This window comes from Suricata suricatta, chromosome 17 (genome assembly GCF_006229205.1).
Source record: "Suricata suricatta isolate VVHF042 chromosome 17, meerkat_22Aug2017_6uvM2_HiC, whole genome shotgun sequence".
NCBI classification, from domain to species: Eukaryota; Metazoa; Chordata; class Mammalia; order Carnivora; family Herpestidae; genus Suricata; species Suricata suricatta.
Window position 1 is genome coordinate 16847536 of NC_043716.1, and position 135943 is coordinate 16983478.

At 46.5% G+C, this 135943-nt stretch overlaps 8 protein-coding genes and 1 long non-coding RNA gene across 32 annotated transcripts; 7 read left to right on the forward strand and 2 right to left on the reverse strand.

The window, feature by feature from the left end:
- Positions 1 to 128: 128 nt before the first annotated feature.
- On the reverse strand, positions 129 to 34289 carry SUPT6H (SPT6 homolog, histone chaperone and transcription elongation factor). Of its 4 annotated transcripts, none has more exons than XM_029929333.1 (37): positions 34111 to 34289; positions 23238 to 23378; positions 22302 to 22457; positions 22129 to 22205; positions 21580 to 21772; positions 21256 to 21340; positions 19710 to 19983; positions 19230 to 19331; positions 18864 to 18980; positions 18243 to 18332; positions 17896 to 18038; positions 17134 to 17282; positions 16885 to 16983; positions 16271 to 16400; positions 16036 to 16186; positions 15704 to 15858; positions 15316 to 15511; positions 14879 to 15018; positions 14629 to 14746; positions 13418 to 13494; positions 13045 to 13180; positions 12607 to 12744; positions 12366 to 12533; positions 11289 to 11416; positions 9945 to 10152; positions 9051 to 9198; positions 8467 to 8609; positions 7419 to 7559; positions 6262 to 6457; positions 5632 to 5870; positions 4468 to 4581; positions 4171 to 4295; positions 2410 to 2522; positions 2056 to 2133; positions 1805 to 1971; positions 1205 to 1392; positions 129 to 928 (listed from the first exon to the last, which is right to left on the reverse strand). In XM_029929333.1, exons 2-37 carry the CDS (start codon positions 23344 to 23346, stop codon positions 742 to 744), a joined length of 5178 nt encoding a protein of 1725 aa, XP_029785193.1. In that variant the 5' UTR covers positions 23347 to 23378; positions 34111 to 34289; the 3' UTR covers positions 129 to 741. The 4 variants fall into 4 exon arrangements, with proteins under 4 accessions (XP_029785193.1, XP_029785192.1, XP_029785194.1 ...); XM_029929332.1 differs by having other exon boundaries at positions 34024 to 34289; XM_029929334.1 differs by having other exon boundaries at positions 12658 to 12744; positions 34020 to 34289.
- A 47-nt stretch (positions 34290 to 34336) lies between these two features.
- Positions 34337 to 44329, forward strand: SDF2 (stromal cell derived factor 2). The gene is made up of 3 exons (XM_029929339.1): positions 34337 to 34651; positions 38026 to 38222; positions 43649 to 44329. Exons 1-3 carry the CDS (start codon positions 34501 to 34503, stop codon positions 43934 to 43936), a joined length of 636 nt encoding a protein of 211 aa, XP_029785199.1. The 5' UTR covers positions 34337 to 34500; the 3' UTR covers positions 43937 to 44329.
- A 3045-nt stretch (positions 44330 to 47374) lies between these two features.
- KIAA0100 (KIAA0100 ortholog) lies at positions 47375 to 75368 on the forward strand. 4 transcript variants are annotated; one of them, XM_029929376.1, is made up of 39 exons: positions 47375 to 47531; positions 48443 to 48566; positions 49064 to 49113; positions 49408 to 49558; positions 49737 to 49855; positions 50094 to 50154; positions 50333 to 50522; positions 51079 to 51202; positions 51365 to 51489; positions 51733 to 51800; positions 51913 to 52058; positions 52699 to 52817; positions 52929 to 53092; positions 53250 to 53508; positions 54617 to 54822; positions 56173 to 57265; positions 57710 to 57901; positions 58032 to 58234; positions 58389 to 58507; positions 58622 to 58842; positions 59304 to 59494; positions 59617 to 59716; positions 59853 to 60055; positions 61295 to 61589; positions 63946 to 64103; positions 64381 to 64587; positions 68824 to 68923; positions 69125 to 69307; positions 69674 to 69795; positions 70286 to 70441; positions 70527 to 70648; positions 71871 to 72051; positions 72714 to 72800; positions 73001 to 73111; positions 73251 to 73386; positions 73491 to 73621; positions 73802 to 73903; positions 74251 to 74385; positions 74805 to 75368. In XM_029929376.1, the coding sequence occupies exons 1-39, from the start codon at positions 47464 to 47466 to the stop codon at positions 74985 to 74987; spliced, it is 6705 nt and encodes a 2234-aa protein (XP_029785236.1). In that variant the 5' UTR covers positions 47375 to 47463; the 3' UTR covers positions 74988 to 75368. The 4 variants fall into 4 exon arrangements, with proteins under 4 accessions (XP_029785236.1, XP_029785238.1, XP_029785239.1 ...); XM_029929377.1 differs by lacking the exon at positions 47375 to 47531 and adding an exon at positions 47870 to 48020; XM_029929378.1 differs by lacking the exons at positions 73491 to 73621; positions 73802 to 73903; positions 74251 to 74385; positions 74805 to 75368 and having other exon boundaries at positions 73235 to 73383.
- On the reverse strand, positions 66890 to 86969 carry LOC115283068. The gene is made up of 3 exons (XR_003904887.1): positions 86834 to 86969; positions 71837 to 73634; positions 66890 to 67157 (listed from the first exon to the last, which is right to left on the reverse strand). It is a non-coding gene; the product is annotated as an uncharacterized LOC115283068 (long non-coding RNA).
- RSKR (ribosomal protein S6 kinase related) lies at positions 75475 to 83510 on the forward strand. 8 transcript variants are annotated; one of them, XM_029929385.1, is made up of 12 exons: positions 75475 to 76037; positions 76428 to 76676; positions 76768 to 76851; positions 76968 to 77036; positions 77417 to 77486; positions 77716 to 77820; positions 78000 to 78046; positions 78289 to 78316; positions 78426 to 78515; positions 78596 to 78684; positions 78822 to 78932; positions 83357 to 83510. In XM_029929385.1, exons 1-12 carry the CDS (start codon positions 75855 to 75857, stop codon positions 83474 to 83476), a joined length of 1245 nt encoding a protein of 414 aa, XP_029785245.1. In that variant the 5' UTR covers positions 75475 to 75854; the 3' UTR covers positions 83477 to 83510. The 8 variants fall into 8 exon arrangements, with proteins under 8 accessions (XP_029785245.1, XP_029785246.1, XP_029785248.1 ...); XM_029929386.1 differs by having other exon boundaries at positions 83360 to 83510; XM_029929388.1 differs by lacking the exon at positions 83357 to 83510 and adding an exon at positions 80459 to 80495.
- A 302-nt stretch (positions 86970 to 87271) lies between the features above and the next one.
- Positions 87272 to 108483, forward strand: SPAG5 (sperm associated antigen 5). 8 transcript variants are annotated; one of them, XM_029929112.1, is made up of 25 exons: positions 87279 to 87367; positions 87831 to 87956; positions 92448 to 92582; positions 93355 to 94439; positions 94543 to 94717; positions 99796 to 99870; positions 100095 to 100187; positions 100281 to 100415; positions 100633 to 100752; positions 100875 to 100967; positions 101070 to 101183; positions 101550 to 101643; positions 101827 to 101974; positions 102054 to 102156; positions 102351 to 102484; positions 102667 to 102805; positions 105923 to 106034; positions 106202 to 106288; positions 106546 to 106666; positions 106775 to 106886; positions 107263 to 107343; positions 107521 to 107676; positions 107764 to 107838; positions 107971 to 108051; positions 108284 to 108483. In XM_029929112.1, the coding sequence occupies exons 1-25, from the start codon at positions 87317 to 87319 to the stop codon at positions 108353 to 108355; spliced, it is 3717 nt and encodes a 1238-aa protein (XP_029784972.1). In that variant the 5' UTR covers positions 87279 to 87316; the 3' UTR covers positions 108356 to 108483. The 8 variants fall into 8 exon arrangements, with proteins under 8 accessions (XP_029784979.1, XP_029784976.1, XP_029784975.1 ...); XM_029929114.1 differs by having other exon boundaries at positions 100098 to 100187; XM_029929113.1 differs by having other exon boundaries at positions 94546 to 94717.
- A 641-nt stretch (positions 108484 to 109124) lies between these two features.
- Positions 109125 to 112716, forward strand: ALDOC (aldolase, fructose-bisphosphate C). Of its 2 annotated transcripts, none has more exons than XM_029927923.1 (9): positions 109125 to 109233; positions 110286 to 110407; positions 110502 to 110713; positions 110825 to 110879; positions 110974 to 111134; positions 111252 to 111335; positions 111569 to 111743; positions 111870 to 112069; positions 112204 to 112716. In XM_029927923.1, the coding sequence occupies exons 2-9, from the start codon at positions 110296 to 110298 to the stop codon at positions 112297 to 112299; spliced, it is 1095 nt and encodes a 364-aa protein (XP_029783783.1). In that variant the 5' UTR covers positions 109125 to 109233; positions 110286 to 110295; the 3' UTR covers positions 112300 to 112716. The 2 variants fall into 2 exon arrangements, with proteins under 2 accessions (XP_029783783.1, XP_029783784.1); XM_029927924.1 differs by lacking the exon at positions 109125 to 109233 and adding an exon at positions 109754 to 109856.
- Positions 112717 to 114432: 1716 nt separating this feature from the next.
- PIGS (phosphatidylinositol glycan anchor biosynthesis class S) lies at positions 114433 to 127467 on the forward strand. The gene is made up of 12 exons (XM_029927922.1): positions 114433 to 114489; positions 114764 to 114903; positions 114989 to 115100; positions 118700 to 118789; positions 119070 to 119161; positions 121014 to 121221; positions 121504 to 121646; positions 122596 to 122710; positions 124016 to 124161; positions 124728 to 124828; positions 125833 to 126043; positions 126402 to 127467. Exons 1-12 carry the CDS (start codon positions 114456 to 114458, stop codon positions 126675 to 126677), a joined length of 1668 nt encoding a protein of 555 aa, XP_029783782.1. The 5' UTR covers positions 114433 to 114455; the 3' UTR covers positions 126678 to 127467.
- An 846-nt stretch (positions 127468 to 128313) lies between these two features.
- UNC119 (unc-119 lipid binding chaperone) lies at positions 128314 to 134131 on the forward strand. Of its 3 annotated transcripts, none has more exons than XM_029928732.1 (5): positions 128314 to 128404; positions 132109 to 132222; positions 132680 to 132782; positions 132963 to 133135; positions 133416 to 134131. In XM_029928732.1, exons 2-5 carry the CDS (start codon positions 132174 to 132176, stop codon positions 133526 to 133528), a joined length of 438 nt encoding a protein of 145 aa, XP_029784592.1. In that variant the 5' UTR covers positions 128314 to 128404; positions 132109 to 132173; the 3' UTR covers positions 133529 to 134131. The 3 variants fall into 3 exon arrangements, with proteins under 3 accessions (XP_029784592.1, XP_029784591.1, XP_029784590.1); XM_029928731.1 differs by having other exon boundaries at positions 128335 to 128624; positions 133345 to 133437; XM_029928730.1 differs by having other exon boundaries at positions 128337 to 128624.
- The last annotated feature ends 1812 nt before the right edge of the window (positions 134132 to 135943 follow it).

The window sequence follows — 135943 nt, forward strand, 5'->3', positions numbered from 1 at the left end:
TGCTGTTCTAAGTCACTGCCTCTCTGGTGGCCTGGAAGGAGTCAGGGGGAGCTGTCAGAGCTCCAAACCCAGCTTGGAAAGCCACCCTTCAAGAGCCGGAGGGTTGCAGACACAGGCTTTGCCAAATGCTCTGTAGAAACACTGTTTATTCAAATGACAGGCAGGAAGCGGAGGCAGCAGCAGGTGGGTGAAGGCGGCCAGGTGGGGGCTGGGCAGTCAGCACTGCTCCCCTGCGCCCCCTGCAATTCTGCTTTGCTAGTCACCCAAGCTGTTGTCATCTGGGTCAGAAATACTTTCCCTCCTCTCCCTCCTGCCCCAAACTGAATAAATAGCATTCCTCTCCCCACAAGAGCTGGGGGAGACTCATGTGCTGAGCTTGGTGCCCTGGGGTCACAGCCCAGAGTCAGGTGAGGGCAGAAGCTCAAAATGGCTTGTAGGGAGAATACAAAACTGTTCCACTCTCATTCTCGTCTTCCTCTTCTTCCTCCCTGCCACACTTCCCGCCCAGCCTGATCCCGGGACAGGCGGTCGGTGAGGGCCTGGAGTGGGAGAATCGTCGCCTAGCATACACTGAGCTCAAATTCCCAAGGCCATCCAGCTTGTCACCCATCCAGGCTGATCACCAAAGAGAACGTCAACTCACGTCACTTTATGGACAGAAAAGGCGGGGCAGGGAGTGAGGCAGTAGGTGGCCAGGCTTTTCCAACCTCAGAGGTAACCAGAGTCCTAGGAGCAGGCCCCCTACCGGTCCATCTCGTCCAGGAGCGGGGTGGCATCGCCAGCAATGGACATGGGGGTGCTTTCGATCATGGGGCTGGGAGAGGGCCGAGGTGTCAGCCTCTGCTTCTGTTTCCGCCGCTCTGCTTCCTTCTCCTGTAGCCACTGCTCTGCCATCTTCCCCCAGTCGATGGCTGCGTGGCTGTTGGACCTGGGAGTGAGAAGGGGTCTCAGAGATCAGGAATCTCCGTGGCCTCACCAGAACGAAGCCTTCCCACCAAACACTGCAGATTGTCCATCCTTACAGAAATGGACCTCGTGTTTCTTGTCACGTCACTCGCTCTGTCTTTCCCCGGAAAGCGGTCGTTCTGGGGGCATCACCTGGGTCACGGCTCTCATAAGGTCCAGGCGACCTGCCTATGCTGAACCCCTTGGCCTCTTGACAACACCTGCCCCATATGCTCTGTGCCACCAACTGCATACTTACTTTGGCTGCTGCTGCCGTTGCCGAGAGCTGGAAGAGGGCTGGGGCTGGGCCTGGGCAGACTGCGGGGTGGTGCTGGCCTGTAGCTGGTGGTACTGTGGTGTGGTGATGGGCTGGCTTGGGGTGGTGTAGGAGTAGCTGGGGGTCATTAGTGGGGTGGCCACTGGCTGCTGGGCTGGCGTTGGGAACACCTGGAGGAAGGTGAACAGTTAAATGGGGGTGGGTTTGGGGCTCAGCACAGAGCTTTCCAGCTGACCATCTACTGAGCAGTGTGTAGTCCCAAGCAGCAGAGAGAGGCCAGCAGGATGTGACCTGGCACAACAGAGCCTACCCGTGTGGACCACTTGAGGGTTCCAAAGATCCCAAAGGACCATGGAAAACTCAAGACTTTCTCTTACTCCCTTTATCCTCAAGTGGGACTGAGGAAAAGGAACACGTGTTAGAGACAGTTCCTAAGGCCGTGGTGGCCCCATCTGTACATATGAAGCCCCTTAGGGTAGACACTGCCAGAGGCCAATCTATGGACACAGGTTGGTAGAGGGTGATTGCTCCCTTTTGCTCTTCTCTTTCCTCTGCAGGGAAGCTTATCCCCAAGGCACGTACGTGGTAAGCGCTGCTGCCCCCTCCACTGCCGCCATAGCCATACTGGCTGGAGGCCCACTGGGCTGGGGTGGCGTTAGGGTTCTGTCCTTGGCCTGTCACGGCTGCAATGGCACTGAACATCTGCGAGGTCATATTCTGAGGCAGGGCATTCACAGCCCGTGTCAGATCTGTAGGCACAGAGGTGGGGCACATTAGAGATCAAAGTCATCTAGCACTATCCTTCCAGCTCCCAGTCTGAGACATGAGCTCACCTGCAAGGTTGATGTTGGCGGGGGTTGCATTTATAGAAGCAGGTGTCCGGGTCCTGCTGCTGCTACTGGGGGTGATACCTGTAGAAACAGGAAAAATTACTTATGTCCCTCCAGAAAGCGGTTTCTGTTTTCACAACGTAGGGGGCTGGAGAGGTCCTGAGGTGGGTGAAAAAAAGGGAAGCTGCATCAGCAAAGCAGATGGAGGACCTCCTTGATGCCAGGAACCTGGAGCAGGATTGAGACAGCTTCAGTAACAGCCCAGGCCTCATCCCTTCCACTGGTGGCTAGTGATCACCTTGATTCAGGGCCTACGTGTCCCTCTAAGCACGTCCCAGAACTCAGAGCAGAACTCACCTGGTACAGGATCCTGGTAGTGATCCTTAAACCATCGGAAAAGTCCATTCACAGTAGGGAAGATTTGGCCCCGGTACCGGAATCCTTCTGGAGTCACTGTTACATATTCTATCCTGGGATTTGGGAAGGAAACCTGTGTCAGATACCACTTGGTGCCAGCTGTGAGAGAGTGGCCAGAATAGATTTCCACCCTGTGAAGTAGCCAAAGTGGGTGCTGAGGGGAAAGGAGAGAGGAAAGAGCCCTGACCCTGTCAAAGGAGGCTGCACTCTGAGGAGGTGAGCACAGCCAAGGCCAGAAGTCAGCAGTCGTGGTGAGATAGGTACAGGCCATCAGAAGAAGGCCTGCTGGGGGCTGGGGCGCCATCCTGAGGTGCAGTGTGATGGCGGCATACTGCAGATGGAGGCCAGTGTCAGGGCTGCTGTCAGCAAAACAACGCCCCCTGCGCTGGACTCTGGAAGCACCCGTTAAGGTGATTAGTCTGACCTTACTCGACACTGCAGGCAGAGAGTAGGTAGGATGATGGGCTCTGGGTTCAGACCAGTTCTATTTGCTGTTTTGGCTGTCACTCACTACCTATGTGACTATGTGAAGTCACTAAACCCGAATATCAGCTTCACTTGAAAAACAAAGGCAATAGCACTTTAACCTACAGAATTATATGAGAGAAATAAATGAGACAGTGTGTATGAGGTGCTTAGCACAATACCGAAGATAGGGTTCTGTTCAATAAAGGAGAGCTGTCAATTACCAGCAGACAGTGACAGATACTGAAAAATTCTCATTTATGTTAAGTTGAACCCTGCTTCCTAATTCTGTCGTGTCATTAATGCTGCGACACAAGGAGTCTGCACACCTTTCTTCGGGAAGTGATTATGTTGCCTCAACTTCCTTGTTTAAAGATCTCTCATTTGCTCAACTGTTCCTCGTGGGACAGTGTCCAGCCGATAGCTCCGGCTGCCATCCTCTGGAAGCATGATGGTGAATCAGAAACGGCTTCTCAGAAATAACAATATTCTACATGTGCCCAAGATAGCGCAGGGTCTGGAGTCTAGACCTTCTTGTCACCTAGGCACTGATCCCCAACTAACATAGTCTATGCCGTTCATCTTGCAAAGGCAGTATAGGGTTAAGAGCAGAAATGCACTGGCCTTGGCCAAGGGCTGAAGGGAGAATAGGAGTGTAGAGAAGACTGGTATCAGTCTGGGTAACAGACAGAAAGAAGATCCCAAAAAATGGGACTTTGTCTGATTCAGAGTGAGCTCTAGACGGACCCAGACAAAGGCATGTCTTGGAAGGTCAGCTTGTGAGCCACACACAGAAGGGAGGAGAGGGGTCAATGACAGGAAGGAGGAAAGCTCTCCTGACCCACCCGTTCAGTGCAGGGGGGAAGTTATTCGGCACACTACAGCAACAGTGAGCCACCTTGTGCCAAACCCCCAGGTGAGGGTGAAGCAGAGTGAGAAGGAGAGACCTGTGTCCTGGCCCCCATCTCTGCCAGTCAGGTGGAATGTCTGGTAATTTCCATCACTCTTGGGGAGGGAGAAAAGGTGAAGGAAACTTTTCATAGGGTTGGGGAAAATATCTTCTTTGCTTCTTGCCTCTAAATCGTCGCCCTCTTTCCCCACCTCCAACCTCCAACAGGTAAGAGGGAAAAGACAGTCAAGCAGAACCAGAGAGAGTACTGCTCTGGGGGTCTCTAACTCCCCTGCTAGCCTATCTGTGGACCCCAGCGGCAGCACCTTCTCAGCACTAGTGCTCACCTGGGTTTACCCCGGGGCTGGTATCCCAGTAGGAACTTGCCGGGCAGTTCCTTGCAGGCACAGATGAAATAAGGGATGAAGGTGGGCTTCTCCTTCTTAGTTTTGATGAGCAGCTCCTCTAATTTCTGGGGGTAGAATGAGGGGAAGAGGTTGGGATAGCAGCATGCTTGGTACACAGTGCCTGGAGCATACATGAGATACACCTCCTTCACCAGCTGAACATCCCCTACGCTGAGGGGAGGCCATACATCCTGAAGCAGCTGGGAGATGTCATGCCTTGAAGAGCCCAGGGCTCACCTTACGATCGCCACCACTGCAGTCCTGATAATACTTGTGATTCAGAAGGTCCCGGGCAAAGGATGCCATGGGCTGGACATAGCGAGCAACAATCTCATCCAAGTCTTCAAATTCCTGTGGGAAGACAGTAAAGGTCCCATGTGTCACATTCAGAGCTAAGACTCCTGGCCTTCCATCAAATCCATTCAGAAGAGAACCCACGGGAGGGCGTGGACTTCCCTGCCCTGCTTTAGCCCTACTCCACTGCAAAGTCCTCTAAATTTATACAACCTGCTTACATTTATCAGCGTATGAGGCATAAAAATCCTTTAAACCATAATTTTGATTTTCTTCTGGTGCTTGGGAATAACAAGGAGCTTCATAAAATGTCTCTCTACTGAAAACGAGAAATGTGTGTGTGTGTACACAATCATGTGCATGTATGTTTTCTCTTCTTCCTCTACTGCCTCTCTGTAGGTAGTCTATTTTAAAATTTAGGGGGGCGCCTGGATGGCTCAGTGAGTTAAGTGTCTGGCTTCAGCTCAGGTCATGATCTCACAGTTTGTGGGTTCGAGCCCTGCATCGGGCTCTGTGCTGACAGCTAGCTCAGAGCCTGGAGCCTGCTTTGGATTCTGTATCTCCCTCTCTCTCTGACCCTCCCCTGCTTGATCTGCCTCTCTCTCTCTCTTAAAAAAAAAAAAAAAAAAAAAAAAAAAAAAAAAAAAAAAAAAAAAAAAAAACTTAAAAAAATTTAGGGGCACCTGGGTGGCTCAGTTGGTTAAGCGGCCGACTCTGGCTCAGGTCATGATCTCATGGTTTGTGGGTTCGAGCCCCACATCAGGCTCTGCGCTGACAGCTCAGAACCTGGAGCTTGTTTCAGATTCTGTGTCTCCCTCTCTCTAACTCTCCCCCACTCATGCTCTGTCTCTCTCTGTCTCAAAAATTAAACTATATAAAAAATTAAAAAAATAAAAAATAAAATAAAATTTAGAGGACAGAAAAAAAGAAGCAAAATATACAAAACTGTTATCAAATGACTCATTTCACAATCAATCTCCTGTTCTGTTGTTCTATGTCGCTAAAATGTATATAAGCATGTAAGTTACTAATGTTAGGTGAAAGTAAGCAGAAATGGCTTTTTTCTGGAAGTAGGAGAAGGGATGGGAAGCAGGAGCTGGCTCTCACCTCACTATTGATCCACAAAGTGGCTCCCAGGCTAAAGGCATTTTCCTTGCCCTCTTCCCGCACATCCACATGCTGGTAGATGCCATCGCTGACCTTCCAGGTCACTGTCAGGTGATTCTCACCCTTGCTGCTCGGTCGGATGATCACATCACCCTGGTCCATGGTCTCCATCATCTTTTCTGCTTGCTTGAAATTTATATTATGGAAGGACGGGTGTGCAATCACTCGCTTGATGTATGCTGAGGAGGGCAGGAAAGAAGTACAGATCAGGGGAGGGGACTGGGAGCCCATAGTAAAGGGACAAATCGAGGCTTTATTTCGGACCTGCTATCAAATTCTGAGACTCTTTCGCCCTCTCTGGACCTGAATTCTCTAATGTGAAGGTTGTGTGTGAACCTGGGTTCAAAGTGCTGACAGAATAAAACTTTAAGAGTCACAGTGTATTAGCAAAGAACACGTGACCCAAGAAGACCCTGGGCTTTCAGCCCTACAGCGACTCTATGTACGATGTCATTGAGGCTCAGCACCTCACTCCCACTGGGGTACAGCCATCAGCACGTGCGTCCTGCAGTGGAGGGCGGGCGGCTGCCATGACTTGGGCTGCACAGGCGTAGGGGTGGCCACACTCACTGGTCCGCTGCTGCTTCCGTTTCATGTCCTCCTCCTGCTTGTGGTCTGCTGCTTCGGCATCAAAGTCATAGTAGGTGTCCTTGGGCAGTTTCCACTCATTGTTCCTGTCCATGAGGTCTGAGGTTCGGCAGGTAAGGTCTGCGCTAAATTTCTCAATGTCGATCTTCATGATGCGGCAGTGAACAGTCATTCCCACCTAGATCCATAGAACATGTGAGCTGGAAGGGACAAAGATGATCTAGCCCGATGCCCCATTTGACATGTGAGAAAACCAAAGTCCAGGCAGAAAGATGGAGTGACATGCCCAAAGCCAGCCAGCTAGCAAGTAGCAGATTAAGAGTTCACAGGCAAGTCTAGTCTCAGGACTCGCCATGCCCCACACAGATGCCTCTTACTCAGATAGGAAAACCAACCAGAGATCACTGGGATCTACTGCAGCACGAGTGCTATTCCCTTCTCCCATAAAGTTACCTAAGTACTGTTCCCAGGGTACAAGCAAAGTCTGGCTGCCCTTTTTGAAGGGGAGGCAAAATAACAGCTTTCTGTTCTTTCCCTCTGACTTGAGTCCTTCCATCTAAACAGTGACAAAAGCCAGTCACTCTGCGTGGCTCTTCTTCTGAAAAATCTCCCTAGCTTCCAACTAACTGGGTAATCCTGGAAAAGACACTCAAACTTCTCTGAAAAAAAGATGGTAGTATTTCCTTCCCCATCAAGTTGAGAGATTAGAGACAACACATGTAAACATCAAGTGCTGGTATCTAGTGGGTGCATAATAGATGGCAGCTGGCAGGGGAATACTAAAACAGAAAGGAAGCTGAGCCTTTCTGCTTCACAGCATGTAATGCTGGGCCCTGCTTCCTGCCTGCAGACTAAACCACGGCCTCCCACACGGGAAGAGAGAGCCCTCTCCCAAAGGGCTGGCAACCCAATGAAGTATCACAAAGACAGAGAACAAAAGCTGCTACTCATTCACATGCTTCTCACCCTGGCTTCTTTCAGACAGTTATAAATCCGCCTGACACTCTCTCCCCACCAGCAGCCGCTGGGAACCAAGCCTCACTTTGAGGGGCGGGGGGGTGCACAGCCCAAAGTTCCGGAAAGCCCCATTTGGGCAGCTGAAAATTGCACCAGCTGCCTTAGCCTAGTCATTCATCTACCTTCACTCGCTCCTCCGGCCGCTTTACCACTTTGTCACTGAGGAACTTGGTGGGGATGAAGCCGGTGACACCATTGTCTAGCCGTGTTTTGACTCCAATGGCCTGGCCTGGGCATGAACCGCTGTCAAAGTGGTTCCAGACCTAAAAAGTGCATCAGGAGAGAAGCGCGGTCATTAAAATTCCGGAGATCTCACGTTCAGAAAAGAGCCACTGGGGTACTGCGGTTTACCTTGCTATACTACCTGACAACAGGGTCTGAAATACAGTGACTAAGCCACCCACCAACACAGATTTTGAATGTCCCAATGTTCCTTGACTAGTAACTGATGTCTGGCACCACTGGCCATCAGATCAATCCTTTATATTAATCTGTTTCTACGACCCTCTGGCTGCGACTGAGGGCCATCTCTCCCAATTCTGTTCTGACCTAGTGGACGTAAGAAATATACATGCCAGTTTCCCCAGAACAATCCATTTCGGGGAACCAGGTATCCCTTGCTTTATTATAACTTGGACAAATCCCACCAGCTTCTTTATTGGGTAAAGTTCGGAAACTGTCTCTTTAACAAACTGCCCAATAACATTTGAAGACACAAAAAGGTTTTCAGAGTGGATTTAATGACTTTCGACCATCAGAAAGGTAGATAATGTCTATAGAAAACTGTGGTACAAATGAAAATGTGTGGAAAATGGAAAAAAAATCAAAAGAGCCTACTGATTCCTTCTAACTAGTGTGTACAGAGACACTGTGTCTGCCCTGTAGTGAGAAATGCATGTCTTCAGGTCTCTAATCTGGTTGAGTTAGCTCCCTGGAGAACAGAAAATACAGGTGAAAGGCTGAACCAGAATAGAAGAAAGTACACTGATCATTTCTGACCAGCACACGGAGGGACTTCACGTCAGACTTGCAGACATGTCTAGCTTTCATCCCTGTCTATTTGTTTGGGAAGAGCGTGATCTAGAATAGCTACATTCTAGACTCCATCCTAGAATGTAGAGACATTCAATGGAGGAAACTCAGTGATCACAGTGACAACCCAGCACATACCTCACTCAGTTCAGGGAAATTGTCTTGCTGACAGAAGGGACACTGCCACAGCCCTGTCTCATCGTTGCGGATCGCCTGGTCATAGCTCTCACCCTGTGGACGCCTGTGGGCAATGCCAGTGACATTGCAGATGATGAGCTTTCCTGTAGGAAAGGGGGTGGACAGGGAAGGAAAGAAGAGAATGGGGACCATGCTAAGAGAACTCAAGAGGTATTCTTCCCACTGGCCTTTTAGTGTCAGAACATCTGTCTTAGGGCATCTCTATTGATTTCCCTCACATCCTTAAAAAGAGAGATCTTCCCCTGATTTGATGACAGGGGGCACATGAGGCCTATTAGAAGTGACTCCTTGAAGATCCCGCAGCAGCAAATCTGAAGCATAATTGATCCTTGAACTCAGCTTTGACTTCTAGTTCAGCGCTTCATGTATTAATAATAATCTTAAAAGCTCCCCCGTCTTTTTTAGCTACAGCATAAACCTGCCTCACTCTGCTGGAAACATAGCTTGGTTTGAACGTATACAGTAAATGCACCCTTCCACCCCCACAAATCCTCCTCCAACTGAAAGCCAGCTCTAGCATTTACCAATGTAGAAGGTCTCTGGTGTTTCTTTGGTTAACATATTGAAGATTTCCTCTGTGTTGGGAGAACGGTAGGCTGTCCGGAGGTCCTTATACCGACAGCTCAGCTCCGCCCGGATGTCATACAGGGTGATGTGTTTGTCACCATAGCCCTGGGGAAAAAGCCCATCAAGGAAGAGCCCAGGAACCAACCACTCCCCACCTGGAGCCCCAGGGGCTTGCAATAACAGGCGTAGGCCTGACAGTTGGCTCCTGTCAGGGCTTCTCTTCTTTCCCATCAAGATTTACTATTAGGAAACCTTCAAACTTCTCTTTTATTTTTTCATTTTTATTTTTTTAGGGAAAGTGAGAGAAGGCCCACGAGCAGGGGAGAAGGGCAGAGGGAGAGAATCTCAAGCAGGCTCCACCTTCAGTGTGGAGCTCGATGTAGGGCTTAATCCCATGTCCCTGGGATCATGATCTGAGCTAAAATCCAGAGTCGTACTTGCAACTGACGGAGCCACCCAGGTGCCCCCAAACTTTCTCTTAACCATGGAATGTTCTAGGATTAAAATGCTTCATGGAAACCCAATGTGGGAAACACACATGCAAAGCTATGCTGTTAAAAAGGAGGCCTAGAAAGAAATGGGACTACTGACACCCAGCGCCCCCCCCCCCCCCCCCCCCCCCCCCCCCCCCCCCCCAATGTAGTGACTGTAGCAGTCTAAGACTTCCTTGGCTCCTGAACAAGCAGAATGAAAAGTTCCCTGAAAAACCCGGTATGGCCTGGGCAGAGAGAAGAGACAATCAAGTCTCCCACATTAACACAATGGTGGTTTTCTGGAGACTTGCTGCCCGAGTCTCCTCCCGATCAGGCCTTCTGGGGTGATTTCTGTGCCAGACCTCTACAGTCACCCACCTGCCTCTCCAGTTCTTCTGCGAAGGCATCAAGGTCCAGATCCTTGAGTCGCTCTGGGTTTTCCAAGATCTCTTCAAGGGCTCCTGCAGGGTTGGCATCCTCAGCTGACTCATCATATTCCAGAGCATCCACTGCCATCTTCCTGGCCCACTCATAGGTCTCAGGGTGGACTCGGGATCCATCGAGAACTTCAATGTAGGAGTCAGTGCTGAATGAAAGGCAGAAAAGGGGCAAGGATATAGAACAAGAAGCTTCTAGTAACAACCCAAATGTCCACCAATGGGGAACTGGTTAAATAAATCAGGGTACCTCCATACAATGGAATACTATACAGCCATTAAAAATAATGAGGTAGATCTATGTGTGCTGACATGGAAAGATGGCCACGATATACTGATACGTGAAAAATGCACTGCAAAACACTATGAACCATATGATCCCATTTTTGTAGTAAATGGGTAGTTAGTAAATGCATAGCAAAAACAAAATTTAGGAACGTTGTAGTATACACCAAATTGTTATGGTAGTTATTATCTCTGGGGGGTGGGATTATGGGGGACTTCCACTTTCTGCACAATATTGCTATACATTTAATTTTATATGATGAACTTAAACAAGTCTTATATAAGAAGATAAAACAAGAAGGGGGAAAAGACCTCTGACAATTTGCTGACAGCTATTTTCCCCCATAAAGCCTTCCCAGGCTGGTCTTGCCCGTGCACTCACATGGACCTATGTTATTCGTGGAGTGTTACAGCAAAGCTGGGTGGAAAATGAAGTTTTAGAACTTGAAGCCTATTTCCCCACTGATTTCCATTACTGAATGAGGAGCTATGTGCCCGTGGAAAAGATCCTCCAAAGACTGAGTTGATAACTTCTGGAGAGGAAGAGGTCAATAGTGAAGTCCAAAGTCCAAGTGAATAGAACTTTCTCTCATAACATCATCTTAAAACATACTGAATCTCTTTCCCCCTTCCTAATCTCTTCATACCCCCACACTCCTTTTCCATTGCCCCTGCTACTCCCACCCTTGTCTAGCCACGACAAATCATACTAACAGAACATGTTTGTGTTTACTGAATGAGATCTTATATGTTTTCTGTCCTTAATTTATAAAATAAGTTGGTTCTTTTCATGTTTTTCTCACACAGAAAAAAAGCTTCACATAATTGAACCGATCTTTTCCATAGGTCAGAGGCTCTTGACTTAATAAAGTTGCTCACCTTTGCTTTAAAGTACTTCCTAATTCAAATACCTTGGGCCCTTTGACAGCCCTAATCCCCTGAATCCCCAAAGCAAAGCCCAAGGGAATTCTGCCTGGCCCACCCAGGCAGAGGGCATCACCTGTCCCCCAGGGAGGCCGTGTCGATCTTGAGGAAGCCAGCACAATTCATGAAGACTTTGGGACCCATGTGGCACATGGTGACCAGCTGGGTCCGACTCTCCAGCCTGGTGTTGTTCTGCTTCAGGATCTAGGACAGAGGTGTGGAGTGAGCCAGAGCAGTAGGCAGGCCCCACCTGTCAGTCTGCTTTCAAGTTTCTGGGAAACCCTCTGTCCTCACGCCTCAATATCTAACTGAGCACTATACCACACTGTCTGCTACTTAAAAAAAAAAAATTGTTTTATGTTTTCTTATTTATTTTTGAGAGAGAGAGAGAGAGGGAGAGAGAGAGAGAGAGACAGCACAAGCAGGGAAGGGTCAGAGAGAGAGGGAGACACAGAATCTGAAGCAGCTCCAGGCTCTGAGCTAGCTGTCAGCACAGAGCCAGACATGGGGCTCAAACCCACGAACCGTGAGATCATGACCTGAGCCAAAGCCAGATGCTTAACCGACTGAGCCACCCAGGTGCCCCATCTGCTACCTAAAAAAATTATTTTAGTGAACTACATTATACTTGCCAAAAAGAATATATATCTATCATGTAAGTTAAAAGTTAATGATAAAATATACACCCAAGTACTTTTCATTCATTTTAAGAAAAAGGACATCTGAAGTTCCTTGCATTTTTTTTTTAATGGATGGAAGAAGGATACCCAGGTGGCTCAGTTGGTTGAGCGTCTCTTGATTTTGTGTTGAGTCATGATCTCACAGCTTGTGGAATTAAGCCTTGCGAGGTCATGACCTGAGCTGAAGTTGGATGCTCAACTGACTGAGCCACCCAGGCACCCCTTCTTCCAGCCATTTTAAATCCAGTTTACGGCTATTTTTTCAATGAGCCACTCCAGTATAGTAGTGAAGTATAGTACTAAATATAGTAGTTGTGGCCACCTGGGTCTGAGGTCTGACTTGGACTCTTACTAGCTGGATGACTCTAGACTGGTCTCTTTACTTCTCTCATCTTGCATCAAATTATACTGGCAACTGTAAAGGCTTAGTAAGAAAGGAACTTCTCTGATTTTCTCATTCAACCCAATCTTACCTTTAGGAGATGGGTCCCTTTTCGAGGCCCTAGACCACAGACATACTGGATTAAGGCCTGACTGTATGGGTGGGCGATGGCACGGTTGACATCAACCCCAACCTCATTGACTCGGTTGATAAATTCACAGTACAAGGCGTTGAGCAGCTCCTCTTTCACCACATGCTCCTGCAGACACATAGCAGGCAGGGGTAAGGTTACTGTGCAAGCTTGCTAAGCTTGCCTGTCGAATCATACTCACCTGCAAGGGATGAAACTTGAGACACAGGATGTCTTCATCAGAGCTGCACACCTGGGCAAATTCAATAAGAGGGTCCTGGATGCGCCGGGCCAGGGAGACGGCCTGTCTCAGCACTGGAGGGTAATCCCGGAACTCTGCCTACAGTCAGACAAGGACCAACAGGACCATTAAGTTCCCTCCATCCCAACAGCAGAAGGAGATCCAAACCATTCTGGCTTTAAATCACTTTCTCGTCTCCTCTGGAACCCTTTTTTCCTGGGTCCAATTTAATTTGCAGGGCTCCCAATCTGAAGCATGACTGGCAAAATGAAGCACCTGCACATGGGTAAGTGAGCAAGTGTAGTTCTGTGCCCCCGACCCCTTTGTTCTCCTAGTACATTTCCCAGGGATTGGGAGCTCTCGCTTGTGCAGGTCCTAAGAATGGGGTTCCAGCATCACCTCTGATTTCTTGCTGTTCATGTAGAGAATGGCCAGTTCATTGTCAACCAGCTCCACCCCAATAGAGGACAGTTGTTGGCCCTGGTCCAGTTCATGCACAATGCGTTTCACATCTTCAATCAACATCTGGGCGTCCCTGGAAGGATGAGGGGTGTTGTTCAGGGCTCTTTCTGAATAATTTCTAGGGACAGACCGATTCATGGCTGGGTGGGGATGGGGAAGCAAAGGGCTTTGAAGACAAAGAGATACCCCTTGGGGATGGGAAATCTACCAAGGGTCTAGATGCCTACTCTGTTACAGGAATATCCCAAGTTCAATAGGAAGGAATGTGTGAATTTAAGCCAGGTCTAGTCCGATCCCTTGGTGCCCCTACCTGTTTTCTCCTGCAACTGTCACCACATGAGGTTTTTTGTTCAGAAGAAATTTCTTTAGTGTTTCAATGTCTTGAGCCTAGATTGAAATAAAATTGGAACTGAACAGTTCTGAAGACAGGAAGATTTCTAACAGTTCTCTCTCCCTAAGCAGCGCAAGACCTTATAAGACCAGAGAACAATAAGCTCCACGTTAGACATGATGTGCACATACACTAACTGGAACACAGAACAAGGAGACTAAGACCTTTGGTTTGAGTATTCATATATCCACTAATGTTTCCTAAAATTATTATACTTCTGGCTCATATTTGGTTGTGATGAACTAAACAAGCCTGGGTCTTCCTTTCTAATTAGTAATCTCTACACCCAACGTGGGGCTCAAATTCACGACCCCGAGATCAGGAGTCATATGCTCCTCTGACTGAGCTGCCCAGGTGTAAACGTCTTTGGGTTTTTCCTACCATACATCGCCACTCAGCCATCAGGACTACTCTGATCTCATTTCAACGTTTTTTTCTTGTTTAATTTTTAATTTATTATTATTATTTTTTAAGAGAGGGCAAGTGCACGAGCAAGGGAGATGAGAGAGAGAATAAATTTTAAAATCTTAAGCAGGTTCCACACTCAGTAGGGAGCCCAACCCCATGACCCTGGGATCATAACCTGAGCTGAAATCAAGTCAGACTCTCAATCAACTTAGCCACCCAGCACCCCAACGTTTCCTTTCTTTTTCAAAAATTGTTGTTTGTGAAAAATTACTCCAGAATATAGTTCTCTTGCAAAATTGAAAGACACTATTAGGTTAAGGAAATCAGAAGCATATACATGAGATGAATTCAAATTCCTCCTTTCTTGGAAAAAACACTGAAAGGCTAAAGCAGGAAAGAGGTTGGCTTAATGCCTCCCTGGCTTTTAGCTACCGGAACAGGATGACCCAGATGCTGGTAAGAACAGAGGCTACGACGGCAGCTTCCAGAAGCACACAAGACCCAGGAATTGGCCTCCAGCCTGAAGTAACTTCTGCACCAGAACTTGAGTGCCATCTACTGCTTATGAAGTTGAGACTTAACCCAGGGCTCCAGGGTTCAGCAACCAGGTAGAGATAATCACAGGCTTGCATCGATGTTGTGTAGACCATAAACACATATCCCCGCTGAACTGTAAAACACACTTATGACATACACTTGGTTGCCCTATCCTAGCCACTTGCCTTCTTTTCCCGTTCCTCCTCTCTCCATGCAGTTCGCCGTTTGGTAAAATGGGGCAGTCGAAGGAAGTCTGTCACTTCTCCTTCCCCGTTGACCAGGGCGCAGAACACAGGGTGATCTCTGCCAACCAGACCAGAAAAGAATAGTGCAACAATCAGAAACAAGAGGATGTTAAGAGTAGGAGATTAGGAAGAGAGGGAAGGAATAAGGGTGGGAAGGGGTGAGGCTGGGCAGGCATGAACAGGCAGTTACCTGGCAGAGGAGAAAGCAATGCCTAGGACGCGGATGCCCTTTCCTTGGTTCTCATCCATAAAGTCGTCATCTTCCTCTACCTGTTGATCTGGCCGGTAGGGTGCCACCCTCAACCAGTTGTAGAGTTTCCGGCTACAGGCCTGGGGAAGAGACACAACAGACACTATGGCCAAAAAGCTTGCCAAGCGTGCTAAGGAAACAGATGTGGGCACACATGTGCACAGGCTGTACTGATGTTCCTAGCCCTTGGCAGAGTATACAGAGAACAGTAATATGACCAAAGAGTGTTTGGGCTGCGGTGGGGAGCCAAGAATCTTCTCAAACGGGGAGGTCTAGGAGTGACCCATGGCTTCTTTGCTAGAAGACTACTTGTAAGGAGTTCCTTCACTCTCAGCTCTAGTTTGGGGAAATCACAGGACTAAAGACTGAGTCTTAACCTTTATGACATATTCTTTGGCTTCAACCAGCAGCTTGTTCTTGAGCTCTTTGGCCATCTGCACGTAGAGGAACTGCTGCAAGGCTCGCTCGATGGCCATGGTGCGCTGCCGGTTCCACTCCTGCACCTGGTGGCTGAACTCATCTCGGTAGTAAAATTGTTTGATCTCTTCGAAATATGTCTGGTCATTGCCGTAGCTGAGGAGAGACAATACTGCAGTGTTGGGGAAGGAGGAAAGATGATACTCGAATGTCCACAAAAACTGTGAACCAGGGACAATGGCTTGCCCCCCTCTGAAACTGTGGTTCGTGTCCTGAGGGACCCTTCCCTCCAGCTGACTCTTCATCAAGCCCTCCCTAAAAGAGCTCCCACCCCAGAGCTTTACTTACCCTTCCACCCCCTTCATATCTATGCTGATGTCAATGGTGAGCAGCCCTTCATCTTCAGCCAAGCAGATCTTGAGGAACTGGTCATCTCTCAGTTCCTTAACTGGCTTGTTCTTTAAGTACTTGAAGGAGTAAGCATAGTGGGCCTCATCTACATCCTGTGCACATCAAGAGGAATCGTTAGCTTACCGACAGACTGGGCTGGACCCTGGGGGAAAAGTCCACCTCTCGGCTCTCCGGCAGACAGCTCGGCTGAGCACGAAAGCAAGAAAACTGAGTTCAGACAAACACAAAGCCAGGCCACATGCTGGCTCAAAGCCCTTCCTCCAGCTCACCTTTCTACCCTTCTTGGTGGGGGTTATGTTTAGCTTGGCTCTCTCCTGGAAGGTCTGCCTCAGCACCTGTCGGACGAGGGGCTCTCGAGCAATCTGCAGTGCTACCATGTAGCGGGCACCTTCCAGCACAGCTTCAGGCGTAGGGAACTGGCTGTGGGGAAAACGTGCGGCTGCAGGACTGCGGTGTCTTTGCCCTCAAGCCCTGCCTCCCGCCGGCTGTGCACCACAAGTCTACCTGCAGACATAGTCCTTGGCCAGCTCCAAAGGCTCTGCAGGGAACTGCTCGGTCTCGTGCCGCTGGTAGCTGTCTCGCAGGTTTTCCCCAAATTGTTCAGGAGTAAGCCCAAACTTTTTGGCCAGGCCATCTAAAGCAAACAGGAGGATGAAAGGTAAGGCAACAGCTGGGCTGACAAATCTCTCTGGCCTCTGAATCCAGAGCAGCTATTCTGGGAACTAGACTTTAAAAGGGTAATGAATAAACAAGACCAGGAAGTTTACAAAGAATAGGAAAAAACACCCTGCTTTTAAACATCTGACAGGTTACGAGACAGAAAAACTAATTTTCTGTGACTCCTGGGCTCCGAACTAGGGTGGAAACTACAGTTTAATAGAACTTCCCAAAGCTAGGATGGACTCCGTCCCTCTGATCGTGTGAGCTTCCCCTTCTTTCAGGAAGTTAGGGAGAGGCTAGACCATTACTGTGGGGTGGGGGTGGGTGCTGAACGGGGCCAGTGTTCATAACTGCATTAGTGATTCGCTCAAAAAAGTCCTCTCCTGCCCACCATCGACTGAGGGCACTCCCATTGCCCAAGGCCAGAAAGCCCAGGACACAAAGCAGCTAGCTTTTACCTAGCCCCGCGCTCTGGCAGATGGTGTACATGTCTCGGCGGGAGGCCTGCTTGAGCTCTGGGCCCCTCTGCTCCTCATCTTCTGCCTCTTCGCCCTCACCTGGGAAGAGAACACGAATTAGTGCTCTAGTTTCCAGTCACTCCCAAGGATCTGCCATATGCAGGGAAGCCCCAAAGGGTACTCAGCCAAGGGTATCCTTGGGGATGGTGTGGCCACCAAGCCTCCTGGGTTTTCTGTTCCAGCACTCACCGTCCTCATCGCCCTCCTCCCTCACACGCTTCAGCTTCTTGCGGCTGGCCTTGGCAGCATTCTGCATCTTGGGGATATCACGACCATAATATAGTAAAAAATGGTTGTAGACATCTTTCAGCTCATCCATTGACTGCACATCCTTAAGCCTGGAAGAAAAGAGACACAAGACCTAACTGTCACTAACAGTACACCACAGTTCTGCTATTACAGGTCCAATTTCCACGAGGCAAGATCCCAACTAGGATGGGTGTTGTATTCTTCGATTATTAGAAATACACAACAACCCCAGACTGTGACTTCCTTGTGACCAAAGTATCTTTAAGAAGGGATATGTCAAAGAAATGGAGATGAAAAGGGAGATGAAGCATCCCGTCTCTAGCAAAGTTCAGATTCCTTGAGACAGTCTGTCCCTCCCCCACCAGCTTCATGACATTGGCCACTAAAGTCATCTGCTCCCTTTCCACACTCCACTGGTTCCAGGCTCACCCAGCTCCTTCCTGGTTATAAGTTGGTTTTTCATGTACCTTTACATACGTGAAGTTTTCAGACTGGCAAACGTGACTACCTTACCTTTTCACCTTTTACACCAGTATAGATAACTAAGATGAATTTGCTTGCCAGAGAGATCACTTTTGATGTGGTGACATGCTGGGTTTCTAAGGGACGGGCCCTATGCTGAGGATTTTGTGGGTTATGCTGCTCCCTGGGGGCCACTGGTCTGAGGACGCCCTGTAATGGAATATAGCTTGCACACTTTACCTCTCCATGTCAGTGGTATCCAGAGCCCGGATGCCATCAGCCAGGGGTTTGTCAGGGTCGGCAGAGATTTGCTCGTACTGGTAAGCCTGCATTTTCTCAAACAGCCGTGTTAGGTTCTCTTTGCGGATCCTCAGCTGGGTCCACTACGATAGGATAGGGCATGACTAAGGGCTGACATTCAGCCTTGGAGACACAAGGCTGCCCTGCTCGCTACCAGGAGACCCAGGGAAAGCTTGACAGGCCTGGGAGGTCTGGGCTGCCACCTGATATGTACAGGAGGCTTGGACTTTGGTAGTAGTAGTGCTCAATCTACATCTCAGCCTCTTAGGGGCATGGATCCATCGTACCTTTTCATCCCACTGCCATACCCTCCACAGGTCATTGATGTGCAACTCTGGCTCCACATACTCCTTACGGTAGAAGGCAATAAAAGGCACCTAGGGTGGTAAGGAGACTGCAGTCAACCAGAGTGGGGAGATCTGTAAGGAGCTCCTTTGCTAGGAGGGTAAAGAGCTCCAGGAAATTCAACAGTCAGAGGGTGGCCTCCCTCGCAGGCTCATCCAGGGCAGGTGCTCGCCCTGACGGGGGAAGATGCTGCGGCAGACATCACCAGAGTCTCCTCTGGTCTGCATATATTTTTTTAATTTTTTAATGTTTTATTTATTTTTGAGACAGAGAGAGACAGAGCACGAGCGGGGAGGGGCAGAGAGAGAGGGAGACACAGAATCGGAAGCAGGCTCTAGGCTTTGAGCTGTCAGCACAGAGCCCGATGTGGGGCTCAAGCCCACGAATGTGAGATCATGACCTGAGCTGAAGTCGGAGGCTTTACCAACTGAGCCACACAGGTGCCCCTGGTCTGCATATTCTTGAGCCAAGGGACCACATTTGAGGACAGGCAGGGAGCTACCTTTTCCCTAATCCCCTAGCTGAATTTCCAACCAATGGGCCACTGGAGCCTGAGGTGCTACCTCAAAGTGTTGATTTCGCATGAAACCCAGGGCTTCTTTGATCTTCTGAATTGTGCTGGGCCCTTTACGACTGAAGCTGCTGGTCGGCTGGCCTCGGTCTAGGTAATCACAGCTTTCCTATAGCCGGAAAGAAAAAGAAACACGTCAATGCTATTACTTGCTTTGTCTTGCCACACACGAAACTGCTCCATGTCAAAAGAGAACTCGATCAGAAGAAGTCTAGAAAAATCTCCCATACACCTGTACACACCCATCCTTGTTCTGTACTAGGTACATATAGACATTTGGGGAACAGGAGGAGCAGGTCTTCATCTTGATGAAATGTCTTCTGGTTCATGTCAGACATAAGGATCTTTTTTTGGGTACCTGAAGGGAAATGGTTGGTGTGGCAAAGGCATTCCTGTAGATCCAGTCTGCTTCTTCTTCTAGTTCATCATCTTCAGCCCCCTTGACTGGGATGGAACGGAGCTGCAAGGGATAAGACAATAGTGAGACCAACTTTGTTCCATATCCCGTGTAGGAAACACACATGCTGCTTCTGGACAGAAACGGGTGCTCCACAGACATATTTCCAGCACCCGGAAGAGCCCTGTCCTGGCACAAAGCAGACACACTTTGTGTATTTGCTAAAGAAGGGCCATTTCAAGAACCATAAGCAGCAGAAGTTTCTCTAAGAGATGGACTTCCTGCACCCCCTGGTCAGATGAGGTTCAAACTCAACTTCCTCCATATATTCAGTATCAGATTGTTGCCATAGATGGTTCCTCTGGTACAACCCTGGAAGCAAGGAGGCTCAGGGCAGGTGACGACACAGTGGCAGAAGGACAGAAGCTAATGCTTTCTTACCTGGAACCTTTCAGGCAGGTCAGTGGCTCGGATTTCATTGTCCTGATCTGTGAGGTGGCTGCTTTCTAGCTCGCTGGGCTCATACATCTCAAAGATGCTCCTGCGGCTTACACGTTTCTTGGTGGTCTTCTTGGGGCGCACACGGATCTCCCCCTCGGCCTCATCATCCTCATACTCATACTCTTCCTCCAGTTCTTCATCATACTCATTGTATTTCTCAAATTCGTCATAGTCAAAGTCCACACCAAAAATTTCCTGGGCTTCCTGCAGGGCCCTGTAGATGACAGAAAGACGTGGTTGGCCCAGGTTCTGGTGAGAAGAGAAATGCAGCCCCAACGCAAATTCTGTACTTGCCCCAGAGGAAACAAAGAAGGGTAAAAGAGAGGTAAATTTAAAAAGTAGATGGGGCGCCTGGGTGGCTCAGTCAGGCAGCCAACTTCAGCTCAGGTCATAATCTCACATTTTGTGGGTTCGAGTCCCACATCAGGCTCTGTGCTGACAGCTCAGAGCCTGAAGCCTGCTTCTGATTCTTTGTCTCCCTCTCTCTCTGACCCTCCCCTACTCATGCTCTGTGTGTGTGTGTGTGTGTCTCTCTCAAAAATAAATAAAATGTTAAAAAAAAAAAAAAGTAAGGGTGCCTGGGTGGCTCAGTTGATTAAGCTTCAGACTTTTTTTTTTTTTTTTTTTTTTTTTTTAACTTTTGAGAGACAGAGAGAGACAGCGTGAGCAGGGGAGGGTCAGAGAGAGAGGGAGACACAGAATCTGAAGCAGGCTCCAGGCTCTGAGCTAGCTGTCAGCACAGAGTCCAATGCGGGACTCGAACCCACGAACCGTGAGATCATGACCTGAGCTGAAGCCGGACGCTTAACTGACTGAGCCACCCAGGCGCCCCAAGCTTCAGACTCTTGATTTCAGCTCAGGTCATGGTATCATGGTGGAAGCATGGAACCTGCTTAAGATTCTCTCTGCCCCTCACTTGCCTGTGCCTGCATGTGCGGTGCACATATGCCCTCTCTCTAAAAAGAAAAAAGATGGGTCTGCTCTATTTAAATAAATAAATAGGAACACTCACTTTGGAAGTAAAGGCTTAGTTGGGGGATATTTCTGGGAGAACTATTATTTATGAAACATAAAAAGCCCATCGTTGGTATGTGCCAGTGTCAGGGGCCAACACAACAGGGCAGATAGACTTATCTTCTGCTAACGCAGTACAGTATCCCCTCAAAGCAAAAGCTTTCTTCCAACACAAGTATACTCAGAACGCCAATATTGAAATAAATAGACATGGAGTTTCAGGTGGAAGAGGGAGATGGAAGCCTGCACACACATGGCTCCACCCTAGTCCCACAGTGGCTCCATTAACATAGAGAGCTCTCGGGGCTTCTAGGAGCAGTCTGAAATTCCTTCCCAGTAAAGGTTAGCTGAGTTAGGAAGCAAAATGATTGTGATGGGATGTCCCATTTTTGGCAGAAGCCTCTGGTTTCCTCCTTCCTGACTGGGTCTACTCAGATGCCCATATGACCAGCCTGTACCAGCCCCCACTCACGCATCTGTGTATCCAGGAAGCTTTTTCCGCCACTTAGGTTTTTTCAGAGGCTGGCCATCATCGTCCACAATGAAGTCGTCGATGTCTGGGTAAGGAAGGAAGGGATTAGTGCTCAGAGGCAATGGATGAACCAGGACTGAATGGCTTTAGTTCCCACTGTGTGAGTGGCCAGTGAAGAGGAGAGTGGTGAGGCTCCTGAAAACGAACTGGTTTCTGTCATATGCTAGAGGCCTGCAGCTGAAGAGTGAATTCTCATCCTGCTCCTAGGGGCTAGGAAACCCCAACCCCACCCAAACACTCGCCTCCCTGCCCGGTGCCATGTACCTGACTCCTCATCATCTTCCTCCTCCTCCTCTGGGGGAGCCGTGGGGGCCTCCACAGCCTCTGGCCCTTCTTCTCCTTCCCCGTCCTGGAAGATTTCCTCTGCGATAGCCTCTTTTTCGTGTTCTTCTTTGCCATACTCCTCCTCATCGTCATCCTCATCATCTGACATTTTTTTGACACGTCGGTATTTTTGCTAGAGGGGGGAAAACCTGTGTCATCAGGGTCTGAGAGGACCTGTAGAAGGGAGGCTGCTCGCTAGTCTCATTTTCTTCCCCACCACGGTCGTGCTGACCAGGGGAGATGGCGAAAAGCACAGTAGGAGATGCTCTTTCAGCACCAAGGCCCACCCCTCAAACCCTGACAAGCCTTTCTCTAACAAGCACCCAGATCTGGGATGCAGCTCTAGTCTCCACAGCACAATGACACCGAGCAACTTCCTCTTCTCCTATGCTTCCCAAACTGTTTTGGAGGTGCCTCGTCCCCCAGAAGTCACTGAATTTCAAGAGTTTTCCTTCCTCCCCAAAGGCAGAGACAAAGAATATCACTTACTCCTCTTTTGACTTTGACACCCAAATTCTCCTCAATGAGGTCAAAATCATCATCTTCTAGGCGGTCGTCAAAAGATGCTGGAGAAAACAAAGTGTTACCCATGGTGTTGGAGAGGCCCCCTTTCCACTGTAACATCCACCCCAGCCTCACCTGACTGAGGAGAGACTACTCACTGCGTTTTCTCTTCTTGTGGCCAACATCATCTTCTGAATCACCAGAGTCACTACCCTCATCCTCCTCCCCTTCATCTTCGTCGTCATCATCATTGATAAAGCCTTTCAGATTGCCTTGTTCATCCTGATCATCTAGGTTCTCCTCCTCCTCCTCATCTGGAAAATATGCATGTTTGAGGCATGGAGTTTGGGAAACGGGTTGGGGTGGGGCAGGACCACCTGCTTAACTGTGACTCTCCATCTGCTCTAAACCTAATGATGTGACTGCCAGGTTAACTCTTAGGCCTCATTAACGATGTAACAAACATGGCCACTGAGTTCAAGCAGGAGCCTCGAAAAGGACTATCTCCCTTCTATGCACCCCCATCTGTTTTAGGCAAGATAATCTTCCTAATTACTTTGGCTTCTCAAAATCATCACTAGGAGCTTTACAGCTAGGAATAATCTTTGTTTTCCTCTTACTTTAGAAGTTCAGTGGCTATATAATTTCTTTCATCCATAATTCTTTTGATAACACTTAAATTTACCTTTCTGTCTTTAAAGCCATTTCATGGCTCTACTGTGTTGAGGATCCTAATGGTTGGGTTTGGCCAGAGAAATAGGAAACTGGGCTCATAAATACCAACACTGCGGGGTCTCTAAAAGAGGAAAACGTGATGCATATATTTATTTGTTGGTTTATGGTCTGTCCCCTCCCGCTAACATAGACTCCATGATTGCAGGGTCTTTCTTTCATATTTCTAGCTCTAGGCACAGGACCTGGCACATAGCAGACAGATGCTCAGTTAGGTATTTTCTATAAATGACTGAAAATTCTCAAGCTGGTACCTCATGTGTGATAACTTCTGTGCTCAGCCTGAGCCTCTCATCAGCAAGAATCCAACTATCCAAAGCTTAGCAATAGTGGGGAGAAGCTTGAGGCTGGGGCCTCCTCACCATCATCCTCCTCTTCCACAAATTTCTTGGTGACTCGGGGCACCACTTCGCCTTCATCATTGTACTCTTCCTCTGACTCCTCGGCCTCGCTTTCCACAAAATCAGACATTGCTGCAGCTTCTCACGGCCTGCTTAAGATGCCTTAGAGAAGAAAGGAAAGAAAATGGGGATAGAAAAAATGAGACACGTGACTTTACAGAGCACCTTAAACCCTTCTACAAACAGTCTTTTAGCCACATGCTACTGTTCTGCCCCATGAATCATTTCCACGTAGGGAGGAGACAGTAAGAATCAGATGGCTCTATCTCTTATATTTGCGACTCTTCCCATGGTCACTCCTCTTGCACGTGCCTTGAAAAATATGATGGATTACACAGAACTTCTCTATATGCAGCAGGAGTTCGAACTGCACAGGTGCACTTACAGGTTGTTGTTGTTGTTGTTTTTAATGTTTTTATTTATTTTTGAGAAAGACACAGCACAAGTAGGGGAGGGGCAGAGAGAGGGAGACAAGGAATCCGAAGCAGGCTCCAGGCTCTGAGCTGTCAGCAGAGCCCAAAGTGGGGTTAAAAACCCACAAACTGTGACATAATGACCTGAGCCGAAGTCAGCACTTAACCAACTGAGCCACCCAGATGACCCAGGTTTTTCCTAATACAGTAGAGTACTATAAATGGATTTGTTCTTCCTAATGTTATTTTAACATTTTCTTTTTTCTGGTTTACTTTAAGAATATATAGTGCATATGCAAAACATGTGTTAATTGAGGCTTCTGTAAAGTTTTAGGGGAGTCAAAAGTTACACATAGACTTTCAACTGTGCAAGAGGCCAGCACCTTTACTCCCTACATTGTTCAAGGGTCAACTGTATACCAAAGAATTTTATTTCACTTCTCATTTGGGGGCAGGAATGGGTGAATGAGGAAAGAAATTAGTGTATGGATGATTATATAGGTAGGCATATGGTAGCACTGATGTTACATGGCTGCTCATAAGAAATTTAAGAAAATGAGTGACAACTTCATGACAGGCACTTTCATATACACTGTATCTGGCTACTGGCAAAGCCAAAAGGAAGATCCCTTTTAATGGATTAAACAACATTTCATGAAATTGAGCCCCCTTGTGTGAGTAGTGGTTGGGAGCATTTGGGTGGAGAAGGGATCTTTTTAGAAACATTAGAACCAGGAACATCTGGATGGCTCAGTAGGTTAAGCGACCGACTTCGGCTCAGGTCATCATCTTGCAGTCTGTGAGTTCAAGCCCCACGTCAGGCTCTGTGCGGACAGCTCAGAGCCTGCAGCCTGCTTTGGATTCTGTGTCTCCCTCTCTCTCTGCGCCTCCCCTGTACATGTTCTGTCTCTTTCTTTCTCTCTCAAAATTAAACATTAAAAAAAAAAAAGAAATATTAGAACCATATCCATTATTTTTACTGTTTATCTCCCTAGCAAAACAACACCACCACTTTGAAAGTGACTTCCGTAGCCTACAAAATAAAGGCAACATACTTAAATGCAAAGATTGCTGGGCTTAAGAGAAGAGATCAAATCCTGGTTCCACCATCTACCAGACATGTAACGTAAGCAAATTATTCAATGTGTCTGAATATCAGCTTCTTCATCTGGAATAAAGGAATAGCACTACCTACCTACCTTACACAGTAATTGAGAATATTACATGACACAGGGGAAAGAACCTAATTTATGGCTTTAATACATGTTAAACTGAGTTTGAATTTGAAACTTGGGCCAAATTTTTCTCAGCATTCTATAATTCTGTACCCACCAATCCCAAATTTGTCTTTTACTTCCCCATTTTCAGACTTATCCAAAGCCTGGAAATGGCAGTGGAGAATCCCAGAACCCTAATATGGAGTTTCTTGGGCCCTGTTTGACTTTAAAGGTTTTATTTAATTTCAAGAAAGAGAGAGAGCATACATGTGCAAGCAGAGGGGGGCAGAAAGAGAGAGAGAGAAAGAAAGAAGCCTCCACAGTGTCAGAGCAAAGCCTGATGCAGGGCTCAAACTCATGAACCATTAGATCACAACCTGAGCTGAAATCAAGAGTTGGATGCTTAACCGACTGAGCCACCGAAGCGCTCCAGACCTTGCAGTACTTTAAAAAACAGCACCCATCACACAATCATAACATCAAGGTCCTATTCTGGAATCTTGAACCTGCCTAGTGATAAAATTCAACATTAGGGGCGCCTGGATGGCTCAGTCGGTTAAGCGGCCGGCTTTAGCTCAGGTCATGATCTCACGGTTCATGGGTTCAGGCCCTGCGCCTGGCTCTGTGCTGACAGCTAGCTCAGAGCCTGGAGCCTGCTTCAGATTCTGTGTCTCCCTTTCTCTCTGACCCTCCCCTGCTTGCACTGTCTGTCTCTCAAAAATATAAGACATAAAAAAAAAAAAACAACAAACCTCAAATCATTCCCTGCCTTGTCCTGAATGATGGTCCATTATATTTGCCCATTTTCTCCACTTACAGCATAAGCTTCTGGAAGTTAGAAATCATATCTAACTGAGAGGCTAATAAAAACCACAAAAACATAAATGGCAACATGAGAGGCATTACAAGGCACTCTGTGATTCTGTACTAAGTAGGCTATATCCTTGTAGGTGCTCTGTACAAAACAGGAACTGCTAAATATTTGTCAAATACATTACTTACTTTTTCATATTGGTGCCACCTTCCCAGTGAAAGATGGCAGTGGGATGGAAGAAAAGAGGAGGTTGGCTAACAGCTACTTGAAATGGTCTGAGCTCTAGAAGGAGCCTTAAATTCTGTGGATCTAATTCTTCTGAAAATCACCCTTACTGATATCAACTGATACCACAACCAATTAACTTCAGGTTGACAAAATTCAGAGAAACAAAACTGAAGGTACTGAGTTCTGGTGGAAAGGGAGGGGCAATGATATGGTCTTATGTTCAATTTCAGGCCGAGGTTTCAGATGCCATTCTTTTCAAGTTTTACTGAATGTCTACCATGTATACACATTCTGCTAAAACACGGGGGTTTGAAGGGAAACAATTGCTTGTTATCAAGGAGTTGACTTCTAGTAAAAAGAGAGAGATCTGAAAACAAATAAGAACCATAAAATAATTTTATATATCATATGCAGTGAGTAGGCATGGGAAGAGATCCAACCCACAACACTCACACAAAACCCTATCGAAACTAATATAGGCCTTTGCTTTAAGCAATTAAAAAAAAAGTGTCCAGAGGAATAATAATCATACACCTACCAAGTTCCAGACATTTAAGAAATACCAATTAACCCCTACACTGATCTATGAGTTACAGTACACTTCTCTCTCCATTCAACAAAGGAAAAAACAGACACAGAGATGAAGTCATTTGTTCAAGCTGACACAAATATCAACTGACTCCAAAGTCACAGCTATTTCCACTATGTCAGTAGATCTCTATGTGTGTGGTCCAGGGATCACCTCCTCCCTTTTCTCATGAGTGTACAGTGGAGTTTTCCAGGAGAAATATGATGTGTAGTATCACATCACTGAATGCAGAAGCAGGTATGAAAATCCAGCTGTATTCTTTTATGGCAGACATTAAAAAGAATTGGGGGAGGGAGAAAAAAGTAAAACAATGTCATTCTTTTCACTTATTTTGAAGATTATAATTTCCATAAAAGTACTGTTTATGTTAAAGTGTAGTGGGCTTATTTTTTCCTCCAGCTCTATTATGATATAACAGACATATAACACTGTGTAAGTTTAAGGTGTTTACTGTGTTAACTTAATATACCCACATACTGCAAAATAATTACTTTTGTGTTGCACTTATTATTATTTTACAATGAATAATGTACCCAGTTTTAATTTCTAATCTGGTAAATATCAAAATGTAAAAAATCTCATGAACATCCACAGATACAACTCACATACATAAAATGTCTTTGGAATCTTAAATTATCTTTAAGACAATAAAGGGGTCCTAGGGCGCCTGGGTGGCTCAGTTGGTTAAGATGGACTTCAGCTCAGGTCATGATTTTGCATTGGGCTCTATGTTGGAACCTGCTTCAGATGCTGTGTCACCCTCTCTCTGCCCCTCTCCCTCTCAGTCTTTCTCTCTTTATCAAAAATATATAATTATATATATATATTTTTTTTGAAAGAGAGCATGTGGGCCAGAGGAAGGGGCAGAGAGAGAGAGGGGGAGACAGAGGATTGGAACTGGGCCTGGGCTAACAACAGATGTGGGGCTTGAACTCATGAACTGCGAGACCATGACCTGAGCTGAAGTCAGATGCTTAACCAACTGAGGCTCCCAGGCACCCCATCTCTCTCTCAAAAATAAACACACACACAAAAAGTACAAAGGTGTCCTAAGATCAAAAGGTTTGAGAGCTACTATACTATATGATTGTGACACACCCCATGGGGGGGTCATATGGAAATTCTTACTGTTAGGCTGATGCTCTTTTTTCCTCAAGAACTGTGTCCTTAAGGTAATGTATTTGAGGGCTGCCAAAAGTGAGTACAAAAAACTGCTAATTAAAGCTGGTGCTCTAATTTTAATCTTGACATCACTCCCCCCCCAACCCTGAACTAAACCATTAAAAATAGATTTGGGTGCAGCAGCCCCCACACACAGCTTGCTTTAATTAGGCTATCAGACCCACAAATTCAGTCTTACAAAGCCTTAACATCTTCACATTTAAGTGCCAGCTCCTGTAGACCAGATACGCTCCAGCCTACTTGGCGGAGAGAGAAACAGACAGCCTACCTGATGAAAACAACAGCTCTCCTCCGTCCCGGAGGGCAGCTGGTGCTCTGTGCTACACACAGCTTTCCTCCCATTCCCTAGGTTAACAATAGAGTACGTGCTGTGCTATAGCTGGGGATGCTTCCAATCTAGCTCATTGCCAAGACTTCCAGTTAAAAGATGTGCGCCAGACGCAATCCTGACTTGCTGCAGCTTGTGGGAGAGACATGGGCAGAGATGCTGCAGCGGCACTGCAGCCTGAGGCTGGCAAGCAGCAGCTACTTCAGAACAAATACATATATATTTTTTTAAAGTTTATATATTTGAGAGAGGGAGCATGCATGTAGATGTGAATGGGGGAGGGGCAGAAAAAGACAGAGAGGGAGAGAGAAAGAACCCTGAGCAGACTCCACACGGTCAGGGCAGAGCCTGATGCAGGGATTGATCCCACGAACCATAAGATCATGACCTTAACCAAAACTAAGAGGTGGTCACTTAACCAACTGAGGCACCTAGCTGCCCCCAAATACTATTTATTAGCATATGATTAATGTTAATATATGATATCTGAGGTGGGCCCAGTGTAGTTTGGATTTTTTATTTAGGACTTATGCTCTTGAGTTTTCCCCATATTTAGACTATAAGTTAAATCTGATACTGAAGTAGGTCTAGAAGGGCCAGGGATAGTGAAAGGAAGTTTTTCCAGGCAGAAGCACAGCTGCAGTATAAGAGGTGGCTCAAAGAGGGAGGCTGGTGGTTACCATGACATTCTCTGGACAAGGAATGGAGCTAGGATCAGACTGCCACAGGGAGGCTCTTGGCAGACCCTCCTTTTGAACAAGATGATGTAGCAGGCAATTAAAACGAGACCAGACCAGAGTGGAAAAAAGATGACTGTTAATTCCCTCCACTGGCTGCTTCAATTAACATTCACCCCCGCTTTTTTTTAGGGGTAAGCTCTGCGCTAGGACTCATATAAAAATGAATAAAATACACTTTTACCTTGGTAGAAGTCACAATCTCTCTCAAAAAACTTATAAATAAAATTACAATAAAGCATAGTGAATGTTGTATTTCAGTTACATACAATGACTAAGAGATTAATATGAGGAAATAGGTCAGAGAATGCCTCAGAAAAGGTGATGCCTGGGTTAAGAGGAGTTAAGAAGACAATATGGGGGCACCTGGGTGGCTCAGTCAGTTAAAGCTCCAACTTCGGCTTAGGTCATGATCTCACATTCATGGGTTCGAGCCTGACAGCTCAGAGCCTGGAGCCTGTTTCTGATTCTGTGTCTCCCTCTCTCTCTGGCCCTCACCACTCACGCTCTGTCTCTAAAAAATAAACAAAACATTAAAATAAATAAATAAATAAATAAATAAATAAATAAAAGAAGACAATATGGAAAAAGCAACATGAGTAAAGGCTTAGGTTTGAAAGGGCCTACTCGTCTGGGGAATAGCCCCACAAGTCTGGTGTGCACTTTAAAATAGAAAACGTTCTGTATCTTATGAGCAAAAGCCTAGGATTACCAAATTTGGAATTCAAAAACCTAAAAGTTTAATAAATGAAGTGTTCGGAGTCCACTTATGACAAATTCTTTTAAATTCAGAACTCTTTAAGAAAAACCCTAATCATACCAAATCAAGATGTGAAAATAAAGGAAAGGTTACGGGTGCCTGGCTGGCTCATTCAGCAGAGCATGCAACTCTTGATCTTGGGATTGTGATTTCAAGCCCCATGTTGGGTGCAGAAATTACTTTAAAAATACAGAAAAAGTTAGCTCTACCTATAAGCATTTTAAGGTGTGCACCGCATTTACAGGAAATAACAACCTTATGATCTTTTTGATGACTTAGTATAAAAAGCATTACTCTTGGGGTGCCTGGGTGGCTCAGTTGAGTAAGCTGGATCTCAGCTTAAGTCACGATATCATGTCATGGCTCATGGGTTCCAGCCCTGTGTCGGGCTCTGCAGTGATGGTGCAGAGCTTGCTTGGGATATTATCTCCCCACCCCCCACCCCAAATAAACTTAAAAGCATCATTGTTAATGATGACTAACATAAGTAATTTAAAATATCAGTCCTCTCTTTTCTTTCCACATTTCCTTGGGGAATAAGGAAAGTGCAAAAGAGGAGCAGAAACAACTGAAATATATAAACAGAATCTGAATCCCTGCAACACAAGGAGTAAGTTACTGAGCCCTGTGCCACACACACTGGGGAACATAGAGTTCCTGTCCTAGGACAAGGGCTATCAAACCAGAGGGCCAGATCTGCCACTGTAGTACAAAATCAGATACTGATGATATATAAATGACCTGGAGTGGCCTAATTTGGTCAAGAAGCTTTAGTTTGGTGACCCCTGATCTACAAGTAGAGAAGTAATTGAAAGAATTGGTGACCACGGTACCATGGGAACCTGTAAGAGTGGACTCCAATCTGGGTTTTGAGAAAGTGACTTTCTTTTTTCAATTTATTCATTTTTTAGAGACAGAGTGTGTGGGGGAGGGCCAGAGAAAGAGAGGGAAATACAGAATCTGAAGCCGACTCTAGGCTCTGAGCTGTCAGTACAGAGCCTGACGTAGGGCTCAAACTCAGGAACCATGAGCTAATGACCTGAGCCAAAGTTGGACTTAACCTACTGAACCAACCAGGTGCCCCTTGAGGAAATAACTTTGAATAAAGACCTTAAGAGTGTGGAGGAATTAGCGAAGGGAGGAGATAGCTTCTTTGGTGCAAGTGGTGGTGTTAGGGAAGAGTACTTCCAGCACAAGGCCCAGAATGTGCTGTGGCAGGGACAGTAAGGGCCAGTTTGAGTGGAGAGAGGGAGGATTCATAATGAATTGGAGTGTAGTCATAAGGAACTTGAAAGGACAAGTTAAAGATTTTGGACTCTAAAAGTGCTGGGAAGCCCCTGTAGAGTTTTAACAGAAATGATTTAATTTACTAACTAAATGAAGGTTCATTTAATGGGTGCCTACTACACGTCAGGCATGTACAAAAAAAGTCCTTGCCCCTAGGATATCTATATTCTGGTATAAGAGGCAAACCACAAAATAAATAAATAAATAAATAAATAAACAAACCTCATTACAATTATTAGTAAGGAAATAAATACTCTCACCTCTGAGAAGGTGCGTTTAGGCTGAGATGTCAAGAATGGGTAGGATGTGGTATTAAGAGCCAGGAAAAGAGGTTCCTGGTAGAAAAGGTGGGCAAGAACTTGGCATGTCTTAAGGCCAGTGTGACCAGAGAATGATGAAGGCAGCAGGAGAGGAGGAAGTTGAGGGGTCTGATGCTCAAGTGGGGCTATGAAGGCCATGGAAAACCACTGGAGTGCTTTAAAAAGGGAAATGACATGATCAGACTTGACCTGCTAAGTAGAAAATGGACTGGGGGTGGGGGCGGATCTGAGTGGAACGAGGGAAAACTGAGGGTACTATTGTTGTAGCCCATGCAAAAGATGATAGTCGCTTGGAATAGGGTGGTAAAAGTGGAGATAGAGAACAAAGACAGATTGGAAATATACTTTGGAAATAGAAGTGACAGGTCTTGCCAAAAGACTTGGGGAGGAAGGTACTACAGGAAAAGAACCCAAGATGATTCTCAGAGGTCTGGCTTTGGTAACCCTGTGGATGAGAGTAACAGAGAGATAGAGAAGACCAGGTTTGGAATGATGGGAAAACTTGTGGGTTTTTTTTGGTTGTTGTTGTTATGTTAGATTAGGGATATCTAAGAGACATCCAAATAGAGCTATTAAACAGGCATTCTGCGTATGATTTTTTTAAACATTTATTTTTTGGGGCGCCTGGGTAGCTCAGTCGGTTAAGCCTCCGACTTCGGCTCAGGTCAGGGCTCAGGTCAGATCTCACGTTCGTGGGTTCGAGCCCCGCATCAGGCTCTGTGCTGACAGCTAGCTCAGAGCCTGGAGCCTGCTTCCGGTTCTGTGTCGCCTCCTCTCTCTGCCCCTCCCCCTCTCATGCTCTGTCTCTCTCTGTATAAAAAATAAATAAAAAGTTAAAAAAATTATTTAAACATTTATTTTTTGAGACACACTGAGAGACAGAGAATGAAAGGAGGGAGGGCAGAGAGAGAAAGAGACACGGAATCTGAAGCAGCCTCCAGGCTCTGAACAAACGTTCAGCACAGAGCCCGATGCGGGGCTTGAACCCACTAACTGTGAGATTATGACCCCAGCAGAAGTCAGATGCTTAACGACTTCGCCACCCAGGTGCCCCATGATTCCTGAACATAGAGAAAGCTTGGCTTGAGGTTTGAACTTGAGTTCCCTGCTTTCATATGGTAATTAAAGCCATGAGACTGGATCATCTAAAAGAAACATGCAGAGAAGCCAGGATTGAACTCTGAAGGAAATCCAACATTTAGACCATAGGCAGAAAGCAAAGGTGGCTAGCAAAAGGAGACTGAGGGAGGAGCAACCAGAAAAATGGAGACAATCCAGGAGTGAAGTGTCCAAAAAACCAAGCGAAGAGAGGTTTATTTAAGACAGGAGTATACTGTGTTGCATATTCCAGGAATTGAGGAAAATGAGAACAAAGTATCCATGAGATCTGGCAATACAGAAATCACTGGTAACCTTGACAGAAATTTCAACCAAGTGATCAGAAGAGAAGCCAAACAAGGATAGCCTGAAGAATGAATATAATTTGCGAAAGCTGACACAAGTAGAAATCTGGCTATGAAGAGATATCGACAAAGTACGATGGTCGTTGGAAGGGGTAAGTGGGATACCAGAGGATAATCTGGATGTGATGGAAGCAGGTTTCTATTGAGAGGTAGAGTTGGGTGACTGATTTTATCCAGAAGTAACAGAAAGGAAAAATCCAAGGATCTTACACAGGATTTTGACCATGGTGCCATTTATTGAGACCAAGAACATAGGAGCAAGGGGAAATTTACTTGCCTCCCAAGACCGTTTATTTCCACTATATTGGGTAGGTTTCTTTTCTTGTGAAGATCTATTGAGGAAGAACTGTGATAGGTGACAGAGCCTCTCCAGACTGCACCACTTCCAGACATAATTAATCTCTTAATGAGGTTTAAACCTCTTAGTAACAATACTATGCTAATCTAATTTAGTAGCCATACAAGATTAAAAGAAGAATGTATTTGTACTGGCTGAAGGAACACAAGTGATGGAAAAGGCTCTAAATTCAGCTGATGAGGGAGCAATCATACTTTTGCAATGAATACACTGAAGACTTTAGAACCAGTAACTTCCAGATAAACAGTGCAAGTAGGCTTTTTTTCCCCCGGAAGAAATTAACCAAATTCAAGACTGTTTATTCTCCATGTTCATTAATAGCGGTGTAACTCAATACTCCCTCGCTACTTCTGATATTACAGTGAATTTCCACGGACGCGTTTTCAGAGAGCTTAGGCCTCCTCTTAAAGAAAAAGAAGTATCACTTCTTGAAACACCCTAGAAAAAGAACTATTCCTGCTGGTTCAAAGGACTGCCTGGAGAGAGAGGCAGAAACTGGAAGAAAATGAAACTTTCACTTAGTACCTCATTCTGATGTTTGGGGAAGGCGATTGACGGATTCAACCATTTATAAAAAGTTCTAATTTTATTTCCAACAGTACGGGGAAAAAATGGCTTTTGGCATCGCCCTTTAGCCTGATGGTCCAGCTGCGGAAAGCTCCGTAGGTTTAACATCCCCAGAACAATAAATTCGATCACCTGATCCTGACTCAGAAGCCTTAAGTCCCTCCATTCCCAATCTTTTGGCGCGGCCCAATTTCCAGAAGCTGCGAGAGGAGGACGAAATCCCAGGAAGCCTGTTGATACAAGGCGCCCAATTCGCCGGTTCCGGGTAGCACAGGGTTGGGAAAAGCGCGGAGACTGTAGGCAACTACTCCAGTTTCCTCCTCCTTTTCCCTCATAGAGCAGTGAAGGCCGGCCCCCCCGCCCCCGCCTTCTTCCCGCATACGGCTCCCCAATACCTCTTCCCTTACGGAACCAGGCCCTAGGAGCCTAGTTCCTCACCTCGACCCATTCGACGAACACGGGTTCCAGTCCAATCTTTACCTGCCTGAAGCCCGCTGCTACTCCGGTGCGCTAAGCCCCCACCGAGGAAAATGGAGTCGTTGAACCGAGACTGCGAAAAGATAGTACGGACCCACCGCACAGCTCCTCCACTGCCGCCGCCGCCGTCGCCGCTGCTGCTGCGTCAACGTGCTACGTCACTTCCGGCCCCCTGTCACCGGCAGTGGGCGGGCCAGTTCTTGCTCTCCTCTCTCACCTGGCTCTCGAGGCTTCGTTTGAGAGGGAACGAAAACTGGCCGAAGCGGATCAGGAAGGCAGGTGTTGCAGAGACCTGGGGACAGAGCTTGGGGTATCAAAAACGTCCGGCTTAGCTTCTTCCTCAGGTCGCTCTAGCCCAAGAAACCATAAAGACTAGACTAGGGCGTCTTTCGTTTCCTCCTCTCTGTGGTTCCACCTTCAGCTTCCGCTTCCGGGGAGGGGCCGAATTTTCTTCGAAGATTAGGGGCTCTGCGCTGTAGCTAGGATGGCTGTGGTGCCGCTACTGTTGTTGGGGGGTTTGTGGAGTGCTGTGGGAGCGTCCAATCTGGCTGTCGTTACGTGCGGCTCTGTGGTGAAGCTACTCAATACGCGCCACAACGTGCGACTGCACTCACACGACGTGCGCTATGGGTCAGGTACTGCCAGCCGGGTTCGGGTGGGCTGGGAAGGCCTGGTAGCTCCGGAGGGGGCGGGGTCAAGGGGAAATCTGAGGGGTGTGGTCTGGGAAAGTTAGGGGAGCCCGGGGGAGGGTCTTAAGGTTCAGAGGCGAGGCGGAGAATCGGAGAATTGGGCGTAATACTGTACGAGCTTCTGTCCGTTCAGTTCCGTACCGGGCACATTGCACAGATACTTTTTTGGATTTATAACATCCCTACCAGGTAGAGACGATTGTTATCCTCATTTTACAGATGAGGAAACAAACTCAAATAAATCGCATGCTCAAAGCCTTGCAGCTAGTGAATGACAGACGGGGTTCGAACCAAATCTGTCCAGTTTCAAAGCCTGCTTTCAGCTACTCCAGGCTGGCACTACTCAGTGCGGGAGAGACAGACATGTAGAAAATGACAGTAAGTGCTGTATCTCTGAAGTCTTGAACTCCAAGACCTCATTCTTTTTATTTCTGTTCTAGCTATTTTGTACCTTATACTCCCTCTTCAACCCTTTTCCTTTGGCCTTTTTTTTTTTAACTAAAATTTTACCCTTTAAAGAATTTAAAGCACTCATTGGAATTGGGGAGGAAACCGTTTAGAGGGCTTTTTAACCTAGGAAATTAAAATGCTTAGTTTGTGGGTTCATTTGTAACTCAGCAATTATTTGTGGGTTCATTCATTCAGTAATGGTTCGTTATGTCCCTAATATTGTTCTAGATCCAGGAGATACAGTGAGCCAGCCAGCAAGTTACAGGAAAAAAAAAAAACCGACAAAAAGAAAAAAAGTTCAGCTAGTGAGATGTGAGAAGCATCTAAGATGGTTGCTAGATTTGTCTTGGATGACTATGATGCTGTGAGAGGATAGGGGCTAGTCTGTGGCTCATGAGTCTCAAAACACATCTGACCAGTTAGACTAGGAAAGGAACGGAGTTGTTATTATGGGGATGTTTTATAATCCTAGCAGCCATTCAGTGATCACCTACCTACTGTGTGCCAGCATTTTACTTTTTAATTTAATCTAGTTTCCTAGGTTTTTCCCCCCTATGTTTTATTTATTTTTGAGACACAGAGCATGAGCAGGTAAGGGACTGAGAAAGAGGGAGAAACAGAATCAGAAGCAGCAGACTCCAGGCTCTGAGCTGTCAGCACAGAGCCCAACGTGGTGCTCAAACCCATGAACCTTGAAATCATGACCTGAGTCGGATGCTCAACAGACTGAGCCACCCAGGTGCCCCTCTAGTTTCCTAGTTTGGATCTGCTAAGTCAGAATATGGGTGAGATGCCTGACAGTAGGAATGTGTAGATTTGAAAATATTTTCAGGTGCAGCCAGATTTTAAAACCAGTTTCAGTCAGAATCGCAAAAGAGATTTGTGCTGAGCCTGAGGTAGAGAGTTAACTACAATATCATTGTACTGCCATGAAGGTGTGGGGAAAGTGAGATGGCCTAGGATGAACTGTGGTTTACAATCTGGTGTCAGTCTGAATCCCTTGAAAGACCTGTTGAACCATTTATCAATGCTTTTGTCCTGACCTCCAACAAGTATTTAAGGATAAGGGTAGGAGCATCTGGGTGGCTCAGTCAGTTAAGCACCCAACTTCGGCTCAGGTCATGATCTCATGGTCTCTGGGTTTGAGCCCTGTATCAGGCTCTGTGCTGACAGTTCAGAGTCTGGAGCCTGCCTTGGATTCTGTGTCCCTTTCTCTCTCTCTGCCACTCACCCGCCCCTCCCCCACTCACACTTTATCTCTTTCTCTCAAAAATAAATATTTAAAAAGTTTTAAAAAAAGGATCAGAGTAGAACTCTGGGTAATCCAAGATTTAAGGGTGGGAGAAGACTGGTGGCCATGCTACTCTGAACGCACTCCAACCTGTCTGATCTATGAAGGATGGGAGAGGAAGTAGAGGAGTGAATGGAATGTGAAAAAGGGGAAGACCCCAAGGGTAAACCATGATTTAGTGAAGCCTGGCAGTGATCCAGGATCAAGAGAGCTGTAAGGCTGAAAGGCAATAACCAGATGTAAGGAGGGAGGCTTGATTTTCTTTTCTTTTCTTTCTCTTTCTCTCTCTCTTTCTTCCTTCCTTTCTTTCTTCTTTTTAGATGTAACAAAGTCCAATGTGAGTGGAAGAGGCAATAGCGAGAAGCTTATAGTTTGGCAACAAACATTCACCCAGATTAAGTGTGGTATAAGGTATAGTGTGTTAAGTGGCAAAAAGGAAAGTGTCCTCAAAAGGCTGCCAGGCAGAGCTAGGGAACTGAAGGCAAAGCTAGGAGAAACAGGCGAGAGTTAACTAGGAAAGTGTCTTGAGTGCCATTGGAGAACTGAGTAATAGATGAAGGCCTAGGGAAGAGAATATCCCTGGAGTTTATAAGAGAAAGTAGTCTCTCTGATAGAACTTTACAGAAACTTGATAGGAAATAAAGGGTTGTGGGAGGCCATGTGCTAGAGTGGTTAAGAGTGTGAGTTCTAGACTTGGGGCATCTAGGTTCAAACCCCAGCACTGTCTCTTGGTGCTGTGTGACCTTGGGTGTACTATTCAGCCTTTCTGACACTCCATTGTAAAATGGGGATGATGGTAATGAAAATACCTACCTTAGAGAATGAATGCATATATGAAATAAGGAATATTCAGGCAAAAGGTTTGGATTGGTATTTGACATTAAGAAAGTACTCAGTACACATTAGCTAGCTAGCAATTATTTGTATATTTCCTTTTTCTTTTTAAGCTTGTAGCTATGTGTTTTTAACCTATATATACAATTGTACCTTTTGAGACAATATTAACCAAATTTAGAGGACTTAAGAATACTTAATATAACATACTGATAGATCTCTTACGGGAATTACGGAGTTGCAGCAATTGCTTGGAGTAAAGTTGACAACAAAAGCTAACCTTTTAATTATGAAATGTTACAAAAGTAATAATTGTAATGCAATTACAATTGTGACAACAGTAAACATTGAATAATATTGAACATATTTCAATTATATGATTAGACTCCCGACATATATTAGGACCTATCTGGCCTACTATATACAGGTAAGCAATACTTGTGCTTCAAAAAAATGAACATAAGTTCATTTATTTAGTGCCCTTTGATGCAAATGCTTAGAGTTTTCTGACACAGTACTGTTAAGTATAATTTATCAGACAATAACTAATACTATATAAACATATTTAGTATTTTTCACCTATTCTTTAATTTTGTAGACAAAAAAATATTGTCAAGCATAGGGTTTCCTCTCTACTTCTACAAACCTGTTTTATGCGCGGGGCACATTATTGGCCTTAGGAAAGAGAGTGATTGGTTGAGCTCACCCTCTTTTGTCTTTTCCTTCTTTTTTTGTTTGACTGCAGGTAGTGGGCAGCAGTCAGTGACCGGTGTAACCTCTGTGGATGACAGCAATAGTTACTGGAGGATACGGGGCAAGACTGCTACTGTGTGTGAGAGGGGAACCCCCATCAGATGTGGCCAGCCCATCCGGCTGACACATGTCAACACTGGCCGGAATCTCCATAGTCACCACTTCACCTCACCTCTTTCTGGGAACCAGGTGAGGTGGCATCTTCTGTGTCATTGGGTGCCTTGTGCATTACTCAGTTGAGGTCTAATATCTTGGTTATTAGCTCTTTATTTTCTAGGTGTAGCCGTTCTTTTTTGTACAGACCTGGAGAATTGGCTTTGCCTCAAAAGCATGAAAGACATCGTTTGTGGTCAAAATAGAGATTGTACATCAAGATGAAATCAAGAAATGAGGAAAGACCGAATAGGTATATGTTAGCGTATCATAAATCACCTTGATAAATCCTGCAATAAAGAAGCCCAGTGTTGATGCATGAAAAGATATTCAACATCTCTAATCATCAGGGGAAATGTGACTCAAAACCACAGTGAGGTATCCCTTATACCTGTCAGAATGGCTATGAACAAACAAGAAATAACAAGTGTTGACAAGGATGCAGAGAAAAGGGATCCCTTGTGCACTGTTGGTGGGCATGCAAACTGGGCAGCCACTGTGGAAAACAGTGTGGAGTTTCCTCAAAAAGTTAAAAATAGAAATATTGTATGATCCAGTACTTACACCACTGAGTATTTATCTAAAGAAAATGAAAACAATAATTTGAAAAGACAGATGCACCCCCATGTTTATTGCAGTATTATTGGCAATAGTCTGGATATGCAAGCAACCCAGGTGTTCATCAGTAGACAAATGGGTAAAAAACGATTTGGCATAGATATATATACAGAATAGGGTATTATTCAGCCATAAAAAAGGATGAGATCTTGCCATCTGTGATGACATGGATGGACCCAGAGGGTGTTAAGCTAAGTGAAATAAGTCAGAGAAAGACAAGTAGTGTATGATTTCACTTATATGTGGGATCTAAGAAAACAAACAAAAAGCAGAGTCAGACCTATAAGTGTAGAGAACAAACTGATGGTTGTTGGAAAGGAAGGGACTGGGGAGATGGGCAGCATGGGCGAAACGGAGTGGGAGATAGCAGGCTTCCAGTTATAGAATGAATAAGTCCCTTTGGCCTGGATGAAAGCTATGGGATAGGGAATACAGTCGGGTACTGTAATAGCATTGCATGGTGACAGGTGGTAGTTACGTATTTGGGGTGAGCATAGCGATATGTATAGACTTGTTGAATCACTGTGTTATATACCTGAAACCAATGTAACATTGTGTGTCTACTATATTTAAAGCAAACAAACAAAAGGGACATGTGGGTGGCTCAGTTAGTTAAGTATCCAGCTTTGGCTCAGATGATCTCACAGCTCATGAGTTCAAGCCCCATGTCAGGCTCTGTGCTGGAGCCTGCTTTGGATTCTGTGTCTGCCTCTCTCTCTGACCTTCCCCAGCTGGCTCTGTGTGTCTCTCTCTCTGTCTCAGAAATAAATAAATGTTAAAAAAAATTTTTTTTTAAACCCCAATGAAACAAAACCCAATGTTTTCCAAACTTCAAATAAAAATTATTTTCTTTAAAATTTCTTTTAAATAGTTTATTTTTCAGACAGAGATAGAGCACAAATGGGGGAAGGGCAGAGAGAGAGGGAGACATAAAATCCAAAACAGGCCCCAGGCTCTGAGCTGTCAGCACAGAACCCGATGCAGGGCTCGTGCCCATGAACCTTGAGATCATGACCTGAGTCGAAGTCAGTGGCTTAACTGACTGAGCCACCCAGGTACCCATTATTATTATTATTATTATTATTATTATTATTTTAAGTGATGCCAACTAACCACGTTTGGAAAAAGAATTAGGTATCTTGTCACTTTTTAAGTTTTTATTAATTATTTTTAAAATAAGCTCTGTGCCCAACCTGAGTCTTGAATTCATGACCCCAAGATCAAGAGTCACATGCTCTACCTACTGAGCCAACTAGGTGTCCCAGTATTGTGTCACTTTTTCAAGCCTTGGCAATATGGACCCCTTAGTGACTGCTTCCATCCTACCCCCACTCTGCACATAGTTTTCCATACTAGCATTTACATTAGTGAGGGAAATTTCATACAGTTTATAAAGTAGTATTGATACATTGATTTGGTTTTTTTTTTTAATTCACTTATTTTGAGAGAGAGTGCTAGTGCCAGTGGGGGAGGGACTGAGAAAGAGGGAGAGAATCCCAAGTAGGCTCTGCACCCTCAGCACAGAGCCCAACTAGGGGTTAAATCCATGAAACAAGAGATCATGACCTGAGCTGAAATCGTAAGTGGGATGCGCAACCCACAGAGCCACTCAGGTGCTTTTTAATGCATTGTTATCCGGGGTGCCTGGGTGGCTCAGTCAGTTAAGCGGCCGGCTTCAGCTCAGGTCATGATCTCGCAGTTCGTGGGTTCGAGCCCCGCGTCAGGCTCTGTGCTGACAGCTAGCTCAGAGCCTGGAGCCTGTTTCGGATTCTGTGTCTCCCTCTCTGACCTTCCCCTGCTCGTGCTGTGTCTCTCAAAACAAACAAACAAACAAACAAACAAACAAAAAAACATTTAATGCATTGTTATCCACTAGAGTCCAAGGTTTATTTTGATTTCCTAAGTTTTTACCTGCTGTACTTTTTCTGTTCCAGGACCCCATTCAGGCTACCACATGACATTTAGTTGTCCTGTCTCCTCATGCTCCTCTTAGGTGTGACACTAAATTCTTGTTTTTGATGACCTTGATAGTTTTGAAGAATGCTGTTCACGTATATTATAGAGCGCTCCTCTATTGTGCTCTGTCTGATAATTTTGTCATGATAGATTGTAAGTCTTTACAAAGGTTTTTGGGAGGAAAAGCACAGGAATAAGGTGGCATTTTCATAACATAGAGTCAAGGGTACATACTAGCTACATGATTATGTTGGTATTAATTACCTGGCTGAAGTAGTGTTTGTCCGTTTTCTCCAGTAAAGTTATTCTTTACTTCTTCCTCCTTTTCATACTGTGTTTTTGGAAGGAAGTCATTATGCACTACCCGCACTTAAGGAACGGGGAGTTACATTTCCTTTTCCATAGAATAGAGTGGCTACAAAATTTATTTGGAATTCTTCTGCATGGGAGATTTGTCTCTTTTTTACTTAATCAGTCATTTATATCAGTGTCGACGCATGAATATTTTATACTTTTGAGTTATGAACCCATAACTAATAATTTATTTTTTCCTCCGATTGTTCCAACTTTGGCCATTGGGAGCTCTTTCATTTGTCTCCTGTGTCCATTTGACATATTCCCATTTTTGTGTATGTGTGCAAGTTTGTTTTAACCATTCCTTTCTTTCTGGCACTCAAAGATCTTCTAGGCTCATCTTGTACATTTCTTGCCCCAGCCCTAGAATCCGCTATTCTTCCAAGCAGGTCTGTTTCCTTTTATTGGAGAATGATATTAGAAACCATGATCTTAGCTCTTACATGAGCCAGTTGCTCCTGGGTGTGTTGGCTTTCTTAGGCCTTCTTACCTGACAGCAAATAAATGTGTTTGTGTATACATGTATTACTAAATGTTATGTATGTGTAAGGGCCTGTATCTGTATTTAATCTTCTTAAAAAAGATTTTTTAAAAAAAAAATGTTTATTTATATTGAGAGAGAGACAGGGAGTGTGAAAGGGGGAAGGACAGAGAGTAAAAGAGACAAAGATTCTATAGCAGGCTTCAGGTCCCGAGCTAGGTCTCAGCACAGAGCCCGATGCAGGGCTTAAAACCACGAACCGTGAGATTGTGAGATGAGCTGAAATCCACTGCTTAACTGACTGAGCCACCCAGGTCCCTCTCTTTATTTTTTAAACATTTATTTGTTTGTTTATTTATTTTGAGAGAGAGAGAGAGAGAGCATGAGCAGGTGAATGGGTCGAAAGAGAAGGAGACACAGAATCCCAGCCTGGCTCTGTGCTGTTAGTGCAGAGCCTGATGCAGGGCCCAAACTCACAAACTAGGAGATCATGACCTGAGGCAAAATCAAGAGTCCAACGCTTTACTGACTGAGCCACCAGGCACTGCCAAATGACTGTTTTTTTTTTGAGAGACAGAGAGACACCGCTCAAGCAGGGGAGGGTCAGAGAGAGATGTAGGTACAGAAGCTGAAGCAGGCTCCAGGCTCTGAGCTAGCTGTAAGCACAGAGCCCGACACGGGGCTCAAACCCATGAACCGTGAGATCATGACCTGAGCCAAAGCCGGACGCTTAACTGAGCCACTCAGGCGCCCCAGTTTTTCTTTTCTTTTTTTTTTTTTTTAATGGTTTTTATTTATTTTCAGAGAGGGAGAACAAGAACCTGAGCAGGGGAGGAGCAGAGGGAGAGGGATGGAGAGAGAATCCCAAGCAGGCTCTGTGCTGTAAGTGCAGAGCCTGACACATTGCTTAGTATCATGAATTGTAAGATTGTGCCTGAGCTGCAATCAAGAGCCAGATGCTGGGATGCGTGGGTGGCTTAGTCAGTTAAGCATCCGACTTTGGTTCAGGTCATGATCTCATGGTTCGTGAGTTTGAGCCCCATGTAGGACTCTGTGCTGACAGCTCACAGCCTGGAGCCTGGTTCAGATTCTGTGTCCCCCTCTTTCTCTGCCTCTCCCACACTCACTTACTCACTTACTCTCTCACACACACACTCTCTCTCTCCCTCTCTCTCTCTCCCTCTCTCTCTCTCTCTCTCCCTCTCTCTCTCTCTCTCTAATAATGACTGAACATTAAAAAAATTAGGGGCACCTGGGTGGCTCAGTCATTTGAACCGTCTGACCTCGGCTCAGGTCATGATCTCATGGTTTGTGAGTTTGAGCCCCGTGTTTGGCTCTGTGCTGACGGCTCAGAGTCTGGAGCCTGCTTTGGATTCTGTGTCTTCATCTCTCTTCATCTCACTGTCTCTACCCCTTTCCTGCTTGTGCTCTCTCTCTCTCACTTTCAGACATAAATAAATATTAAAAAAGATGGTTAACCAACTGAGCCATCCAGGTGCCCCAGTAACTTTTCTATTGCAGTAGAAACTCTGAATATTTGGCTTTAAGGGGAATGGGATTAGAAGAGAAGTGGAAGAGAGACTGCTATCACTTCCTCTATTTTATTTAGTTCTTACAATTATTCTATAATGTGATACTGTCATCATTTTTTAGAGGAGAAAATGAAGGTTCAGAGGAGTTACACAGGATTGGAGGTGGGGTTCAAGGTCTGCCAGTCTCCAAGCCCATCCCCCTTTGCAACTTGTGTTGTTCATCAGGGCACTTCAAATGTAGTTAAGGGAATGACACAGGAATATTTAAAGTCAAATAACAAGAGTATGACTGTAATGGAAAATATAAGGCAAATACAGGATTGCTTACAAAATAAGTATTTGGAACATAATCCTAGTGCGACTGATTTCATGTCCTTGGCGTCTTTTTATTTTTAAACAATCCTGGAAAGCTTCTTGTTTCTCACTTTGGGTAGCCTTAGTTTTCTTCCCATTCCCTCTCCCTCTCCTTTCCAAGCCTGTGTGTCAGTCATGCTAATATTGCAGTGCTTTGTGTCTTTCAGGAAGTGAGTGCTTTTGGTGAGGAGGGCGAAGGCGATTATCTGGATGACTGGACAGTGCTCTGTAATGGGCCCTACTGGGTGAGGGATGGTGAAGTGCGGTTCAAGCATTCTTCCACTGAAGTTCTGCTGTCTGTCACAGGAGAACAATATGGCCGACCCATTAGTGGGCAAAAAGAGGTACATGGCATGGCGCAGCCGAGCCAGAACAACTACTGGAAAGCCATGGAAGGCATCTTCATGAAGCCCACTGAGTTGTTAAAGACAGAAGCTCATCACGGAGAGCTCTGAGTCTGGAAGCTGTCAGCCACTCCCACTGCACAGTGGTCATGACGTTGGCTGCTGCTCCCTCCACCTTGGGATCCCTGCCACACGTTCCCCGGGCAGTGGCCTTGTCACCACTGAGATGAAGATGCATGACAGGCAACATTAGCTGTGTTTGGAAGCTTCGGCCCTTCACACTTGAATTGGTTGTTCTCCTAGACTTTGGGTTAGTTCTTTTTGAGTACAGGACTTGCTGGTGAAGGAGCACATATTTTTTATTCATATTGATAAAACAATCAATGGAGCTATCTCTCCCACTTTGGAAATTTTTACTCAGAAGCGTGGCGTCGTGGATTATTATGTGACTTTTCTCCTACTTTCTTTCTCCAAAATGATAAAGAATTTCATTATTAGTCACCATGTTGTCATTTATTAGGTGTGTTATTTCATAATCTGATTGATCCTTGAGTCCTACACGAATTACTGCTACCACTCTTGAGATGTGGGAACCTTTGGTGTGGGCCCTTTTAAAGGCCTTACTTGCATCCAGACTTTTTCTCTAGTTTCATTTCTTTCCGAGCACGTCAGTTTTACTAGATTTTTGACTAATTGTGGCTAACGACCGTCAAGGAATACAGCTTAATGAACAGCCAATGAAATGTTTTACTCCCAATTTGTTACTGCAGTTGAGAAAATAGATTAAGTATAGAAAAAGGAACCAATATTCACTGCTAAATACTAGATACTCTTACCTCATTTAATTTTCATAGGTGTATGTAGGGTAGATCTTAACAGTTTTACCAGTACAAAACATAAAGATTAAGTAATAACTGTGTGAATTATTTGTTGTTTATTTTTTTTGAGACAGAGAGTGCAAGCAAGGTAGGGGCAGAGAGAGGGGAGAGAGAAAATCCCAAGCAGGCTCTGCAGAGCCTAATGCAGGGCTTGAACTCATGAAATGAGAACATCATCTGAGCCGAAAGCAAGAGTTGGACCCTTAAATGATTGAGCCATCCAGGCGCCCCAACTGTGTGAATTCTTTTTTTTTTTTTTTAATGTTTATTTTCAAGAGAGAGAGAGAGCGCGAGACAGAGCACGAGCAGGGAAGAGGCAGAGGGAGACACAGAATCGGAAACAGGTCCAGGCTCTGAGCTGTCAGCACAGGGCCCAAAACAGGGCTTGAACCCACAAACTGGGAGATCATGACCTGAACCGAAGTAGGTCACCCAATCCACTGATCCATCCAGGCGCCCCTGTGTGAATTCTTAAAGCTAATAATTTAAGGAGAGGAATCTGGTTGTGTCTGTCTCTTTTTTTTTTTTCAAACTATACTACAATTACGTTTTTGTTCTTGGATCATAACAGCTCCGTTTTTGGACAAATGTAAGGATATTTTTCTCTGAACAGGGGGGTAGAAAACCTTCATTCTCTGCTTACCTCCTGCCTTCCTTTGCGTCTGTTGGTCAATTCCAGAAAGTTTGCTCCTAGGTCCTTCAAGTGTACTTGTGGTGAACTGAGGTGTCTGCCATCTGCTGGAATTTCAGTGACTAACAGGCTTTATTTTTAGAAACAAGATTTTTTAGGGGTACCTGGCTGGCTCAGCCCATGGAGGGGGAGGGTGTGACTCTTGGTCTTGGGGTGGTGAGTTCGAGCCCCACGTTGGGTGTGGAGCGTACTTAGAAAGAAACATGGATTTTTTTCCTCCTTTGCTTTGGGGACTTAAACATTTGGGGCTACCTGGTATGTTCCAGACATAGCCCATGACATTAAAAGGCTTGGTGTCTTTCACTAAGACTTGTTTCAATAAGTTGAGACCATGAAGTAGTTGGGCTCCATCTCCAACCTCCACCCTTTTTCCATTTCATTTGCATTGATCATTTGAGATATCTCCATGGTAAGAGTCTGGGGAGAAAGGAAAGGAAATGCTAGGAATCAGCTGAATAAAGGTTAACAGATTGAACAAGATGAATGAGAGTAGGGAGGTTTGTTGCAAGGTACCCCTACTTGCTTGAACAGTGTTTTCAGTGAGTTGTTGGGTCTTCTATTAGGTTCACAGACAGAATCCAACCTGCTGGGAAGCAGATTACAAGGAAGATGGAGGGGCAGAGCTTAAGAGAGAAGTATGAATTGGAAACAAACGGAGTCTTTAAAAGGGTGTGACTGACGAGGGCTAAGAAACCAGTTGGAGGAGTAAAAACTATGGGCAATCCTATGTGAAAGGTGAGATGGTGCTTTATCTGAAAGAGTGGAAAAGTTTCCAAGTAAAATCTTGAAGGATATTTATGGAGATTAGGATATGAGAGCAAAGGGATAGGAGTACTTATTTTAAAGTCCTCAGAATTTCTTTAACTTTTTATTGTATTAGCATCACTGTATTAGAGTTGGAAGGGAACTTTGTCCAATTTCCTCATTTCACAGAGAAGCAAACAGGCAAAATAAAGTTTATCCTGAATTATTTCTTGCAATTATGTTTGCTTCCCAGATAAAGGATTTGTTGCTCAGGGGCAAGCATAATCTCTATTTCTGTGGTGTTTCCCCAGCTCAGTGCCCAGATTGTGCTGTACAGAGTAGACACCCAAAACTTGACCGATGAAGGGTCCAGAAAATTGCATTGCTCACACAGGTCAATATGTAATAATTGACTAGAAAAGTACTCAAATAATAAATGAAAAACGCATTCCTTTTTGGATAGAATGAGGTGGGAATTTTAACTGATGTCTTATTAAAAAAAAAAAACCTTTTCTTTGACATTTATTTTTGAGAGACAGAGTGTGAGTGGGGGAGGGGCAGAGAGCAAGAGAGACAGAATCAGAAGCAGGCTCCAGGCTCCAAGCTGTCTGCACAGAGCGCAACGTAGGGCTCGAACGCAACCGAGGGGGAGATCATGACTTGGGCTGAAGTCGGATGCTTAACCAACTGAGCCACCCAGGAGTTCCGTAACTGATGTCTTTTAGTTCTTAGTTTCCTCCTTAAGGATTTTAAGACAAGGTTCTTGAGTAAGATATGACACCCACTTCCTAGGAACCAGAGGTATAACCTCCGCAGCGCCCCCAGCCCGGGCCTTGACTGGAGGAGGAAGCGTTGGAGCGCGTGCACCCCGCCCTATACCCCCGGAAAGTGCGTTGACAGTGGAACTCCCCGGTCGAAAAGAGAGACAGCCAAGTCCGTTGCCAGCGGGGCAGCCGGGGAACAGACTCGGACTCAGGTCTCCTGCAAGCCCGCATTTCCGGGTGCGGAAGGGTGGGTCCAAGGGCGGGGCCTGTGTGTCAGTCGGTGCGAGGTCCTTCCCCTTCCTCCGGAGCCACGCCTGCACTTCGCGCAAGCCGCCTGTGGGCCCTGCGGGATCTCTGGCGGGGGGAGGAGTGGGGCAGGGAGACAGCTGGCTGGCTGGCGAGCCGTGGAGGGCGGGGTGCACGCGCTCCAACGCCTCCTCGTCCAGTGCCGTTCCTGCGCGTGCGGCAGATCGGCCCGCGGCGGCGCAGAGCGGAGCCGGCGAGGGGGGGGGGGGTGGCCCGGCAGGGCGGGGGCCAGAGCCTGGCCGGGCCCGGACCGGAATGCCCCTGTTCTTCTCCGCGCTGTTGGCCCTGCTGTTGGTTGTACTCGGCGCCCTCTTCTTAGGCCGGTGAGGGGACCCCGGCTATAGCGGGCGGGGGCTGGGGAAGGAAGAGAGACTGAGGAGGGGGCGCGCGCTGGAAGGGCGTGCGGGAGGGGAAGGGGCTGGAGGGGACGGTGCGCGGGCGGCGGAGAGGGAGACCCCGAGGAGGGCCGCGAAGGGGTAGCGGGGCAAGGGGAGGGCTAGAACGGGGGCGTATGACCCGAGCTGACGCCGAGAAACTGGGAGTAGGGGAGACGAGCGAGCGGGCGAGGCCTGAGATGCTTAAGCTAAGAGCTGTTATAGGTGTGAGGGTGTGCGTGCATGCGTGCGTGCGTGTGTGTGTGTGTGTGTGTGTGTGTGTGTGTGTGTGTGGAGGGGCTTGGCTTGGTGGTCTTTCTTTCTCCCTCCACACGCCCGAGTGTACCCTTCACCTGAGTGCAGAGGGCACCTGCAGCCTCGCCCTGGGAGCCGGAACAAGTCTGGCTGCTCAGGGGAGAACGGATTTGAGCTGGCCGGGTATGACCCCACAGTGCCTTCTCGCTGACACCTGTCTAGAGGGCGGAGACAGAGACCCTGTGGGGGAGTATTTGATGGCACATCTGACACGGCTGCCTGTATTTCGATTCCTGTTGGGGCCTCTTCTTTCTTCATCTGGTGTGCCTAATAAGGGTTGGGAGGATTGCTTTCTTTGTCCCCAACTTAGGAGGTGGGCTTTAGTTTGTCTGATTTCATCTGGGTGAAGGGGACACTCCAGGGTTAGGGTCGTGATCTTGGTGGCAGAATGTAAGTGACAGATGCTGTTTGGGGAGACTGGAGAGTTGCCCAGAAGATCCAGCTTTAGGACGTGACCTTTTTGCAAGGCCTTCTAGGACCAGCAAGGAATGAGGAAAGCCAAAATTGGGAGAGGGTCCTATGAACTCACAAGTATTTTTCTGCAGGTGGTTTGTGGTCCGATTGGCCACCAAGTGGTGTCAGCGGAAGCTGCAGGCAGAGCTAAAGATTGGCTCCTTTTTTTGGATCCAGAATGTCAGCCTTAAGTTTCAACAGCACCAGCAAACAGTGGTGAGAGTCTTGGGCAACTCCCTGGGTGTGTGCGTGGGTGGACCCAGCTGAATTTCTTTTTATTACTTTCTAAGAAAATTCTGGGTGACTTTCCTGTCACCTCTTTGCCAAGATGATTTTAAGAGTTAATTTGGAAACGCTGGGATTGATGCAAGTTGTTGAGTTAAAAACGCTTCTATGGCACAAAGTGTTCAGGATACAATAAGAAAGATACAGAAGTAACTACAGAACAAAGATAACAGGAAATAGAAGAGCTTACTGTTCTAATTTAAGAGGGGAAACAGCAACATATCCGTGAAAGAAATACTAAGCAAGTTGAACCACTGTGATTGTGAGGAGCAGAATATAGTGGTCAGGAGAGAAGTTGGTGGAAATAGAGTGGAGAACATTTAGTGGTAGGGCTCTTACTTCCTCCTCGTAGAACCTTTCCTGTCTGTCAAGCTGTTGATGGCTTACTTGGCAGCAAATGGACAATGCTTTCTCCCACACTGTTTTAGGAAATTGATAGCCTGTGGATTTCCAGCAAACTCCTTAGCCATGATCTGCCGTGAGTACTCTACATCCTCACTCTTCCCTTGGGGAATCTTTTGGGATTGGAGTTTGCAGAATGGTATTCTACAGATGCCTCACAGCCCAAGGAGGGGGCTGGGGTTTTGCTGATGTCTCCCCATTAGCCTGGAAGCTATTATTTTGTGAGACAGATAGTGATAACTACTATGAGACTGTTCTCCATAATTTGAGCTCTGTTTCTAGGGAGGTTGGGAGAGTGAATGTGAGGCAGGGCAGGAGACTGCTAGGGAAGGGATGGACCTGATGATAGTGAGGTTTCTCTCATGAGCAGACGCTACGTGGCATTGTGCTTTGGAGAAGTGCGTATCAGAACGGACCTACAGAAGGTTTCTGGCCTGTTTGCCCCATTTTCCCAGAGCACTGGAGTGCATCAAAAGGAACTGTCCCCCTTTAGCCCGTCCTTACTGAAGATCTTCTGTCAGGTGAGATACTGCTCCCAGTTTCCTGGACTGTAGTGGCGACGGCTGGCTTTGTCGTCATGGGTGGATTTTTCCACTCTTTGGGGAACATAATATCAAGAGCTACTTCTTATTCTTTCTCTACTAAGAAGGGAAGGGTAGTGCCTTGATATTAATCATTATTTTTCTTTGCTTCTTCTAGCTGTTCTCCATTCATGTAGATTCTGTAAACATCATGGTTCTCCAGGTGGCTACCTCGGAGTCCCTGTGGCACATTCAGATCAGAGAAGGCAGCTTTCTTTTGGATAGTGATGGGAAAAGGTAACCATTGATTAGAAGAGGGTCTTGGAGTTCCATTCTTACCTTATAGTTGTTTCAGGGTGGGTGGATGTCAACATTTTCTTATTAAGGTGTCAGGCTTTCATCCTGTAGCATTTGCAAAGAGCTTGAGATTAGGCACTTCTCCTTGCCTTGTTCCTTTCAGCCAGTAAAGCTTGACTGAATTTAAATGGGGAGGAATGGGGGCCAAGTGCTCTTCATTTTTTTTTTCCTTTCCCAGGCTGAAATGTGAGGTGAGCCTAAATCAGATCAACAGCAAAGTTCTAAAGAGTGGCCAGTTGGTGAGTATGCCATGGTTGTTCTGATGCCTTGTTTCCTTCTGGGCACAAGATATGAAGGAGCTTACATTCTGGATTCTGTGTTCTCATGTGGATTCTCTCAAGGTGGCATTCCAGACTATTGCATTTTGACCCCAAACTCCCTACTTCTTCACACCTTAGAGGCTTATCCTCTCTGCAGGAGGACACCTGCCTCGCAGAGCTCTCACTGGCCCTAAAGGTGTGTCTAGAGGTGGGCATCAGCAGCCGGCAGCTGAAGGCCATCACTGTGGACATGTGGACACTCCATGCTGAACTGCACGAGGGCCTTTTCCATAGTCAGCTGCTGCGCCAGAGCCCAAGCCTCACACGCAGACCTGTTCCTTGTTCAGGTAAATCCCCAGTCAGTGAGCTTCTTGGCCACCCTGTTGTCTGATTATTCTGGAAATAGATAAAAATAGTGGTCTTAGTACTCATTTAGGTGTCAGTCTTCATGGCCTTTGACCCCGATGATAGCTAAAGGAAGTAGGGTATTTACTTGTGGTGAGTAAAAGGACTTAACATTTATCGGGTAATTATTATGAATTAGATTTGTAGTACGAGTTTTATGTATGGTCTCTCACTAAATTCTCACCATTTCACACATGAGGAAACTGAGGCCTATGACTTGAGGTTATATAGCTAGTCAGTAGTAAAAATGGAGTGCAAATTATTTAGTCCTAAAGTCTATATTTTTATCAGCCCGCTCCCCATACTATTTTTTAGACTCTGGGGAAGGAAGTACAGCAGGTGCTTGGATCTCTAGGATATTTTCCTTGTGGCCTAAGATCGGGCATTGGGTGAGCCTGTTTTATGTGGGAAGATGTGGGCCAAAGAGGACAGGGCCTTTGGGGAGACTTGAGTATGTTCAGGATTCATGGCTCCTGTGTTATTCATTCATGTTTTCAGAGGTGACCGAGAACCTGACTCAGCCAACTCTGCCTGGCCTGTACCTCCTTCAGCAGCTACCAGACCAGGTCAAGGTGAAGATGGAGATCACAAGTGTAGTGCTGTCCATGAACAGTCAAAAGAAGTGAGCTGTCTCCTGGCACAGACATGTGGAGAGTGGTAGTTGGAGTTGTATGCTGGGCTCTCTGTAGCCAGCCTGGTAGCTGCACCGAGCTGGTCTGTGGGGAGAAAGGGAGCAAGAATGGCATCCCCTGTATTTCTGAGCCAGAGTCTGTCTCTCGTGCAGGCACCTGAATTGGACACTGAAGCTGCTGCATTTCCTCTACCACCGTGATGAGGATCAGCTGCCTCTTCGAAGCTTCACGGCAAACTCTGATATGGCACAGATGAGCACGGAACTCCTGCTGAAAGGTTCATGGGTGGGGATGTCGGTACTGAGAGCACCAGACACTTTCCCCTGTGCCCCATTTGGTCTTCTTAATTTAATACCAGCATAACTGGAGCTGGAGAGGAGGGAACATACTGAGAGAAAATGGCCCCAATTCATGGGTTTTGGTGACAGTCTGTTCATCTGCTTGCTTGCCTCTGACCCTCTCCTAGTTTTAGGTTTTGTTTCCCCAGCGTTTTTCTCTGATCTGATCTTTGCCCTTACAGATGGGCTGTTGCTGTCCCAGAGCCGCCAGCGCATTGTCTGTCTCAACTCCCTCAAGGCTAGTGTGCAGGTGCGATGACTGTGATACCAAGAATCATTCCTTTCTCTGCTCTCTCCCTGTATTGTTGCATTGTGAGCTAATGAGATAAAACCCGAGCCCACGGTGCTGGTATCTATTTCAGGTGACCACCATCGACCTCTCAGCCTCCCTGGTTTTGAATACTTGCATTATTCATTACCGGCACCAGGAATTCTCTCACTGGCTGCACATGCTCACACTGGAGACCCAAGGGTCTAGTTCATCTGTTCTTAAGCAAAGAAAAAAAAGGTCAGTGAGGTCTCTTTTAGCCACCATCTTATCAGGTGGATTCTCTGATTCTTTTGGTCTAAAGTGGCATATTGTGTTAAATGTGTACTTGATTACTTCAGTAGCAGTTCTGTTTTATGTATCTTTCTCATTACACCTCCTTTGACAGGAGGATGAGGTCCTTTTTGTTTTTATGTCCTTATTGCCCAGCACAGTGACTTACTATACAGAATAAATGGTTGAACTGAACTTCAGTGATCCGCAGTATCTTGTCTGCCCTTAGATTTTAAGGTGATAGATCTTGTCAACAGTGGCCTCTCTCGCTGCATTGTGTTGCAAAGAGAACTTAAGGTCAATGGCTTGAAAGCAATGCTCCTTGGTTGTATTAGGTTGAATCATATGATATGCTGATGTTCATATTTGACATTCATAACTGACCTATGAAATGGCAGTCTCATCTGGTTCAACTGTGGCATTCTGCAGATTTCCATTGGGAGTAGCAGCAAACTGACAAGATCAGTCTTTAAATTTTCTAGTTGCTTTTCATTCTAAGAATCAACAACCAAACTCACCCTGACTTTTGAGAGCTTCGGGTATCTCCTCCATAATAGGAAGCTGGAATTCTTTTCTTTTCAAACACTGATGTCTTGGCCCATTGCAGAACCTTCCCCCAGATCCTGGCTCCCATCATCGTTAGCACCTCCATCTCCAATGTCAACGTTTCCATTCAGCTTGGTGATACACCACCCTTTGCCTTGGGATTCAATTCCATCTCTCTAGGTAAGGCTATGATCTGGAAGAGGGGCAAGAATCTGTCCATTAGTGAAGCTGGGCCCAACTGATGGCCACAGTGGTTCCACAGAATTCCTCTCTCCCACCTTCTTTGTTCAGATTACCAGCACCTGAGGCCACAAAGTATCCATCAGCGGGGCGTCCTAACTGTGGACCACCTCTGCTGGCGGGTGGGCAGTGACTCTCACATTCAGCGGGCACCCCACCCACCCAATATGCATGTTTGGGGTGAGGCACTTGTCCTGGACTCCTTCACACTACAGGTAGGTGGGGACTTTGTTGAACAGGAGCCCATATAGTTTCCTTGACCTGCCACACGTTAGAACATGGAACACCTTTATGGCAGAATATGATTCATCACGGTATTACAGAACTGTGTGTCTGTATGTTCCTAATGGGCTCCCTCTGCTTCTTTTCTAGGGTAGCTATAACCAGCCTTTGGGCCTGTCTAGCACCCAGTCAGATACCCTCTTTCTTGACTGTACCATCCGAGGACTGCAGGTAGAAGCATCAGATACCTGTGCCCAGTGTCTCTCTCGCATTTTATCCTTCATGGACACACAATCTGGGAAGTCCACTGTCTCTAGAGAGTCTTCATTTGGGGAATCTGTGTCACTACTGTGGAAGGTGGACTTGAAGGTGGAGGACATGAACTTGTTCACCCTTTCTGCCCTGGTTGGTAAGTGGGACAGGAAGTCTGTACCTAAGTGGGTAGTTTGTAACCTAAGCAGATTATGTTGGTTTAGTCTGCGCCTTCTCATTTAATGAAGCTGATTATGTGAATTTTTCTATTTTATGTATTTAATTTTTTTTAACGTTTAGTTTTGGGAGAGAGAGCGAGAGCAAGCATATGTGCGTGTGTGAGTGGGGGAGGGGCAGAGAGAGAGAGAGAGGGAGACACAGAATCTGAAGCAGACTCCAGGTTCTGAGTTGTCAGCACAGAATCCACCGTGGGCCTGGAACTCACAAACTGCGAGATTGTGACCTGATCTGAAGTCGGACACTTAACTGACTGAGCCACCCAGGCCCCCCATGATTATGTGAAATTTTTCTAAATTAAAGGCATGAGATACTGGAAAGTCTTACGTAACTATTGGATTTCTTGATACTTCTTAAAAGTTTATAGGAGAGATTAAGTATTAAGCAAGATTTATTTTTAAAAAGATGGGAGTGGAGAGGGGAAAATGTGTGATGGGCATTGAGGAAGGCACTTGTTGGGATGAGCACTGGGTGTTGTATGTAAGCCAATTTGATAATAAATTATATTAAAATAAAAAAAAAGTAAAATCATTATTAATAAAAAGAAGCCTTGGGCCACTTGGGTGGCTCAGTTATGTGTCCACAATATGTGAGTTCAAGCCCTGCTTTGGGCTGTATGTTGTCAGCACAGAGCCCTCTTTCGATCCTCTGTCCCCCTCTCTCTGCTCCTCTCCCTCCCCTGCTCACACATGCGTGCTCTCTCTCAAAAATCAAATAAGCATTAAAAAAAAAAAAAGCCTTGATAGTTGATGAAATTGAGCTTTTCTTTCCTCATATGTTTAGTTCCTGAGAGCAACTGGTACGTCTCTGGGCACTTTGTAACAGTTAGGGAGCTGCTTTGGCTCTGCCAGATTTAGGTAGGTTAAGTCAGAAAAGGAAAAATTTCCCTCAAACATGAGGAATAATCTTAGGGAAGTATATGTAATACAGAAAGCTAGAGTGAAGGGAATGAATAAGAAAGGAGAGTGAGGGCTGAAGTTGCCATTTGAGAGCTGCGAACCGATGCTGACACAGTTTCTGGATGTTAGGTGCTTCCGAGGTCCGACTGGACACACTGACTGTCCTGGGAAGTGCTGAAACCTCCACTGTGGGCGTCCAGGGACTCGTGCTTGCTCTGGTGAAGTCTGTCACAGAGAAGATGCAGCCCTGCTGCAAGGCTCCTGACATCCCCACTCCCGTGCTCAGCCTCTCCATGCTCTCCATCACCTACCACAGCAGCATCCGCTCCCTGGAGGTAATGCTTCTGTGGGGAGGGGGAGTCAGGTTGGCTTCTCCCTCAGCTTAGTGCATTTCCCAGGCTTTTGAGTCTGGTGTGAAACCCAAACTGTGAGAAATAGGACACCCTGTGTTGTTCTTTATGTCCTTGCTTGTTCTGTACGGTTTTAACTCTTTATTGTGGAATGTAAAATATATGCACAGAACATAGGAACTTGTACGTATCCATACCCAGCTTCAGTAATTCCCAAGTTAGGACCAATGTGTTTCAGTTATGCTCTCCTCCCGCCCCCTACCTCCCGCTCTGGGATTATTTTGAAACAGACTTTTACCAGACATAAAATTTCAACTGTAATTTTTTCAGTGCATATCTCTGAAAAATAAGGGGCTTTTTAAGGATCATGACCTGGTGTTATTTTGCTGAAGCACTCAGCTTATTAAAAGGCTGGAAGGGAGGGGTACCTGGCTTACTCGGTAGAGCATGCAACTCTTGATCTTGCAGTTTTAAGTTTGAGTCCCACATTAAGTGTAGAGATCAGCTAAAAATAAAGTCTTTAGATATAAGTAAATAAAAATAAAAGGCTGGAAGGGCTCTAAAGATGGAGGCACTGGTGAGTTTCAAGAGGCTTTCCAAGATTTTTCTCTTCAGGGTATCAACTGGACTTGGAACCCTCTTAGGAGAGGAACGGGATATCTTCCTAATTGTCAGATTTCAGCTTCCTTTGGAAACTGAAGAGTTGCCTTTAAGAGGCTGGAACTCAAAGGAATTTTTCTGTTCTGGGATTTAAATTTTCTCTACTTCACTATTCAGAATTGACTTTGTCTTTTAAGCTGACAAGGACTCCCTTCTTTGAGGCATACTTTTGTATATAAGTCACTTCCTGTATTGGCTTGTGTGGTCAGTCCTTTTTATACTTTTTAAGAATTACGTCAAGATGCAATCAATGGATAAAACATTTTCAAATTGATTGTTGCAGTGGTTATTATTCTGAGTGACCCTTTTATAGGAAGATAACTCATGGGCAGAAACATGAAGCCAAATGATTTATCAAGTGTCTGCTCTATATACTGGATATCCTATGGTAGATATTAAAGAATCGACACACATAATCTCTACTCTCAGACAGTTTAGAATCCAGTTGAGAATTCAAAAGTGTGAGTGCTCTTACATACGAGATGAATAAGAACCATTAGCTCAGCACATTCATGCTAAGGGGCACAAGGCAAGGGAGTAATTAATGTGGCTACTCAGGAAATACTTCTGAGTGGAGATGGTTCTTGACCCAGGTGTGCTTGTATAATTTTCCCAGTCAGCTCTCCTGTTTGGGGATACTGTAACTGACAGATCCTTTTCTCTTGCTCCCTGAAGGTTCAGTGTGGTGCAGGGCTGACCTTACTTTGGAGCCCCCCAGATCACATGTACCTGTACCAGCACGTCCTGGCTACCCTGTATTGCCGAGACCTACTAAGAGCCACTCTGTTTCCCGAGACTGTTCCACTCCTTGCATCAGAGACTCTGGAGACTGCGTCAGAGCCCGAAGGCCATCTCCCTGAGCCATCTCCCCCAAAGCGGCTCCTAAGCCTGACCCTAGAGGTGAGCACAGCTAAGCTGACAGCTTTTGTAGCTGAGGACAAGTTCATTACCCTGGCTGCAGAGAGTGTGTCACTGAGCAGGCATGGGGGTTCACTGCAGGCCTACTGCCCAGAGCTGGCCGCTGGCTTTGATGGCAATAGCATCTTCAACTTCAAGGAGGTGGAGGTCCAGCTGCTACCTGAACTGGAGGAGATGATCCTCCACCGGAATCCGTTCCCTGTGCTGCAGACCCTCCGGAACCGTGTTTGGCTCGTGTCCCTGGGTTCAGTCTCAGTGGAATTTCCTTATCAGTATGATTTCTCTCGAACTCTGGATGAGGCCGTGGGAGTTCAGAAATGGCTGAAGGGGCTGCATCGAGGAACTCATTATCAGGCTTCTCTGAACCCTGCCCCACTCCCACCGGATCTACTCCTGAAGGTTCAGCACTTCTCGTGGGTTTTCTTGGATGACATTTTTGAGGTGAAACTTCGTGATAACTATGAACTGATGAAAGATGAGAGTAAGGAGAGTGCCAAAAGGCTGCAGTTGCTGGATGCCAAGGTGGCTGCCCTTCGGAAGCAACATGGGGAGTTACTGCCAGCCCGCAAAATCGAGGAGCTCTATGCCTCTTTGGAACATAAAAACATTGAAATCTACATTCAGCGTTCCCGTCGTCTCTATGGCAACACACCTATGCGCCGGGCACTGCTCACGTGGAGCCTGGCAGGGCTAGAGCTGGTAGCTCTGGCAGATGCCTCCTTCCATGGACCTGAGCGTGTGATAGAGCAGGTTCAAGAGCTTGATCCAGGCAGCCCTTTTCCTGCTGAGGGAGTAGATCTTGTCATTCAGTGGTGTCGTATGCTCAAGTGCAGTGTTAAGACGTTTTTGGGTAAGTGGTACCTCTTTATTTGCAGAGTCTGGTGTTTGTTCCCAGAGCTCCAGGAAGCTCTTGGAGTGGATGCAGAGGAGCTCAGTTATATTGGCAACTGTGGTGGTTTTGGGATGGGTGGAGTGGGATGGGTGGGCTCCCCTTTTGGCTCCCCTTCCCTTTCTTTGTTCCTGAATTTCACCCTAAAACTGCTTGGCTAACATAAAAGGACAGCTAACACAGTCATCTTCCGGTTAGTGTATCTCTTGGATCTCAGTGTTATTCCCCTAACCATCTGCTCAGTCTCTCCATGCCCTTTTTCAGCTAATCTGCCAACTGCCAGCTCTTGTTCTCTCTGTTGACTTTGTTAAATAGATGGATAAAAGTAGTGGTGAGGGAGAAAATGCTCGAGAATATTGAGACAGCCCTGTGAATAGCCAGTGTATATTCTCCCTGTAATAACAGTTCGGATAAGAGATTATCCCCGGTACCTGTTTGAGATCCGTGACTGGCGGCTGATGGGTCGACTTGTGGGAACTGAGCAGAGTGGTCAGCCTTGCTCCCGGCGGCGTCAGATCTTGCACTTGGGGCTTCCGTGGGGTAATGTGGCAGTAGAGAGGAACATGCCCCCACTCAAGTTCTACCATGACTTCCGCTGTGAGTAGAGGAAGGCAATTGGTTTGGCTGAGGGATGTTGTGATGGCTGGGTTGGGAGATTAGCTAAGGCCCTTCTGGAGTGAAGAAATAAGTTGGGCAACAAGCTGTACACTTTACCCCTCTCTCCCAGCGGAAATCTTCCAGTACACAGTGGTATGGGGCCCCTGCTGGGATCCAGCCTGGACGCTGATTAGCCAATCTGTGGACCTCTTGACCAAGCCTTCAGCTGACCCCAGCCCACCTTTGCCCTGGTGGGACAAGAGCCGTCTTCTGTTCCATGGGGACTGGCGCATGGACATTGAACAGGCAAATCTGCACCAGCTGGCTACTGAGGTGAGGGGTTCCAGAGGAGTTATTAGGATGGTATAGTTGGGGCCTGTATAGCACATGGGGGTGGGGGGTGGGGAGAAGAGAGAAAGGTACTGATTTGGGAGATTTGGATGCAACTTGTATCCAGATCTCACCAAGTTGTTGGGGATGGTTGTAGGACCCGTATAACACAACTGAAAATATGCACTGGGAGTGGAGCCACCTGTCTTTTCATTGGAAACCTGGTCAGTTTGTGTTCAAGGGTGACTTGGATGTCAACGTGAGAACAGCTTCTAAGTGAGTGGAGTAATGCCTCGACAGGGTGAGGGACTCAGGTTGGAGGGAGTGGGGAAGAGCCAGGGGGTTGCAAGTGACCAGGGCACTGAGGGCTGGGACTCTGTTGTGAGACAGGTATGATGACTGCTGCTTCCTTCACCTGCCTGACCTCTGCATGACACTGGACCTGCAGTGGCTATGCCATGGGAACCCTCATGATCACCATGGTGTCACTCTGCGGGCCCCCGAGTTCCTACCTGAGGTGCCCTTGGGCCAGCTCCATGACTCCTACCGGGCGTTCCGCTCTGAGAACCTCAATCTCTCCATCAAGATGGATCTGACCCGGCACAGTGGGAGTGAGGCTTGGGTCTGGGGCAACGGGAGGAAGGGTTGGGAGGATGGTCTTATACACCAAGGACTTCTACTTGACCCTTTGGGGAGGGGGTAGGATTTGGATTAGGATCTTTTCTGAGAGAGGGTTGGGGAAAACAAAGCTTAGATCTTTAAAAGGAAGGGTGTTGGGGATAGTGTGAGGTTGCTTGCTGTTTGGATTTTTTAAACTTCTAAAAGCTAAAGAAGGTAGCTTTTTTTTTTCTTTGAAATTTCTTTTTTTTTTCCATAATATTTTATTGTCAAATTGTTTTCCATACAACACCCAGTGCTCTTCCCCTTAAGTGCCCTCCACCATCACCACCACCTCTTTTCTCCCCTCCCCCTTCCCCTTCCACCCTCAGTTCATTCTCAGCATTCTAAAGAAGCTAGCTTTTATCTCTGTGTCTTAACCACAGGTAAGAAATGTCTGTCCTTTCTTTTGCAGCAATATCCCAGCCCCGGATTCTGCTATATAGTAGTACCCTGCGCTGGATGCAAAACTTCTGGGCAACTTGGACTAGTGTCACAAGACCTATCTGTAGGGGAAAGCTCTTTAATAACCTGAAACCTAGCAAAAAGAAACTCGGCCAGCACTACAAGCAGCTTTCCTATACTGCAATCTTTCCCCAGCTACAGGTCAGCCTCTGACAGCCCTGGTGACATCTTCAGTTCTTTCCCTTTCCCTCGTCCTCTTGTGTTTTCTCATCTTAATCATCTGATGCTGTTCTTTGCTTAGTGTTACTCTCTCTTGTTGCCAGGTGCATTATTGGGCCTCATTCGCACAGCAACGGGGCATCCAGATTGAGTGCAGTCAGGGCCATGTCTTCACTCGGGGGACTCAGCGGCTTATCCCTCAAGGTAAGGTCAAAGACTGCATTCATTGTTCCTAACCTATTCCTTGCCCTCTTTGCCATTCTCATTTTCTTCCCTCTTTCTGTTTCACACTGCTCTTCTGTACTGTTCTGCATGGGCTCTATATGCCTCCTTTTCTCAGCGGGCACAGTGATGCGACGTCTCATCTCTGACTGGAGTGTGACCCAGATGGTTAGTGACCTAAGTCAGGTGACTGTTCACCTGATGGCCTCACCCACTGAAGAGAATGCTGATCACTGCCTTGACCCCTTGGTAACAAAGACCCACCTACTGAGCCTGTCCTCCCTCACCTACCAACGGCACAGCAATCGCACGGCTGAGGAGGTACTGCCTGACACAGTCTCTTTACTACCCTATTTGTATCAGTAGGTGTTGTAGTCTGCTCGGGCTGCTATAACAACACACCAAAAAACGTGTGGCTTGAACAACAGAAATTTCTCACAGTTCTGGAGGCTGGGAAGTCTAAGATCAGAGTGCCAACATAGTCAGAGTCTGGTAAGGGCTCTCTTCCTGGCTTGTAGACCATTGCCTTCGCTGGGTCCTCACATGGCAGGAAAAGAGAGGGAGAGAGCACGCTGTCTGGTGTCTCTCATAAAGGCACTAATCCCATCATAAGGGCCCCACTCTTGTGACCTCCTGTAAACTTCATTACCTCCTAAAAGTCACATCTCCAAACATTATCACATTGGGGATTAAGGTCTCAACATACGAATTTGGAGAAGGACACAATTCAGTCCATAGCAGTAATTTTTAGGCTAAGTCCTAGGTAATATTTTTAACTGTATTCCAAGCATATATATCATTACTGTATAATGAACTCACAGTTATCATTTGTATCAGTGTAGCTCTTTTGTTTCCTTTTCTCTCTCCCCTTCTAAAGATAGTGTCTTGCCTTTCATGAAATAGTAAAACTTTTCCTAGCACCTTATTTGGTATTTTTTATTTTTTTGTTTTTTTTTCCTAATTAAGGAAAGATTTTATGTTGACGTTTTCTTTGTTTTCTTTTGTAAAGTAGGATTCACACCCAAGGTGGGGCTTGAACTCACGACCCTGAGTCAAGAGCTATATACTCTACCGACTGAGCCAGCCAGGCGCCCCATATGTTGAAATTTTCTGAATCCTTTAAAATACAGTGGTTATAGTCAGAATGTAATCTAACGCACAAACTAAGACCACTTAGTTTTTCTTTCTCCAGTGTCTTCTTGTCTCCCCCAGAACAGATTTTTCTTTTTTTTTTTTTAATGTTTTTTAAATGTTTTTATTTATTTTTGAGAGACAGAGAGAGACAGCACGAGCAGGGGAGGGTCAAAGAGAGAGGGAGACACAGAATCTGAAGCAGGCTCCAGGCTCTGAGCTGGATCTCAGCACACAGCCTGACATAGTGCTTGAACCCACGAACTGTGAGATCATGATGTGAGCCGAAGCTGGAAGCCAGATGCTTAACCCAGGCGCCCCCAGAACAGATTCTTGTTCCACAAGCTTGTTTTCTTGCCTCTGCAGTTGTGGTCCAGGAAAAATGGTGGGAATTTCCATGCTACTTTGTGGTTCTTTCCTATTTCTTAGGAGCTCTCTACTCGAGTTGGGGATCCTGCCTTTCATACACACCAGCTGCACTTGGTAGATTTACGGGCTTCCTGGACAACCACCAATCGGGACATTGCCTTTGGTTTATATGATGGCTATAAAAAGGCAGCTGTACTCAAACGTAATCTTTCTACTGAGGCCCTGAAGGGGTTAAAGATTGATCCCCAGATGCCAGCTAAAAAGCCAAAGCAGAGTGTTCTGACCAGTGCCCCAGCGCCACCTCCCATCAGCACTCCCAGCTTTAGTGGACAGTCTGATAAGGGGTCCTCAGGAGGTAAGCTGGGGGAAATAAGGCTTCACAGAATTATGTGTAGGATATGTGCATGGAATTGGACAGGAACTGGGAGGGCTAAATAAATCATGGCTGGTTCCATCTAGATATAGAAATGAAAACTATTGCTTTTCCATATTAGGTCATCTCTGACTTACATAGACATGATATAGGGGCATTTGAAGGGTGTAATCCTACGGCAGGGAGAAGAGGATCATGAAGGGAATGATGGGGCCAAAACAGGATGAGTAAGGGAAAGAAAGGATTAAAGAATTCTTAGGTGGTTTGATGAATTAATTTGTTCAGTCAACAGATATTTAGTACTTAACAGGCATAAAGCACTGTGCTGGGTTTAGTGAGAGACATAAAACGAATGACATTCTACTTGCCTCAACAAGTTTATCATCTCTGGATGAGCTAATCTGTCACTCGTTCATAGGTTCATTTTAGCTTATTGAGGGTTTATAATGCACCAGACATAACCCTAGAGATTAGGGATATAAAGATGAGGAAAAGCTCAGAAACTAGTAGACAGACATATAAATTATTATTTCATTGTGACAATGCTTTGTAAGAATGTTTAAGAAGAGAGTATTTAAATCAGCATAGGGAAGTCTAGAAGTTTCCCAGAAAAGATCATTGAGATGGGCATTAAAAGATAAATAAGAGTTCGAGAGGCAAGGAAAGAGGAGAGGGCATTTTAAGGAGAGGGATTAAGTATAGAGGAATGCAAGTTCATGGTGAGTTTAAGAACAAGATGGAAAGTAATGTATATCACCGGAGAAAAACAAAAGTATATGGGAGTTTTTGACCAGAATGAAGGAGGGATTACAATCAGGGAAAGGTTTATTGAGGAAAGTAGCATTTGAGCTGGACTTTGAAGGCTGAGTATGGTTTGAACATGTGGAAATGGGGAGGAAAGGCATTCAAGGCATCCTGAATGGGGGTAGATTTAGTAAAGCTCTGTATGTTCAAAGGAGAGTGAACAGTCTGTTTCAATTGGCATAGAGAGTAACTAAGGTGAGGAATGAGGGAAGATCCTGAAAAGGAAAGCTGTAGGTAGACCATCAAAGGTCTTTCATACAAGGCTAAGGTGTTTTTGGTCCTTATTCAGTAGACAGTGGTGAACTGCTGAAAATTTTTGAATGGGGATGTGTCATCATGAGACTTTACTTTTAGGAAGATAAATCTAGCAACGTTGTGGAGGAGGACTGGCGAGAAAGAAACTGGAGGTGGAGAGACAGATAAGGAAACTATTATGATGTCCCAACAACATGTAATGAGGACCTGAACTTGGTAGAGGCAGTGGGAATGGAGATGAGGGGATGGATAGAAATGTTATTCTATGTATGAAATTTGACAACTAGTTGGAAGGAATTAAAAGAGAGAAGGCAATAATGACTGAGGCTTTGAGCCTGGGACTCGCATGATGGTAACAGTAAAGTCAAAGAAAGGAGAGCCAGAGGGTAGTAAATAATAAACAAGTTCAAGGAGATATAGGGTTGCTGAGTTCAGATTTGAACATGCTGAGTTTGTGGTGCAAGTAGTGTATGTAGGTAATGTCTAACCAAAGCTGGAAATGAGGATCTAAAAGCTTAGTACTAGAGGTGAAGACTTGGGAGTTTCAGCATAGAGCTAAGAGTTAAGCCCAAGTAGATAATAATAGTTGCTTACTGGGTGGCAGATACTGTGCAAAATACTTTTATGTTATTGCATTAAATTCCCTCAACAACCTTATAAGGTAATTACTATTATTTTACAGACAAGGGGATTGAGATACAGAGAGGTTAAATCAAACTGCTAAAGGTCACAATCAAGTAACAGGCAGAGGAGTCTGATTCTGGAGGCTGCTGTTAACTGTAACACTCCTATTAGACGAACTCATTAGAAGAAATAGGATAGGAAGAGAAGGGAACCTTAAGAGATACTTGTTTCCAAGACATGGGAGAAGAGGATTTAGAGGCATAATCATAGGAAGCAGTAGAGCTATGAGAACACAGTGGCAAAGGAGTGGTCAACAAACAACATTTAAAATAATATGAAATGAAAAATATAAGGAACAAAATGAGGAGAAAGGAGATCCTAGAGTAATTCAGAGGTTGGTATACCTAAGAGAAAACAATGTCACTATTATATAGCATTTCTAAGTTTCTCTTGGGAATCTGTTTTTTGGTTAAAATTGAGGGGGAAATGAAAGGACAGCCCTTATTTTGCCCTCAGGGATCAAGGGGTGGAGTGGGTGGGCTGGAGTTGCAGCCTGGAGAGAATATATCCTAGCGAAATGGAAGGAAGATCAGTTTGGCCCTGCCTGTATCCCTTTGAGATTGTGACTTTTCTCCACTTCCTATTTCTCTGCCAGGTGCCTACATGTTGCAGAAGCTGATTGAAGAGACAGATAGGTTTGTAGTATTCACAGAAGAGGAGTCAGGTGTGAGTGATCAGCTGTGTGGCATTGCTGCCTGCCAGACAGATGACATATATAACCGAAACTGCCTTATCGAGCTGGTGAATTGCCAGGTAACTTCTCTTTCCCAGAGCACCCCAGCAGTGGGCTCGATCATAATCCTATGTGTTCACCTTCTCCCACCACCAAATAAGAATAGGCAGATAGAGCTCCAAAAGATTATTCCTTCCACCAGGTATCCAGCATAATCCTTCCATTTCTAAAAACACAGTGTTCACCCAGTAAGCCAGAATTAGACCCAGCTGCATTCATTGGCACACTCCTTTCACTAACCTTCTCATCTTCCCTGGTGTCCCTTGTGCTGTGATTCTGCTCCTGTGTGTGGCATAGATGGTTCTTCGTGGAGCGGAGACAGAAGGCTGTGTCATTGTGTCAGCTGCCAAAGCTCAGCTGTTGCAGTGCCAACACCATCCAGCCTGGTATGGTGACACACTGAAGCAAAAGACATCCTGGACTTGCCTACTGGATGGCATGCAGTATTTTGCCACCACCGAAAGCAGCCCCACGGAGCAGGATGGCCGCCAGCTCTGGTTAGAGGTTAGTCAAATATGGGAATTGAAGGCAGTCTCTGATTTGTAGTCTGTGAGCACATAGTGCTTTTTCTTTTTCTTTCTTTTTTAAAAATCTCTTGCTGTTTTTTTTTTTTTTTTTATTGCGAGGGGAAATTCTCATTTCCCAGCATGGGAATAAAATGGGTTGGAACTTTTTTACTTTATCTGTCCTTTCTCTGATTTCTTGTGAAGATGTTTGATTAGTTTCAGCACAGCAGTAAGGTTGAATACAAAGACTGCTTGTCTAGGACTCAGGTTATGTGAGTTCTGATGCCACCTTTGTATAATAGTAGCCATGAGCCTTTGGGCGAATCACCTTTATTTATTTATTTTTCAAGTTTATTTATTTATTTTGAGAGAGAGAGAGAGAGACGAGAGCAGAGGAAGGGCACAGAGAGAGGGAGAGAGAATCCGAAGCAGACTCTGCATTGTCAGTGCAGAGCCCTATGTGGGGCTCAAACTCACAGCTGTGCGATCATGACCTGAGCCGAAATTAAGTCAGAGGCTTAACTGACTGACCTACCCAGGGGTCCCAAGTCACCTTTATTTGTAAAATTGAGTTAATACTTCCCCCTCACAAGATTACTCAAAGGATCAAGTATGAGAAACTGCTTTGAAAAAGACAAATCTTCATTTAGATGGAAAATAATTACACCATTTAAAAAAAGTTATGTCAGAGGAGGTCTAAGTGTGTGTCAAGATAACATTTTGTTAGATGGTGAAATTGTGAGCACTTGGCAGGGGCTATAGATTTTCTTTTCAGCATGGCAAAACTGAATTTGCTTTATAATTTCTAGGCTATTATCTCAGAATTACTGGGAGATCTAATAGTTATGAGATGTACCTGGCCAAAACTTGGCATTGTTAATACTTACGTAACAGGTATGAAGTGTCCACATTGTGCAGGGCATGGTAAATCCAAATGAGTTACTGGATCTAGCTACATCTGTAAGGACCAATACGATAACCTCATTTACCATTCCACTCCGTGGGAAAAAGCTAGTCCCTCTTCCCTCCTCCCTGCCTGGTGCATCTTACTCCAACAACTTTAGGATGCAATGTAAGCAACCTCAGGTGTAATTACATACAAGGTAATCATTTAATCAAATGTCAAGCCAAAAGTAAGGATCAGGTTATTGGTAGTATAGGGGGAGGTCATGCTGATATAGTAAATCTGTGATTCAGGCAAGTGGTGCTCTTTACCACTAATTTAAGGAGGTAGGCATAGAAGCTGCTAACTACTCAGGCACAGGTGGGCAGGATGAGCTATGCAACGTCTCTAGCATTTTCTGGGCCTCTGCTTCTTTTAGGCATCCCTTCTTTTGCATGTGAATACTTTTTTAAATCTCAGGCTGTGGTGTTAGCATTAGAGTAAAATATCCTTATTTTTGTTTGTTTGTTTCTTTAATTGAAGTATAGTTAACATATTAGTTTCAGATGTACAACATAGTGACTTGACAATTACAAACATTATGAAATGTTCATGAGGGCAAAGTGTAGTTACCATCTGTCACCATACAAAGTTATTGCAGTATTATTGACTATATTCCCTATGCTGTACTTTACATCTTCATGACTTACTTTATATCTGAAGTATGTACCTCTTAATCCTCTTGATTTATTTCACCTATTCTTCCCACCCTCCTCCCTTCTGGCAACCACCAGTTCTTTATGAGTTTATTTCTCTTTTTGTTGTTTCTTAGATTCCCCATATAAGCAAAATCATACAGGATTTATCTTTGTCTGATTTTACTTAATACCCTCAGATCCATCCATACTGCCAAAAATGGCAAGATTTCATTCCTTTTCGTGTCTGAGTAGTATTCTGTTGTATATATATAAAACACATCTTTATCCGTTCTCTGTGGAAGGACATTTAGGTTGTGTCTGTATTTGGGTTATTATAAATAAACATAATAAGCATTAAACATAGGGCTTTTTGAATTAATGATTTTATTTTCTTCATAAATACCCCGAAGTGGAATTAATAGATTGTATGATACTTGTGTTTAGTTTTTTGAGGAACCTCCATATTGTTTGTCAGAATGGCTACACCAATTTACATTTGCACTAATGGCACACAGTTTCCCTTTTCTCAACATCCTTGCCAATATGTGTTATTAGCCATTTTGGTGTGAAGGGGCTTTGATTTGTATTTCCCTGATGATTAATGAATTTGAGCATCTTTCCATGTGTCTGTTAGCCATCTGTAGGTCTTCTTTGGAAAAGTGTCTACTCAGGTCCTCTGCACATTTTTAAATTGGATTAATCTTTTTTTTTGGTGTTGAGTTATAGGAGTTCCTTATGTATCATTTGCAAATATCTTCTCCCTTTCAGTAGGTTGTCTTTTCATTTTGCTTATGATTTCCTTCACTGAATTTGGTGGGGGGACTTTGATCTTCCCTTTCCCTTATGAATTTTTTTGTGACTTGGCAGATCTGCTTATGGTCTTCATATCACTCATTCTATTACTCACTTTGACTTCAGCTTGGCAGAGAGAGTCAAAAGAATTCACTCGCTTTACCTCATGGCAACCGTGTCAGAATGGTTGTCCGTCTGAAGACAGAAAACAACAAAAACATAAATCATGAATATCCAAGTGGGTGGGAAAGTCACTGGTTTCAATGAAATTTTTTGTGCTTGACAGGATTTGACTTTTTCTTCAATTTTTTTGTTGTAAGATACATATAAAATTACCATTTTAACCAATTTTAGGTTTATTTATTTATTTTGAGACAGAGAGTGTGAGTAGGGGAAGGGCAGAGAGAGAGAGAGGGAATCCCAAGCAGGCTTCATGCTGAGCACAAAGGCCGACGCAGGGCTTGATCTCACAACCCTGATATCATGACCTGAGCTGAAATCAAGAGTTGGATGCCACCCAGGCACCACTGGTTTTAACCATTTTTAAGTGTAAAGTTAAGTTGGTATTAAATACATTCATAATGTTGTTCAACCATCACCACCATCCATTTCCCTAACTCTTCATCTTGTAAAACTGAAATTACACCCATTAAACAATAACTCCTCCCTCTTCCCCTTTCCAGTCCTCAACAACCACTGTTCTACTTTCTGTCTTTATGATTTTGACTATTCTTAAGTACCTTGTATAAGTGGAATAATACAGATTTGTCTTTTTATGACTGGCTTATTTCACTTTCTATAATCTCTTCAAGGTTTGTCCATGTTGTGGCATCTTCCTTTTTAAGATTGAATTCCATTGTATATCTATAAAACAAATTGCTTATCCATTTATCTATCAATGGATACTTAAGGTGCTTCCGTATTTTAACTGTTGTGAATAATGCCAGGTGAACATGTACAGATCTCTTCAAGACCCTGTTTTCAGTTCTTTTGGGTATACATCCAGAAGTGGAATTGCTAGGTCATATAGAAATTCTATTTTTAATTTTTTGAGGAATTGCCATACTGTTTGCCATAGTACCATCGGACATAACCACAGCAGTGCACAAAGGTTCCAATTTCTGCACATCCTTACCAACACATGATACCAGTTTTTTATTGTAGCCATCCTGATGAGTGTGAGGTGGGATAGGATTTGATTTTTTTTAATGTCTATTTTTTTTTAAACTTTTCTCTGACACTTTTTTTTTTTGGCTAACATTCACTTTTGAGAGAGACAGAGCATGAGCAGATGAGGGACAGAGACAGAGACACAGAATCTGAAGCAGGCTCCAGGCTCTGAGCTGTCAGCACAGAGCCCAATGCGGGGCTTGAACTCATGGACTGTGAGATCATGACCTAAACTGAAGTTGGATGCTCAATCGACTAAGCCACCCTGGCACCTCAGTGTTTATTTTGAGAGAGCACAAGTGGGGAAGGAACAGAAAGAGAGAAGGAGAGAGAATCCCAAGCAGAGCCTTTGTGGAGCTTGATCCCAAGAACTGTGAGATCATGACCTGAGCTGGTATCAAGAGTCCCTTAACTTACTGAGCCAGCCAGGTGCCCCCTGATAGGATAGATTTTAACCTAGCTTGCTTTTTTGGCCTCAGGCCTGCAGGATTAGCAAAATATGTGTGTAACTCATTTGGGTTTGGAGACTTTAGGTTGTTTGGGCCAGGAAGGAGTTATGTATGTCTTCTATCCTGGGAGATCTGTCAAGCTATTCCAGGCAGTGGAAGTTTAGATAGTATAATTACTTGCATCATAGAGATCTGTGGCTCAGTTGGCCAGGAGTTAAAGGTGCTTGTATTTCTGTCTTCAGGTAAAGAATATCGAGGAGCACCGGCAGCGTAGTCTGGACTCTGTGCAGGAGCTGATGGAGAGCGGGCAGGCAGTGGGAGGCATGGTGACCACCACCACAGGTCAGCTCTCCCATCATGTGGTTAGGAGATGTGTATTTTCTTACATACTCTTAAAATTAACATATGCTGGAATAGGACCATTTTGTGTTAGGCTAGGTGGAAAGCAAGTGTCTGGAGTTCCCTAGACATCACATATAGCTGGGCGGCTCTCACAATACCTCCATTGAGAATGTCTTTCTCTTCTTTCCCACCTCTTCCCAGATTGGAACCAGCCAGCAGAGGCGCAGCAAGCCCAGCAAGTCCAGCGGATTATTTCACGCTGTAGCTGCCGAATGTACTATATTAGTTACAGCCACGACATTGATCCTGAGCTGGCAACTCAGATTAAGCCACCCGAGGTTCATGAGAACCAGGAAAAGGAAGATCTTCTAAAGAAACAGGAAGGTATTCAGGGCTTGAAAGGCTTTTAGAAGGGGACTAGGGAACTTGTGAAAGTAGTTATTTCCTCAGTGGTTTTGAGTTAGTAGTCTTATTAGAAGTCCCACTATGCCCTGGACATTAACACTTTCACTTTGCTCTACATTGTGTAAGTTCTGCTATAAGAGAATACTCTGTTCTCTTGGGAGGGAACTAGGATGAGTGAATATTGTTTAATTCTAAAATAAGCAAACCTATTTCTACCCATGAGCATCTCTCACTAATCCCTTTCTATGGGATTAACTAATAGGAGTGCTTCCAAATATGGGTTAGAAGATGGGGTAGATATTTAGAGAGAAACTGGAGTTTCTTACCAAGCTGCTAATTACCTAGGGGCTGTGGATACCTTCACCCTTATTCATCATGAGCTGGAAATCTCCACCAACCCAGCTCAGTATGCCATGATCCTAGACATCGTCAACAACTTGTTGCTCCACGTAGAACCTAAGCGGAAGGTGAGCATGGGCCCTTATAGAATGCCAGGTAACCTCACAGGAACCCACAGACCTTGTGCTTTATTTGGGTACCAGTAAGAAAAGCCATGCTTCAAACTTAAAAAGGACCTTGAGGTTGGTACAACCTGTGTTAGTCAATAGCAGCAGTTGAAATTGCACTTATCTAGGAGCGGTCTGAGTGTTCCTGACACTGCAAAGCTTGTTTATGTGGTTGTTTTTCTTGGTCCGTTCTCTACTGAGTCACTTTAATACCTCTAAAAACAGTAACTAGTCCCCACTATCACCTCTATCCCTACCCTATGGCCCTGGCTTTACTGTGAAATCTTTGCGTCTTCTGCATTGGCCTACCCTTTACACTTGCTACTAATGGTAACAGATACAGGTAAGCTTTCCAGAAGAGATCCCTGTTTCTTGTTCCTTTATCTATTTCACTTTACTACAAGAGTTGTCTATCACAAAACCTTGTTCATTTCCTTTTCCATTCCTTCAGGAGCACAGTGAGAAGAAGCAGCGAGTCAGGTTTCAGCTTGAGATCTCTAGCAATCCTGAGGAACAGCGCAGCAGTATATTACATTTGCAGGAGGCCGTGCGGCAGCATGTGGCCCAGATACGGCAGCTGGAGAAGCAGATGTATTCTATCATGAAGGTAGTCACCAGGGCAGTTTGAGGAGAGGGTGTTCTCCTAGGACAAGGGAGATCTCCTCTCAGTTTCTCCTGCCTTGGCTCCCTAGTCTTTGCAGGATGACAGCAAGAATGAGAACCTGCTTGACCTGAACCAGAAGCTTCAGTTGCAGCTAAATCAGGAGAAGGCCAACCTGCAGTTGGAAAGTGAAGAGCTTAATATCCTCATCAGGTGCCAGAGCATTCTTTCCTGCCCTTGTCTAGCACCCCAGCTGGAGTTGATTTCTCTTCCTTGCTTGGTGTTCTGACAGTCTTTAGATCTCTCGTGCATTATCAAAGGCTGATGTAGATTTGGGCACTTCCTGAATGAGCCTTGCTGGACTTGGCCAAGAGATTGAGAAAAAGAGAGACCCTCTTTGGCTCCTCATTAGAGTACCTCCTGAGAGAGGAGAAAATCAGATAGTTCAGAAAGATCATTTTTGTGGCCTTGGTGCTGTGCAGATGAACTTGAAAATACAATGTCTTGAAATTGATCAGTAAGGAGCGCAATTGCGGATACAATTGTAGGGGTTTATTAGTAGGCAGAGATTAAGAAGCACTTTGGGAGGGCCCGCCTGGGTGGCTTAGTCGGTTAAGTGTCCAACTCTTGACTTCGCTTCAGGTCATAATCTCATAGTTTGTGAGTCTGAGCTCCACGTTGGGCTCTGTGCTGATAGGAGGGAACCTGCTTGAGTCTCTCTCTCTCTGTCTCAAAATATATCAAAGAAAAAAAAAAGAAAAACCAGTGCCTACGTGGCTCAGTCAGTAGAGCACGTGACTTGATCTCAAGAGTCATGAGTTCAAGCCCCATGCTAGGTGTGGAACTTTTTTTTTTTTAACATGGTTAGCACATGACTGTGTGTGTGTGTGTGTGTGTGTGTGTGTATGTGTGTGTGTGTATTATAATTTATTGTCAAATTGGCTAACATACAGTGTATAAAGTGTTCTCTTGGTTTTTGGGGTAGATTCCGGTGTTTCATCGCTTACATACAACACCCAGTGCTCATCCCAACAATTTCCCTCCTCAAGTGTCCATCACCCATTTTTCACTTTCCCCCATCCCCTCTCAGTTTGTTCTCTATATTTAAGAGTCTCTTATGGTTTGTTCCCCTCCCTCTCTGTTTGTAACTAGTTTTTACCTCTTCCCTTCCCCCATGGTCTTCTGTTAAAGTTTCTCAAGATGGGTGGGGAACTTAAGAAACAAAAAAGCTATGGAACTCAAAGATGGGATTCAATCCCCTATGACCCAGGGTGTGAGGAACATGAATCCAGTGGAAAAAAAAAATTAGGGAATAGCTGTTCCAAAATTGGTCCATCTCTGGGTTCACCTCCTGCATCTTTCTAGAGCATTCTACCTCACCACCAACCCAAATGCTGTTACCTTTATTGGCTCTGGCCTTCCTGTTCATTTATAGGTGTTTTAAGGATTTCCAGTTGCAGCAGGCCAATAAGATGGAGTTGCGAAAGCAACAAGAAGATGTGAGTGTGGTTCGTCGCACTGAGTTCTACTTTGCTCAGGCACGATGGCGTCTGACAGAGGAAGATGGACAGCTAGGGATTGCAGAACTAGAGCTGCAGCGGTTCCTCTACAGCAAGGTATCAGGTTTATACAATTGCATAAAGGCAGCTGTAATTGAGAGACATTGACCTATCTTAGAAGTTGTAACTCAGAGAAACAAAGAGGCTAACTATTATGATTACTAATTAATAATTATTAATGATGATAGACACATGAGCAGAGTTCCCCTTAGATACAACTGTTTGTAATATTAAATAATAAAGATACAGATGAGCTGGATCAAATGCTTCTTGCATTGAATAAGATTATCCCTAGAAATACGGCCCAGAGGGAAGTAATCTTCCAAGTCCAGCTTGGAATAGAATTAATTCTATACTGACATTCAGCTTTCCTGCAATAAATAACCAATGGCATGGAGGAGAGGACACGATTCATTATTCTACACTCCTTCCCCCTTGGAAGTTTGGAAATGAGTGAGGCCATTTTTGACTATCACAGTGACTGGGAAGATTACTGGTACTTAGCGTTCTTATTAGTAGTGCCCATGAGAAACAGTGGATTAAAGGGTGAATTGACTGTATGAAAATGAAAGGGATACCAAAGGTTGGGATTAAACATCAAAAACCTGAAAACAGGATATGTAGCAATTCTCCAGCAATCTCCTGAGAAAGACTTATGATAGTGTGGGGTGGGGTGGGGAATCTGTGTTTATAGGTGAAGGGAAAATCTCTCTTTATAGGTGAATAAGTCTGATGACACAGCAGAACATCTTCTGGAGTTGGGCTGGTTCACTATGAACAACCTCCTCCCCAATGCTGTCTATAAGGCAAGTCTTATTTCCCCATTCCTGCCCCATTTTCATGGTTCCTTAACACAGGGCATTTGGAATGGCCCTTCCCCATAAACGCTCTATGGGAAATATTGTGATGATCTGAGAGGTTGAAAGCTTGCCTAACTTAGCAAGACTTGCTTTTCCTCTTAGTCTGAAGGGATTTGTGGATAGATTTATCATTCTTTATCTTACAGGTAGTCCTACGGCCCCAGAGCTCCTGCCAATCTGGGCGACAGCTAGCCCTCCGCCTCTTCAGCAAAGTCCGGCCCCCTGTTGGGGGTATTTCTGTTAAGGAACACTTTGAGGTTAGTAAACAGTCCTTTGGGGACCCAGGAACAAAGGGCACTCAAAAGCTATCTGTGTGTTATTATGCTACATTCGGGGTAGGTAAACTGAGGGATGATGTCTGAGCTTAATTGCTTCTTCAGCCTTTTTCCTCTTTAGGTAAATGTGGTGCCTCTCACCATCCAGCTGACACACCAGTTCTTCCATAGAATAATGGGCTTTTTCTTTCCTGGCCGAAGTGTGGAAGATGATGAGGTTGGTGATGAAGAAGATAAGTCCAAACTGGTGACTACTGGTGAGAACTTTGATGGTGGAGATCCAGAAGACTGGGGTAGCAGCCCCAGAGATAGCTGAAGCTTCAGAGAGAGGACAACAACTGGTGTGCTTGCTTTTTCATAGGAATACCAGTCGTTAAGCCTCGGCAGCTGATTGCAACAGATGACGCAGCACCACTGGGCCCTGGGAAAGGTGTTGCACAAGGCTTAAATCGGAGTTCTGGTGTCAGAAGATCATTTCGGAAAGTACCTGAGGTACCAGACATGCCTGTGACGACAGAAAGATGGAAGAATCTTAGGGTTCTGTTTGGGTCAGCTGAGGATTTCTTCTGTTTTCTGAGTCTTTTCCAGGGATGAAAGAAGATGGAGATGTTTGGGGTTCTAAGATTCTTCTAATGGCTTCAAGGGCTCACATTCCTTTCCTGCCTTTCCTAGCACCCTGTGGATGATATTGACAAGATGAAAGAGCGAGCTGCCATGAACAACTCCTTCATCTACATAAAGATTCCACAGGTTCCTCTGTGCGTCAGCTACAAGGTCTGCTCCTCCCTAGTACTTCTAGAACAGAGTGGGAAGGGAACCAGATAATATCAGAGATAAAATGAGGCATGACAGTCTAGATTGTGAAGCTGGTCTTTGGGGAATAATCTGCTGTTCCCTCTGCTGCCTTCAGGAGTCAGTACCATTACAGGATGAGGTAAAGGGAAATCAGTATCTTTAGATTGCTGCTGCAGGAAAGTACTGGACTTGGACTCAGGTATTAGATTGGACTGTGTGCTCACTTCAGCAGCACATATACTAAAATAAGTATTAGGTCTGGACTAAAAATGGCAGCTGATCTTTTTGCTCTTCTTTTCTCTCCCCTCTCCCTCCTTCTCTTGCAGGGTGAGAAGAATAGTGTGGATTGGGGTGACCTTAACCTTGTGCTGCCCTGTCTGGAGTACCACAACAACACATGGACGTGGCTGGACTTTGCCATGGCTGTCAAGAGGGACAGCCGCAAAGCCCTGGTTGCCCAGGTATCCTGCCAGAGTTCATGGCTGTTTGGTTAGCAGGGGCTGACAAACAGCTCCTGTGCTTACGAGAATTTCATTGTAGGACATGTGTAGGACAAGTAGCCTTGGCAATGGACAGGTGAATGAAATGAGCAACTTCTATTCCTGCCCTCTCCCTGACTTTGGTCAGATGTTTAAATGTTTATACTCATATATAAAACTCCTGTTGAGTTTTAGGGAACCGAGGGTGATGCAACTTCAGGTTTAGAATAGGTTCTAGTTAGACTATAAGCTTCTTGAAAGCAGAGACCATTTAATAATTTGAATTGCCCCATTGTGCCTTCAGGTAAGCTTAATAAATTTTTTTGACTTGGTTCATAGTGATTTATTCTGTCTGTTCCACTAATATTTACCTTCCCTTTTACCCCTCTTTAACCTATCAGGTAATCAAAGAGAAGCTAAGGCTGAAGCCTGCAACAGGGTCTGAGGTCCGGGGAAAGCTAGAAACTAAATCAGACCTCAACATGCAGCAGCAGGAAGAGGAGGAGAAAGCCCGGCTCCTCATCGGTTTAAGTGTGGGCAACAAGAACCCTGGCAAGAAGTCCATCTTTGGCAGGCGCAAATGATCCAGCATCCAAGAGTGGCTGCAGTGCAGGATCTGACTTTGGCTCAGGCCCCAGGGACTTGTGGGGTGGGAGGCGCTTCCCCTCATCCATCATGATTTGTGGTGGTCAGGAGCTCACAGGGTACTGTGGAGAGAGGCACTGCTCTTCTAGCAGCTGGTCTGTTCCCTGCAGAACACGGTGGATAATACTGCTGAGTTCTACCTCACACTGATCAGCAGGCCCAGGGCCAGAGAGGCATCAAGAGAGCAAGACCCAGGGATTGGGCCCAGGATCAGGATCTGGTTCCCTTGGGGCCAACTGAAGGGGTGGGAAGGACAGTTTTGATCAAGTGTGATAAATTTTTATAGACCTATATATAAATATATACATATATATTTCTAAGTGTAACTGCTCTCCCTCTGTGCTAGAAGGTTGAGGAGAGGAGCCAATCTCCTGTTCCTCATTCCACTGCCTTGTATAAGAGATATTAGCATTCTGCGGGGGAAATCAGCCCCTCCTCAATCTGTGCCAAGTTCACTAGGGAAAATGGCAATAGGAGTCAGGGCTGGTCATGGATCCCCCTGGGGTATGCCCTGGAGAATGGTAAGAAAATGACTTAAAGAAAAAAATATATTTTACGGTTTTTTTTTGGGGGGGGTGTTAAGTGCATGGATTCAACTTGTGTCCTTCCTCCCCATCAACCCAAGACACATCCTCTAGCTGCCTCTCTAATGAGGATGGCCTTGTCCCTCCTCTGAAGCCATATCACAGATACTTCCCAGCTCTGGTGTGACACTGACTGGCCCCATGCTGATAGATATCTACACATTTTAGTTTTGGCTGTGAGCTTACTCATAACTGGGCTAGAGGGATAGGATTTGAGGATGAATGGGGCTTGGCTACAATAGCAGGGAAGAGGCGGGGCTCATGTGTAATGCAGCATCAGGGGGAGGAATCGCTTATGTAACTGGGACAGCAGATTTAGCAGGTGTAGAGAGGAGGCAGAGGCTTTGGATGGGAACAGTGAGCTGTCGGCAGGGGCAACATGCCCGGGGGGTTGCTTCTCATAAGGTAGGCTGTGAGGCTGTGGCAGCCTGTTTAGGGGAGGTGGAAGGGACATGGGTTTGGGGCCTGGGAACTAACCAGTGAGGATAATGTCAGTGATGTCTACTGTGGAGGTGAAATGGGAGGCTATACTATGAAAATATCCCAACCCCATACTGAAAGATTCAGGCTGAATTTCTGATGCTTCCTGGGGAAAATGTCTACATACTGCTTTCCTAGAGGATTTGAATCATGTCCAGGAAATCTAGGCCTTGGCCTAAAGCAAGGATAGTGGCATTTTGCCTGGTGCTCAAAAACATATCTCTAAGGTTAAGATTTGAGAGTGTGCCTTCTAAGGTGGGCAGAATTTGTAATGCCTCAAGGGTAGAGGTTTAGAGTGGCTCCCTTGGTTCTCAGCAGGGTGGCAACATCCAGGGTGCCTGGGTCCGAGGCTGGAAGAGCCTCTGGTCAGGTATGGGGACTACCAGGTCAGGTCTGGAGGAGCTGTGGGGACTACAGGGGCATCACTGCCTACACCAGGAGCCCCTGGAGCCGGCCTCGTTGCTAATAGAGAAGCCTCTGTCTGAGTGGCCACTGCCTCAGTTCATCAACCTTTTTCTGCCGGAGTTTCCCATTAGGCCCCTTACAGGGCATCACCAGCTAAAGGTACGTCAGTCCCTGGAAGGGGTCTCAGTCTTGGGGGAGACATCTAGAAATGGCCAGTTTCAACTGCCCTATTCTTCATTTCTCTGTACAGATTTTAGGACTTGTGGCTAAAGGCTCTTTTGGAATGGTCCTCAAGGTGCTAGACTGTGACCAGAAAGCAGTATGTGCGGTGAAGGTAGGGACCTAGGTATTCTTCCATATCATTCTCTAGTTCCTGCTTCCTATCTTGATTTCAAAAAGGATGGGCAGAATAAACAACCTGTAGGAATCATCAGTCCTCTCCTTTTATAGGTGGTGTCCAAGGTAATGGTCCTACAGAGGAACATCTTGAGGCAGTGCAAAGAGGAGGTTAGCATCCAGGTATGCACAGAGCCCAGGACTGGAGCCTAGGAAGAACTAAACCACAGGTGGAGAAAGCACCTTTCCTGTTCAACTACCCTGCAATTCCTTGTTCTGCCCCCTCCCTCTGTTTCAACCAAAGCAGATCCTGGGAAAGGTAGTTATCAGCAGTTAATTCTAGGTCCTTCCAGGGAAACCTCTCTAGCCTGTCCCAGTGTGTTTGTAGTATCATGCTGTTTTGGGGATTACCAGATAGACAGTCCCTACTATTTTGTTCACCTGAACTTAGAGGTAGGGCAGCAGCTCCCTTTCTGCACAACTAGGTTAAATTCTGACTTCTTAGCTGCCTTGATCCTCAGTGCCCTTTTTCCTCCCTAACTTCCTGTTTTCTTCATCCCTAGCGACAGATGAACCATCCTTTTGTACACGGTTTGGGGGACACTTGGCAGGGAAAACGGCACCTCTTCATTAGTGAGTGACTGGCCTCTCTCATTTCCAAGAGTCATCCTATTGTACTCCCCACCTAAGATTACCCATCCCTTTGCTTGTTCTCCCTTTGCTGTTTCCCTACTCTGAGCACTTCTGTCTCTCAAAGGGAGAGGGAACAACATACGGCATCAGTTTGGGCAAGAGGCCTAAAATGCCTTTGAGCCCAGGCACATTACCCCCCAATATTGCCTAGACTTCTGTTACTTTGCAGTGTGCAGCTACTGCAGGACAGATCTTTACTCCCTGTGGTCCTCTGTTGGCTGCTTGACTGAGGCTTCCCTCCGCCTCTTTGCTGCTGAACTGGTTCTGGTTCTGTGTAAGTGAAACAGAAATGGTAATGGAATTGAGGGAAGAATTAAGGGGGAGGGGCCGAAAAGAGAAGCGGTATTAACTCTGGAGGTCAAAGAACAGGGATAGGGATGGGATGGGAACTACTAGGGAAACTGGAAAGACAGGAGAGCTTTAGCAGACTCCATTACTTGCTGTCATCCACAGGCTATCTCCATGATTTGGGCATCATCCACCGAGATGTGAAGGTAGAGTTAAGTGCTTTTTCTCTTTGTCTGAAGTGGCTCATCAGTAAGAAGTGCCAACAGATCCAAGAAGGGAGGGGGGAGCTGAGGATAGCTGACCTTGGGGTTAAGGATTTGGGCAAGAGCCCTCAAAGTATAGACTTGAATACTGACTAGGGCATCTTCCTCAGCTGACAGGTATACATGATATGATAAAAGAAGGTCAAAAGGGAAGATGAATAATAACTTCTCACTTGTGATTGATTTTTCAGATGGAGAATATCCTTCTGGATGAACGAGGTAAGTCCTTTTCTTTTCCTAGCCCCAGAATGAGAGGTACCCTCAGTTTGGGAATGTCATGGCTGATGAGGGGTGGGACAAAGTGGTGCTATTGCCTTATCTTTCACAGGCCATCTGAAACTGACAGACTTTGGTCTGTCCCGCCACCTGTCCCAGGGAGCCCGAGCCTATACTATCTGTGGCACTCTTCAGTACATGGGTGAGACAGGGGCTAAAACTGTCGGGTAAGCATTGGCAGGATAGCCAATTGATGTCAGTGACACTGTCTTTCAAATCTAGCCCCTGAGGTACTGAGTGGAGGGCCTTACAACCATGCTGCTGATTGGTGGTCCCTGGGTGTCTTGCTTTTCTGTCTGGCAACTGGGAAGGTGAGAAAATGGTAGGGTTGGGCAAATAGAGGAGCTCTGCCCTGTAGTGGGAAGAAGACCTTAGGAAATCTTGCCTTATTTCCAGTAAACAGTGACACCACCGGGTCCCCCCCCCCATCCCCCACCTCTTAACTCAGTTCCCAGTTGCTGCAGAGAGAGATCATGTGGCCATGTTGGCAAGTGTGACCCACTATGATTCTGAGATTCCAGCTTCTCTTAACCAGGGGCTCTCTCTCCTGCTCCATGAGGTAAGGATGACCACTACTTTCCTTCTTGACTACTAAACCATTCAATTCTCTCATTTCCCTATTACTGAAATGAGATTTCTCCATTCCTCTAATAATTTGGTGAGTCTGTGTGTGTGTGTGTGTGTGTGTGTGTATATGCATGCGTGCTTGCATGTTCTAACTTGATCAAGTACCACCTCACCACCTGCCCTCTACCTGGCATTTCAAATTTCAGTTCTGAGTTTCTCATCCTTCAGATATCCGCCACACCCATAACCGGTCACTTCTGAGAGAGAGGGCCAGTGCTGCTCTGTTACCAGGATAGTGCCTCTATTCCCACTTTTGCCGCCGTCCCCCCCCCAGCCCAAATAGCCCATTTCTCCCTTTCAGATCCTCTTTAGAATTCTTTATCCTCCACAGCTCTGTGAACTTCTCCTTTTCCAGCTTTTCTGTGTAGCTCCTCTCCTATCTCATCTATCCTTCATGCTCTATTTGCCTTCAGCTCTTATGCCAGAATCCCCTCCACCGTCTACGTTATTTGCATCACTTCCAGGTCCACCCTTTCTTTCGGGGTGTGGCCTTTGATCCAGAGCTCCTACAGAAGCAGCCAGTGACCTTTGTTACGGAGATACAAGCTACCCGGCCCAGTCCATCGGAGTCCATGCTTTTCAAGAACTTTGACTGTAACCTGGAGGCCTACCTGGTCCGTCCCAGCCTTGCTTGAGCCCCTCTACTGTAGCTTGGGGCCTATATGGGAACCCAAGGATCTCCTTCACTGTCAACTCATTATGACTGCTTTGATGATCCAGTTTGTTTTTACTCTGTAGCCTCTTACCATTCTGTTCTTCTACTTGTTGGACCAGAGTTCAAATCTTGGGTATTCTGCTATTGGCAGCCACATTTGGCCCTACCCCCTAATACAACCTACCTCTCAATTCAACATCTTAGATCAGAGTGTTGACCTTTTCCTTTGCTTCATTTCTCCAATGCTCATACCCTGAAGCTTTCACCCAGAGGCTTTCTCTACTTTTCCCTTTCCTTGTTTCCCTGCCATATTTCCATTCTTGAGCAGTAACACTTCATGGAGTCTCAAGGTGCTATTTATGTGTTTAATAGGTTTGTCAGAAGTAGTATAAATGTTTTTCAAAAGTCTCAAAAGCTGGCATTTTAACCCCTAAATATGCAGCTAAAACATATGGGGGCTGAAGGCCAGTCTGTGATAAATCTAATATTTAAAAATTTCAAAAGTGAATCTAATAGCCTAACGTGAGGAATAGGAACTGAAACATGGGTGGTTTCGATGTCTTTTCTAGGGCTAATTGGAATAGCTCGAATTTTTTTTTTCAAAACAAAGTCTCTTCGGAAGACACAAGGATTATTAAACTGATTATTTCCCTAGATGGCCTGGGATTCAGTTTCTGGTGGGTAAACCAAGGGATTAAGAGGCATGATACCGACCTTAAGATCTAAGGTTAGAGATGTATTTCAAGACCTTTTCCTTTTTATTAAAAAAAAAATTTTTTAATGTTTGTTTATTTTTGAGACAGAGACAGAGCACAAGCAGGTAAGGGGCAGAGAGGGAGAACAGAATCTGAAGCTGGCTGCAGGCTTTGAACTGTCAGAACAGAGCTTGACACAGGGCTCGAACTCACAAATGTGAGATCATAACCAGAGCCAAAGTCGGATGTCCAACCAACTGAGCCACCCAGGTGCCTCTCCTTTTCTTTTTTTTAAGTTTGTTTTCGAGAGAGAGAGAGAGAGAGAGAGAGAGAGCGCAAGCGAGCACGCGCGCAAGCGGGTGGGCGGGCGCGCATGAGCATGCTGGGGAGGGGCAGAGAGAGAAAGAAGAGAGAATCCCAAGCAGGTTCCACACTGTCCCCACAGAGCCGATGCAGGGCTCAAAAGTTACAAGCCATGAGATCAGGTCCTGAGCTTAAATTAAAAGTCTGATGCTTAACAGATTAAGCTACCCAGGTGCCCCAAACCTTTTCCTTTAATAAGGAAAATCATCTGGACCTTAAATTTGTATACATTTCTGCCCTTTATAATTTCTTTTCATCTTTCTAAACTTCTTAAAACCTTCATTTAAAACAATTCTTGTAAAACTTTGTTTACTGAAGTAATCTCTGTACCCACCGTGGGGCTGGAACTCAACCCCAAGATCAAGAGTCACATGCCTTTCTGACGAAGCCAGCCAGGCACCCCTCAAAACCTTCATTTTATCATTCTTCAGTTATATTTGATCTCTCTTTACAGACCAAAGAGAGTCTGAAAAGTACTCTGTGTGCTTATGTTTATTAATTCTGTCTCTGGATTAAGCAAGATTTTTCCTGTATAGCTGGCTTTTTATTGGCCTCTGCAGAATTGCTTTTTCTGGATTATACTTTGGCAATCCGTAGGAAAATCCCCGTGAAATTTAATAGCTGTGGCTGTTGTAAAGGGTGTTTAGCATTACAATTCATAATGTTCTGTTCAAGGATGCATGGGAGAAATTTCCTCTGAATCCAGCTGTGCTTTTCCTGAATTGCTGTTTGATTTTACCTTAAAGATACTAAATATTCAACTGACTGTATTTTTTTCTTCATATCTGTGCTAGGCCAGTTAGAGCCTAATTTGTGGTCCATTTCCTACAAGTGTTTAGGACTTCGTATTGTAAATTTATATGCTAGACACATTCCTGGTTTCATTTCCTTTTTTATCTTTATTTCCCTTATTCTCATTTTTCTGTTTAATGTTATTTTCTTACTTTATTATCTGTATCTGTGTATGCCTTTTTGGAATGAGATTGGGATATAAATGAATAAATAAGTGTAATGGTAGTCCTTTTGATTATCTAATTTGTTTCTCTTTAGACTTTTTTTTTCAGCTTAATTACATTTTCTTTTTAAGTTATAGTGACTAGAACTACACATTGGATAAAAACCCTGAATACCTGTAATAGGAATTAATGGTTTCTAAAGTAGTTAATAACTATCTTAGAGTCTTTACACAAGTTATTTGAATTTCTCTGGATTGTAGTTTCCTATATATAAAATGAGGGGGTTATAATCACTGATTCTTAATTGTGCAGAATGGGCTTCAGAGTTCTGTGATGCTTTTTCAAAAAGCAGATGCAGGTGATTTTATGATACTAGGTGTCCTGATCCAATGTTAATGTTCAGGTCACTCAACATTATATAGCCTCTCTGATCACAGCAGCATATTGGGTAAGGTCTTTAGGACATGGTCAACATGTCACTAGGGTCCCTTTCTCAGGTTATATCAGAGAGCTTTGAGACCATAATCATGAAAGTATAGTTTGAATTATTTCTTATCAAATGTCATTTTTAATGGACTCTCTTCAATCAGTGGGGCACTATAGTGATTCTCAGGGTAGAGTGGAGGGGGTGATAGAAAATCAAAGTTTCAGAATGTATAATTTGAAAAAGCACTGTCCTCACCCATAGTTTTGATATGTGCATCCCTGGAAAGCATTCTTTCCTGCCACTCCCCACCCCCACTTAAAATCACTGACTTATCACTTTTTTTTTTTATCCATCACTTAAAAATATTTTTTTAAATTTACTTGAGAGAGAGGGCAAGGTCAGAGAGGGAGAGAGAATCTCATCACAAACCATGAGATTATGATCTGAGCCAAAATAAAAAGTAGGACACTTAACCAACTGAGCCACCCAGGCTCTCCTAAAAAATTATATACAACCTGAAATCATTTCTCATTACCTAGAAGAAACCAGATATACCTATCAATATGGATATTTTACGCTGTACTCCCTTCTATCTTTTCTAAGAATGTAAGATTATCTTAACACCAATATGTATATTCTCCTTCTAGAAAAGTGTCTTTGTAGTTCTACTTGTTTCGTGCCTCTAAGTTTCTTTACCATGTGTTGATCTGTTTACTAGTTCATTGATTTCACAAACTGGTCATCAAAATTCCTTAGTTAACTTATTTAAATAAATTCAATATAAAAATCTTGTCAAAGTTTTTAAAAAATAAAACCTTATTCAATGCATTATTAATCCCTATTACGGCTGAATTGTGTCTCCACCATATCCCCCATCCTTGCATTAATACATTGTAGTCCTAACCCTCAGTACTTCAGAATGTGACTATATATGTGAAAATAGTCTTTAAAGATGTAATTAAGTTAAAAATGCGGTCATATGGGTTGGCCCTAATCCAATGATTGGTGTCTTTATAAAGAAAAAATGGGGGGAGGGGTGCCTGGATGGCTCAGTTGGTTAAGCTTCTGACTCTTGATTTCGGCTCAAGTCATGATCTCATGGTTCGTGAGTTTGAGCCCCATGTTGGGTTCTGTGCTGACAGCACGGAGCCTGCTTGGGATTCTCTCTCTCTCTCTCTCTCTCTCTCTCTCTGTCTCTCTCTCTCTGCCCCTCCCCTGCTCATGTGTTCTCTCTGAAAATAAATAAACTTTAAAAAAAAGAAGAAATTAGGACACAGCCACACAGAGGGAAGACCATGTGGAGATACAGGGAGAAGGCAGCTATCTACAAGCCAACGGGAGAGGCCTCAGAAGAAACCAACTCTACTTGGTTTACCTTGATCTTGGACTTCTAGCCTCCAGAACTGCGAGAAAATAAATTTCCATTGTTTGAGCCACCCAGTTTGTGGTACTTTGTTACAGTAACCCTAGCAAACTAATAAAACCACTGTGAGGAGTTCTGATATACTGATCAGGAATGATTATTTTATTTACAAAAAAGCATGCTACTTTCTTCCCTATAGTTTGGTTTTGCTTATATTCAGAGGAACATATTATTTCAGATTTCACTGGCCTGTTCATGAGTTTTGCTGGTTTATGGAGCCCCGCGGATTAGCAGCTGTTCTACTGCCTCCTTTGTTCAGTACTCTCCTCATATATATCATACACATACTCCACCATATAGACATACACCATTCATTGAGGCAGGGCTACTAATTCCACAGTTTCATCCTTGAGTTCACTTAGAACTGCCTGGTGCATACTTCTCAGAGTTGCTGATTTGGCTTATGTAATTGCATATTTACAAAATAAGTAATCTCTAATCCTAAAAGTAAAAACTTACAAGTGTTGGCTGGCTCAGTTGGTAGAGAATACAATTCTTGATATGGGGGTTGTGAGTTCAAGCCCCACAATGGGCATAGAGATTACCTAAAAAACCAAAACCCAAGTGTTTTTAAATATCTGGACCGCTTCATATCGTATACAAAACTTAATTTTAAATACATTAAGGATTTAAGTGTGGTCATCAAAACAAAAATTTTAAGAAAGGATGGAGGAGATGCCTAAATCAAGATAGAAATGAAAGCACTATAAAAGAAGCACATTTACATAAAAATTTGAAAAATGAATCAAGATAGTCTTAAAGGAAAGATAAACAACTTGACCATATAAAAGTCTTCTATGTATGGCCAAAGATACAATTAATAAAGCCAATGGATAGGGGCACATGAGTGGCTCAGTTGGTTAAGTGTCCAACTCCTGGTTTTGGCTCAGGTCATGAGCTGAAAGTTTGTGAGTTTGAGGCCCATGTTGGGTTCCACACTGATGGCATGAGGCCTGCTTGGGATTCTCTCTCTCTCCCTCTCTCTGCCCCTCCCCTGCTTGTACTCTTTCTCAAAAATAAATTTAAGAAACTTAAAAAAAAAAGGAAAAATATGTAAAAAATAAAGTCAGTGGACAAAACAAGATCTAAAATAATTTTGCAGTGTGATGACAGTTGAATATAAAACTCTTAAAAATAATAGAGAAATAACCTATTTTTTAAAAAGGACAAGGTATATGAAGTGACAAATCAATTTTATTTGTATCAGCTGATGTAGAAGTCTCTCTATAAGGGACACCTGGTTGGCTCAGTTGTTAGAGCATGTGACTCAATTTCACAGTTGTGAGTTCAAGCCCCATGTTGGGCGGGGGCAGAATTTACTTAAAAGCTAAAACAACTCTATTCAAGACATTGAGTGAGGGGGAAAAATGCCATTTTTGTAAAGAACTCAATGCCTCTTCCCCTCCGTGTGTGTGTCAGAGACAGAGAACATGAAAAAATGGGAGATGAGTAAGTAAAAGTGGAGAAAAAAAAAAAAGACACTAGCCCTCAATCCCAGAGACCCCATTCTATATATACATCAATTAATTTGGGGGGTAATGTGTGTCTAAATAAAGACCTACAAAACTTCTGTGTGTATGTGTATGCATATATGTTTTTACAAAGGTGTACATGCTATTGATTACCTCAGGCAGGTAGAATGGACTGGGGAGGCTTTGCCTTTAATACATCTTTGCATTGCATTGTTTTGCTTGCTATAAAAAAAAATCTAATACTTTTATAATTTGAAAACCACCAAATTTAAGAAGTTATGAAAAACACCAACAAACATCCTGTTTATGTTACCTATTTATAACTGTATTTTCCCGCTCATCTACCCTTCCGTATCCCTCCTAATTTGCTGCTGGAAGCACTGTATCATTCCAGCTACTCAACTAGCATCTGATACACCAACTGCAATAAGAACTAAACATGCCAATACACACATTTCTATAATACAAGCTTTTACCGCTGGCACTTGGTTTTTCTGCAATTTTCCACCCTTGTTTTATTTGCTGGGTGTTTTTGATTGACCAGAAGTACATACACCTTGGGATTCTCTCTGCCAGGTCTTGGGAAACCCCAGGCTCAAGTCTGTGTGCCCTTATGTTGTCCTTCCAGGCTTCCATTCAAGCAACCTTTATCCGTAGTGCCTGCAGGCTGGGGCTGTTATGTTTCTAGAGCAGTGCTGTCTCATAGAAGTACAATATAAGCCTCCATAAGTGATTTAAAAATTTCTGGCAGCCACATTAAAAAGGGAAAAAGAAACAGGAGAATTTAATGTTTTTTAAATGTTTTTTTTAATCTATTTTTGAGACAGAGAAAGACAGTGCGAGCAGGGGAGTGGGGCAGAGAGAGGGAGACACAGAATCCTAAGCAGGCTCCAGGCTCTCATCTGTCAGCACAGAGCCTGACCCAGGGCTTGAACTCACCAACTGTGAGATCATGACCTGAGGAAACCGGACGCTTAGTCGACTGAGCCACCCAGGCGCCCCAGGAGAATTTAAGGTTAATGCATTTTACCAAACCTAATAGGCCTAAAATAGAATTTCAACATGAAATCAATATTAAATAATATTTTATAATCTTTTTCTCATAAAGTCTTCAAACCCCAGTTTGTGTTTTACACCTATAACACATCTCAATTCGGACTAGCCACATCTGAAGTTCTCAAGTTCTCACATGTGGCCAGTGCCTACGGGATCAGACTACAGGGTTCTAGAAGAGCCCATCCCCTGAGAGTCTTGCAGTTCATGACAGATTAACAGTTCCTCCTCTTTGGATGATCTCCTTTTCCAAATTCATTTTCCAAGTACACTTCAGAGTGTAAATAAGGCACAGTGCTGCAAAATCCTAAACTATTAACTTTGAATACTTGCCCTTATGTTTTCAAAAATCAATTCCACCTTCAATAGCTAGATATCCCACGGAGGGGACTCAGGCTGACCCAAGAATATACGACTTTAATTGGTAGCGCGGGTCGAAATTTCGACCCTCTACCTATGGGGCGGGCCATAATTTCCTTATGACTCGGGTTCTGGTCTGTAAAAGGAGGGTATTTACAGTCCCTACTTCACAGGTCCTCGGGAGAATTAAAGGAGTTAACACATATAAAGCATTTGGAACAGTGCCAGGTACATAATACATGTTCCATACTTGCGAGCCGTTGTTCCTGCAAACTTGCAGCAGGCCCTGAGGCAAGTCCGAAGAAAACACCAGAAACGGAGAGGAGGCCAAGGGATAGCGCCAGTGAATTTCGCCTCGGGCCACCACCGCCGCCGCAGGGCCTACGAGCCGAGGCCCCGAGCGAGCCTGATTTCAAAAGCTCCACTCACCTCTCCCTCCCGCACTCGCGGCCGCCTCCTTCCCGTCGAGCCTGAGGCGTCAGGTAACTAGGGGAAACCTGAGGAGAGACTTCCGGAGGCCAGCCAGCCGAGACAACTTTTCTGAAGGTGTGAGACTAGGGGGGGCGGGCGGGGACGGCTGCTGGAAGCGGGAGGGACCTGATCTTCAAGTCTCCAGCTACCTCGGGTACCCTTCCCTCTGGGTGAAGCAGCACTCCAGCGCGCGCCGGAGGGGGTTGGGAGAGGTGTCCGAAAAGAAAATGAGGGCTGTCCCTGGGCCGGAGGGGGCGGGACCAGCACAAGCCCCGCCTCCTTCCCGCCGGGCTCGAGCCCTGAGCGGTCGCGTCAGGCTGTCGCACCCAAGCCCCAGCAGCCAATCGGGAGGCGTGGAACAGGTTCAAATAAAGAAGGCGGGTGAACATGGCGTCCCTTCTTGGGTCTGGGAGGTGATCGACCCTACATTCTGTGGTGAAAATGTGGCGGGTGAAAAAGCTGAACCTTAGCCTGTCGCCTTCGCCCCAGTCGGTGAGCGGGAGGGCCTCAGGGACCGAGAGAGCTGGGTCGGGACTTTAGAGTAGGGGACGCCAGCAACGCCGAGTGTCGGGGAAAGCTGGGTCCAGCCTGGGGACCGGGATGTGCGTGGAGTCTTACTGATCCTGCAGTTCAGCGCATTTGGGGTGGAAGTCTACTCTCCTATTACCCCAGCAGTTTAACTTTTTTTTAAATGTTTATTTTTATGTTTGTTTTTGAGAGACAGAGCGAGCAGGGAGAGAGGGAGGTACAGAATCTGAAGCAGGCTCCAGGCTCTGAGCTAAATGTCAGCACAGAGCCCAACGCGGGGCTTGAACCCACGAACTGTGAGATCATGACCTGAGCCGTCGGACGCTCAACCGACTGAGACAGCCAGGCGCCCCAGGAGTTTATCTTTGAGAAGAAAGAGGGCCGGGCTGACCCAGCTCAGGCTTTCTCGAACTTTCTTCTTTCTCAGGGAAGACCAGCTATGAGAACTCCTCTTCGAGAACTTACCCTGCAGCCTGGTGCCCTCACCAACTCTGGAAAAGGGTCCCCTGTATGCTGCTCGCCGACTTCATCCCCGTGCAAACTGGGACTGCAGGTGAGATTCGACTGGGCTCCCTGCCGAGGCCGAGGGCTCAGAGGAACAGAGGGCCAAGGCTGGAACATAATTAATACCGATAATAAAGTCGTCTACCTTAGTGATACCCATTTACAGCAATTCAGGCCAACAGAGAGGTGCTCTTCGGTGGTTAAAGGAAATCCACTGAGAACCCAGACCTCTATTTGTCTGTTAGTTTTTATCCCCTCCTCCCCCGTTAAACTTTTACCAAAGTGCTGAGAATACATCACTTTGATTAGTGGTTTCCCCTTAAACGTGGGCTCCCTTAGGCAGAGATCAGTCCGCTGCCATAGAGAGGCAATAGTCACATCCATTCCAAAGTAACCAGAACTATTCCTGGATCAAATTACCCCACTGGAAGGCAGGGTACTTGGACCATCATCGCTTAAATGAGGCCCTGGTAGAATTGCCCTCCCTGAGTTGTACTTAAGTCAAAAGTCTTGAGAGAAGTACTCATGTATAAACTGCTTTTTCAGTTGCTGTAAAAACTTGCCAAGGAAGGAATTGACCCCCCTATAAGGGTCCTTGAAAAAGTTTCTTTCAGAACTTAACTGCCTGGGAAAATTGTTTTCCTGAAGAAATGGCTATCTTTCTCTTTTTTTTCCCCTTCTGATAATGAGAACTACATAGTTTACCATATTTTCCCTCTTATTTTGGCTTCTAGAAAGCGCAGGGTCAAATTTGATCATCAGATATAGCTACTATTACTCTTTGAAATAGCAAAATATGCCTCTTTTTTCTTTTTTGACTATGATTTTGTATTTCATTAACCTGATCTATTGATCTGTGCTTTTTCATGCAGTTTGAATTATTTTTGGAAGGAGATGTATTATAAATAAAATAGGTTGAAAGAGGAAAAAAGAAAATGTAAAAACAGAATCTTTTTTTTAAATTATTTATTTATTTTTGAGACAGAAAGAGACAGAGCATGAGCGGGGAGGGGCAGAGAGAGAGGGAGACATAGGATCCGAAGCAGCTCTGAGCTGTCAGCACAGAGCCCGATGTGGTGCTGGAACCCATGAATGTGAGATCATGACCTGAGCTGAAGTTGGAGGCTTAACCTACTGAGCCACCCAGGCGCCCCTAAAAACAGAATCTTAAGCAGCCTGAATAACAGATGTATGAGGGTAGCTGCCAACTGGCCAATAGAACTTTCTGGGATGAAAGGAGTGTCTGGGTGGCTCAGTCGGTTAAGCTTCCGACTCTTGATTTGCCCTCAGGTCATGATCTTTCAGTCGTGAGATCCAGCTCCATTTTGGGCTCTGTGCTTAGCCCGAGCCTGCTTGGGATTCTCTTTCTCCCTCCCATGCATTTGTTCTTTCTCTCTCTCTCTCTCTCTCAAAATAAGTAAACATACATTTTTTAAAACCCCAACACTTTCAGGGATGATGGAAATGTTTGATGATCTGTGCTGTCCAGTCTGGTGGCTATTAGTTATGTGAGTATTGAACACTTGAAAGGTGGTTAATGTGACTGAGGAACTAAATTCTTAGTTTTATTTAATTTTAACCTACCATATTAGTGCAGCTTAGATAGAAAAGAAAAAGTACCTAGTGGGAACTGATCTTCATAGAGCTCATAGAATGTAACCATAGCCGTTTAATCACAGTAGCAGAATAGAATGGAGTGGAATTAGGTCTCCCTTCTACCTCCTGCTATACGCAGCTACATAGACAAAAAGAGTTTTTTATCCCAACAAAATAACTAGTTTTTGCTTTTTAAAATTTTGATTATTTAGGGGTGCCTGGGTGGCTCAGGTGGTTAAGCGTCTTGACTCTTGATTTCAGCTCAGGTCATGATCTCATGGTTCTTGAAATCCAGTGTTCCCGTTGGGCTCTGCTATAGCTCAGAGCCTGCTCAAGAGTCTCTCCCCCCACCCCTCTCTCAAAATAAACAAACATTAAAAAAAAAAAAAAGACAAAAAAGACAGTCCTTTCTTGCACTTTTTGTGGGGGAGGGGGAAGAAGGAGAGAGAATCTGAAGCAGGCTCTGTGCTATCAGTACAGAGCCTGAGGGCAGGGCTTGAACTCTGGAACCCTGAAATCCTGACCTGAGCCCAAATAGAGTTGGAAGCTTAACCAACTGAGCCACCCAGATGCCCCCTTTCTTGCATTTCTTTATGTGTATCTATATGTGTTTCTATACATACACTTCCATATATTACCATTATATTTTTATTTTAGAGGTAGAGTGAGCAGGAGAGAGGGGCACAGGGGGAGAGAGAGAGAGAGAATGAATGAATGAATGAATGAATGAATGAATGAGAATCTTAAGCATGCTCCACGTTCAATGCTGAGCCGACTCGGGCTTGATCCTCTGACCCTGGGATCATGACCTTAGCTGAAATCAAGAGTTAGATGAGTTGGATGCTCAACCAACTGACCCACCCAGGTGCCCCTCCTTAAGTGATATTTAAAAAGAATAAATAGGGACTTGATAAACACAGCAAAAACTGTAAGGTGCACTTTTGTGTTACTAAGAGTCTGGTTTGTTTAGTTCCTGGGCTATTTAATGCAAACTGATTTATGTTTTTTGTACGCTATATCCTCACATGTCTTTTATAACAGCAGTGCTCTAACCTTACTAATATTGCTATCTTTGCTCTCTTTGCTTTTGCCTCATACCTTTCTGACATCTCTTTTATTTTCTACTTTTCCTTTAAAGTACTTTGAAAGAAAAAGTTAAACATTGAAATAAAATATGTGAAAGTACATAAAACATACAACTTAACAAACTTGTATAAAGCACCCATCATAGCAACCAACACCCAGTCAGTATTTAGGACACTGCCAGCATATCAGAAGCCCATTTTAGCTCAACCTTATTTTTTAAAGCTTCCTCCACTGCTGTAAATGAGATTTCATGTAAGGCTGATTTTTTTTTTTTTTTGTATGAAATAATGGGCCTTTCTATCTCAAGCTTCTGAAATAGTTTTATCTTCTGAGGCTCCTGAGTGGTTCAGTCAGGTAAACGTCTTTTCTCACGGTTTGTGGGTTTGAGCCCCACATATGGCTCTCTGCTGTCAAGAATGGAGCCTACTTCCGGTCCTCTGTTCCCCTTCTCTCTGCCCCTCCCCCACTCATTCCCTTTCTCTCTCCCCCTTCCTCTCTCTCAAAAATAGACATTAAAAATATTAAAATAGGGGTGCCTGGGTGGCTCAGTCAGTTGTGCATCTGACTTCAGCTCAGGTCATGATCTCATGGTTTGTGGATTTGACCCCCACATTGGGCTCTGTGCTGACCGCTAGCTCAGAGCCTGGAGCCTGCTTCAGATTCTATGTATCTTTCTCTCTCTGCCCCTCCCTTGATCATGCTCTATCTCTCAAAAATAAATAAATGTAAAAAAAAAAAAAGATTTGAAAAAAAATACTATAATAGTTTTATCTTCCCTGTGGTTCAAAAATTTTATTTTTTCTTATCAATGTTGCTTGGAACTTGGTGAGCCATTTCAAGATACAAACTCTAGTCTTTACCTCAGAGACATTTTCTTCTAATATTTGTTAATTAGTGCCTTCTATAAGTGTTCTCTTTTTTCATGGAACTTGTTTTCCTCATGTATTAGATTTAGTGAGTTTATCTTCCAATTCTTTTAGCTTTGCCCTAAGATAATAGAACATTCTAATTTCTTAGAATTTTTGTCTTTGCTTTATTTTTTCTTAATTTTTTTTTACATTTATTTATTTTTGAGAGACAGAGCACAAATGAGGGAGGGCCAGAGAGAGAAGGAGACACAGAATCTGAAGCCAGCTCCAGGCTCCAAGCTGTCAGTACACAGGCCGATGCGGGCTCAAACCCATAAACTGCGAGATTATGACCTGAGCTAAAGTTGGATGCTTAACTGACTGAACCATCCAGGCACCCCTTTGTCTTTGCTTTAAAATACTCTTCCACTTGGGTGCCTGAGTGGGCTCAGGCAGTTAAACTTGGCTCTTGGTTTCAGCTCAGGTCATGAACTCACGGTTTGTGGATTCAAGCCCATGTCAGGCTCTGTGCTGGCAGTGCAGAGTCGGCTTGGGATTCTCTGTCTCCCTCTCCCTCTGCCCCTCCCCTGCTTGTGCATGCGCTGGCTCTCTCTCTCTCTCTCTCTCTCTTTCTCTTTCTCTCTCAAAACAGATAAATAAACTTTAAAAAATGATAAAAATAAAAAAGGTATTCTTCCACTTGATTATCCAGGCCAATAATTTGAGCCTCAACTCTGACCATCCTCTTTTGATTCATTTTACTGATATATATATATTTTTTTGTTTCAAAGTAATTTTTGTTGTGGTTTAAAAGTAATTTTTATTATTTTCAGAAAGTCTTTGTGTATGTGTGCTGTACTTGAATCTTCTTACATTGTCATCTGTTTCTTTCATCAGCTACGTTTTGTTCGGGTTTACTTTTTCTAACTATCCTAGGGTTTTCTCTTTCTCTAGCTATTAGTCCATTTAAGTACATTCATATTTTCCTTTTCTGGTTCATTGAATCTCAGGTACCAGCAGCCCTGCAGGTGGTGGAAGGCACAGTAGGTCTTTGTCCCTGTGAACCAGCATGTGGGGCATCATCAGTCCTGTATGAGGGCGCCAGTAGGAAGTCTCTTTGCTCTTCATTTTCCTCTGCTACAAAGGTTAGAGCTCTTTAGATCCCAAGGGTTGATGGATTCAACCAAGGAGACTAGGTCACTAGTGTAGATTGTTGTTGCCCTGTTTCCTAGGGTTCCTTGGATCTCTGTGGGCCCCAGAAGGACATTACACTAACTCTGGTCCCCAATTTTTCATCTCTCCTGGAAGAGAAAATCTCGTAGCAACTCTAGAGTCTGGCAGAGCTTACCTAGGGATCCTCTAAAAGGAATTGAAGGGGGGGGTTGGAGTCAAGTGGGGTCACATTCAAGCTACCATCTCCCCATGATATGAATAGATTATCTCAGCCTTGTTTATATTGTAGGCTGATTCACTTAGAAGGACCTAACATGGCTTCCCAGCTTTAGTTAGGGTTTAGTTTAGGGGTTCTTTTTTTTTTCTTTTTCTTTTTTTTCATGTATTTATTTTTGAGAGACAGAGTGAGACACAGTGTGGAAGAGGGAGGGTCAGAGAGAGAGGGAGACACAGAATCCGAAGCAGGCTTCGGGTTCTGAGCAAGTGTTCAGCACAGAGCACAATGCAGGGCTTGAACCCACAAACCGTGAGATCATGACCTGAGCTGAAGTCAGACACTTAACCAACTGAGCCACCCAGGGGCCCCAATTTAGGGTTTCTTTAGTGAGCAACCAGGCTTGGCCAAGTTTTTACCTAAGCAGAGGTAATGAAAACTCTGAGTTCAGACAGTATCCTATACCCGTAATAATATGTTGGGAACTAGAAATGACTGCCTTGGTCAACTACTTTTGTGTCTTTTGGCAGGAAGGCAGCAACAGTGGATCTCCACTGGATTTTGTTAATGCCAAAACAGACTCCCCTTCAGAACAGTTTGGCCATCCCTCAAAGTGGCTAGAAGCTTGTCAACATGAATCAGATGAGCAGCTCGTAGATCTGAATCCCCAAATCAATTCTACTCCCAAAATGTCTGAGGAAGCAGTAGACCCACCAGACAGCAAGGTGGTTAAAACCATGGTCCTTGTATCATCTCCACGGGGGCCGCGGCAAGTTACACTTGAGGCTTATTTAGATACCATGGCAGAGACCAGTAGCATCTCTCCAGGTGAGCCTTTGAGGCCGGAAGATCTGCCAAGAGAGGGGATGGCGACCTGCATGGAAGACAGCTTTTCAGAAGTTGTTCCTGCTGTGCCTGAGAAATTTACATCTCAGCATCCTCCATCCCATGTCTTGGAGTGTCTGCCAAGACCCTGTTCTGAGCAACAGCTGCACTGCTCCGAAGAAAGCCTCAGGGGCGATAGGACTGAGGTTGTGCCCGAGGACTTAGCCCCTTTTGAAAGTCATACCTTCTTGCCTTCCTCCATGCTCTGGCTCTCCCCTTCAACTGCCTTAGCAACAGATTTCCCTGGCAGTCATGTGGACCCTGGGGAGGAAATTGTAGAGCACACAGCTGTAGAGGAAAGAGAACTGAGCTTTCCTGCACTCCCTGAGGAGGCTGACTTAGGAGAACAAGCACTGGTCTCAAATATGGAAGATGTTCCATCCACACGCCTGACCCCAAATCCAGGAGAAATGGAATCCCAGGCCGCTCCAAGCCCAGCAGTAAAAGATGCTGGTAGGATTCGTGTCTCTGATACAGGGCCTTGGATGTCCCCTTTGACCTGGCTGGAAAAAAGTGTGAATACCTCAGTCATGCTGGAAAATCTCCGCCAGAGCTTAGCCCTCCCCTCTGTGCTTCGGGATGCAGCGATTGGCACTACCCCTTACCCTACTTGCTCGGTGGGGACTTGGTTTACTCCCCCAGCAGCACAGGAAAAGAGTACAAACACCTCCCAGACAGGCCCAGTGGACGTCAAGAATGGTACTTCTGAGACAGAGCACCTCCTGTGGGGGTAAGCGTCCCTGTAACTTTATGCCTCCTGGGTTCCATTAACTGGGACCTGCCACTTCCACCCCTCGTCCTTTCTTCTCATTCATGTTCTTCTCCTGCTGCAGCAGCCGTCCTCCAGGTCTGACCGCCTTATCTCGACGTGACCTGGAAGATAACCTGCTGAACTCTCTTGTCATTCTGGAGGCTCTCTCCCACCAGCTGCGAGACTGGAGCCGGCTGACTGCCCCTCACCCAGAAGTTCAGGACAGTAGCACACAGACCGACACCTCCCCCAGTGCAGTAAGAAGGCTCTTCCTATTGGGCCCTTTGCCTTAGAATACGTTTAAAAGCTGAGGATCTGGAAAATCCCTTAAAGCTGTGGGTACTTATTTTACTGCTGGGATAGATACATCAGGCCTTTCTGGGAGAATATCAGCAAGGAAAGCCTTTTGGTTTTTTTTTTTTAATTTATTTTTGAGAGACAGTGTGAGGAGGGGGAGGTCAGAGAGAGGGAGACACAGAATCTGAAGCAGGCTACAGGCTCTGAGCTGTCAGCACAGAACCCGATGCGGGGCTTGAACCCATGAGCCGAAGCCAGACGCTTAGCTGACTGAGCCACCCAGGCGCCCCAAGGAAAGTTTTAAAGGAATCAGTTTCTAGGTCTTCATCTTCCACATGTACTTTTGACTAACTTTTTTTCTTTCCTACTTCCCCGTTCTCAATTGCCCTTTGCCCCCTTTACTAAAGAAAAGCATATTTACTGTCTATCCCGAATCTTACATTGTCAAGGAATAACAATCAAAGGACCATAGGAAATGTTTTTGTACATGCTGAGAAAGCAAATGACTGCAGTGGTTATGTAACATCATTTTTGCATGCTTTCAGCAAAATTGAAGGAAGACTTTAATTATGTTTGTGGATCATTAAAAATTTTTGATGAAAGTTTACTATGAGATTTTTGGCATGGATCTCCAAAGGACCTCCTAGAATTGAGTGACATGCCCTCCTCTCTTTCTCTATTTCTATTTATTCCCATTATTTTTGTGAAGAAGATTCTGAGTGCTTACATCTTTAAGAAAGGAAATAGGCATAGTATTGTCGCTGAGCCGTGTTTTATTGTAGGAATTACAGTAATCCACAGACACATGAACTAATATGGGGAAGGAAGCTCTATCCATTTCATTAGTAGATGATTCCTAGTAAAATTTTTACTGGGTGAAATGGACTTCTGTTGTTGCAGAGATATTGGTGAATAGTAGACTTTAAGTTTATTACAGACTTAAGGTATATTACTTTAGGATAAAATTCTGAGAGAAGTAAAAATGCAATTGCAAGGAGAAAAACGGCTGATAAAACATTTCTGACTCTTTAAGAAGAGTTTGTCCATGGGCACCTGGGTGGCCTAGTTGTTAAGCATCTGACTTCGGCTCAGGTCGTGATCTCACGGTTGATGAGTTCGAGTCCATCGGGTGAGCTCAGTCCCTGCTTCATGTGAGCATGAGCCCTGCATCCAGTGATCACCAGCCCCACTTTGGGTGAACACAAGCCCTGCTTTGGGTTAAAAAACAAAAACAAAATTCGAGCCCTGCTTCAGGTGAGCCCTCCTTCTCTCTCTGCCTCTTTGCCTCTTGCTCACTTGCGCCCTCTCTTTCAAAGTGTGCAATCTTTTTTCAAAAAATATTTTTAAGTATTTATTTATTTTGAAAGAGAGAGAGCACGCGTACAGGAGGGGCAGAGAGAGAGAGAGAGAGAGAGAGAGAGAGAGAATGAATCCCAAGCAGGCTCTGCACTGTCAGCACAGAGTCTGATGCGGGGCTCTAACTCAAGAACTACGAGATCCTGACTTGAGCAAGATCAAGTGTCAGATGCTCAATTGACTGAGCCACCCAGGCGCCTGAGTTGGTACATTTTTCAATGGTATCAAATAGGTTTTAAGTCATTATGGTATATGTAGTATACCATGGGATATATTTAAGGATGATTTAACAGTTTTATTTCAAACTATCAATATTTATAATAATGGTTGAAATTATAGCCTTTGTAACAATTAAGGGTACTCAATCACTCAATTATTCTGAGAGATCTGAGAAGAAAATAGTTTAAAGACTGCTGTTCTAGAGGATTCTGGTTGTGACAGCTCATACTGAGGAAGGAAGGGAATGGTGTCCGGGAAAGGAATTGAGAGCGTCAGCACTGGGGCCTTTGAGATGATGTGTGGCTGCTGCGAAGAAGAGATGGTCTCCGAACGCCCAAAGACCTCGGGTTGAAAATATCCTCAAAATAAGACTTTGCCTTTTGCCAAAATCCTGACCTTGTTCCCCATCCCTCAGTCGGCCTCATACCCTCTTTCCCCTGACGCTTGCCAAATCCCTCTGGAGGCCACTGAAGCAGAGCCAAAGAGGGGAAGTGACAGCACCTTCAGCCATTCCCCATCACAGTGCCCTGTCCTTGCTGCTTGGCTGCCCACTCCACGCTAATCTCATTACTTGCCTGGCTGCCCAGCTCCGAGCGGTAGTCGTGCCCTGCCCAGAGCTCATGGAGTCCCCCGTGCCACCCTGAACGATGCAGTAGGGAATGATGACCGCTTCACTGGGGATGGGAGTCGTGAACTCCATGAGATCTGACCCCTTAAGTCCAGACTGCTGTAGCATCGTGACTCAGCACTGTTGCTCAGCCCTGGGTTTTGTCTCAGATGATGGCTGCCTTTCAGCAGTAGTGACCGCTCCCTGCTTTTCTCTCAGAGCTTGAAAATCTTCTGCATGGCATACTAGTTGTTATCTGCCCCAACATAGCAAATAAACAGAGATTGAGAAGATAACAATGACTAATAAATATTTGAGGTTACTGGTAATAGAGCATTGCAAATTGAAACAATGAGATACTATTTTCATCTAACAAAACAGCAAAGAATAAAATAGGTAATGCTATGGGGCGCCTGGGTGGCTTAGTCGGTTAAGCATCTGACTTCGGCTCAGGTCATGATCTCACAGTCCGTGGGTTCGAGGCCCACATCGGGCTCTGTGCTGACAGCTCAGACCCTGGAGCCTGCTCAGATTCTATGTCTCCCTCTCTCTCTGCCCCTACCCCGCTTACTCTCTGCTCTGTCTCTCAAAATAAAATAAAGACATTAAAAAAAACTTTAAAAAAAGAAAATAGGTAATGCTGGTAAGTATTGTCCTGTTGTCAGTAGGGTATATAAATTGGTTCAACCTTTTTTGAAAGTAAGACCCTTAAAGCATTTCAAACTTTTTGACTCTGTAATTCTGCTTCCTCCATTATATCCTTTTTTTTTTAAGGTAATATTCTTCTTTTTTTTAAATGTTTATTTTTGAGATAGAGAAAGCATGAGTGGGAGAGGGCAGAGAGAGAAGGAGACAGAGCATCTGAAGTAGGCCCCAAGCTGACAGCAGAGAGCCTGATACGGGACTCGAATTCACAAACCATGAGATCATGACCTGATCCGAAATTGGATGCTTGACCGACTAAGATGCCCCATTTAAAAAAAAATTATTTTTAATGTTTATTTTTGAGAGAGAGAGAAAGAGAGAGAGCGAGCACAAGAGTGAGTGGGGGAGGGGCTGAGAGGGAGGGAGACACAGAACTGAGGCAGGCTCCAGGCTGTCAGTACCCAGACTAGATGCGGGGCTTGAACTCATGAGCTGGGAGATCATGACCTGAGCCAAAGTTGGATGCTTAACTGACTAAGCCACTCAGGCACCCCTCTAAGAATATATCTTAAGGGTAAAAATAATACTATATAAAGACAATAGCTTTTTAAAAAAATGACTTAAAAATGTAATAAAAAATAATGGTACAATCATAGGTAGGATATTCTGCAGTCATTTTAAAGTATGTTTTATGAAGAATTTTTATTTATTTTTTAATTTCTTTTAATGTTTTTTTATTATTATTTTTGAGAGAGAGAGAGACAGCATGAGCAGGGAAGGGTCAGAGAGAGAGGGAGACACAGAATCTGAAGATAGACTGACTCCAGACTCTAAGCTAGCTGTCAGCACAGAGCCCGATGCAGGGCTCGAACCAATGAACCATGAGATCATGACCTGAGTTGAAGTGAGACGCTCAACTGACTGAGCCACCCAGGCATCCTCCTCCCTTTTTTTGTTTTGAAGAATTTTTAATAGCATGGAAAATCAGTATAACATGTAATGGAGGGTTTTTTTTTTTAAATGTTTATTTATTTTGAGAGAGCACAAGTAGGGAAGGGGCAGAGAGACAGGGAGAGAGAGAGCCCAAGTCAGGGCTCCATCTGATGAACTGTGAGATCATGACTTAGCTAAAGTTGGACGCTTAACCAGCTGAGCCACCCAGGCGCCCCTGCAGTTATCATTTTAAAGAAAGGAAATCAGAGTTCAGATAATCTCTGAGAAGCTTCGAGGTGAAATAAAATATCAGCAGAAGTTTTTAACCCATTTTTAATGGGTGGTATGCTACTCTGATAGGTCCCCCTAAAGCAGATGTCCCAGTTTCAGGCTATTCCAGTGAGGAGAGTGAATACAAATTCAGGGCTAAATAACATTAGTATAATAAAGTTAAATAATAAAAGCAGGAACACACATTCATTTTTATGTCATAATCTCATTTGTGGTTTTTTTAAGCGTGACTGTCGTTCATCATACCGAAACACTGTTAATATTGATACAATTAATGCCCAATTCCCGTGGCATTATTGCATAAAAAGATAATCATCTTAAGAATTCATTGAATATGGTAGCTTCTTTCTAAATCAGTAGTCTGCAACTTTTTTTTCTCTCCAACACCTGAGGGAAATAATATACTCCACTTACAGCAAATCCCTAAAGTAAGGAAATCTCCGGCGTTATGTCGAAATCCTTTGGGGTGACTGCTATACTGTTAGGAATCATTGCTTCAAGGGTGCCTGGATGGCACAGTCGGTTAAGTGTGTGGTTCTTGAACTTTGGCTCAGGTGATGATCCCACAGTTCATGAGTTCGAGACCTGCGTTGGGCTGTGCACTGATGACATGGAGCCTGCTTGGGATTCTGTCCCTCCTTCTCTCTGCCCTTTCTACTCTTATTCTCTCTCTCTCTCTCAAAATAAATAATTACTGCTCCAGGTAGTAAAATTATTACTGGTTTCTTTTTCCATTTTATTCACTCTATATTCCCAAAACTTTACAATAAACACATGTCATCTTTACAGTTAGAAAAAACAAGGTTCTTTTGAAAAGGAATTTTTATGTGTTTCTGGATTTTTGTTCTTACTTGGCCTCATTGAGCTGTGAGCCTTGCTTCTGCTTTTAATAGGAGAGATTCCTGTATCCGTGGGGGGTGGGGTGGGTATGTGGTGCTGGCTGTGTATGTTGCTATGCAAAAGGCACAACTTTGTTTCTCTGCCTAGATAAATAAGAAACCTCAGCATCTTCGGGAGAGCCAAGAGATTGGAAAGGCTCTGCAGCAGGCCAGGAATGTCATGGTAAGTTTTGATTATGCCGTCACTGGGTCTCCTGTGAAGATCAAGAATCTGGGTGGTTAGCAGATGGTGATACTCATAGTAAAGGGAGGTTTCCAAACCTTTGTTAAGGACATCTCCCTCCTGGGAGCTTGAAATTGGGGTCACTGGTTTTCCTCCCCAGTGCCCCTGTTACTTCCTACTTAGTGACTTTATTTGATCTAGTCCAACTACCTTTCCCTCTACAGCAGTCGTGGGTGCTGGTTTCAAAAGAGCTGGTATCCTTGCTTCATCTGTCTCTGTTGCATTTAGAGGAAGATAAAACTACTGTGAGTCAGGAGGTAAGCAGCATATGAGGGTGAAGGCGGAGGCCTCTGGTGAGACTGAGAGCCAAAAAAAGGAACCGGACACATTGTGTGATTCTTGTCTTGTAGTCCCGGCGTGCAGAAACCTTGGTCTCCTGCTGTTTTGATGTGTTGAAGAAACTGAAGGCAAGGCTCCAGAGCCTCAAAGCAGAAAGGGAGGAGGCGAAGCACAAAGAGGAAATGGCCCTCAGAGACAAGGATGCGGTAAGGTGTCAGGCTTTTGTTCCTGGATGTGGGAGATCTCTTCCCCAGGGTTCCTGCAGGAACACAAATTTTGCTTGAGACACAGATAGGTGGCCAAAGAAGTGCCAGCCCTGGGGAATAATGACCTAAACTAAACTAAACAATGGTGGAGAGTTATGGCTTTTTGTGTTTTTTCACTCCTCTGCCACCATGTCCTCACCACCTCTTCCCTCAATAGGCAGAGACTGTGCTAGAAGCTTTCTGTGCACATGCTAGCCAGCGCATCAGCCAGCTGGAACAGGACATGGCTTCCATGAGGGAATTCAGAGGCCTTTTGAAGGAGACCCAAACCCAACTGGTAATTTGAAGACATTTTCTTTCCTGGGGTCCTAACTGACATTCTGGGAGGATGGCCATATCCCTTCCCTTTGTTGTATCCAGAGGAAAGGGGCCTCTCCATAGGCAATCCTTCTTATGTAGGTAGGGCTTCATACTGAGCAAGAAGAGTTGGCTCAGCAGACAACGAGTCTTACTTCAAACTTACGACAGGACTGGATATCCATGCAGTTGGATGTGAGTATTTGGGGCCATCATATCACTCCTTTACTCACAGCCAGCCCTGTTAGGAGCCCTGCCTCAAACGTGCTCTCCTGACCTGCTTGCTTCCCCTGGTAGTATAAAACATGGACAGCTTTGCTGAGCCGGTCTCGACAACTCACGGAGAAACTCACGGCCAAGAGCCAGCAGGCCCTGCGGGAACGTGATGCTGCATTTGAGGAAAAGCAGCAGGTACAAACCAGGAGTGGGGGGCTACTTAGGCCTGGTTTCCTCCTTCTCTACCGAAGGCCTTTCTAATGTGTGGTATCATTAGCCTCTTGCCCTGGACTTGTCTTTTTTCCATTCTGGGTTTGGAGACCAGCCAGGTCCCTTCACTATAGGTGGCCTTGGGCCCACTTGTTTCCTTGGGTCTTTAGCACCTTCTTTAGCAACTTTTCTCCTCTTTCTACTTTTTCCTGAGGATCAGCCTTATTTCAGCAGCATTGCTGCCCAGGAACAAGGTGCTTTGCTGTCCTGTCCAGAAAGAGAAGCTGGGCTGAGTCCTAGGATTCCTGATTTAGGAAAACCTGTGGGAGAACAACTCTCTTTCCTTCCTAGGTTTCCAGGGAGCTGGAACAAGTGTCTGCCCATTTAGAGGAGCGCAAAGGCCGAATACAACAACTGGAGTTGGAAAATAGTCGTCTAGCAACAGGTGGGACTCTGTGTGTGTGCACATGTGAGTGTGTGTGTGCATGCATGTGCCCGTGTGCCCTGCTGAAGCTTGGGGTGTGGCAGTAGAGTAAGGAGGTGCTCTAGAGCACTTGTTTTGGAGCAGAAGCATGGGGAGATTTGGGCCTGATGACTACTAAGTGTCATTAGGGTACTTTTGGTTTAGATCTCCGGGATCAGCTGCAGAGTCTGGCCAGTGTGGAGAGTCAGCTAAAAGAGCTACAGAGTCAGCATGCCCATTGCACCCAGGACCTGGCCATGAAGGATGAGTTGATCTACAAGCTTACCCAGAGCAATGAGGAGCAGGCTGTTCAGTGAGTTCCTATCAGGCTATTGTAGCAGTAGGCACCCAGGCTGTACGATGGATGGCATCTAATATAAGGTCTCTGGCAGGTGGCAAAAGGAAGAGGTGGCACTAAAACACATGCAGGCAGAGCTGCAGCAACAACAGGCTGTCCTGGCCAAGGAGGTGCAGGATCTGAAGGAGACCCTGGAGGTAAGGGTTGTAGCTTGGGGCAGTGGAACTAGTAGGAGTGTGACCCTCACCTAATGGTATTGAGGTTAGGTTTGAGACTGTGGACCGGAAAACGCCTCTGTTCCCAGGGCTCTAAAATTTCCCACTTAGCCTTATTTTCTCCCCTCCCTCTCTTGCTCCTTGCCTGCCTTGCCTTGCCTTTCCTGTGTCCCCAGTTTGCAGACCAAGAGAATCAAGTTGCTCACCTAGAGCTGGGCCAGGTTGAGTGTCAGTTGAAAACCACACTGGAAGTGCTCCGGGAACGCAGCCTGCAGTGCGAGAACCTTAAGGACACTGTAGAGAATCTGAAGTAAGATCGCTTCCCCTGCTAAGTGTTTATGTTTCCCAGGAACATTTCTGGAAGCTAAAGGTGTCTGGAAGAGAGTCTCTTATTTTCCTCTTTGCATGCAGCTCTGTATGGGGATTTGGGAGAGGTGTTCAGAGAAGATTGCTTGCTCTTTGGCTGTTTTCTCTGTTCCTTCCTTACTTTAGGGCTAAACTGGCTAGCACCATAGCAGAGAGCCAGGAACAAGGCCTGGAGAAGACACATCGGTATTCCCAAGAGCTAGGAGTGCTGACTGAGCGACTCCAGAGCTTGACTCTCTTCCTACAGGCAAAACTAAAGGAGAAGGTAGGATCCAGGGGTTCCTTCTGTTCCCTTCCAATCATATCTTCAAACAAAGAGAGTTTTATTTCTTCCTTCCCAATCTGTATATCTTTTATTTCCTTTTCTTGTCTTATTGCATTAGCTAGAACGTCTACTGTGATGTCAAAAAAAGAGGGGTACCTGATCTTAGAGGGAAGGCCATTAAGTGTGATGTTAGCTATAGGTTTTTGTAGATATTCTTTATCAGGCTGAGGACATTCCCCTCTAGTCCTAGTTTACTGAGAGTTTTTCTAGTAGTATCTTTATTATATAGAATGGTCTTCTAAAATACTACTCTTGTTCCATCTCTGACTTTCACTGTCTTTCAGTTGCCTACAATACTTCTTCATCCTGTCACTTAAACTTTTCTTCATCTATCTGCTGCCTCTCTGTTATGAACTCTTTACTCCTACTAGACTGCCTATATACTACATACATGTCCCATCTCTGTTCACACCCAGACCTGGACTGTTACCATGTCCATTTTCCTCTGTCTTCAAACTGGAAATACCTTTTCCTTTCCTTATCTTCTCTATTTCACCTTCTTTGAAATGTTCCAGAATCACATGGACTCAGTAATCTCCTGTTATATTTGTCGTGAACTTACTCTCCTTTTTGCACTTGCCTTAGTTTGCTTTGGATGTCTGATCTTTTCAACTAGACTGTGTTTAAGGAAAGCAGAAATTTGGCTTTGCTTCTTTGCCTTTCCCACAGTGCACACTAAACAATAAATTGTTGGTATCTTTGAGAATAGAGTGCTAGGGGTGCCTTGGGGGCTCCGTTGGTTAAGCGGCCAACTTTTGGTTTTGGCTCAGGTCATGATTTTGGGGTTCATGGGATCAAGCCCCGCATTAGGCTCTGAGTTGACAGCATGGAGCCTGGTCAGGATTCTCTCTCCCTCTCTCTCTGCCTTCCCCCCTCTTCTTTCTCTCTTAAAATAAATAAACTCAAAAAATTAGCTTATTCAACAGTAAAATATACAGCCAGGATCCTAAAACCTGGAAGTGCATATGATTTGACCCCAGTGTGTGCTGAGCACAGGAAATGTGAAAGAATCCACAGTCTTACAGGAAGACAGATAGGTGTAAACTTGACATCTTGACTTGTGATCATGATAGATATCTGCATGGATGACCACTGTGGGAATACAGAGAAAACACCAGTTCTACCATTGAGAGTTTTAGCATGTCTTCTCAAAGCAGGTGACCATTGGGCAGTCTTGAAGTTTGGAAGTTTGAAGGCCAAGGCGAGTGGGAGGTTATATAGGAAGACCTACCAGGCAGAGGGGAACAGTTTATGAAAGTCAGAGAGACACTGTGTGTACTTATTTTTGTAGTGTCTACCTTGTAACATGACCTGGGTTAGTTGCTGGTGCTGGGGCTACAAGTGAACAAGGCAAGGCTCTGCTCATGTGGAATCTGGCAAGTTTGGGGACTGGGAAGTAGTTCTTCATACATAGAGTATAGAAGCTACATGAGGCAAGAATGACAAGGAGGGGCACCTGGGTGGCTCAGTCGATTCAGTATCCGACTTTTGATTTGGCTCCGGTCATGATCTCATGGTTCATGGGATGGAGTCCTGCATGTATTCTCTCTCTCTTTCTTTCTCTCAAAATAAACTTAAAAAAAAAACAAAAGAGGGGCACCTGGGTGGCTCAGTCGGTTAAGCATCCGGCTTCAGCTCAGGTCATGATCTCACGGTTTGTGAGATTGAGCCCCGCGTCGGGCTCTGTGCTGACTGCTAGCTCAGAGCCTGGAGCCTGCTTCGGATTCTGTGTCTCCCTCTCTCTCTCTGACCCTCTCCTGTTCACACTATCTCTCTGTATCTCTCAAAAATAAATTAAAAAAGCATAAAAAAATAAAAAAAAGAATGACAGGCAAGGCTAGGGTAGTAGGCAGGAGGCCTGAAGGCTTGAACTAATGGCAATTATAGAAGGTAGAGAGGAGAGAATGGACTGGATGAATTCAGTACCTATTTAGTAAATAGAAGTAATAGAACCTAGTGACCAATTCAGTGTAGGAGTAAGGTGGAAGAGTGAATGATGATGATGCTTTCTAGAACTGGAGGTGGCAAACTTTTCCTATAAAGTACAATATAATATTTTTGGCTTTGTGAGCCATGTCTCTCTCTTGAGCCTTTGTAGCTCAAGAGCAGCCATCGATAGTTTGTAAATAAATGGGATGGCTGTATTTCAATTAAACTTTATTTACCAAAACAGGTGGCGGGCCAGATTTGAACTGCAGGCTTAATTTGCTGCCCCCTCCAGCCCCCTCTCTCAAATCGTAAATACAGGAGGAGGACCAGATTTTTGGTGAGAGGGGACAGGGAAAATGGTGAGCTCAACTTCATACATCTGCATTTCAGATGAACTATGGAGCATTCTGGTATTTCACAGGCATTTGAGCCTTTGGGTGTGGAAATTGGGAAAATAGTACAATTGAGAGAGACAGATTGAAAGGTCATCCACATAGAAGTGGAGGTTTTTGTGGAGTTCCCAAGGAGTGGCCACCTGAGGAATGGATTAGAGTAGAAAGAAGGTCAAGGACGAACCAAAAGGACTCCCAAGAGTTTAAGGAAGGACCTCTGGATAGGTGAAATAGAGAGGTATAAGGCCTACCTGTGAAGAAGAGAGAGTTATGTCCAAGAAGCTGAGGAAAGGATGTTTCTAAAGGAAGAACATGGTCCTCGATTATCACATAGGTCAAGTAAAACATTGCAATTGGAAGTAAGGATGCTGTTGGTGAATGAAACAAGAGTTTTGGTAGAACAGTGGGGCAGAAAATGCTGAGTGTAGTAGACAAGTGAGTTAGTAGATGGTAGCAATTATAGGCAGGAAATGTAGATTTTCTTTTTTCTTAATTGAAGGGAAAGAGAAAAGGCAATTTTAAAATAGGATTTAAGGTAAGAAGAAGGTTTCTGTTTTTAGTTGTTGTTGTCTTAATGAGAGAATTAAGTTTGGGGAAAGGAGCCCACTGAGAATGTGAAGACAGAGAAACAAAGGAGTAGATAGCATAGCATTCCAAAGGAGATGGCCTGTACCTGGAAGTTCAGGAAATGATGAACCCTGAAGAGCCACTGATACATTTTCTCCTTTATCCTTAGGCTGAGCCAGAGACCCCCTCAGTAAGCACAGCCTGTGCTCCTGCCCAGGAATACCCTCTACCTACGGACAGCACCTCCTTGGGAAGCATCTTGACAGCAGTGGCAGATGAAGGTTAAAGGCCCTGGAATGGAAGGGTGGGAAAGTTGTGACCTTGCCCCTGATATCTTCAGCTGCTGAAGTTGCCCACCAACAGATTTCTCTCTCCCTGGCTTCAATTATGGCAGACCCTTGACTGGGTCACCAGAGGGGCCTTCTACCTTGGTTCATTTTTGTTTTAGAGCCAGAAGCAGCTCCTGTGCCCTTGCTTGGAAGTGACAAGAGTGCTTTCACCAGAGTAGCATCCATGGTTTCCCTTCAGCCTACAGGTTAGGATGGGCTCCAGGGACCCTGCCTCATTTCCAGATCCGGTACTAATGATAAAGACTAAAGCAGTGAGCAATGCTTTGCTCTAAAAACCTCAATTTTACATGGGCTCATTTTATTTCTGCCTTTTGGGATCTGCAGTATTCCAGACATTCAAATCCTATGGATGGGGAACGTGGATAAGAGCTGTGGCAATGATGGCCACACACACTTCTTCCAGAGCCAAAGAGCTCTGTCTCAGCTAGGATTCCTCTTTCAGAGACCCCAGGCATGGAGAAGAGCCTGGCAAACATGGGTACAGTGACTCTGGAGCTGCAAAGCCTGTGTTCCCTGCTTCAAGAGTCTAAAGAAGAAGCCATCAGGACTCTGCAGCAAAGGATGTGAGTGGAGGGCAGTCTTGATTAGAGAGGACAGGTCAAGCGAGACAGGTCAAGGGCCCAGCCAGCGCCTGAGAGGAAGAAATAATGCTGAATTCTTCCCTCCCCTAGTTGTGATCTGCAGGCTAGGCTACAGGCCCAAGAAGAACAGCATCAGGAAGCCCAGAAGGCAAAGGAAGCAGATATAGAGAAGCTGAACCAGGCCTTGTGCTTGCGCTACAAGGTGAAGGAGGGGCCTGAAAGTGGGGCGACGAAGAACTGGGGCAGCTCTGCTGGCCCACTGGGAGCCATGGTCTCTCCAGGAATCTGGGTGGTGGGGATTTTCCAACCATTGCCCTACTTTTGCCCTTCCTGGGGTCAGACATTTCACATGCTTGGGAATTAGCTGTGGGCTGATTCATCTGCCAGGCTGACCTAGAAGTCAGGAACTCTAGCAGATCTCTCTCGACCCTGAAATGTGCCTCCTTAACATAGCCCTGGAGGAAGAACTGAGTTGTTATCAGTTGGTATTACTGGAGCTGAACATGAGTCCTATCTCCTGGCAAGGGCTGCAAAGAAGCCAGCTCTTCCAGTACTTCTTACCTCCCTTTCCCTCACAGAATGAAAAGGAGCTCCAGGAAGTGATACGACAGCAGAACGAGAAGATCCTAGAGCAGATAGACAAGAGTGGCGAGCTCATAGTACGTGCAGGATGATGCCTGGCCATCTGCCTTCTGTGTCACTGATAGCTAGAATCTCAAATATGAGAATTGGATTCCCCCTACAATCCCCTTCTCCACTGTGTGGAACCCTTGTTCACCACATGGGATAGGGAGGCTCTTTGACAGCACTGGGTACCTCTCCATTCTCATCCCCAGAATCTTAGAGAGGAGGTCACCCAGCTCACCCGCTCACTTCGGCGTGCGGAGACAGAGACTAAGGTGCTACAAGAGACCCTAGCAAGTCAGCTGAACCCTGACTGTCAGCCGATGGCCACTAACTGGATCCAGGAGAAAGTGTGGCTCTCCCAAGAGGTGAGTGGTGACTCGGAGTTAACAAAGGAGCTGGGCAGCTGGAGGGAACCCTCGGCTGTTTCTCTGCTGATCTGGACATATCTATAGGTGGACAAGCTGAGGGTGATGTTCCTGGAGATGAAAAATGAGAAGGCAAAACTCATGGTCAAGTTCCAGAGCCATGTAAGAATTCCCATGCCATTCCAGGGCCATTTCTCACTACTACTAGCAAGAGCTCTGCTGTATTTTCCTGGTCCCACAAGCTATGCTGTTCTTCTGAGTATAAGGACTTAACACAACCTATTTGCTTTCTAGAGAAACATCCTAGAGGAGAATCTTCGGCGCTCTGACAAGGAATTAAAGAAACTAGATGACATCGTCCAGCATATTTATGGGGTAAAGGAGGGAGGGAATTGATACAGCTAAGGCTCCTGGCAGGTGGCTTGGACCCAGGAAGTACTGATGAGCGTTGATTTGGTTCCCAGCCAGGGCTAAGCACTGGGCCTGACTCACTGTTGCAGCCTTCCCTATGGCTTCTGCTTCCTCCCCTCTGACTCAGGTGGTTCTCCCTGGGGCTGAGAGCCTTGGACTTTTGACCCTGAGCTGCCTTTTGTGTTTCCCTTTGCAGACCCTGCTGTCCATCCCAGAGGTCGTGAGGGGTTGCAAAGAGCTACAGGGATTGCTGGAATTTCTGAGCTAAGAAACTGAAAGCTTGAATCTGTTTTCACCTTTTTACCTGCTATACTCCCTTACCCCAACATGAGGACCAACTGGCATAGAGCTAGCTATGTTTCATGCTATTTAAATAAAGTATATTTAATGTGTTTATTCAGGTTCACTGAATCTTATTTTTGGGGTATGGGAGGTGGATGAGGTCAAAGAAGCCTGTTGGCCCTCCTTCCCTGGGCACCCTCCACACAACCCTCTGGCTGTATCCAGAGCCAAAATTGGCGCCCCTCCTCCCTTTCTTGCTTCCTCAATATTCTGGGCACTGAACTGGTTGTTCCCTGGCTTGCAGCCTGGGGGCGGGACAGACGAGGATTCATTCTCTTACCCTCTCCATCCCCCTCTAGGCTGGGTCTTGGTAAATAAGGGGATGAGGACAGAAAACTCAGTTCCTACTCCCTGCGCTGGACATCCTTTGTTGATGCCACTTTACCCCACCAGTTGTGACTGGTTAGGTGACTCCTTCACCAAACCAGGCTCAATGCCCAACATCCAGCACAGTGCGGGGCACACGGTAAAGGCGATTGTGGCAGAAATGAGGACAAGGCCATTTCTTGCCCCTGGGGCCCTATTGGCAGGGCTCCATGAGGTGGGAGGGGAAAACCGCCTCCGAGAAACTGGGCGGGTAATCACTCCACCTTATGGCCCCGCCTCCGTGGGCGTGGCCCCTCTAGGACACCAGTCCGGTGAGGGGGCGTGGCTATAGCAGGGAGGTGCCCGCCCCTCGGGGGTGTCACGTAGCTCTGCGGCATCCGCAGCCTCTTTTACAGGAGCCGGAGCTGGAGCCACAGCTGTGGCCGACCTTAATCTGCACTGTTCTTGTGGCTGCCGCTGCTAACTCGCTGCGCACAGGTGAGGCCAGGGGGAGGCGGGAGCATCTCCGCTTCCTCTCTCTGACTCTTCCTTCTGTCACCCTTGCCCTGCTCTCAAGGGTGCCTGGATGTACCTTCTCAGCTCTCTCCTTATATCTTGTCTCCTTTCTGTCCACCTGGAACCCTGTGGTTCAGCCTCTTCCACAACACCCTTCCTCTCAGCTCTCAGGCCCGGACTTCAGCTCTTCTAATACGGAGTCTTCCTCTGCCTACCGGATTTTTTCCTTGGGGTCCGCCTCTCCCACCCAGCCCAGTTTCATTGCAGCCTGCTCCCTGTCCTAGGCTAAGTTCCCCGTCCCGTTGTCTTGCCTTCTCTAGCCCCCTGGTTTAGTTAGCCTGTCTCCCTATCCCCTTCCCACAGGTCTCCCCCTCCTGCATCTCTCCCTCCCTTTCTCAGCCCCACTACTCACTCCTTTAACCCTGATCCTCAGCTCCCATCTGGCTGCAAAGGCCATCAGATTTGAGCTATGGAAAAGAAGCAGTAACAGAAGCCTATGGCATTTTTTTGTGCCACTTCTGCTCCCCACTTGTCCCCCACTTTTCCTCCAGAAGATGAAGGAAGAGGGGTGAGAGGTACTTTTGCCTCATTCTGAAGCCTTGGAAGTAAGTGCGTTTTTCCCTAGGGGCCCTATAAATGGCAATTGGAAAGGCCAGGGCTCATGCCTGACCTGAAGGAGCCAAATTCCATGAAAGAAGGACCAGATCTTCGTTTGGGCAATAGTTTCACAAGAAGACCTGTAGCGTCAGGGCTGTTTACCTCCCTACCCCCACACTGCATCTTTTCCCCAGGACTGGGAAGGGTGCCCACCAGTGACAAAAGGAGATGTGGGAACTGGGGCCCTAAGCCTGCTAGCTGTCAGAGGGATTGGTGCCACTGTGTTGCCCAGGACCTATGCCAAGGACTACTGCCTTGTTCCTGGCTCCATGCTCATTGGGAGGTGGGGGGAGGCCATTTGGCCCATTTGGCCAAGAGAGGAAGCAGAGGAGGTAGTAGGTCGGGTCCAGCTTTTATATCTTGTCTCAATTCCGCAGAGCTGTCGCCATGCCCCACTCGTACCCAGCCCTTTCTGCTGAGCAGAAAAAGGAGTTGTCTGACATCGCCCTCCGGATTGTGGCCCCAGGCAAAGGCATTCTGGCCGCTGATGAGTCTGTAGGTAGGTGAGGGCCTGTGGCTAGGTGGGGTAGAGGTGGGCCAGAGAGGGCCAGCCCTGGGGAAGAGCTTGCTACCCCTCCTCTGTTTGCCCCCAGGAAGCATGGCCAAGCGGCTGAGCCAAATTGGAGTGGAGAACACAGAGGAAAACCGCCGGTTGTACCGCCAGGTCCTGTTCAGTGCTGATGACCGTGTGAAGAAGTGCATCGGAGGGGTCATCTTCTTCCATGAGACACTCTACCAGAAAGATGACAGTGGTGTTCCCTTCGTTCGCACCATCCAGGATAAGGGCATTGTCGTGGGCATCAAGGTGCAGCCACTGGCCCTCCATGGGGGCTGAACATGGAAATAGGTGTGTGTGAGAGGGGTGACAAGGGGAATCCTGCCTGGGTTCAGCCTTCTGCCTGTGGTTCCCCTACAGGTTGACAAGGGTGTAGTTCCTCTGGCTGGGACCGATGGAGAAACCACGACGCAAGGTATACGATGGGTGGGCTTCAAGACCACAGGGCTGTTGGATGGTGGATGCTGGCCCAGAGGGGCAGAGCGATGAGGCTGGCACTATGCCTGCAGGGCTCGATGGGCTCTCGGAACGCTGTGCCCAGTACAAGAAGGATGGAGCTGACTTTGCCAAGTGGCGCTGCGTACTGAAAATCAGTGAACGCACACCCTCAGCACTTGCCATTCTGGAGAATGCCAACGTGCTGGCCCGCTATGCCAGCATCTGCCAGCAGGTGTGTTTATGTGTGAGGGGGTCAGGTGGTGCCCTGTGCCGAGTGTGGAGAGGGTTACCAGGGCTTTCTCCCCTCCTACCTGCTGCCCCTCCCAAGTCATTCTGCTCTTACCTGCAGAATGGCATTGTGCCTATTGTGGAACCTGAGATCCTGCCTGATGGAGACCATGACCTCAAACGCTGTCAGTATGTTACGGAGAAGGTGAGTCCACACCTGGGCACAGACAGACACATACCACAGGGACAGCCTGACGGGAGCTGGTTCCCCATAGTCCCTGGCTCAGATGCAGGCATTTTCCCAAGCACTCTTTTACTTCATCCAAGAACATACCTGTCAGTTTGAGTCTGTACTGCCCCTTCCAGTCATGCCCACCTTCCCCTAAACAGGGAGCATTGAGCAAGAGCCCAGAACCTTAGTTAACCTCTGGTCCCCAGGTCTTGGCTGCCGTGTACAAGGCCCTGAGTGACCATCACGTGTACCTCGAAGGGACCCTGCTCAAGCCCAACATGGTGACCCCTGGCCATGCCTGTCCCATTAAATACAGCCCAGAGGAGATCGCCATGGCAACTGTCACTGCCCTGCGTCGCACTGTGCCCCCAGCCGTCCCAGGTACCACCATGCTTCCTAATCTGTTCCTATCCCTAAGGCCTATCCTCAGGTTCTCGTGGCCTTCGTGGGTCCTATACCCTGGAAAAATAGAGAGTTGACCAGTTTGTCTTCTCTTCTCTACCCTAGGAGTGACCTTCCTGTCTGGGGGTCAGAGTGAAGAGGAAGCGTCACTCAACCTCAATGCTATCAACCGCTGCCCCCTTCCTCGGCCCTGGGCCCTCACCTTCTCCTATGGGCGTGCCCTGCAGGCCTCTGCCCTCAATGCCTGGCGAGGGCAACAGGACAATGCTGAGGCTGCCACTGAGGAGTTCATCAAGCGGGCCGAGGTCGGGAGCTAGACATGGTGTCTGGGGGAGCGGAGTATAGCTAGGCTGGGGGCAGCCCTCAGAGGTTATAGCCTGGGCAGGGTTTGGCACCTATGGGCTGGGTCAGCCTGTTTACAGCCCCCCCCCTTTTGCAGGTGAATGGGCTTGCGGCCCAGGGCAAGTATGAAGGCAGTGGAGAAGATGGTGGAGCAGCGGCACAATCCCTCTACATTGCCAACCATGCCTACTGAGTACGCATTCCATGTCACAGCCCATGGCTTGGCCACCTTCACCCAGTTTCACCTATAGTAATGGCTAGGGCCAAATAGCCATGCAGAGCAGACATGACTCCATCCAGCATTGAGTGATCTTCCTTTTTTCCCTCCTCTCCCCTCTCCCATTGCTGCTACCTGGGACCATTAGATAGATGGGGTGCCTCTCATGACTGAGGGCAGAAGACGTGGCTAGAAGCCAGAGCAGGATGCTTCTGTTTCCCCTGCCTCTGCCAGCCCCGACAATCCCCGTGATGTGGTAGTTTCTCCCTGGGCTTTCCTTGCCTGTCCTCTCTCCCAGGATCAGAGGATAGGACTCTAGACATGACTCACACCTTGGGTACATACCACCTAGCAAATAAATGGTAGCAAAACATGCTACTTTGTCTGTCTGTTTCAGATGCCCACTTCTCAGTTTCTGATTTCCGCTCACTGCCCGGGCCCTCTGACTGTGGAGGTGGGGAGAGTAGGTTTTGAGTTTTACTGGGCTGGAAGTGTTGAGGGGAAGGGCACACCCAGTCACCCTCCCCAGCTCAAGCTCTTGCTGGTTCATGTCCAAAACTGGAGGGCTGCAGGTCTTTCAGGGACCACCACATCCGAGGCATTAGGCTGTGTCTGAAGGATGGAGTAAGGCGAGACTCGTGCAATTCCTGAAGGCAGCTTTTGTGCATGACCCAAAACTGGGATAAGGGGGATGAGAGTCGCTCACTTCTGTGTGCTGAACCCTGCTGGAGCTTGAGACATTCTGCTGGGGTTGGGGTGGGGGTGGCGCTGCAGGAGGAGCACCTGGGCTCCTGCCCAGCAAGGAGAAGCCCCAAGGCTCAGGACTGCCAGATGGTATCTAGGAGGTTGCTAAGGGCTATTGCGCATTCCTGTTTGGGGTAGATGAGGGCACAGATAGGGCCAATTTGAGGGTCTGGGCAAAGAAAGACCTGGTGAGGTTTTGTGCTAAACTTTGACCACTTGGCTGATGTGTGTGTGTGGGGGGGGTACATCGAGCACTTGGGGCTGTCTGAAGGGATGACAAGTTGAAAGAACTTGCTAGCTGTTTTCTGTGTGAACTGGGCAGGCTATTCTCTGTGTAAAGTGCACAATCAATGCTCTACCCGTAGGCCCAGTGTGATCCGACCTTATATTAACAAAAATAGCTAACACTTACATAGCACTTTCTAGGTGCGTCTGCCAGGCCCTATTCTAATCACTTCACATTTACTACAACACTATATGAAGTAGATACTACTATTACTATCCCTATTTTAATAGGAGGAAAGAGGCACAGAGAGGTTAGTTAATTAACTTCTCAAGGTGGGGTGATAAAGTCAGAATTTAAACCCAAGTGATCAGGAGTGATGAGTCTGTGCTCATGAGTTTTCAAGAATTTTAAGTGAAGTATTCAGACTTTTACAACTTGGAAATGAACTCGAATTAAAAAAAAAAAAAAAAGACTGAACAAGCCAAATATGCTAAAAAGGTACTACTAGCTGCTGTCTCCCTGTGTGAAGCTTGAGGAGAGAGTGTCCAGAAGAGGAGGTCTCTAATACGGAGAGATCAAGTTACCCTGATAGCTGATATTTGGGTGCATTCTGTGCCAGGTTCTTTACATGAATGACCTCATTTTATTTTTTTTAAGTAACCTCTACACCCAACGTGGGGCTCGAACTCAGGACCCCAAGATCAAGACTCACCTGCCCTACCCACTGGGCCCGCGAAGCCCCCCTGAATGACCTCATTTTAGTAAATATGTTCATTTAACAGATGAAAAAACTGAGACTTAGGGCTGCCCGTGGTCGCCCAACTAGTATTTAACGCCTGCAGAATTTGCCCTCTTGATCCCTGGGGCTAGGAGTGTGTTCCACAAAGAAATGGGGTACTAAAGAACAACCTTCCTGCAATACAGAAACCACACGGCTAGTCCACTGGCCCTTGACGCCTGGGTAAATTCCTTTGAAACTCGCCGCCAGGCTCCTTGCGGACCCCGCCCGCCCTCTACTTTTTTCTCTCGCCTGCGCGCCTGAAGTACGGCTTGCGTTTGGCTGCGACCTCTGCCGTGATCCCGCCCCCTCCTCGCGGGTTTCCGATTGGGGGAGGCTTTGAGCAGCTCCGCCCCTCGGCGGCTAAAGCAAGTGGATGCAAGCATGGCGGCTCCCGGGGCTGCAGCTACAGACCTAGGTGCGGTGGCATTCGGGTGGGACCTGCGATGCGTGTATTGCGAGCGAGGAGTGCGGGCTTGGGGCTTGTGGTGTGCCAGCGGTCCCGCGGACTTGGGGTCGGGGGTCGTTTCAGACAAGATCCCTTCAGACGGGCGCGGGCCCCTGGCACAGGGATCCCAATGGAGGCGGGCGGAGAGCCTCAGTGAGGATTGCTGGGGCTCGTCCGCGTCAGGTGTGGGGCGGGCACCCAAGCCCACTTCCAGCACCTCAAGTCAGTACCTCCGTGCCCCCAGAGGTGGTCCGAGGCAAGCGGGCCGCTCTCTTCTTCGCTGCGGTGGCCATCGTGCTGGGGTTGCCGCTCTGGTGGAAGACTACGGAGACCTACCGGGCCCCGTTGCCTTACTCCGAGATCAGTGGGCTGAATGCCCTGCAGGTGAGACCTCCTTGGGAGAAGGCCTGGGGACAGCCCACTGGCATGGTGGAGACTCAGCCGATGGCCTTGATGCTCCTTCCTCTAGCTGCGGCTCATGGTGCCCGTCACTGTCGTGTTTACCCGAGAGTCAGTGCCGTTGGACGACCAGGAGAAGCTGCCCTTCACCGTTGTGCATGAGAGAGAGATCCCTCTGAAATGTGAGTTCCTGGGAGTCAAGGCTGCCTTTCTAGTCTGAGGTCAATCTAGAGATAGGAGGAGCCTGGGTGTCCCTTAAAGGTAGTTGAAAATTTCTTTAAGCCCTCTCTGAATGAACAGTGTGGTTGGTTAGAAGAAAAGCAACCTAAATACAGTGGTCACCGTTAGGGTGGCAATTTCATTCATAAAACAGCTATGCTACCTGATGAGAAGCAATCGATGCTCATTAGAAGATAGGAGAGGCGGTGGGATGTAGTAGAAAGGAGGCAGGGTTTGGAATCAGGTTGGAGTTGTATACAGCCCTTATTCAGTTTGACATGGAACACTTTGTTGAGTGTTAGGCACTTTGCGGTACCAGGAATTTTGGGCTAAATAAGGAATTGATAATGGTTTCGACAAATTCCTACTCAAGTAGGGGAGAAAGACACTTAGATAAAGAAAACACAACGGGATTATGTAAGAAACATTGTATTTAAGAAAGGCCTTTAACTGCCTGGCAGGAAAGAAAGGCAGAGAAGGTTTCGAGGATGTCATTTTTAAGTCAGATTTTTAAAGGATGGGGAGGAAATCAGGGTAAATGGGGAAGGGAGAAAGGGAACCACTTGAGCCATATACAGTGATGGGTAATGTTAGTTGTTCATTTTATGCTGTAAACTAGGTGTAGCACTTTGCATGTATTGCCTCCATGAATCCTCTTTCACATTATGATCTCCATTCTATAAATGAAAAAAAAAACAACAACCAGAGTTAGAGATTTTAAGTTGTGACCACCCAGCTAGCTAGTAAGAGGTGGCACTGTATTTAAGTCCAGGCCTGATTGATTCCAGAGTTCTGGCTTTTAACCAGCAACCTCTCTGGCTGCCCGTGTAGAAGCAGGGAGGGGGGAAACGGCATGCTGGGGGATCTGTGTGCAGTTTTACTCTTCTGGAGTGTGAAATGAGAGATTGTGAGCGATGGGATGTGTAGACTGAGTCCAGACGGTGAAGTGCCTGTGTGCCAATTACTTTATAGCCTTTGAACCTAGATCCCACGAGTTTCTTAAAAATCCTGTTTCATAGGGTTCAACCTAATGTAAACACACATACTTTTTGTTTCTCAAAACTAGAATTGGATTACACCTAACATGTTAGTTTATTGTTGTTGTTAATTGGCAAATTGTTGTCATGGATTTACTCGTATTTAGTGACACGGTATTCAATAATATGGACATATTATGGAGGTAGGGGAGTGGAGTGGCCAAGAATATGGAATTTGGTGTAAGAGAGCTGGATTAAAGCTTTGGTTCTGCCCCTTATTTGTGCAAATTTGGGTGAGTTTATTAACCTCTCTAAATCTTGGTTTTCTTGTCTGTTCATAGGAAGTAGGTTGGTTCGTTTATTCAACCAATATATTTTTTAATTAAAAATGTTTTAATGTTTATTTATTTTTGAGAGAGAGAGAGAGAGAGACAGAGCATGAGTGGGGAGTGGGGGAGCAGCAGAGAGAGAGAGAGGGAGACACAGAACTCCAAACAGGCTCCAGGCTCTAAGCTGTCAGCACAGAGCCCAACTTGGGGCTTGAGCTCAACGGAGTATGAGATCGTGGCCTGAACCGAAGTCAGAGGCTTAACTGTCTGAACCACTCAGGTGCCCCTCAACCAATATTTTTTACTGAGTGCCTATATCAGATACTGTTGTAGCTGTTGGAGATACAGCAAACAAAATAGACAAATACATTGAAAAAAATAGACTAAAAAACGAAGAGGAGAACCGATAGGAAGATAAACAAATGTATGTTATGTGCTGGGGGGCACCTGACTGGCTCAGTCAGTGGAGTCTTCAACTCTTGAGCTCGGGGTTGTGGGTTCAAGCCCCACATTAGGTATAGAGATTACTTAAAAAAATAAAATCTTCAATAAATGTATGTATGTACGTCTGTATGGTAGATGGTGACAGGAGAAAAATAGTTCAGGACAGGGTTTTAGGGAGGTTTTCTTGGGAGAGAAGGAGGTCATTGCTATTTTAGAGACGGTGGCTAGGGACAGCAGCATTTGAAAACAGGACTTTCAAGTAAAGACCCAAAGAGGTAAAGGAGTAAATTTGGGGGGAATTGATATCCTTAGAATATTTAGTCTTTCCATCTAGGAGCCTTTTCTCATTTCATTAAAATCTTCTTTTAAGTCCTCCAGTAAAGTCCTGGGTGTTTTTCTTAGAGTTTTGTACATTTCTTCCTGGGTCTTTGTATGTTCTTTATTATGATGAGGATTTTAAAAATACTTGCTTCTCAAATTGGATGTTGCTGGTATTTCTCAGAAAGTTATTGATTTTTGTGTATATCTAGTCATAAAACCAAATTGTTACCAGTTCTAATAGTTTTTTCAGTTGGTTTTCTTTGATTTTCTTGGAAAATAATGATACTATTTCAAAAAGTGGCCATTTTGTCCTTTCTTTCAAATATTCATGTTTCATGCCCCTTTCTTCACTTATTACATTGGTCAGGAACTTCAGAAAGAACAGTGCTGAATAATAAAGGAAGTAGCAGACATCCTCATTTTTTTAAACACTACTTTAGTGTTTGTCATTAAGCGTTCATTTTTATCAAGAATGTTCATTGGGGCGCCTGAGCGACTCATTTGGCTAAGCGTCAGACTCTTAACACGATCTCAGGGGCACCTGGGTGTGTTTGTCGGTTAAGTGTCCGCCTTCACCTCAGGTTATGATCTTGTGGTTTGTGAGTTCAAGCCCCACGTCGGGCTCTGTGCTGACAGCTCAGAGCCTGGACCCCGCTTCGAATTCTGTGTCTTCCCCTCTCTCTGCCCCTCCCATGCTCATGCTCTGTCTCTCAGTAATAAATAAATATTTTTTTTAAATGTTAAACAAGAAAAACATGATCTCACGGTTTGTGAGATCAGGCCCTGCATTGAGCCCCACATCAGGCTCTGTGCTGACCTCACAAAGCCTGCTTGAGATGGTCTGTCTGTCTCTGCCCTGCCCCTGCGTGTGTGCATGCACGCACGGTTGCGCGTTCACGCTCTACCTAAAAAAAATTTGAATTGATTGCCTTATTTTGAGGCACTTATTGAAGTGATCATGTGGTCTTGATCCTTTCACCTCTTAATAGAATAAATATTGTAATAGATTTCCCTGTGGGAGAGTACTTCAGGTTGAAGGTAGTGTGTACACAGGCAGAAGCAAAAGCTGGTTAGGTGGAAGAGGTGGAGTGTCATATATTTGATATCATCCATGTAGAAATCATTAGAATTGGTTGTAGCCTCTTGGGCTTCCTCTGCAAATGATATTCTTGATGTCCTGAGACACTGGACAGTGTTAGGGCCTGGAAGGTGGGCAGAGGTCTGTATTTAGTCTTCTTATCTTTAAAAAAAAGTTTTTTTTAATGTTTATTTCTTCTTGAGAGAGACAGAGAGTGAGTGGGGGAGGGGCAGAGAGCCTGGGAGACACAGAGTGCAAAGTGGGCTCCAGGCCCTGAGCCGTCAGTAGAGAGCCCCATGTGGGACTCGAACTCATGAACCCCGGGATCACGACCTGAGCTGAAGTCAGATGCTTAACCACCTGAGCCACCCAGGCACCCCTTAGTCTTCTCATCTTCTTCCTTTTTCTCTCAGACAAAATGAAAATCAAGTGCCGTTTCCAGAAGGCCTATCGGAGGGCCCTGGACCACGAGGAAGAGGCCTTGTCGCTCGGCAGTATGCAAGGTACCAGAAGGAGTGATCACACTAGTTTAACATGAAGCCCTCATTTTTCTTCTGATCGCTAAGTGCATAGTTTCCATACCTTGTCCTAACTTCAGAATCTCTCTTTGAAAGCTGGGATTGAGATATCATGTGTTTCAGCTGGGCCACTGGGGGCGAAGCCTGACCACAGTGTCACCCGGGTGTGAATGGGAGGTGGAGCCGGGCTTAGGCACTCTGTGGGGGCCAGAGGGATAGGGCATGGTGGTTTTGCCCCTGGTGCACCTTCTGCTCTTGTCCCCAGAGGCAGAAGCCATGCTAGCTGAGCCGCAGGAGCAATCAGAGGGCTCCCTGACTGTGTACGTGATCCCTGAACACTCCTCACTTCTGCCCCAGGTAGGGTGAGGAGGGAGGCTACGGCCTTGCCCTATCCTGTCTCCTTGTCCTCTCCTAGGTCACCTCCTTTCCGTAGTAGTGCTGCCCGTTTCTTGCATTTGCTACAGAAAACTCTGTTCCAAATATTTTTTTAAAAGAATGCAAACAGGGATTTTTTTCATTGACTCTAGGTCTTTCTGATTCTAAGAGTTCTATATGGTTAAAGCTCCAATGACCATTTAAAGTGGAAAAAAATCAGGATTAAAAAAAAGAAGCTGTTTTGAATGGATTATGGTGGTAAATGGGCAATGCATTGACCTTTTCACTTAAAAAAAATTTTTTTAAAATGTTTATTTCTTTTTGAAGAAAAGAGAGATAGAACATGAGCAGGGGAGGGGCAGAGAGAGAGGGAGACACAGAATCCGAAACGGGGTCCAGACTCTGAGCTATCTGCAGAGCCTGACACGGGGCTCGAACTCACAAACCATGAGATCATAACCTGAGCCAAAGTCAGTCGCTTAACTGACTGAGTCACCCAGGCGCCCCAGACCTTTTCACTTTTTGAGCAAGAGGCTCAGTGAGAGCTATGCCATGTACTGTTTTCTTTTAAAATTTATGATGAAATCTTTTAATTTATTAATTTATTTATTTTAGACCACACAAGTAGGTAAGAGAGGCAGCAGGGGAGAGGGAGGGAGAGAGGGATAGGGAGAGGGTGAGAGAGAGAGAGGAAGAGAGAGAGAGGGAGAGAGAGAGAATCTCAAGCAGGCACCATGGGGCTTGATCCCACAATCCCGGGATCATGACCTAAGCCAAAATCAAAAGTTGGATGCTCAACCGACTGAGCCTTCCAGGTGTCCCTGAAATATTTAAGTCTTATAAAAAGATGAAGGAAAATTTTAATGAATCCACTCCTAGCTCACAAACTACAGTCTAGTAATAAATAACATGGTTATCCCTTACTCCCTTTCGGTCCAGGGTGACCATATTTTGTGTGTCATTTTCTTACTTTTCTTTCAAGTTTTATCACATATATCTCTATAAACAATATAATTTTACAAACATTTGAGCTTTATAATAATACAGCACATGTTCTTCTGTAACTTTTGTTTCATTCAACATTAATGTTTGAGAGAAGCATCCGTGATGATCCAGGTATAGTTGAATCTAATGTGTTCATTTTTAATATGTTTCATTGTATAAACATATCTCAATTTGCCCATTTTGTTGCTGATGGGCATTTGGATTGTCTCCAGTGTTTGACTCTTAGAAATAATGCTGCCGTGGGGCGCCTGGGGGGCTCAGTTGGTTAAGTCTCCAACTCTTGATTACAGCTCAGGTTATGATCTCGTGGTTTGTGAGTTTGAGCCCCACATTGGACTCTGTGCTGACAGCATGGAGACTGCCTGGGATTCTCTCTCTTCCTCTCTCTGTCTGCCCCTCCCCTGCTTGCTCTCTCTCTCTCTCTCTCAAAATAAATAAAAATAAATTTCAAAAAGAAAAAAGGAAATAATGCTGCCAGGAACATTGCTGTTCTTGCCTCGTCGCCATGTGCCGTTTACTTATATCACAGTTTCTAGGTGTTTGTTTCTTCTTGTTCAGCATGCCATCTCCTGGTTTTCCAGCCTGTGAAGATTTAGATAGTGCCCGGCCCTAAGTGCGCTGGGAAGGAAAAGGTCGCAGAAATGAATGAAAACAGTCATGCATACGGATTGGCCAGAGATGCTGAGATAGTAGTTCACTCTGAATCCAAAGAGAGCGGCTTAGCCTGTTAGTGGCAAAAGCCAGATTCTCAGAGACAGGAGCCAGCGCGCTCTTCTGCTTTTCTTCCCTGAGCCATGGGCATTCTGTCCCTTGCTGGCCTCTCTCGCAGGACATGACGAGTTACATCGGGCCCGAGAGGATGGCAGTCGTGCGAGGGATAATGCACCGCGAGGCCTTTAGCATAGTCGGCCGCCGGGTAATCCAAGTGGCACAGGCCATGTCTTTGACTGAGGACGTGCTTGCTGCGGCCCTGGCTGACCACCTGCCAGAGGACAAGTGGAGCTCCGATAAGAGGCGGCCTCTCAAGTCCAGCTTGGGTAGGGTGATGGGGCTTTGTCATGAGAGGGGAGAGGGAAAGAATGATGCGGAGGCATTGGGGCAGGAGGGGAGTTTGCATGCCGACTCTTTACTCCTTTCTTCTGTGGTTTCACCTTTTAGTTAAAGCACTCATTGTTCCTCATCCCAGTTTTATCCTCTCTTGGGTTCCATGATGGCCACCAACCCCATTCTAGAGGAGAAACAAGTTCAGCTCAGCCAGGGGTATGGCTGCCCTTGAGCCACTAAGAGGCCCCTGCCGTCCCTGACTCCTGTTTGTACAGGCTATGAGATCACCTTCAGTTTACTCAACCCAGACCCCAAGTCCCATGACGTCCACTGGGATATCGAGGGGGCTGTCCGGCGCTACGTGCAGCCCTTCCTGAGTGCCCTCAGCGCTGCCGGCAACTTCTCTGTGGACTCTCAGGTGAGACAGGTAGCAAGCTGAGGAGTCCTTTTCCTTTTCAAAGCCCATCCACATTTACTGATTCCACACTGTAGTATGTTCTTCCCACTCTTCGAGCTTGCTGATTTGCCAGGAGTTTCCTGTGTGTATATATGGTTCTAGTATCTACTTTCCCTCGGTTGTGTTCAGCTCAGGGACTTTGACAGAAGTCCCTGTTTATTAAAAAAAAAATGACCTTCCTTTTTTTTTTTAATCTTTATTTATTTTTGAGAGAAAGAGAAAGACAGATCATGAGTTGGGGGGAGGGGCAGAGACAGAGAGGAAGACACAGAATCCGGAACAGGCTCCAGGCTCTGAGCTAGTAGCACAGGGCCTGATGTGGGGCTTGAACTCGGAACAGTGAGATCATGACCTGAGCCAAAGTCGGACGCTTAAGTGACTGAGCCACCCAGGCATCCCTAAAAAATGATCTTCCTTATGGCTCTCTCCAGAACTGTGTTCACCCAGTTGTTCCATCCTTAAGGAATTTATTTAAAAAAGAAAACTTCCTGAAATATGTTCGTGTAGTAACAGTAAAGATGTGAAGAATGTAGCGTTCTGTATCACACAATGTCCTTTTAGGGAAAATGTGCGAGAAATTTTTATCAGGTCTTGGTAAGTGGGAGTACTTCTGAATAACTGACTTGAGTTGAGCTTGCAGACACTGAATTTTGCTACTCTTGTTTCCCCTCCCTGTTTAGGCTTTTGGAAAGCCTAGTAAAAAATGTGGTTTTCATAGCCCGGACTTAGTGTATTAATTTACCCTTGGCTTTATTATTTTTTTTCTACACCTGTTTCTATCAGCCCTGATTTTGTCCCTTATAGTTTGTCCTGTCCTAACTGTATCTCTTTGAAGGCACTTCAAAACTTTTGGGACAGAGTGGAGTATGAATCAATCAACAAAGTAATGTTCTCCTTCTTTGCTTTGCAGATTCTTTACTATGCAGTGTTGGGGGTAAACCCCCGCTTCGACCCAGCTTCCTCCAGCTACTACTTGGCCATGCACAGCCTCCCCCATGTCATCAATCCAGTGGAGTCCCGGCTGGGTGAGCTGAGGGGGAGGGTCTATTTGCCAGGCTGTGGCGGGACCCTGAGCGCTCAGTGTGGGGTTGGAGGCTGGTGGTATACGGTTATGGTTCCCAGGCTGGGTGGGCTGAGGGCATCAAGGAAGTGCTGGGCGTTTAGGCTTTTTCACGGGACTCTGTTGACACCTCCCAACCACACGCTATCATATCCAAAAACGTGTGTTAAACGTGACTCCCACAGCTTTTTATAAATGAATGGATAGGCTGTACCTCCCTCTTTGCAAGGCAGCCAGGAAGAATAGGGTCACATGTGTAGGAAACATAACAGCAGAAGTACACAAAGGCAGAATTTGGATTGACGGTTCCGATTCAGGTTTGAAGCTGCGGTTCCAGTTTTTCATTTGGGGGGGATGGTACCCAGGAAGAATAGTGACCACAAAGTATAATACAGACAAGCCAAAGGCAGCGTGTATCAGTGGTTGTGGGATTTCAGGTACCAGGGCTAGGCCAGTGTGGACCAAGATATGGGGTGCTGCGTGTGATTCCTCCCTCGTTCCGTCTACCAGGGCTGAGTGCAGAGATGAGGGGCATTCCAGGCAAGGGAACTCGGAGCTTCAATGCAGAAGAGTAAGATGGATAGGCATTCAGGAAGCTCAGAGAAGTTGAGTGTCGTTGAACTGTGAGGGAGTGACCCAGACGAAGCTGGCAAGGCAGGTAGGCGTGACCATGTGAAGTAGCTTAGCTTGAACGTTTACCTGGTGTGACTGGCCAGTTATTGAAGGATAGTAAGAGGGAGCCGACATGAGGTCATATGTATACCTGTGTATAAAACAGGTTGTAGGGGTGCCTGGGTGGCTCAGTGGGTTAAGCGTCCGACTTCGGCTTAGGTCATGATCTCGCAGTTCATGGGTTTGAGCCTTGCGTTGGGCTCTGTGCTAACAGCCCAGCGCCTGGAGCCTGCTTCTGATTCTGTGTCTCCCTCTCTCTCTGCCCCTTCCCTGCTCACTCTGTCTCTCTCTCAAAAATAAACAAACATTAAAAAAAACAAACGGGTTATAGTTCTATGGGTGTGATGTGGCAATGCCCAAGAGAGTGGTCTGAGACAGATAAGGGGGCTAAGGACTCTGCTTCATGTATGTGGCATATCTTGGGAGAATGCTCAGAGGTTTTGAACCCAGAAACCCAGAAGTGCAGGGTACTTGGGTGACTGTCAGTTGGGGAAATGAGGCCCAGAGTGAGTGACTAGCGCGTTAGATGTTGACCTGGAACGAAGACCTAGACCCAGCGTGTTTTGGGATTCTGACTTCTCTTCTCTTTGTACTGCAGGATCCAGTGCTGCCTCCCTTTACCCTGTGCTCAACTTTCTGCTCTACGTACCTGAGCTTGCCCACTCCCCCCTGTACATTCAGGACAAGGATGGAGCTCCCGTGGCCACCAACGCCTTCCACAGTCCCCGCTGGGGTGGCATTATGGTAACGGTCACACTCCGCAGACCCCAGAGCCCCAGCTTTAGGACGGACAGATGCTCCCTGAGACTGTTCTTTCTGTTGTGCCTCTAGAGTCCTCCATGGCCCAGCCTGTGGGAGGGGCCACAGCAACGAGGTGAGGGTGCTGTGAGCTTGTGGCCCTCCTCTGCCGGCCCCACAGCTTCTTATTTCTGTCAGTGTTTTCTATAATGTGACCCTTTGGCGCAGTCTGCACTCACTGAGAACTTTTCTGTGTGTAGATCTTAGATCTTGGCCCTTTTTGTGGGAGTCTTGCAAGATTGACAACTTCTGTTAGACTGGGAGTTTCTCGTAGGTAGGAGCTCTTAAAATGGAATGAAATTTTTTGCAGGTCTTTTGAGGGGATAGTGGAGATAATTTATGAAAAGCTCCTAATAGCAGGTATTCAAAAAGTATTAGCTCTGCCATCAGGTTTGTCATTTCTAAAGAGCACAGACTATGCCTTCCTTTTCTCTCATGGCCTCCAGAGTGTCTAGGGCAGAGCCGTTCACGGCCCTGGCGTGGTGCTGAGGCAGCCTTGCTTCCCCTTGCAGGTGTACAATGTGGACCCCAAAGCCTACAATGCCTCGAAGCTGCCGGTGAGGGTTGAAGTGGACATGGTGCGGGTGATGGAGGTGTTCCTGGCTCAGCTGCGGTGAGTTCCTGGCTCACCTATCTGGGGGTGTGGCCGCTGAATCTGACCCCAGTCCCTTGAGCAGACTAGAGTGGAATCTCACCTGGCATGGATAACCTTGACTGGGCCTAGAACCCCAGGGAGACCAAGAAAGGTTTCCAAGGATCATTTTATCCTTCTCGTAGGAAGGACTAGTTGCTGACAAAAACTTTTTAGAAAAACAGACTCCTGGGACGCCTGGGTGGCTCAGTTGGTTAAGCATGGGACTCTTGATTTCAATTCAGGTCATGGTCTTGGTTTATGGGATCCAGCCCTGTGTTGGGGGCTCTGTGCTGACAACATGGAGCCTGCTTGGGATTCTCTCTCCCCCTCTTCCTACCCCTCCCCCATGTGTGTCCATCCTCTCTCTCTCTCTCTCTCTAAGTAAAAAAACAAACATAGGAAAAAGAAAAGCAGACTCTTAAATGTCAGATCATAGGGTGTAATTAGGGGTACTTAAGAAAATTGCTGTTAATTCTCATGGTAACTGATAGGCTGATAGTGGCTGCCGGGTGCCTTAGGCTGAGGATTCTAAGGGTGTGTCGGGGATCATCAGGAAAGAGGATTCAGGTTGAGTAGCAATGTCTGCCCTGGGTGCAGGATTAGAGAGGAACAGTACACAGGCTTCTCAGAAGCAGTCCTGGATCATCCCTTAATGAAAGGCTCAGTGGTCCCATTTGTCCAAAGAGAGGGTAGACAGGGTGAGGGGGTTAAACTAGGTTGATGTCATCTGAAATATTGTAGCCTATTTTCAGACAAGATCTTGGAAATCGAATCCAGAAACAGGTAAAAGCAAAAACGCAGGTTTTAAAAGAGGGCTTGTGGCTCTGTATTGCTGAGTATTGCCACTCGCCCCCTGAGCCCCTGAGGCACTTCCCTGCGATTCCTGTGGTTCTGGGTAAGATGGAAAATCTTCGTCACCATTCGAGGAATTGTAGCCATCTTCTACTCTCAGCCCCTTTGACCTTACTTTGCTCTTTCTACAGGCTGCTTTTTGGGATTGCTCAGCCCCAGTTGCCTCTGAAATGCCTGTTTTCAGGGCCTAAACCTGAAGGACTAACAACCTGGGAGCTTGACCGGCTGCTCTGGGCTCGGTCAGTGGAGAACCTGGCCACGGCCACCACCACTCTCACTTCCCTGGCCCAGCTTCTGGGCAAAATCAGCAACATTGTCATCAAGGACGATGTAGCATCTGAGGTGAGTGGGGCGTGTGATGGATTCTGTGTGTAGCTGGAGTGGCCAGCGAGGGCCAGGGTGGGGTGAAGCCAGAGAGCCAGCTGAGGGCCAGGGTGGGGGGCGCATCCCGTCCTTGAGTGCCCCAGGCTTCCTCTAGAGGGCAGTGCCGGCCCCCCAGCAGGCCTCCAGATGGGGTGTGAGGTTTGAAGTAGGCGCTAAGAAAATATACCATAGCCCTTTTATACCGGCCTCCGGATCCTGGGCGAACTCCAGGCAACCTGCCTGGTAGATGGAAGACACAGTAAGGCGCATCCTTTTTCCCACTCCAACACCTCACCGATGCCTGGGACTTAATGATAATCCCCTGCCCCCTTCCTAGGTGTACAGGGCTGTGGCTGCAGTCCAGAAGGCAGCGGAGGAGTTGGCCTCTGGGCACCTGGCCTCTGCCTTCGCCGCAAGCCAGGAGGCTGTGACGTCCTCGGAGCGTGCCTTTTTTGATCCCTCACTCCTCCACCTCCTCTATTTCCCTGATGACCAGAAGTTTGCCATCTACATCCCGCTCTTCCTGCCTATGGCTGTGCCCATCCTCCTGTCCCTGGTCAAGATCTTCCTGGAAACCCGCAAGTCCTGGAAAAAGCCTGAGAAGATAGACTGAGCAGGACAGTGGCTCAGTAGGAAAGTTTCCCTTCTGGCCACTGTGGGAGGTGTTAGATCGAGAGGCACATGAATGGGGCCTGCCAGGAAGGACTTGGCTCCAGTGACCAAAGTGTAAACACTCCAAGCAGGGGTAATCTTTTCTTCCCTTCCCATTCCTCTGGCTCAGACTCCCCCCACCCTTTTCGCCCCCTACCTCCCTCCAGAAGAGGCATCATTGGGCCTCATTATCTGGTTTGAACTTGAAGGCCCTTTCCTGTCTCCCCCTGGGGCAAGGGCAGTCTCTTGAGCTTCTGTTCTGTTTCTGGAAGTCCTCCTGCACTCACAGGGAGCTTAGGGGAAAGTATTGGGTTGGATTCTAGTCTCCTCCCCTCCATGCTTCTCTCTAACCCCTCAGGGAGAGCCCTAGCACTGTTCTTATGGAAGGGGCCGGGTTACCTCTGGGGCCATCTCCCTTCCCTCCCTCCTGGCTGTCTGTGCCTGTCGGGTATAGCCTGATACTGTGTATGTGGCCGAATTTCCTTTCGCCCTCTTCTTATGGAGGTGGCTTGGTGCAGTGGGTTGGCACGTTCCCGTTCCAGATTGGGATCAAGCATGCCTGAATTCCTTCTGCCCTTATCATCTGGGAGCATTGAATAAACCACTTAATCTCCCTGAGCCTCAGTTTTTCAGTTGTTAAAATAGCACTAATGATAGCTTGCTTACAAGGTGGTTATGAGGATTAAGTGTGATAAGCATATGAAAGTGCCTGGCATATTTTAGGCTCTCAATAAACATTGGTTGAATATGAATTGGAATGATACAAAATATGAGCATACCTTTCATCTTCCTGTGTAAGTCATGGTTTAGTGGTAACTGTCCTCCTGGGCTCACTTTCATCTGACCTTGTCCCCTTCCTCCCTTCCTGCCCTGGAGGGCCCTGTGGTGGCTAGATGCCTGGGCTGTTGTCCCTCAGCAGGTCCAGGGTTGCCCAGCAAAGCTGTTAGTATCTCCTTCTGCTTTTTTCGCAGGGGGTCTGGGAGAGAAGAGCTCGTACCAGTGTAAGCCCTCAGATACAAACTCATTCATAAATTCAGAAAAAGAATATATTAAGCATGGGCTGCAACAGCCACCGTGCTAAGTGCTAGGTATTATCAGGAACAAAAGACAGGATCTCTGCTTTCATGGAACTGATCTTTCAGGGGGAAGAGGCCGTGAACAAGTAAAACTAATCTCAGACAAGGCATTAGAAGGAAAAAACAGGTTGATCCGATAGTGACGGGGGGGGGGGGGGGGGGGGGGGGATGTGTCTTTAGTCTGGGTGTGAGGGAGGGCCTTTGAGCAGATGACGTCTGAACTGAGACCAGAAGAGGCCATCTGGGGAATGAGCATCCCAGGCAAAGACCCTGAGTCAGAACTCCCACGAGGGGTACACGGAAGGGCCCAGTGGCTGGAGCACCACGAGTAAGGAGGAAAGATAGTCGACCCTTTAAAGTACCTACCCCAAAAAATGAATGAAGCCGAAGGCGAGGCCCCACCCAGTCCCGGGAGAGTAGACCCAGGTTGGCGCGCCAGCAGCCTTTGGGCAGGGATGGGAGGGGCGAATGTCTGGCCCACCCCCGGGGGCGGGGCGGTACCTGGGCCCCCGGCCGGGGGCGGGGCTGCGGACGCTCCCCCTTCTCTTCGCTCCAGCCGGCGCAGGCAGCCGCCGCGGCAGCAGGCGAGCGGCGGCCCTGCGAGGCCATGAAGGTGAAGAAGGGCGGCGGTGGGGCTGGGACGGGGGCGGAGTCCGCTCCAGGGGCTTCGGGCCAGAGCGTGGAGCCCAAGCCCGAGCCGCAGCTGCAGGCGGAATCCGAGTCCGGGTCCGAGTCGGAGCGGGAGGCTGGCCCGGGGCCCAGACCGGGGCCGCTGCAGAGGAAGCAGCCGATCGGGCCGGAGGACGTGCTGGGGCTGCAGCGGATCACGGGTGGTGAGCACCGACGAGGCAGCGCCACCCGCGGCGGAAGGGCGGGAGGGCGAGAGTGCGGGAGGGGGCCCTCGCGGCGTGCCGAGCCCGGGCCCCCGCCCCCTTTCCCGCCCTACCCCCGCGCCTCCCCTCCCCCACCCGGGTCCCCCTCGCCTGAGTCCCCTACCCTTCTGCCTCTGAGCCCGAGATCTCCATGTCCCTCTTCCCTTGATCTCCTTGTGCCCGCCTGTTCTCGCTTTAGACATCTATTTTCACCCTACTCCTTCCTTTCCGAGGAGGCCGTCCCGCTTTCCAAGGTGGAGGTGGGGCAGCAGCGACTGTGACCCCTTCCCGTGGAGTCTTCAGAGCCCTTTGAGGCTTTTTTCCTGCAATAATGAAGATGGGGGTGCTAAGTGTAGTCTTCTGTCCTCAGTCCCCACCCTGGAGGCTACGTGGACGCTGAGCTACTGCTTGGGTCACATTAAGACCCTCTGGTCTCCCTGATCTCCCAGGAAGTCTGGGTCCATCCTCCAACCCCACGAAAGGACCTGGGCAGGAAGCTTCAGTGGGTTGGCTCTGGGCCTTCTCAAGGGACTGAGTTAATACCCTTCTTAGCCTGTCTCCTTTCCGGAGGCCGGGTCTCTGCTGTGGTTGTTTCTGAGCTGGACTGCCTGGGTTGAAGCCCCACCTGTGCCAGGTGGTTGACTGTGTGACCTTGGGCAAGTAATTTCATCTCTCTGAGCACCTTCATCTATAAAATGGGGACAATGGCATCTACTTTATAGGGCTGTTGGGAAAATTAATTTTCTGATTTTGCACAGTGCCTGGCATGCTATGCATGCTCTAGTAAATAGGGCTTTTTTATCCACAGTACTGAGGGCCCCACAGGACTGCTCCTGGCTGCTGCCTAGAGGCAGACAACTGGGCATTCAGGGCAGGGGAGGAGGTTACCATAGGCAGGGAACAAGGGCTAGAAAGCCTCATGGCAGGGGCGGTGGCTGAGCCTCAAAGAACAGATGGCATTTGGAGAGAGTGGCCCTCTTCCCTAGCTTTGTTTATCAGTAATCCTGCCCCAGCTCCCTCTGTGAGAGCAACTCTCAGGACCCCTCTGTGCTAGTGGGGGGCAGGTGCTGGAGTGGACCTGAGCCCTGGAGTTGCAGGAGCCGCAGAACCCAAGGCTGCCAGACAGAGCTGTGGAAGGGACTGTAATGGCAGGTCTAGGCCTGTGCATCTGGGTCCCTGGGGGACCAGCTTCTCTCTCCTCTCTGAGCCAGGCAGCAACCATTCTTGGCTGGGCCCCCAGAGTGCCGAGCTGCCTTGCCCAAGCAGACACTAGTAGAGGGAGGGGGCCTGGACTCCTCCGATGTTAGTGCCAGTTGAGTTGGAACTGGAAACAGCAGGTTTAGAATTTAGGGTAGCTCTGGGACAAAACTTCCTTATAGGATGTTTGGAGGCAGGTTGACCTGTCTGGGTCCTAGGCAACTTTAGAGGTTATTTTGCACCTGTGGGGGCTTTCAGCCTGAGTACCACCATGTGTCTCCTATTTCGGAGGAAGCCATGTGTCTCCTATTTTGGAGGAAGTTTGTAGCCTTTAGAGATGGGGCACCTGTGGGGGATGGGTAGGAGAAAGAGCTTCAGGGGAACCCTTTTCTCTATAGAAAGTTGAGAACAGGGTTTCAGGGATCTCCACCCTTTCGACCCTAATCACAAAGGTCTGAGGGTTGCTCTTCCTGGATTAGCAGCCCTGAATCCAGCTTAGGAAGCTAATTGTGGCAGAGGGAAAGGGGGCAGTTGTGCTCTGAGCCCTCGGCCACTCTGCCCCTTTATCTGGCCTGACCCTGGGTTCCAGGCCTTGTCCTTCCCTTGGCAGAGGGGAGGGAGTAAGAGCGGTATTTTGAGCCATGGGCATCCCATTTCTGTCACGTCCTCTTAAGGGCAAAAGGGCTGATGATTCAAGACTGAGGAGGGTAGACTGCAAGAACTTATTCTGAAGTGAGAGGAGAGGCTCTGAAAACAGGAGACCGTGGAGGAGATGGAAGGGCTTTCCAGGGAGCTGGAGTTGGGCCACTAGGATCCTGCTCCCAGGTCTGCCACCCCTTGTGCCCTGCACCTTCTTTCCACATCTTGGGACTAGTGCTTACTTTCTTTGAAAATAAAGTGTGTACAAGTGAGGTGGGTGCTGCTCACCTACATTCCTCCTTCTCCTCTCTCCCCACCCTGGACTGTGGTGGACAGGCCAGGGATCAGGCTCCTCCCCAAGCCCTGTGTAACCCCGGCTGGACTCCAAGATGTCAGGAGTCTCCCAGGAGGGCTTCCTGGAGGGGGCTGCCCCAGGCTTGGGGAAGAGAGAATGACTTTACATTCACTTCCTCTTCCTGCCCCAGAGGACTAGGAGGCGGCCCAGGGGCCTGGAGGGTGATTTCCGGGCCTCTCTGGGGAGGATGTGATGGGCAGGCTGACAGCACCAGACCCACCACTGCTCGTTTCTATTTGCTGCCAGGGCCTCCCTGAGCACTTGTAGTTGCTGCTGCAAGAGAAGTGAGGGTTGCAGGTGCTGATATTCCTAAACTTCCTCGGGCAGGGCTCACCATTGTTCCTGGTTCCTCTTCCGGGCCCGAGGACTCCCTTTACCCCCATGCACACCCCCAAATGCACCTGCCACACCCTCTTCCTGGCTTTGCTTGTACTCTTCTCTATGGGGGTGGCTCAGAACCAAGGCCGGGTAGATGGCCTTTGAGGGGGTTCCCTCTGTTTGCTAAGCGTTCCTCCCATTTGGAGGTCAACAGGGGTTGGGGAGCAAAGGTGACCTCCTTTTCCCCAATATTACAGGCTCTGTGCTTGAGTCAACAGAGCTTTGATTAAGCTGCTTAAGGGAGCTGGGTTTATATAAGCTGCTTATGGGGAGAGAAGGGGGCTGGGAGGTGAGGAGGAGCAGGGAAGGGGTTGTCTGCCTGCCCTAATGCGACCCAGGTCAGGGAGGTCTTTGCCTGATGCGCTTAGCTGTAGCACGAGGGGCAGCTCTGGTGGAGGTGGGGGTGTCCTTCAGAGAAGCACTGTGTATCTCCTGGGGCAAAGCTGTGGCACCGCCTTTAGAGTAAGGTTCTCAAAGGCAGGGCTGTCCTTTCCCTTCCATGCTGGGGACTCCTCATTAGATCGGAGACCCATCCGGCTCAAAGTCACTGAGTTAGCCCTGGCAGAGCAGAGGCTGCGATAGAGCCCCTCAACTCCAGGATGGGAGGGACTGTGGGGGGAGGTGACCTTGTCTTCCACCCACCTTCACCCTGCCGGTCCCTGACCTCAGAGGCTACTAGGATGGAGCTGTTTGTCTCCCATGAGATCCCACTGACGGTGCTGTGTATCCCCCATAGTCTGGGTGTGCCCTCGGGGCAGAGGCTCAATTCTCTCTTTCCAGAAGGCAGTGAACTAATCTGGGGTCTCAACAAAGGCTGAGCTGGCAGCCGGGGCTTCAGGGTGGTCCCTCTTTTGCTTAGCTGCCTGTCTTCCCTAGACTACCTATGCTCCCCTGAGGAGAATATCTACAAGATCGACTTCATCAGGTTCAAGATTCGAGACATGGACTCAGGCACTGTCCTCTTTGAAATCAAGAAGCCCCCAGCCTCAGGTGAGTGGGCTGGGTAGGACATAGAGGGAGGAGGTGGGCAAGGGCTGTGAAGTGGGCTACCCAGGGACTCCTCAGGTCACAGAGGAGTCAGAATAGAGGTGGGGCTGGGCTTCTGCTTTTCTTTCCCGTTTCTGGTGCTGGTGACGGTCTGGCCCCTTCAGCCCCTGCCAGCCTGCCCTCTGCTGGCCGCCCTGGGAACTGCAGTCCCGGGGGCCCCCAGGCCTCTGTGTCTCCTGTGGCCCTGGGAAACCTCAGTTGAAACTGGTGACCTGCTTGCTGACCTAGAAACCATCCCCCCCCCTCAATGGAACCATTTGGCCAAAGGTCTGAACCCTAAATGTGCATCAGAATCTCCTGGGGGAATTTTTAAGAATTCAGACAGATGTGGGCCCTGGGGTGGAAACCTGGGTGGGCACAGGCCCCAGCCTGAAGCCCACTGAGCCCCAGTACATTGCAGAGCGCTTGCCCATCAACCGGCGGGATCTGGACCCCAATGCTGGACGCTTTGTCCGCTATCAGTTCACACCTGCCTTCCTCCGCCTGAGGCAGGTGGGAGCCACGTAAGTCACTGGAGGGGGTGGGGGAGTTGGAGGGGTGGGCAAGGGCTGGGGGTGAGGGTGAGGGTGGGAACGAGCCCTTCCTGAGTTCTTCCCTGAGCCTCTCTTTTGGGGGTGCTGTCTTGTGAGCCTTGCTGGCAGACTTCAAAGCCAAGCTCAGCCCCGCCCCCTCCTGTCTCTCAGGGTGGAGTTCACAGTGGGAGACAAGCCTGTCAACAACTTCCGCATGATCGAGAGGCACTACTTTCGCAACCAGCTCCTCAAAAGTTTTGACTTCCACTTTGGCTTCTGCATCCCCAGCAGCAAGAACACCTGTGAACACATCTATGACTTCCCCCCTCTCTCTGAGGAGCTGAGTGCGTGGGCAGGGCTTTGAGGGGTGGGGGAAGGGGCTAGAGAGACCAACGTGGGGGGAGTGTAGGTTGGACCCTCTTTCTCCTTACCCTGGGTCACCTGTGTTTTGGCCACCATTCCCATGCCACCTATGGGGAAACTGAGACCCAACTAGGCTGGGTGGACTCTTTGAGGTGGTTCTGAGGTGGTTCGACCTGTCCCTGTCCCATAGTCCGGAAGCCCCTGCAGTGGCCTGGCTCAGGCTTCTGACCTTTGCCCCAACTGGCTGGGCCTCTCTTGCAGTCAACGAGATGATCCGTCACCCGTATGAAACACAGTCTGACAGCTTCTACTTCGTGGACGATCGGCTGGTAATGCATAACAAAGCAGACTATTCCTACAGCGGAACGCCCTGATCCCGAAAACAGCCCCGTGCCCAGGAGGGTCCTGGACCCCCAACAGTGACCTCCCCAACACTCACCTCTCGACCTGAGGCTTCCGCCTGAGGAGTATTTCAAGAGCCCTGGACCCTGAGTCAGCGATGGGAGGGAGGGTGCTTGATGTCCCCAGTCCAAATCTCTGAAGCCCAGAGGCCTGGCACTTGGGTTGGGGTGGTAGGAGACCTGTCAGCCTCCATGTCCAGGAAGGCTTCCCGTGAGAAGAGTAGCCAGGACTTCCGGACAGCCTTGCTGGGCCTCTTGGGTCCAAGCTTAAGAATAGTGTTTCCACATCCAGGCTTTAACTAGGTCAGGGCAGGGACCTATTCCCTGTCCCCTGCCCACCTACAGGCCATTTAGAGTTGTAAATTCACAGGTGAACATCTGTAGTGGGTGAGGGGAGGGTTTCTGGTGGCCAAGCTTCCCAAGGGAGTCCGGGCCCCCACCCTAGCTCCAACCTAGCTCCCCAACAGGGGGCTGAGCCACGGCCTGAGGGGTGGGAGGGCTGGGACAGGATTGCGGCCTCTGATAGGGACTGGACCAACTGTATATAGTTTTCAATAAACTCTCTCCTTTTCTGTTCTTTGGCTGTGGGCCAGCATGTAGTGTGTGTGTGTGTGTGTGTGTGTGTGTGTGTGTGTTTGAGTTTGAGTGAGTGATGGGGGTGGACTTGGGGTAGAGCAATGATATGACTCCCAATTCCTCCTGTGCCCTAATCCTCCATACCCTGACATCACGCTCAGCATCTCGAGTTAGCATTTACTACATGTTACAGCTGGAAAGGGATTTTCCTTTGATAAAGATGGGGACCCAGGCCCTGAAAGGGGAAGCTTTGGCTCAAAGTCATAGACCACTCTGGCAAAACGGGGGCTGGGACAAAAGCCTTCAACTCTAGGGTGGACAGAAGGTGTGGGGGAGGTGGGCTGGTCCTCCACCCCTTTTCCCCTCACCCAGAGACCTCAAGGACTACTAGGCTGTGCTTGTAGCCTTTATCAGAGAGACAGTGTGGATACAGTTTGGCTAAGGTTTGGAGCCATCTCCTTGCCCTCAGCTGCCATGGGGAGCCCTGCATATATAACACTGCCCCCGGCCCCAACACGACCCCAGACCCAGAAGAGCTCTTCATTTCCTTAGTGGAGGAAACTGGAGAACTGCGGTAGGTGGAGAGCTCACACCCTGCTCTTCCCAGGCACTAATTTGGATGGGCCTGGTGGCAGCCCTCTCCGGGCTGAGGCTTTACCCTAACCCATTAAGAAGTCTAGAAGTGCTGGAATTCAACTGGTGGAGCCTTTGCTGGGGTTGGGTCCTGGGCTGAACTCTGGGAATTCTTTTTTTTTTTTAAATTTATTTATTTACTTTGGAAGCACTCTGGAGAGAGGGAGAGAGAGAGTCCCAAGCAGGCTCTGCACTGTCAGTACAGAGCCGGATGCGGGGCTTGAACTCACGAACCATTGGATCATGACCTGAGCCAAAATCTAGAGTTGGGCACTTAACTAACTGAGCCACCCAGGCGCCCCAAACTCGGGAATTCTATGAGTGAGGCCTGGGACAAATACTTGTTTGGAGGAAAAAGACGGACTGGGCATACAGGGGAGCGAACGTGGTCCTGCTTGGAGAGATCTGAGGAGGAGCCTTGGAGGAGGCAGCACTGGAGCAGGTGCTTGAAAACTCAGCAGAGGTGGAGTAAGCAGTTGAGCATAGGGAGCAGCCTGAAGCAAAGGTTTGGAGGCAAGAATTATCAGGGGCATTGGGGAAGGTGAATATTTATGATGTGGAAGGAAGACAAAGTTACAGAGCCTTGTAGTTCAGGTGGGGAGGCTTCTCCTAAGGGAGGTGGGGAGGATTAAGTGGAGGTGACCTCTTCAGATTACCTCTGGAAGGCTGGATCCGAAGGAGTGAGACTAACAGCCAACACATTGCATGCGAGTGCCAGGCCCCGGGCTGGGTGCTTTCTATGTGTTAGGATGTTCGTTCATTTCTGAAGAAGGCACTGTCATTATGCCCATTTTACAGAAAACGCAGGCCTAGAGGGGGAAACATGCCCTGCCGATGTTGCATAGCTGTTATGTGGTGGCATCAAGAGTCTAACCATTTGGGGGTTGAGGGGACGCTGAGGAGGGTGTTGCAGTCATTTGGCTGACTGCTGAAGGGAACCTGAATTAGATCAATAATCCATGGAGATTGGGAGATATAGAGGAAGTTTCAATTTTTAAGAGGGGAACTTTCCAGGACTGGTGGCTGATTGGACGAGGTGGTTAGAGATTGAGAGGAGTTGAGGCTGGAGCCCCGGTCCACAGCCTGAATGTTGGGGTGGGTAGGGGTGCTGTCACTGGGCTTGGGAACCCAAGTTGGATCAGGGCGGGGGTTGAGACCTGCTGTGGTGTGGGACAGACA

Coding starts and splice junctions, on each gene's coding strand:
- UNC119 (XM_029928730.1), top strand. CDS start 128,399: ATGAAGGTGAAGAAGGGCGGCGGTGGGGCTGGGACGGGGGCGGAGTCC. Junction 128,625..132,108: donor GCTGCAGCGGATCACGGGTG/GTGAGCACCGAC, acceptor TGTCTTCCCTAG/ACTACCTATGCTCCCCTGAG. Junction 132,783..132,962: donor CTGAGGCAGGTGGGAGCCAC/GTAAGTCACTGG, acceptor CCTGTCTCTCAG/GGTGGAGTTCACAGTGGGAG.
- ALDOC (XM_029927923.1), top strand. CDS start 110,296: ATGCCCCACTCGTACCCAGCCCTTTCTGCTGAGCAGAAAAAGGAGTTG. Junction 111,135..111,251: donor ATGCCAGCATCTGCCAGCAG/GTGTGTTTATGT, acceptor TCTTACCTGCAG/AATGGCATTGTGCCTATTGT. Junction 111,336..111,568: donor GTCAGTATGTTACGGAGAAG/GTGAGTCCACAC, acceptor TCTGGTCCCCAG/GTCTTGGCTGCCGTGTACAA.
- KIAA0100 (XM_029929376.1), top strand. CDS start 47,464: ATGCCCCTGTTCTTCTCCGCGCTGTTGGCCCTGCTGTTGGTTGTACTC. Junction 50,523..51,078: donor CAGACCTGTTCCTTGTTCAG/GTAAATCCCCAG, acceptor TCATGTTTTCAG/AGGTGACCGAGAACCTGACT. Junction 59,495..59,616: donor CAATCTTTCCCCAGCTACAG/GTCAGCCTCTGA, acceptor TCTTGTTGCCAG/GTGCATTATTGGGCCTCATT.
- RSKR (XM_029929381.1), top strand. CDS start 75,855: ATGGGGCTTGGCTACAATAGCAGGGAAGAGGCGGGGCTCATGTGTAAT. Junction 76,038..76,427: donor GGGGGGTTGCTTCTCATAAG/GTAGGCTGTGAG, acceptor CTTGGTTCTCAG/CAGGGTGGCAACATCCAGGG. Junction 78,317..78,425: donor TATCCTTCTGGATGAACGAG/GTAAGTCCTTTT, acceptor TATCTTTCACAG/GCCATCTGAAACTGACAGAC.
- SPAG5 (XM_029929112.1), top strand. CDS start 87,317: ATGTGGCGGGTGAAAAAGCTGAACCTTAGCCTGTCGCCTTCGCCCCAG. Junction 87,368..87,830: donor TGTCGCCTTCGCCCCAGTCG/GTGAGCGGGAGG, acceptor CTTCTTTCTCAG/GGAAGACCAGCTATGAGAAC. Junction 106,289..106,545: donor GGTTTCCCTTCAGCCTACAG/GTTAGGATGGGC, acceptor TTCCTCTTTCAG/AGACCCCAGGCATGGAGAAG.
- PIGS (XM_029927922.1), top strand. CDS start 114,456: ATGGCGGCTCCCGGGGCTGCAGCTACAGACCTAG. Junction 118,790..119,069: donor GTCGCTCGGCAGTATGCAAG/GTACCAGAAGGA, acceptor TCTTGTCCCCAG/AGGCAGAAGCCATGCTAGCT. Junction 121,647..122,595: donor ACTTCTCTGTGGACTCTCAG/GTGAGACAGGTA, acceptor TTTGCTTTGCAG/ATTCTTTACTATGCAGTGTT.
- SDF2 (XM_029929339.1), top strand. CDS start 34,501: ATGGCTGTGGTGCCGCTACTGTTGTTGGGGGGTTTGTGGAGTGCTGTG. Junction 34,652..38,025: donor CGACGTGCGCTATGGGTCAG/GTACTGCCAGCC, acceptor GTTTGACTGCAG/GTAGTGGGCAGCAGTCAGTG. Junction 38,223..43,648: donor CACCTCTTTCTGGGAACCAG/GTGAGGTGGCAT, acceptor TGTGTCTTTCAG/GAAGTGAGTGCTTTTGGTGA.
- SUPT6H (XM_029929333.1), bottom strand. CDS start 23,346: ATGTCTGATTTTGTGGAAAGCGAGGCCGAGGAGTCAGAGGAAGAGTAC. Junction 13,181..13,417: donor ACAGTTGCAGGAGAAAACAG/GTAGGGGCACCA, acceptor TCATCCTTCCAG/GGACGCCCAGATGTTGATTG. Junction 1,393..1,804: donor GGGGCAGCAGCGCTTACCAC/GTACGTGCCTTG, acceptor ACCTTCCTCCAG/GTGTTCCCAACGCCAGCCCA.